The sequence below is a fragment of the Triticum urartu genome, chromosome 7A (genome assembly GCF_056163025.1).
Source record: "Triticum urartu cultivar PI428250 chromosome 7A, HENAU_Tu73, whole genome shotgun sequence".
Lineage (NCBI taxonomy): Eukaryota > Viridiplantae > Streptophyta > Magnoliopsida > Poales > Poaceae > Triticum > Triticum urartu.
This window is the reverse complement of record NC_141879.1, coordinates 10,576,369-10,720,547: the sequence shown is the minus strand read 5'-3', so window position 1 is coordinate 10,720,547 and position 144,179 is coordinate 10,576,369. Positions and strand designations below refer to the sequence as shown.

The following is a 144,179-nucleotide window of genomic DNA, read 5'->3' as shown; positions in this document are numbered from 1 at the left end:
TATGGTGAGGATTCAAGTAGGAAAAACTGGTCAATCAAAAGTTCAATCCCCGCAAAAAAAAGCACACTACTAATGACAAACAGCAAACTTAAAGAGTGCTTAGTTTTAGCTACAGGCAGAATCATTTTGTTCTCTCCCCTGATCAAAATAAAGAGATAGTGATGTTCACTCTATATGCTAAGCTGCATACTGTTTAATATATAGAACAGCTCCATATAGGTTTCATAAATGACACTAACATTCCTTACCCTTCGTATATGCGGCATAGAAGAGACCATTTGCAAAATTCTATTACCGTTACAAAAACAGGGCATCATCAATATTCAGCATAGATGCACAACAAGTCATATTTAAGATCTATTTGCTCGACACGACAGAAATGGAAATAAAGAGAAGGAAATGGAAATAATTCTAAACAGTGATAATGGAAGCTCACATTCAGCCGACGCGAACAAATAACAAGTGACCACATTAATCAGTACTACATAAAACACAAATATATTTAGGTGACCAAGTCATTCATACAACGAAGCAAGCATTACCCACTGGATCTGTTGTCGCTTACAAAATCTCTAACGGTGACCAACAACATTATTCAACGCCACAAAATGGTCACATCCAAACCAGTGCCAGAGGACTAGAAGAGCGATTTTTTCAAAGGCATTAGTGATCATCAGAGAGCCAAATCCGCAAAGCAGGGACTAAAGGGTAGACCACCAAGGAAATCTCCAGAAGTGCACATGGGATGCACTTTCCCGCTGTCCATATCGTACGACAGACTCACCATCTTCCGGTCAGTAAGGAAAATCACGTTGTATTCCGGATGAATTGCAAACATCTCATACTTACAGGAGCCATCCTCTTGGTCACGATCCTTTTCTTCATTGGAGTCCATTTCTTCAAAGAGTTTTGGAACGTCAACAGTGTGCTTTAGGATCCACTCTCCGTTGACATAATTTTTGAGCACCCACACAGAGAGCTCGTAATCATGGGGATCCATATACCAAACATGAAGGAGTCCCTGAGAGCACCCCACCGAACCATAACCAGGTGTGGCCCCTAGCATTCCATCGGGGCCATCAATTTGCGGGAAAAGCTCCCCTCAATGTCTAGTACAGTTATGAAAGGTTCATCGCCAAACAAATGCAAGAAATGGATCATGCCATTCAGGAAGACACATTCCTTGGTAACGGCAGGATACTCTGTGTATTCCCACCCACTGCTGGGAGTCCATTGTCCAGTTTCCCATGAGTATATTGCCACAACGTCAACCAAGTCGAGGAGGGGTGCAAACACCACGAAATGAGACGGAACGGCCGGGTCGAATACCAGGAAGGGATAAATCAAATCGGAACCCTCAGTGTCTTCACCGTCTTGGTCCAGCCATTCTATAGGAGGCAGCACGGTCCACTGCTCGGTCATCGGATTGCACACGACGAAATCGAATTTGTCTTGTCCCGATTCCAGTTTCCAGCATTTGCAGAGGAGGAGGCTGGTGGAGCATTGCTCGAGCTTGATTCTTTGGTATCTCCCGCGCAGGAAAGGGAGCGAGGCGTCGATCAGCGGGCGTCCGCCGGACAGATTGCTGAAGCGGAGGCTGCCGACCGCCGGGTGGTTGTGGAAGAATCCAGAGAGGGTCTGTGACGCCCTCTTGACGATTTTGGGGTCGGAGCAGAGCTCACGCCACTGCTTGGACACGCACTTGAAGCGGCACAGCGACCGGTAGGGCAGCCGCGCCAGGATCTCGACAAGGGGGCCCTCCGAGATGCTCGCCGCAGCCGCCGCCGGCTGCATCTGCTTCTTCTGCTCCTACGAACGGACCCAAGAAAGAAAGATTAATTAGGCTCCCGGCCGATTCCCTTCCATGGACCCAGGAATGAAAGATTGATTGGATGAGGAGGTTTGGAGCAGACCTGAGAAGCCGCGGCGGGGAACGGCGGCGCGGGACGGGACTCGTCACAGCGGCGGATCGCCGGGGGGTGGCTCTGCTCCTTCCCCGTGCGGCCATGCTTGCTTGTTTCTCCACCCCCTGGTGGCATCGTGGATCAGTGCCTGGAGGCCCTCGTGGGAGCTCGCCGGAACTCTAGCTAGGGTTCGGGCACTAGTAGAAAACAGGGCTATGGTCCAGGCCGGCTCAGCCCATTAGTCCCGGTTCAGTGTAGAACCGGGACTAATGTGGGCATTGGTCCCGGTTCGTGAGCCCAGGGGGCCGGCCGGGTCACGTGGGCCATTGGTCCCGGTTTGTCTGGACCTTTTGGTCCCGGTTGATGGGGCGAACCGGGACCAATGGGCCTCGCTCCAGGCCCACCACCATTGGTCCCGGATGGTGGCCTAAACCGGGACCAAAGGCTCCCCTTTAGTCCCGGTTCTTGCCACAAACCGGGACCAATGAGGTGCCTATATATACCCTCGCCCGCGAGCAGAGCACTCCAGTGCTCTGTTTTTCTCTGGCCGGCGAGGGGAGGGGTTTGTGGTGCTCTACCTCACCTCCTATGCACATGAGGTGTTCGATGGAATGCCCGAGCCACACTACTTAAACTTTCTCCTCTCGAAGCTCGACCTCCAAGCTCCATTTTCCTCGAGATTTGTCTAGATTTAGCGGTCCGTCACGCCCCGTCCCCGTCTTCACCGCCGTCGATCACCCGCGCTGATCTCATCACCGACACCACCGTGGTGAGCCTCTTGTTCTTATCTTCTTTCTGAAAGGAAAAATATTCTTACTTGTCTGTTTAGATAGATACTTGTATCATTTTCTTACATTTATTATTGCATCTTATATAGTGCGATGGTTTTGGTATCCGCCCCCGTCGGCCCTCGTCCTGTCTATGATTCGGATTTGGTATGTATATTATCTTCATAACTATTGGTTCATTTATTGTTTATGAAAATTATGCCGACCAACGTGACATAGATTTTATTTATCTAGGATGTATGTGAATCGGAAATGCCAACCGACCCTATTGTCGAGAGGTTAAATTTAGTTGAAGAAGAAAACAATTTGTTGAAGGAAAAAATAAAAAAAAATGAGGAGGAGAAGATGATATTGGAGTTGCATGTTGCGGATGTCGTCGATGATCACAAGATCAAGATGGATGCAATGCGCTTGAAGATTAGAAAGATTAGAAAATATGCCATTCATACCAAGGCTTGGTATCATTATGCCGTTGGATCAATTGTTACCTTGGTTGCGATTATGATCGCATTTGTTTTCGCATTGAAATGTTTTACATAGTTTCAATGTATGGTTTAATTAATTAGATGCTCTGGAGAGCTATATGTTGTTAGATGAGAACTATGTATGCACTTTGGTTTTAATGTGATGATGAACTTCTATTAATTTGGACACTTAATTATATATAATGCACGCAGATGAACCGGCAATGGATGTACGGTGACAGACACACCCGCGAGTACATTAAGGGCGTGCATGAGTTTCTCGATGCGGCTGAGGCAAACAAGCAGAATGGTTTTATGTGTTGTCCATGCACTGAATGTGGGAATACGAGGTCTTACTCTAACCGGAAAATCCTTCACTCCCACCTGCTTTACAAGGGTTTCATGCCACACTATAATGTTTGGACGAGGCACGGAGAAATAGGGGTTATGATGGAAGACGGCGAAGAAGAAGAGTACGATGACAACTATGTGCCCCCTGAATACGGTGATGCTGCAACGGGGGGAGCTGGTGAAGATCAAGAGGAACCAGACGATGTGCCCAATGATGCTGCCACGGGTGAAGCTGCTGAAGATAAAGAGGAACCAGACGATGTGCCCGATGATGATGATCTCCGCCGGGTCATTGTCGATGCAAGGACGCAATGCATTAGTCAAAAGGAGAAGCTGAAGTTCGATCGCATGTTAGAGGATCACAAAAAAGGGTTATACCCCAATTGCGAAGATGTCAACACAAAGCTCGGTACCGTACTGGAATTGCTGCAGTGGAAGGCAGAGAATGCTGTGGCTGACAAAGGATTTGAGAAGCTACTTAAAATATTGAAGAAGAAGCTTCCAAAGGATAATGAATTGCCCGATAGTACATACGCAACAAAGAAGGTCGTATGCCCTCTAGGATTGGAGGTGGAGAAGATACATGCATGCCCTAATGACTGCATCCTCTACCGCGGTGCATACAAGGATCTGAACGCATGCCCGGTATGCGGTGCGTTGCGGTATAAGATCAGACGAGATGACCCTAGTGATGTTGACGGCGAGCCCCTCAGGAAGAGGGTTCCTGCGAAGGTGATGTGGTATGCTCCTATAATACCACGGTTGAAACGTCTGTTCAGAAACGAAGAGCATGCCAAGTTGATGCGATGGCACAGTGAGAACCGAAAGAAAGATGGGAAGTTGAGAGCACCCGCTGACGGGTCGCAGTGGAGAAAAATCAAGAGAAAGTACTGGGATGAGTTTGCAAAGGACCCAAGGAATGTATGGTTTGCTTTAAGCGCGGATGGCATTAATCCTTTCGGGGAGCAGAGCAGCAATCACAGCACCTGGCCCGTGACTCTATGTATGTATAACCTTCCTCCTTGGATGTGCATGAAGCGGAAGTTCATTATGATGCCAGTTCTCATCCAAGGCCCTAAGCAACCCGGCAACGAAATTGATGTGTACCTAAGGCCATTAGTTGAAGAACTTTTACAGTTGTGGAATGCAAACGGTGTACGTACGTGGGATGAGCACAGACAGGAGGAATTTAACCTTAAGGCGTTGCTGTTCGTGACCATCAACGATTGGCCCGCTCTCAGTAACCTTTCAGGACAGACAAACAAAGGATACCATGCATTTTGTACACGAAGTGCATCAAGTTTTTGTCGTAACCCTCTCTACTTTTTGGAACATGCTATGTGGGTGAAATGATGATACCGTGCCAACTTTCAACCTTTTCAGAGTTCATTTTGAAATGCTTTCCAATTTCAGAGTCATTTAGCTCAAAGAATGAATTAATAGCAAACAGAATGAACTACAAAACTTTTATGAAAATAAAAACAATCAATTAAAATATTATGTTATGATCAACTAAAATAAAACTATAATATTCTTCAATAGCAAAAAGAATATAATTTTTGTGACCTAAAATCAAACTATAAGTATTTAATTGTAAGTATAAATAAAAAATAAATATTCTTCAACGGCCAACCTATTGAACCCCTCCGGACAAAGAGCGCATTTGTTGCTCAGTGCGGGGTTCTGGTTAGGGACAAGATCCCGATAAGCATCCAGCAATGGTTTAAGCCGGCTACAGAAGACCCTGAGGTCTCTTATGTCAATGATATGCAGAAAAATGATCTTTGGACTGAGCTGAAGTCAAATTTCACCCTACCGCCTGAGGATAATCCAGAGAACCCAGTTAAAGAGAAATTAATCAAGTCTTTTGCTCTGAAGACACTAGTAGAAAACAGGGCTATGGTCCACGCCGGCTCAGCCCATTAGTCCCGGTTCAGTGTAGAACCGGGACTAATGTGGGCATTGGTCCCGGTTCGTGAGCCCAGGGGGCCGGCCGTACCACGTGGGCCATTGGTCCCGGTTCGTCTGGACCTTTTGGTCCCGGTTGGTGGGACGAACCAGGACCAACGGGCCTCGCTCCTGGCCCACCACCATTGGTCCCGGTTGGTGGCCTGAACCGGGACCAAAGGCTCCCCTTTAGTCCCGGTTCTTGCCACAAACCGGGACCAATGAGTGCCTATATATACCCTCGCCCGCGAGCAGAGCACTCCAGTGCTCTGTTTTTCTCTGGCCGGCGAGGGGAGGGGTTTGTGGTGCTCTAGCTCACCTCCTATGCACATGAGGTGTTCGATGGAATGCCCGAGCCACACTACTTAAACTTTCTCCTCTCGAAGCTCGACCTCCAAGCTCCATTTTCCTCGAGATTTGTCTAGATTTAGCGGTCCGTCATGCCCCGTCCCCGTCTTCACCGCCGTCGATCACCCGCGCTGATCTCATCACCGACACCACCGTGGTGAGCCTCTTGTTCTTATCTTCTTTCTGAAAGGAAAAATATTCTTACTTGTCTGTTTAGATAGATACTTGTATCATTTTCTTACATTTATTATTGCATCTTATATAGTGCGATGGTTTTGGTATCCGCCCCCGTCGGCCGTCGTCCTGTCTATGATTCGGATTTGGTATGTATATTATCTTCATAACTATTGGTTCATTTATTGTTTATGAAAATTATGCCGACCAACGTGACATAGATTTTATTTATCTAGGATGTATGTGAATCGGAAATGCCAACCGACCCTATTGTCGAGAGGTTAAATTTAGTTGAAGAAGAAAACAATTTGTTGAAGGAAAAAATAAAAAAAATGAGGAGGAGAAGATGATATTGGAGTTGCATGTTGCGGATGTCGTCGATGATCACAAGATCAAGATGGATGCAATGCGCTTGAAGATTAGAAAGATTAGAAAATATGCCATTCATACCAAGGCTTGGTATCATTATGCCGTTGGATCAATTGTTACCTTGGTTGCGATTATGATCGCATTTGTTTTCGCATTGAAATGTTTTACATAGTTTCAATGTATGGTTTAATTAATTAGATGCTCTGGAGAGCTATATGTTGTTAGATGAGAACTATGTATGCACTTTGGTTTTAATGTGATGATGAACTTCTATTAATTTGGACACTTAATTATATATAATGCACGCAGATGAACCGGCAATGGATGTACGGTGACAGACACACCCGCGAGTACATTAAGGGCGTGCATGAGTTTCTCGATGCGGCTGAGGCAAACAAGCAGAATGGTTTTATGTGTTGTCCATGCACTGAATGTGGGAATACGAGGTCTTACTCTAACCGGAAAATCCTTCACTCCCACCTGCTTTACAAGGGTTTCATGCCACACTATAATGTTTGGACGAGGCACGGAGAAATAGGGGTTATGATGGAAGACGGCGAAGAAGAAGAGTACGATGACAACTATGTGCCCCCTGAATACGGTGATGCTGCAACGGGGGGAGCTGGTGAAGATCAAGAGGAACCAGACGATGTGCCCAATGATGCTGCCACGGGTGAAGCTGCTGAAGATAAAGAGGAACCAGACGATGTGCCCGATGATGATGATCTCCGCCGGGTCATTGTCGATGCAAGGACGCAATGCATTAGTCAAAAGGAGAAGCTGAAGTTCGATCGCATGTTAGAGGATCACAAAAAAGGGTTATACCCCAATTGCGAAGATGTCAACACAAAGCTCGGTACCGTACTGGAATTGCTGCAGTGGAAGGCAGAGAATGCTGTGGCTGACAAAGGATTTGAGAAGCTACTTAAAATATTGAAGAAGAAGCTTCCAAAGGATAATGAATTGCCCGATAGTACATACGCAGCAAAGAAGGTCGTATGCCCTCTAGGATTGGAGGTGGAGAAGATACATGCATGCCCTAATGACTGCATCCTCTACCGCGGTGCATACAAGGATCTGAACGCATGCCCGGTATGCGGTGCGTTGCGGTATAAGATCAGACGAGATGACCCTAGTGATGTTGACGGCGAGCCCCTCAGGAAGAGGGTTCCTGCGAAGGTGATGTGGTATGCTCCTATAATACCACGGTTGAAACGTCTGTTCAGAAACGAAGAGCATGCCAAGTTGATGCGATGGCACAGTGAGAACCGAAAGAAAGATGGGAAGTTGAGAGCACCCGCTGACGGGTCGCAGTGGAGAAAAATCAAGAGAAAGTACTGGGATGAGTTTGCAAAGGACCCAAGGAATGTATGGTTTGCTTTAAGCGCGGATGGCATTAATCCTTTCGGGGAGCAGAGCAGCAATCACAGCACCTGGCCCGTGACTATGTATGTATAACCTTCCTCCTTGGATGTGCATGAAGCGGAAGAATGTGTACCTGGGCCATCGTCGATTTCTTCCGACCAACCATCAATGTCGAAAGAAAGGCAAGCATTTCAAAGGCGAGGCAGATCACCGGAAGAAGCCCGCCATGCGCACCGGTGATCACGTGCTTGCTATGGTCAATGATTTACACTACGTAATCTTTGGAAAGGGTCCCGGTGGACTAGCTGTTCCGAATGACGCTGAGGGACACGCACCCATGTGGAAGAAGAAATCTATATTTTGGGACCTACCCTACTGGAAAGACCTAGAGGTCCGCTCCTCAATCGACGTGATGCACGTGACGAAGAACCTTTGCGTGAACCTGCTAGGCTTCTTGGGCGTGTATGGGAAGACAAAAGATACACCTGAGGCACGAGAGGACCTGCAACGTTTGCACGAAAGAGACGGCATGCCTCCGAAGCAGTATAAAGGTCCTGCCAGCTACGCTCTTACGAAAGAAGAGAAAGAAATCTTCTTTGAATGCCTGCTCAGTATGAAGGTCACGACTGGCTTCTCGTCGAATATAAAGGGAATAATAAATATGCCAGAGAAAAAGATTCAAAACCTAAAGTCTCATGACTGCCACGTGATTATGACGCAACTGCTTCCGGTTGCATTGAGGGGGCTTCTACCGGAAAACGTCCGATTAGCCATTGTGAAGCTATGTGCATTCCTCAATGCAATCTCTCAGAAGGTGATCGATCCAGAAATCGTACCAAGGCTAAGGAGTGATGTGGCGCAATGTCTTGTCAGTTTCGAGCTGGTGTTCCCACCATCCTTCTTCAATATCATGACGCACGTCCTAGTTCATCTAGTCGACGAGATTGTCATCCTGGGGCCCGTATTTCTACACAATATGTTCCCCTTTGAGAGGTTCATGGGAGTCCTAAAGAAATATGTCCGTAACCGCGCTAGGCCAGAAGGAAGCATCTCCATGGGCCATCAAACAGAGGATGTTATCGGGTTTTGTGTTGACTTCATTCCTGGCCTTAACAAGATAGGTCTCCCTAAATCGCGGTATGAGGGGACACTGACTGGAAAAGGCACTCTTGGAAGAGACTCAATAATATGCAGGGACGGATATTCTTGGTCTCAAGCACACTACACAGTTCTACAGAACTCTACCTTGGTGACCCCGTATGTCGATGAACACAAGAACAGTCTGCGCTCCAAACACCCGGAGCAGTGCGACGACTGGATTACATGTGAACACATCACGACTTTCAGCAGTTGGTTGGAAACACGTCTCAGAGGTGACAACACTATTTGTGATGAGTTGTACTTGTTGTCTAGGGGACCATCTTTGACTGTATTGACTTACAAAGGATACGAGATAAATGGGAATACATTTTACACGATCGCCCAAGATCAAAAGAGCACCAACCAAAACAGCGGTGTCCGCTTTGATGCAGCAACCGAGAGCGGAAAGGACACATATTATGGTTACATAGTGGACATATGGGAACTTGACTACGGACCTGATTTTAAGGTCCCTTTGTTTAAGTGCAAATGGGTCAATCTGTTAGGCGGCGGGGTACAGGTAGACCCATAGTACGGAATGACAACAGTGGATCTGAAAAATCTTAGGTACACTGACAAACCGTTCGTCCTAGCCAATGATGTGGCACAGGTTATCTATGTGAAGGACATGTCTACCAAACCGAGAAAAAGAAAAGATAAGGAAGCGAATACATCATACGATGAGCCAAAGCGCCACATAGTTCTTTCAGGAAAAAGGGACATCCTGGGAGTGGACGGCAAGACAGACATGTCTGAAGATTATGAAAAGTTTCATGAAATTCCTCCCTTCAATGTCAAGGCTGACCCAAGCATCCTGATAAAGAATGAAGATTATCCATGGTTACGGCGCAATAAGCAAATGACACAAGAAAAGAAAAAGTGAAGACTTTCTTCCGCAATAAGCAAATGCTATGTGGGTGAAATTATGATACCATCCCAACTTTCAACTTTTTCAGAGTTCATTTGAAATGCTTTCATGTCTTATGGTTCGAAACTTTGATACTTCGAAAGTGATTGTCCATTTTGTACACGAAGTGCATCAAGTTTTTGTCGTAACCCTCTCTACTTTTTGGAACATGCTATGTGGGTGAAATGATGATACCATGCCAACTTTCAACCTTTTCAGAGTTCATTTTGAAATGCTTTCCAATTTCAGAGTCATTTAGCTCAAAGAATGAATTAATAGCAAACAGAATGAACTACAAAACTTTTATGAAAATAAAAACAATCAATTAAAATATTATGTTATGATCAACTAAATAAAACTATAATATTCTTCAATAGCAAAAAGAATATAATTTGTGTGACCTAAAATCAAACTATAAGTATTTAATTGTAAGTATAAATAAAAAATAAATAGCAAAGAAGAAAAAAATTCTAATTTTATAGTAAATTTATTCATAAACTAGTGATTCACACAAATTTTTAAAAATTCAAATTTAAACTATTTAAAATTTAAAACTAATGGCACTAACAGAAAGTTTATAATTTTTGTGACCTAAAAGCAAAAAGAAATCACTAAAAAACTGTAATTATTTAGTTTTAAGTAGAAACAAAAAAAATAAAAAACCAAAAAAATGTAGAAATAGAAAAGAAAAAACCAAAAAAAATGCCACCTACTGGGCCTCCACGGCCTGAATACGACTAGAAACCCTACATGGGCCAGGATTCAGGCCCGCAGAGGCCCAATAGGCCCACAGGCAGTAGCAGTTTAGGCCCGAAAGCCTGCATTTGAGAGGAGCTCGAAAGGGGAGGCAGAGCAGCGCTTATAAACCAGTATCGGCGCCCTTCAGCTAGCGATGTGGGACTAAACTTCTAGGCGCGGGGCGCACAAGGGCATTGGTCCCGGTTGGTGGCACCAACCGGGACTAAAGGGGGCATTGGTCACGGTTCGTGGCACCAACCGTGACCAATGCCCCCCTTTAGTCCCGGTTGGTGCCACCAACCGGGACCAAAGGTCGCCGCTTCCCGCCCTTTGGCCTGCCGAAAATTGACCTTTGGTCTCGGTTCGTGGCACCAACCGGGACTAATGCCCACCTTTGGTCCCGGTTGCTGCCACGAACCGGGACTAAAGCCCGCGCCCATCGTCGTCGTCGCCCGCGCCGCGCGCCGCCCCGGCCCGCCCCCATCGTCGTCGCCCTCGTCCCTGCGCCGCCCCGCACCGCCCTCGTCCCTGCCCCGACGCCGCCCGCCCCCATCGTCGCCGTCGCCCGCGCCGCGTGCCGCCCCGGCCCGCCCCCGTCGCCGTCGCCCACGTCGCCCGCGCCGCGTGCCGCCCCGACGCCGCCCGCCCCCATCGTCGCCGTCGCCCGCGCCCATCGTCGCCGTCGCCCGCGCCGCGCGCCGCCCCGCCGTCGCCGTCGCCCGCCCGCCCCCATCGTCGCCGTCGTCGTCGCCCGCCCGCCCCCATCGTTGCCATGGCCGTCGCCCGCGTCGCCGTCGCCGTCGTCCTCTGGTCCGGCCGCGGCGCCCTAGCCAGCATATTTTTTTTGTTATATGCTTTTTTTCTGTTATATGCTTTTTTTCTGTTATATGCTTTTTTTTCATGTATATATGCAAAAAATAGTAAATATGAAAGAATATAGGATTTTTTTCATATGATTTTTTTCATAGATTTTTTTCTGTTCATATGCAAAAAATAGTAAATATGAAGGAGAAGAAAGAATATAGGATTTTTTTCTGTTCATAGATTTTTTTGGTGATATTAATTATTGTAAATATGAAAATGTTTGTATATTCATATGAACAAATGAATTAGAAGAGGGAGAAGAAGAGGGGGTCGAGAGGGGGTCTAGGGTCGCCGAGGGGGGAGAGGAAGACGGGGAGAAATAAATAAGAAGAAGAAAAAAAAAGAAAAAGAAGAGGAGAAGAAGAAAGGAATAGAGGAGAAGAAGAGAAAAATAGAATATATATTCTATTTTCTCTTTTCTCTTTTCTCCTCTATTCCTTTCTTCTTCTCCTATTTTTCTTCTTCTTTTTTTTCTTCAACACGTGGGGGGGGGGGTCGAGAACGCCGGACATTCATGAGAGAGGCGAGGAAGAAGGGGAAGAAGAAGAGAGGAAGAAGAGGGTCGTCTAGGGGTCGAGGGTTCCAGGGTCGTCGAGGGTTCGAGGGGTCGAGGATCGCCGAGGGGTCGAGAGAGGTTTCCTAGTGTCAAAGTATTGAAGAAATCCATGCCTTCATCATTAGCCGGAAGTAACCAGGGCATGTTGATACGAAGTTCTGCAAAGTTGTTTTGGAATGGAGTCTCGGATAGAATAATCCGCCTTTTGGTACCAATTCAGCAAAGGCCTTCCAAATAGCGATATTCGGAAGGCTCTTGCTGAACTTTGTACCAAAAGGCGGATTATCCTATCTGGGAGTCCGTTCCAGAACAACTTTGAAGAGCTTCGTACCATCATGCACATGTTACTTTCGCCTAATGATGAAGACATGGTTTTGTTGAATCCTGAGACACTACGCAACCTCCCGACCCCTCGGCGATCCTATCGAACATGAGAGGAAGAAGAGGATAAAAAAAGAAGAGGAAGAAGAAAAAAAGAGGAGAAGAAAGAATAGAGGAGATCTTCTCCTCTATTCTTTCTTCTCCTCTTATTTTTCTTCTTCTTCCTCTTTTTTTTATCGGGAACGAGGGTCGTCGAGGGACATAGATGTAGTGTCGTCGTTGTCGATATATACCCCCTCCCGATAGCTTACTATGATTAGGTAGCTAGTTCTACGTTTGGCACTAATATATCCATCTATCATGTTTGAATAATAATTGCCATGTTGTAAATATTTGTAGAAACTATGGACACCGCCCTAGACGAAGCAACAAAAGAAGCGTTGTTGAGGGACATAATCGCAGAAGGAAGTGATGCCATCTCGTTGTTTCTCAACGAAACCGATGGTCTGGAAGGACAGGGTGAACAAGATGGCTACGGTGACCTAATGCCGGTGCAAGAAGAAGAACATGAGGACGGCTCCGGTGACCCAATGCCGGTGCAAGAAGGAGACCGTGATGACGGCTCCGGTGACCGAACCGAGTCCGGCCAGGTATATATATTAGTTAAGCCTATGCTGACTAGTTGATTGATGCATTCATTGTTTTGGTATGTACACATATTAATTAAGTCTTTGTTCTTTTTTCTAGCCCTCCGAATCGAGCACAACTTCGTTAAAGAGACGAGGCCCGAAGAAAAAGTTGAGCTCGGATGAAAAGTTTGAGATCATAGCAATCGCGCCCGACGGCCAACCTATTGAACCCCTCCGGACAAAGAGCGCATTTCTTGCTCAGTGCGGGGTTCTGGTTAGGGACAAGATCCCGATAAGCATCCAGCAATGGTTTAAGCCAGCTACATAAGACCCTGAGGTGTCTTATGTCAATGATATGCAGAAAAATGATCTTTGCACTGAGCTGAAGTCAAATTTCACCCTACCGCCTGAGGATAATCCAGAGAACCCAGTTAAAGAGAAATTAATCAAGTCTTTTGCTCTCAAGAGGATGGCAGAACTATTCAGGAGGTGGAAGAAAGAGCTGAATAAGTTTGTTGAAAATAATGAGACACCAGAATTCAAGGGCAGATATGAGAAGATCAGAGATCACTGGCCCGCATTTGTGGCCCACAAGACATCAGAAAAGAGTAAGAAGATGTCGGCGACAAAAAAGCAAAATGCTGCGAAGAAGAAGCTTCACCATCGCATGGGGTCAGGTGGCTACCTCGTAGCCCGGCCTAAGTGGTCCAAGAGTGAGAATGATCTGGTTCATAAAGGGATCGAACCAGAGACAAATAACTGGCCAGAACGTTGCCGGACTTGGTTCTTCAGGGCTGGCGGAACCCTGGACCCTGAAACAGGGAAGTGCATTTGGACGAACGATCAAATGGACATACCAGTCAGTAAGCTTAAGCAGTATATCGAAGCAGCGCAGGAAGGGACGTTCTTTCTAGACAGAGAGAACGACGAGCTCACAATGGCCCTCGGGAATGCTGAGCACCCTGGACGGACACGAGGCACGCCAGGCTCCATTCCGTGGAAGGTTGGGTTTCCGGACGCAGGCGGTTACAAATCCCATGAGAGGAGGAAAAAAGTGCAGCAGACCCAAATGCAGGCGCTGCAAGCAAGGGTGGACGCGATAGAGGAACGAGAAGCAAATCGCAGCAAACGTACTGCCGAAGCCTCCCCCGAAGCTACCCCGCCATCTCAGCGCAGAAGCAGCGTGGCTTCCACCGAGCTGCTTCAGCTAGAGCATGCCTTGACGGCTCCTGCCAGCTATCCCGTGGATGCTATCACGGAGTCTCAAAATTGCCACCTTATGACGCAATGGATGAATTTGAAGGTCAAGGCGGCTGTTGGCTCTGTTTATCCTACTGAACCCGGCGCAACTTTTCACTGCCGGCCGATTCCAGAAGGATATGCTAGGGTGATGGTGGATGAGATAACGGAGGGATTTGAGGACCTCCAGCTTGACCACCCTACCGGTGAAGGGGAGACTCAGCTGGGGTCTGCTCTGAAGACTCCATGCCTATGGCGGAAGGAGCTCATCAACCTTCCGAACTGGACGCCACCGCCTCCTCCTCCTCCTCCGGCGAGTCAGGGCACTCCGCCTCCACCGCCTCCTCCTCCTCCGGCGAGTGACGATCAGGGCCCTCAGCCGGCTCCTTCTCCGGCGCGCGGCGGCACTCCGCCTCCTTCTCCGTCTGCGCCGACGCGCCCGAGCAGCCCGCCTCCTCCTTCTCCGCCTTGTCAGCAAGGGCGGAAGAGACCTGCCGCCGCTCCAGCTGCTCCGGCGCGTCGTAGTCCTTCTCCTCCGCCGCTTAAGCAAGTAAAGAAGACAACCGCTACGTCTGCTCGGTCGGCGTCTAGCAGTACAACCAGAGGCGGGAGGACATACAGATTCGGTCCTTCTCTGAAGACTCCAGAGAAGTTACCATACGAGAGGACCCAGGAGGAGAACGCCGAGATCGCGCGAGAAGAAGTGAAGAAATTCTTTGAAGGGGTGAAAGCAAAGAAACATCCACCTCCGGAGGAGAAGGTAGATCGGGTGAAAGTGAAGCACACTCTGGCTGCCCTGACAAAAACACCGAAGTCTGATTCGCCGAAAGGAAACTATGACCGCATTATTGGAAAGGAATTTGCCGAAGCGGAGCGGTCGGGAAGTACTGTCAGTGATCAAAGGCTGAAACAACAACGAGCTGGGAAACAAATTGCCCAGCTCGGCGAACAAGCGAAGCAATCGTGCCCCCCGCTCAAGGTGCCTAGCCACAACGTCGATAATGATCCGAGGATGGTGCCCGGTTATAGCAATCCTGCAGATTACCTGCCCGACGAAGTACATTATGACCCCATGGACGTGCAGATACAAAGATACGAGTACGGGAAGCCTCTCGTCAAAGATGAAAGATCTCTATCAACGATGATGCGAAGATTGCATGATTGGTACTTGAAAATCTGCAGAGACTCTGGGGGGAGGAGTACTTTGTATGCGAGAGTTAAACCGGAGCATGACCTCGCTGGAATTGATCTGTTGCCTGTTCCATTTGAGGAGTTCTATCAGTTCTTCAATCAATTGGCCCTCGATAAAGCAACTGTCACCTGCTACTGTCTGTAAGTAGTACTACTTCTGTCATTAAGTTTCTCTATATAGCTTAGCTCTTTCATTGCATGTATTTATAATCATCCTCACTATAATATGCAGATTGAAGATCATCGAATTGAAGAAAAGACAAGTCGGTGATATTGGGCTCATTAACACAAATCTCATAGATGCAACTCAGGTTAAATTTCATGCCGCAGAAACCGAGGCCAGCATGCTAGAATCGTTGATAATAAATCAAAACAAAGATATAATACTCTTTCCTTACAACTTCAAGTGAGTGTTACTGTCTTGTGCGTATTCGGTTTCCCTTATATATTAGTCAAGGTTATAGTAATGTAATTGATGAGTTATGCATGCGTGTGCAGTTTCCACTATATTCTCCTACATATTAAGCTTGAGCAGGGACTAGTAACCGTCTTAGACTCAAGACGAAAAGATCCCAAGGACTATGCAGACATGACTCAAATACTCGAGAAGTAAGTTAAATCGATCATTATCCACCATATCAGCAACTTTGTTCATTTCTTGATATATCAAGTAATTGTTTTCTTTGTCCGGCAGGGTTTGGAGAAAATTCACCAGAAAAGCTCCGGGACTGCCGAAGGAGCTGGAATTTAGACACCCGAAAGTAAGTACTAGCTATAGTAGCATTTTAAGCGCATCTACTAGTCATTCAAGCGCTAGTTTCATCAATACCATTTGGCATTCTTGCTTATCAGTTTGATTAACCTCTATTTCTTGTAAAGTGGTTGTGGCAGCAACAAGGGAATGATTTCTGTGGTTACTATGTTTGCGAGTCCATCCGCCACACGACCTGTGAGCGGGGCTACACTGACGAACAATATGAAGTACGTAAATAACAACATTCACAATTTTATTTTATTACCATCATTTGTGTTGAGTTTCATTCATTCATATATATATATATATGTATTGACCCCATTCTTTAAATTAGATGTTTCGGAAGCGGGATGAACTCCTAGCACCAGCTCGCATGCGAGCAATTCAAGAGGAATTGGCGGCATTCTTTCTTGACCACGTGATCCCTGAAGACGGAGAATTCTATGTGGACCCTGAGTCCGTATGATTACATTTGTAAGAGATAATTACTGTATATATGTAGCCGGTAGTGTCAGATAGATATACGAGAACTTGTTGTTCGACCAATCTCTCGGAGAAGGAGAGGTGGTCGATATCACTTCTCTCTGTATATATGCATATATGTTCATGACGATCTTCTGTTTCCTTCGTTTGCTTACTAGCTAGCTAGCGTGTCTAGTCCTCTCTATATACGTATGTATAGTACGTAGCGTCGACCAAGCACAGACATAACAGAGGACACTTCTCTCTATTAATTATAACTAGCTAACACAATATATGAAATACCTAAATTAACCCCCTAAAACCCCCAACCCCCCCCCCCTTTCAAAAAAAAACAAAAACCCCAGCCACAGAAGTGCTGACGCGTGGATGCCTATTGGTCCCGGTTGGTGCCACCAATCGGGACCAAAGGGTCTCCACGTGGGCAGTGCGCAGAGCCCAGTCAGGAGACCCTTTGGTCCCGGTTGGTGGCACCAACCGGGACCAAAGGGTCTCCTGACTGGGCTCTGCGCACTGCCCACGTGGAGGGCCTTTAGTCCTGGTTCTGGATTGAACCGGGACTAAAGGGTGGAGGTATTAGTACCGACACTTTAGTCCCGGTTCCTGAACCGGGACTAAAGGCCCTTACGAACCGGGACTATAGGCCCTTTTTCTACCAGTGAGAGGATGGCAGAACTATTCAGGAGGTGGAAGAAAGAGCTGAATAAGTTTGTTGAAAATAATGAGACACCAGAATTTAAGGGCAGATATGAGAATATCAGAGATCACTGGCCCGCATTTGTGGCCCACAAGACATCGGAAAAGGGTAAGAAGATGTCGGCGACAAACAAGCAAAATGCTGCGAAGAAGAAGCTTCACCATCGCACGGGGTCAGGTGGCTACCTCGTAGCCCGGCCTAAGTAGTCCAAGATTGAGAATGATCTGGTTCATAAAGGGATCGAACCAGAGACAATTAACTGGCCAGACCGTTGCCGGACTTGGTTCTTCGGGGCTGGCGGAACACTGGACCCTGTAACAGGGAAGTGCATTTGGACGAACGATCAAATGGACATACCAGTCAGTAAGCTTAAGCAATATATCGAAGCAGCGCAGGAAGGGACGTTCTTTCCAGACAGAGAGAACGACGAGCTCACAATGGCCCTCGGGAATCCTGAGCACCCTGGACGGACACGAGGCACGCCAGGCTCCATTCCGTGGAAGGTTGGGTTTCCGGATGCAGGCGGTTACAAATCCCATGAGAGGAGGAAAAAAGTGCAGCAGACCCAAATGCAGGCGCTGCAATAAAGGGTAGACGCGATAGAGGAACGAGAAGCAAATCGCAGCAAACGTACTGCCGAAGCCTCCCCCGAAGCTACCCCGCCATCTCAGCACAGAAGCAGCGTGGCTTCCACCGGGCTGCTTCAGCCGGAGCATGCCTTGACGGCTCCTGCCAGCTATCCCGTGGATGCTATAACAGAGTCTCAAAATTGCCACCTTATGACGCAATGGATGAATTTGAAGGTCAAGGCGGCTGTTGGCTCTGTTTTTCCTACTGAACCCGGCGCAACTTTTCACTGCCGGCCGATTCCAGAAGGATATGCTAGGGTGATGGTGGATGAGATAACGGAGGGATTTGAGGACCTCCAGCTTGACCACCCTACCGGTGAAGGGGAGACTCGGCTGGGGTCTGCTCTGAAGACTCCATGCCTATGGCGGAAGGAGCTCATCAACCTTCCGAACTGGACGCCACCGCCTCCTCCTCCTCCTCCGGCGAGTCAGGGCACTCCGCCTCCACCGCCTCCTCCTCCAGCGAGTGACGATCAGGGCCCTCGGCCGGCTCCTTCTCCGGCGCGCGGTGGCACTCCGCCTCCTTCTCCGCCTGCGCCGACGCGCCCGAGCAGCCAGCCTCCTCCTTCTCCGCCTCGTCAGCAAGGGCGGAAGAGACCTGCCGCCGCTCCAGCTGCTCCGGCGCGTCGTAGTCCTTCTCCTCCACCTCTTAAGCAAGTAAAGAAGACAACCGCTACGTCTGCTCGGTCGGCGTCTAGCAGTACAACCAGAGGCGGGAGGACATACAGATTCGGTCCTTCTCTGAAGACTCCAGAGAAGTTACCATACGAGAGGACCCAGGAGGAGAACGCCGAGATCGCGCGAGAAGAAGTGAAGAAATTCTTTGAAGGGGTGAAAGCAAAGAAACATCCACCTCCGGAGGAGAAGGTAGATCGGGTGAAAGTGAAGCGCACTCTGGCTGCCCTGACAAAACCACCGAAGTCTGATTCGCCGAAAGGAAACTATGACCGCATTATTGGAAAGGAATTTGCCGAAGCGGAGCGGTCGGGAAGTACTGTCAGTGATCAAAGGCTGAAAGAACGACGAGCTGGGAAACAAATTGCCCAGCTCGGCGAACAAGCGAAGCAATCGTGCCCCCCGCTCAAGGTGCCTAGCCACAACGTCGATAATGATCCGAGGATGGTGCCCGGTTATAGCAATCTTGCAGATTACCTGCCCGACGAAGTACATTATGAACCCATGGACGTGCAGATACAAAGATACGAGTACGGGAAGCCTCTCGTCAAAGATGAAAGATCTCTATCAACGATGATGCGAAGATTGCATGATTGGTACTTGAAAATCTGCAGAGAGTCTGGGGGGAGGAGTACTTTGTATGTGAGAGTTAAAAAGGAGCATGACCTCGTTGGAATTGATCTGTTGCCTGTTCCATTTGAGGAGTTCTTTCAGTTTTTCAATCAATTGGCCCTCGATAAAGCAACGGTCACCTGCTACTGTCTGTAAGTAGTACTACTTCTGTCATTAAGTCTCTCTATATAGCTCAGCTCTTTCATTGCATGTATTTATAATTATCCTCACTATATTATGCAGATTGAAGATCGTCGAATTGAAGAAAAGACAAATCGGTGATATTGGGTTCATTAACACAAATATCATAGATGCAACTCAGGTTAAACTTCATGCCGCAGCTGCCGAGGCCAGCTTGCTACGATCGTTCGTAATAAATCAAAACAAAGATATAATACTCTTTCCTTACAACTTCAGGTGAGTGTTACTGTCTTGTGCGTATTCGGTTTCCCTTATATATTAGTCAAGGTTATAGTAATGTAATTGATGAGTTATGCATGTGTGTGCAGTTACCACTATATTCTCCTAGAGATTAAGCTTGAGCAGGGAGTAGTAACCGTCTTGGACTCTAAACGAAAAGATCCCAAGGAGTATGCGGACATGACTGAAATCCTCAAGAAGTAAGTTAAATCGATCATTATCCACCATATCAGCAACTTTGTTCATTTCCTGATATCAAGTAATTGTTTTCTTTGTCTGGCAGGGTTTGGAGAAAATTCACCAAAACAGTTCCGGGACTGCCGAAGGAGCTGGAATTTAGACACCCAAAAGTAAGTACTATAGTAGCATATGTTCCGCGCATCTCCTAGTGATTCAAGCGCTAGTTTCATCAATACCATTTAGCATTCTTGCTTATCAGTTTGATTGACCTCTATTTCTTGTAAAGTGGTTGTGGCAAGAACAAGGGAATGATTTCTGTGGATACTACATCTGCGAGTCCATCCGCCACACGACCTGTGAGCGGGGCGGGTACTCTAACGAACAATATGAAGTACGTAAATAACAACATTCACAATTTTATTTTATTACCATCATTTGTGTTGAGTTTCATTCATTTATATATATATATATGTATTGACCCCCTTCTTCAAATTAGATGTTTCGGAAGCGGGATGAACTCCTAGCACCAGCTCGCATGCGAGCAATTCAAGAGGAATTGGCGGCATTCTTTCTTGACCACGTGATCCCTGAAGACGGAGAATTCTATGTGGACCCTGAGTCCGTATGATTACATTTGTAAAAGATAATTATTGTATATATGTAGCCGGTAGTGTCAGATAGATATACGAGAACTTGTTGTTCGACCAATCTCTCGGAGAAGGAGAGGTGGTCGATATCACTTCTCTCTGTATATATGCATATATGTTCATGACGATCTTCTGTTTCCTTCGTTTGCTTACTAGCTAGCTAGCGTGTCTAGTCCTCTCTATCTACGTATGTATAGTACGTAGCGTCGACCAAGCACGGACATAAGAGAGGACACTTCTCTCTATTAATTATAACTAGCTAACACAATATATGAAACACCTAAATTAACCCCGCAAAACCTCCAACCCCCTCCCCCCCCCTTTAAAAAAAACAAAAACCCCAGCCACAGAAGTGCTGACGCGTGGATGCCTATTGGTCCCGGTTGGTGCCACCAACCGGGACCAAAGGGTCTCCTGACTGGGCTCTGCGCAATGCCCACGTGGAGGGCCTTTAGTTCCGGTTCTGGATTGAACCGGGACTAAAGGGGGGAGGTATTAGTACCGACACTTTAGTCCCGGTTCCGGAACCGGGACTAAAGGCCCTTACGAACCGGGACTATAGGCCCTTTTTCTACCAGTGGGGAGCCGGAAAGGCAAGAGCGGCGGCCGCGGCTGTGTTCCTCGAGGGGATGGCCTTCACGATTCTTCCGGAATTCTGCCCGGATAATCTATATCGGTATCTATATCAAACTATGCCTAATAATATCTTTATCTTTATGCTTATCTTTATCTTTATCTTTATCTTTATCTAATAATAAAGGAACAATTACTTCTTACCATCCTAATTTTCGTCAGCTTCGTATGTTCCAAAATTTCCTTCCGGCCGTCGTGCTCGAACCATTTTTATCTTCGCTGGGCCTTGATCCTTCATCCATCGCTCAAAAATTCCGCATTAATAATATACCTTAATTGGCAAGAAAATATGTATTGGCATGCATCAACCCTCTCTGATTGCAAATTTCAATCGCACTCTCACAGTCATCAGTTGTTTTGCATATAATGCGAAGCTGCAACTTTTGTTCTCAGCCATTTACCTTGTAGCATTGCATATAATTTCTGAAATCAGACTTGCTAGAGCATATCCATTCATGGTGTAATTTATAGGCATGATAAGATTTTTTTTTTTTAAGATAACGCTAGTAGTATGTTTGCCTCCTCATTCACTTGTTCTTTCCATCGCAACTAACGTTGTGTTATCGCTGAATTGGTGTCAACAGGAAGATCGGGAACTTGCGAAAATGTTGTACCAAGAGAATCTAGCTACACTTGATCGAGTGAAGGAACACCATGAATTTATGAGCTATGGAACTAGAGTTTGTTGTTGCATGATTTCTCAACCCAAAATGATCATAATCACTTTTCCTCCTTTCTGTAGGTCACGCGTTGTGTTTTTCAAGAAGGGGAACAAGTGCATGAGTTGGTTTTTCAAGCTTCTTATGCCTATTCACGTCGCCGCTGTTATCCTGAAAGTAATCACCACTTAGAGGAGAAATGATGATTTGATGCTGCTCTGTTTATCTATCCATGTCATGTATTATGAAGGAGCACTTTGCTGCTTGTCTGGTGTACGAGGACTGTGCGGGAGGTCGCCATGTGAAACATCCATTATCATGGTTGAGCACTATATAAGCTGACCCTAGGAACTTTTAAGATAAGTTTGCCAGCGGCTTGTTGAATTAGTTTCGATGTAATCAAAACCCTGTTACATTGTTGTTACTTGTGTTTCGAATCTCAAGTTCTTGAGTTTTTTATCCCTCTCGTCTTATGGCCAATCAAAAGTACTCCCTCTGTATCAAAATGTAAGACGTTTTTTTTGGTTTGTCTTACATTTTGATACAGGAGTACCAAGCAATGTTCAGTTATCACTTATCACCATACACGATTCGCCCTACTTCTGCAATAAATGGGCATTCTGTTTACTAGTTAACTGCTCTCTCGTCGCCTTTGTAAGTTTGTCATCAATCAGTCCTATTGCTGGAGTAGCAGCAGCTCAATGTTTCCTTTGCTTCAACTTCAACAATGCACAAACCTGTAACTTGCAACGAAGCAATGCATGCCTGTTGCGGTAACACTGAAACTTGGTCGGGTGCTGCAAGGCAGTGGAGAAGAGGAAGCACAAGGGAGCTTCCAGGTTTCATGCTGCATTTTCTCTCCATGTTGTCATCTGTGGCATGACACCAGTTTGCAGTTGCAGGACAGAGGCTGGACTGCTCAGATGTGATGTGCTGGTTCTGCAACCTCGATCCCAAATGTGTTCTTCTCGCTGAGCCGTGACATCTTCCTGCCCTGATTCCAGATCAACAAGATCTTCTGCATTAATCTTGTTTGGTGTCTCTAAACAAGTACTTGTTTTTCAGCGAAATCATGTGATCAAATACGTTATGTGCGGCTTTATGGCTTGAATGCCTGATGACGTCGTCTTTTCAATTTCATTCCTTCCGAAGTCCTCGCCACCTAGAGGATGTAGAAGATTGTAAAAGTTTCTCACCCTCCTAGAGAATGTTGAAGAATAAGAGAATGTTGAAGAATATAGCGCGTCTCATACTACAGAGAATATGTATTTCTGAATGTTGAAGAATATAGCGCATCTCATACTGCAGAGAAGATACATATTTCCCTTGTCTTCGTCATACCATGTTCAAGTGAATGGCAGCCCCAAACTTTACTAGACTGTGCAAGATAAACTAGGTTCAGTGAAACATTTGGTGAACTGTAGGCTCAGTGCACCATACAAGAAACTAACTCAAGCATCGAAGATTCTAACAGTTACTGTACTTTCTTTTGAAATGTCACAAGTTTTGCAGCAGAGGTAAAGAGGGGGAGAGAGTTGAGACCGATCAGCAACAGTTACAGAGAACAACTAAGGAGTCTCGCCACGAAGGCACGAGAGCCAGCCGTCCACCCCCGGACGGTGAGCGTAGGGAAGGCATGGCCGCCAAAGGATAGCGTCTGTCATGGCAGTCCTTTCTTAGGCGGACACGACAAGGTTCCGGTGCTTCCAAATATGTCAGCGGCATAGGAGAACAAAGGCATTGGCTGCAACCTGCAACAGGGGCGACGGCTGCAGACACGGCTACCAGGTAGTGCTCGCAGACAGTGGCACGGCCGGGGACGTGGACGCCGACGGTCCACCGGAAGGAGGCGGCAAACCGACAGTGGAAGATCAAATGGTCAGCACTCTCCAGAGGGGCACGGGGGATGTCACACCCAGCCTCACATTCTTCGACGATCTTATTTTTGAGCAGCAAGTCTCATGTGTGGGTCCCCACCTGGGTGAGGAGCCAGCCGATCTTGTAACAGATACTATGTGATAACTGCAAGACTTTCAGGTACTAGTTTGGAACCCAATCTACCCATACTAAATACTTGAGCAATCTGCGTGACACCATATTTAGTAAACCATATACCAAATGGACCACGACACCATATATATCCCAGCATTCTGCATGATGAATGTGCCGTTTGAATTACCCCTTCTTTTTCTTCAATGTTCCTTCTATTTGCCTTTCGTTCAGTAACTTAGGCGCCCTACCTGAAGATGTTTTTATTGATACATATGCTGAGCCGCCGAACATTGAGGTTTTCTGTTCATGCAAGCTCGCAATAGTTTACTGCTGACGCTATATGCTACTGGAGAGTGAAGACTAGTAGGGATTTTACTGTCCGAGGAACCCAGAATTGACTATGTTTGACTAAATTATTTTCTTCGGACAAAATCTAAAGAACCTTCAAAAACAGAATTGGTTTGACAACAACCTAGCAGTTCAACAGTATGGTTAGGATTCAAGTAGGAAAAACTGGTCAATCAGAAGTTCAATCCACGCAAAAAAAAGGTTCAAAAACAGGAAATTAATTAGAAACACACTAGTAGCTAGTGACAAACAGCAAACTTAAAGAGTGCATAGTTTTAGCTACGGGCAGAATCATTTTGCTCTCTCCCCTGAAAAAAATAAAGAAATAATCATGCTCACTATATCAGGTAAGATGCATACTGTTTAATATATAGAAAAGCTCCATATTGGTTCCATAAATGACACTAGCATCTCTTTACACACTGTATATGCAGCATAGAATGAGACCAATCATCCACAAAATTCTGTTGCTACTACAAAACAGGCTGTCATCAATGTTCAGCATAGATGGACAGATGGTCATATCGAATATCTATTTGCTTGACACAAATGGAAATAAAGAGCAGTAAAGGGAAATAATTCTAAACAGTGATAATTGAAGCTCACATTCAGCCGACGCGAACAGATAACAAGTGACCACATTAATCAGTACTACATAAACGCAAATAAATTTAGGTGACCAAGTCATTCATACAACTAAGCAAGCATTACCCACTGGATCGGTTATCGCTTACAAAATCTCTACCGGCGACCAACATTGTTCAACGCCACAAAACATCTGGAGAGCATATATAATTTGGAATGCTAGGAGGCCATATCCAAACCAGTGCCACGGAACCAACTAGAAGAGTGATTTTTGCAAAGGTCGAGCCAAATCCGCAAAGCAGGGAATAAAAGGTAGACCACCGAGGAAATCTCCAGTGGTGCACATGGGATGCACTTGCCTGCTGTCCATATCGTACGACAGATTTACCTCCTTCCAGTCAGTAAGGAAGATAACATTATGCTCCGGATGAATTGCAAACACATCATACTTATGGGCCCCATCCTCTTGGCGACGATAATCCTCTTCTTCATCGGATTCCGTTTCTCCAAAGAGCCGCGGAACGTCGACGGTGTGCTTTAGGGTCCACTCTTCGGTAGCATAATCCTTGAGCACCCACACAGAGAGTTCGTAATCATGGGGATCCATATACCAAGCATGCAAGAGTCCCTGAGAGCACCCCACCGAACCATAACCGGGTATGGCTCCTAGCATGTCATCTGGGACAGCAATTTCCCGAGAAACCTCCCCCTCCATATCCAGCACGGCTATCAAAGGCTCGTCGACCGTCAAATGAAGAAAATGCATCATGCCATTGAGGAGGACGGCGCATTCCGGATTGACGGCGGGATACGCTATGTCTTCCCACCCACTGCTCGGAGCCCATTGTCCGGTCTCATGAGAGTATACCGCCACGATGTCGACCGACTCCATGAGGGGCGCAAACACCACGAAACGAGACGGAGCGGCCGGGTCGAAAACCAGGAAGGGATACATCAGGTCGAAACATTCGGTGCCTTCATCGTCTTCGCCCGGTTGCCATTTTATAGGAGGCAGCACGGCCCACTGCTCGGTCATTGGGTTGCACACGACAAAGTCGAATTCGTCGTCGTCTTCCGATTCCCAGCACTTGCAGAGGAGGAGGCTGGTGGAGCATTGCTGGAGCTTGAATCTTTGGTAGCTCTCACGCAGGAACGGGAGCGAAGCGTCGACCAGCGGGCGTCCGCCGGACAAATTGCTGAAGCAGAGGTTCCCGGCCAAGTTGTTGTGGAAGAATCCGGAGAGGGTCTGCGGCGCCGTCTTGATGCTTCTGATGAGGTCGGAGCAGAGCTCGGCCCACTGCTTGGAGACGCACTGGAAGCGGCAGAGCGACCGGTAGGGCAGCCGCGCCAGGATCTCGGCGAGGGGGCCCTCGGAGGAGACGCTCGCCTCCGCCGCCGCCGGTTGCCTCTGCTTCCTCTGCTTCCTCTTCTCCTACGAACGGACCCAAGAAAGAAAGATCAATTAGGCTCCCGGCAGATTCCCTTCCATGGACCCAAGAAAGAAAGATTGATTGGAGCAGACCTGCGAAGCTACGGCGGGGAACGGCGGCGCAGGACGGGACTCGTCGCGGCGGCGGATCGCCGGCGGGTGGCTCTGCTCCTTCCCCGCGCGGCCATTGCTTGCTTCTCCTCCCCCGGCGGGCATCGCGCTCGTCGTGGGCTCGTGGATCGGGGGTTGGCCGTCGTGGGAGCAAGTTCCGGAGCTCGCCGGAAGTCTAGGGTTGGGAAGCCGGAAGGGCAACAGGGCGGCGGCGGCCGCAGCTCGTGTTCCTCGATGGCATTCTCGATTTTTCCAGAACTCTGCCGAGGTAACCGTCCGTATGTATATCTCGAAAAAGTGATCTTTTTTCCTTCAAAATAAACTACCCTACCTTATCGCCAACCAACCTATGATGGGATAATTAGAAGGACGGTGGTGTCCTGAATTTATTTGAGGATTTTCAGTAGAAAGAGACGTTCTCGTCCTGTACAATGTGTTTATGGTGACTTCGCCAATCTTAAAACGATATTATGTCGGCTTAGTCTTTCGAATGTACTCATAAGGATAGGATGTGCATGTGTGTTCATAGAGATGAGTGTACGCACGTATATATGAGCGTCTACGTTTGTATTGTGTTTTAAAAAAAATAAAGTACTCCCTCCGGTCCTTTTTACTCTACATATAAAGATTGTCTAAAGTCAAACTTCGTAAAGTTTGACCATATTTATATGAAAAAATATTAACATCTATAATGCTAAATTTATACAATATGAAAAGTAAAGTCATACACATCTAATGTTGTTGATTTCACATTCTAAATGTTTGTATTTCTTTTTATAAACTTGGTCAAAGTTTACGAGGTTTGACTAAAGACAAATCTTATATGCGAACTAAAAAGGACCGGAGGGAGTACCTTACTTGCACGCAAATTAACACGCTTCGTCTCTTCAAAAAAAATTGACCACCTCCTTTTTTCTGAAACTAAATTTCTTGGTCCATTTACAACCTTTAACAACAAATTAACGGTGGATATGGCATGCCAAACGATTTCATCATAAGTTTTGCATAACAAGCAATTCAACAAGTTCATCATTAAATGCAACAAACCAAACGAATCGAAGTTGGCCGATGTTTTAATGGCGCACATTAATGTTGTTATGCATCATGGGGACCAGCTGGCATTGATATTGCAGGGCCTTTTTTGGTTCGGACTATTGGATACACACAAGTAGGGGAAGAGTGGGGGTCGCCCTACCACCCGACGAGAGCAACGTCACTGACTTGCAAGAAAAGCAACCTATATGAGTAATTCAGTATAAGTGTTTGTTTGCTATCCATTTAGGACTCGCGTCTAACTCATGGGTTGTCCTCAAGCGATCCTAGAGGACCCCACCACCATCTACCCACATCGCAACATGCCTTCTTTTATCATCGTCAAATGCTAAGCCCTATCTAACATATGACGCTGGTATGCCCATGCTCAACATGTTGTCTCACATGTGGGCTTCTCCCCCTCCACAAGGTGGTTGCTTTGAAGCCCTCTCCTCTCTCTTCCTTGTCTGGCTATGACCTTCGACGAGCTGCAGTGGCCTGGATCTAAAAGCTTGAACTGTGTCAGCCTCAATCACCCTATTGTGCCAACAATACATCATGTTAGGAGTCTCTATTAGTGTAGCAGTTGAGTTGTGGGTCTCGTTAAGATGCATGGAGGTTGAAACTTCCCCCGTTCTTCCTTAGATCCCAATATGCTCCTGCACCCTCGGCTTCCTGATGACCCACAAGTATAGGAGATCTATCGTAGTCCTTTCGATAAGTAAGAGTGTCGAACCCAACGAGGAGCAGAAGGAAATGATAAGCGATTTTCAGCAAGGTATTCTCTCCAAGCACTGAAATTATAGGTAACAGATAGTTTTGTGATAAGATAATTGGTAACGAGCAACAAGTAACAAAAGTAAATAAAGTGCAGCAAGGTGGCCCAATCCTTTTTGTAGCAAAGGACAAGTCTGGACAAACTCTTATATGATGTAAAGCGCTCTCGAGGACACATGGGAATATCGTCAAGCTAGTTTCATCACGTTCACATGATTCACGTTCGGTACTTTGATAATTTGGTATGTGGGTGGACCGGTGCTTGGGTGCTGTCCTTACTTGGACAAGCATCCCACTTATGATTAACCTCTATTGCAAGCATCCGCAACTATAACAAAAGTATTAAGGTAAACCTAACCATAGCATGAAACATGTGGATCCAAATCAGCCCCTTACGAAGCAACGCATAAACTAGGGTTTAAGCTTCTGTCACTCTAGCAACCCATCATCTACTTATTACTTCCCAATGCCTTCCTCTAGGCCCAAATAATGGTGAAGTGTCATGTAGTCGACGTTCACATAACACCAGTAGAGGAGAGACAACATACATCTCATCAAAATATCAAACGAATACCAAATTCACATGACTACTAATAGCAAGACTTCTCCCATGTCCTCCGGAACAAACGTAACTACTCACAAAGCATATTCATGTTCATAATCAGAGGGGTATTAATATGCATAAAGGATCTGAACATATGATCTTCCACCAAATAAACCAACTAGCATCAACTACAAGGAGTAATTAACACTACTAGCAACCCACAGGTACCAATTCAGGACTTGGAGACAAGAATTGGATACAAGAGATGAACTAGGGTTTTGAGAGGAGATGGTGCTGGTGAAGATGTTGATGGAGATTGCCCTCTCCCAATGAGAGGAGCGTTGGTGATGACGATGGTGATGATTTCCCCCTCCCGGAGGGAAGTGTCCCTGGCAGAACAGCTCTGCCGGAGCCCTAGATTGGTTCCGCCAAGGTTCCGCCTCGTGGCGGCGGAGTCTCGTCCCGAAAGCTGGCTTATTTTTTCCTCATCAAAAGACTTCATACAGCAGAAGATGGGCATCGGAGGGCCACCAGGGGACCCACGAGGCAGGGGGCGTGCCCAGGGGGGTAGGGCGCGCCCCCATCCTCGTGGGTAGGGTGTGGCCCTCCTCTGGAACTTTTTGCGCTCATTATTTTTTATATATTCTGGAAATGACTTCCGTGAAGTTTCAGGACTTTTGGAGCTGTGCAGAATAGGTCTCTAATATTTGCTCCTTTTTCAGCCCAGAATCCCAGTTGTTGGCATTCTCCCTCTTTATGTAAACCTTGTAAAATAAGAGAGAATAGACATAAGTATTGTGACATAATGTGTAATAACAGCCCATAATGCAATAAATATCGATATAAAAGCATGATGTAAAATGGACGTATCAACTCCCCCAAGCTTAGACCTCTTTTGTCCTCAAGCGAAAGCCGAAATCGAAAAATATGTCCACATGTTTAGAGATAGAGGTGTCGATAAAAATAAAATATGAACATGAGGGCATCATGAGCATTCTTAGAACAGCAACTTATATAATTCTTGTCATATGATCTCTTATGCTAGAGTAACAATTAAATCACAATTTCAGGTATGAATCATAAACTTCATTGAAAACTAACAAACTTTAATATCAGTCATTGGAGCAATTGCAATTTATCATAACATAGAAAAGAGTCAATATAAGAGCTTTTCAGCAAGTCCACATACTCAACTATCATATAGTTTTTCACAATTGCTAACGCTCACGCAATACTTATGGGTATGGAGTTTTAATCGGACACAGAGAAAGATAGGGGCTTATAGTTTTGCCTCCCAATGTTTTACCTCAAGGGTAATGTCAACAATAATAGTTCATGAAAACTCACGTCCAATTAGCCATATATACCAGGATCTTTCCAACATGTTGTGCTTGCCAAAAGATAAAATTTAAAAAGGAAGGGTGAAGATCACCATGACTCTTATGCAAGGTGGGAGATAAAAGTAAAAGATAGGCCCTTCACAGAGGGAAGCAGAGCTTGTCATGCACTTTTATGGTTGGATGCACACAATCTTAATGCGAAAGAACGTCACTTTATATTGCCACTTGTGATATAGACCTTTATTATGCATTCTGTCGCTTTTATTTCTTCCATATCACATGATCGTATAAAGCTTATTTTCTCTCACACTAATAAGTCATACATATTTAGAGAGAAATTTTTATTGCTTGCACCGATGACAACTTACTTGGAGGATCTTACTCAATCCATAGGTAGGTATGGTGGACTCTCATAGCAAAACTGATTTAAGGGTGTTTGGAAGCACAAGTAGTATCTCTACTTGGTGCAAAGAATTTGACTAGCATGAGGGGGAAAGGAAAGCTCAATCATGTTGGATGATCCATGACAATATAATTTATCTCAGATGTAAGAAAACATAACCCATTACGTTGTCTTCCTTGTCCAACGTCAACTCTTTAGCATGTCATATTTTAATGAGTGCTCACAATCATAAAAGATGTCCAAGATAGTATATTTATATGTGAAGACCTCTTTTTCTTTATTACTTCCTATTAATTGCAACGATGACCAAAACTATGTTTATCAACTCTCAACAGCTTTTATTCATCATACTTTTTCTATGTGAGCTCATTACTCTCCATAAGATCCATATGATCTCTTTTATTTCTTTCACTTTTATTTTATTCACTCAATATCATGGCAAAAAAATCAAGCCCTTGACTCAACACTAATCTTTGTTATATATAGCTCACGGACTCGATTACATAGAAGGATCATAAAGCAAAACTCACAACTAGATCATACTAAAAACTTTATGCTACTAGATCAAGATATTATCAAAAGGATCGAACTAAGAAATACGGTAAAGATAAAAGTGATGGTGATACGATACCGGGGCACTCCCCCAAGCTTGGCAGTTGCCAAGGGGAGTGCCCATACCCATGTGATTATGTCTCCTTTGTTGGTGAAGAAGTTGATGGTTTTGTTGATGGCGTAGGCTCGTCGTCCTTCTTCCAAGGCATAGGCTCACCATCATAGAAGGATGATCGAGTCTCCTGAAACCTCAAATCTACAGCCAAACTCATCCTCTTGAACCTATATTCATACTCACAGTTTTGACTTTGCAGGTCATAGATCTGGGCTTGGAGGTGCTCGATTTTCTCATGAAGCTTGAAGATGGCATCCCCAATGTCCTTGACGTCCAGCTTGTGGTTGTTGGTGAACTCCGTGATCATAATGTGATTGGAATCGAGTCCACGCTCCACCATCTCCTGACACTTGAAAACTTCTTGCTCCAATGCCTCGAGCCTTGCCTCCGTGCTTCTGGTCTTCCTTGGTCCCTCAACATCGCGGATGTGCAACAACCCCTCACGCATCTCAATGGTTTGAGGGTGTTGCAGCACTTCCGCGAGGTAGGGGTTGATGACCTTCTCGAAGAACTAGTCCTTGGGGGGGCACTTGAAGACGACATGACGACCTGGAATCTGTCAGAAAAACAGCTCGAAACAAAGACAAGAGATTTTTGCGTGATACGGTGGTCAAAACCTTTGGGAGGTTATATAATGAATTTTTACCGACCAAAAAGTGTGTCGTGTAAGAAACGAAGTCCGGAGAGCACACGAGGTGCCCACGAGGTAGGTGAAGGAAATATGCCCTAGAGGCAATAATAAAGTTATTGTTTATTTCCTTATATCATGATAAATGTTTATTATTCATGCTAGAATTGTATTAACCGGAAACATAATACATGTGTGAATACATAGACAAACAGAGTGTCACCAGTATGCCTCTACTTGACTAGCTCGTTGATCAAAGATGGTTATGTTTCCTAACCATAGACATGAGTTGTCATTTGATTAACGGGATCACATCATTAGGAAAATGATGTGATTGACTTGACCCATTCTGTTAGCATAGCTTGATCGTTTAGTATGTTGCTATTGCTTTCTTCATGACTTATACATGTTCTTATGACTATGAGATTATGCAACTCCCGTTTATCGGAGGAACACTTTGTGTGCTACCAAACGTCACAACGTAACTGGGTGATTATAAAGGTGCTCTACAGGTGTCTCCAAAGGTACATGTTGGGTTGGCATATTTCGAGATTAGGATTTGTCACTCCGATTGTCGGAGAGGTATCTCTGGGCCCTCTCGGTAATGCACATCACTTAAGCCTTGCAAGCAATGCAACTAATAAGTTAGTTGCAAGATGATGTATTACGGAACGAGTAAAGAGACTTGCTGGTAACGAGATTGAACTAGGTATTGAGATACCGACGATCGAATCTCGGGAAAGTAACATACCGATGACAAAGGGAACAACGTATGTTGTTATGCGGTTTGATCGATAAAGATCTTCGTAGAATATGTAGGAGCTAATATGAGCATCCAGGTTCCGCTATTGGTTATTGACCGGAGACGTGTCTCGGTCATGTCTACATAGTTCTCGAACCCGTAGGGTCCGCACGCTTAACGTTACGATGACAGTTATTATGAGTTTATGCATTATTGATGTACCGAAGTTAGTTCGGAGTCCCGGATGTGATCACGGACATGTCGAGGAGTCTCGAAATGGCCGAGACATAAAGATTGATATATTGGAAGCCTATGTTTGGATATCGGAAGTGTTCCGAATGAAATCGGGATTTTACCGGAGTACCGAGAGGTTACCGGAACCCCCCGGGAGCCATATGGGCCTTAGTGGGCTTTAGTGGAAAGGAGAAAGGGGCAGCCCAAGGTGGCCGCCCGCCTCCCCCCTCCCCTAGTCCTATTAGGACTAGGAGAGGTGGCCGGCCCCCTCTCTCTCTTTCCACCCCTTAGGGAATCCTATTCCAACTAGGATTGGGGGGGGGGGGGGAATCCTACTCCCAGAGGGAGTAGGACTCTCCTGGCGCGCCCTCCTTGGCCGGCCAGCCCCCCCCTTGTCTTCTTTATATACGGAGGCAGGGGGCACCTCTAGACTTTGGCGTACGATATCGGATCGCTTCCGAGCGGTAGAAATTGAAGTTCTTGTACTCGTGGAGCCAAGTTTGAACATAAAAGGTCGAGATCGAGCCACCTTGCTCCGTGCCTTGAAAATGGTTGACGGTAGTGGCTAGGCGCATCACACAATAATATGTACTCCCTCAAATTGAAACCTGCTCGCCTATCCTTCTTCTTTGGGTCGTCACCGGCTGACCAATCGTCTGGATCATGGCCCGTTTGATTGGCGTATGAGTCTGGCTACTGGGTGTATGTTTTCGGTTGCTTGATATATGCACCTAGATGCTCATTGTACGCGCCCGACTGCTTGTTGTACAATCATCCACTTGTCCATCTTCGAAGCCACATCGGTCATGGATCATGTCCAACATCTCCCCATTATCCGTCGACGTCGCGCCCGACTGAGACATACTGGCGAATATCCAAGTGAATCATCAACTGAAAAGGCAATAAATGAGAAGTTGATTCCCGTACTGGAGCATTTAGTTGGTTTAAAGCGAGTTCACAGAGAGCAGGCACCCAATTGATCGATGTCCGACATCTCTGACTAGACAAGCTGCAACAATGGCGACTCAGCGAAATGGAGGGATGTAGATGGCTCATGGCACGGATGTGCCGGAAGTGTCCGCGGACGGGTGCTGATGACCCAACTACGTGGTGGCGTAGTAGTATCGGCTTCATCTCCGCTGCCCAGGATGGAGACTGCATCGACGGTGGCGGCGGTGCACTTAGTCCTCGCCCGCCAAAGCCACTATCTCCTTGCACCTTTCGATCGGGCGGCGCATTTTGTGGGTTGCCGGGTTGATCTTCTGGGCGGACAATAGCTTTGGATCCTCCTTCTCCAACTCCGGCAATGGTACAAACAAATTCATGTGGCGGTCAATGGCGATAAGGGCAGGAACATGGGTGGAGGGCGGTGACAATCGGCCGGAGGGGGTGGGAATGCACGGACTTTGTCTCACGGGGGATCCAAGTGGGGTTTATTTTTGGAGGAAGGAGGGGGGTGTCGGAGTTCTACGTGGCAGAGGTCCTTACTCCCGCAAACCTCCCCAATGTCTGCATGAACTTGAACACGCGGGACGTATTCGTCTAAAAAAACATGCAGGACGTATTCGTCTAAAAAAAACACGCGGGACGTATGCCACATCACATTGGATGGCGTAGGAGATCCACTAAGAACATCTCTAGCAGGTCTCGTAAAATCTCATACTGCAAAATCGTTTCGGATATACTGTAACAGTATGATGTGTGTTCTGCAGAACAAATCCTGTAAAAATCGTTTCAGGTCAGATGTAGAAGCCCACTTATCACTAGTTCAATTGACAACAGGGTCCCAAATATTAGCATAAAGCCCCCTAAAAGCAAAATGTAGGTTACAATTGGGTCCTGACCACCGCCATGGCAACGGTGCCGAGAGGCTCCTTGGCAGCCCACGTCGAGTGCGAGGGGCGTGATGGCATCGACATCGGCCGCCGCCATGGCCATGGTGGCGAGCGACTCATGGCCCGACGAGCGCGAGGTGCCGATGACCTCGGGATGCACATTGGCCGCCTCGTGCAATGGCCCTCCATGGTGTATGACATTGGCCGCCTCGTGCAATGGCCCTCCATGGTGTATGACGATGCCATCCATGCCATCCACTTTGGGCGCGCTGCCGTGTTCGCCGGCCACCGGGCCACGGCGAGGCGCCACATGTCGGCTTGATCCTGTTTGTCGACCTTATGGACGGACGGGGCCAGCGAATCCCCCCCCCCCCCCCCCCCCCCCCCCCCCCCCCCCCAAAATTCCCTCCCGCTAACCATTTTCTAGTTTAGTGGACGCTGAAAAATGGCCTCAAAAACTGAAGATATTAGGCAGTTGGGCTCATAGGGGGAGCTGGAAAAAGATTTACAGTTTGGCAAAATGCAGGATCTGCTTGGGTCATTTTTTTTTCTGACAAAAACCAAAAACCGCAGTTATTATAAGGGCCAAGGCCTTTTTTACGGGATCAGCTAGAGATGCTCTAACCGGGTAATACACCCTAACCATCATCAGTGAGAAAAACAGTTCATTCTGCAGTTATCTCTAAAGCTTTAATTAAAACGTAGGAGACTATAGCAAGAACGAAAGCACAAGTGATCCATCTCCGTGGCAAGTAAAACGCAAATCCACAGCGCCAACTGAGCCAGAAATACGACATGATCATGCCCGTCAAAAACACCAGCTGAGCCTGAGACTGGGCCTACAGGCAACGCACACAGCAAGAACAATGAAGAAGAAAAATCTCAATTCGGCGCCTCATGAACACAGGCAGCAGCGAGGGCGAGGGACGCCGCCGCAGCACACGGTGCCACAGCCGGCACAGGCAGGGCACGCGCAAGATGAGGAGCAACCGGCGCAGGAGCATGAGCAGCCACACGAGGGTCCGCCGCTGCAGCCCCCGCTCCCCGCGCAGCACCGGGGGCATCCGCAGCAGCAGCTCGGCCCCTTGAGCTGGACGGCGGAGCACCCACCGCCGCAGATCCACGGGAAGCAGCTCAAACACGCCCACCGGGTTCTGCAGACACAGACATTAACATCCCCCTCAGTCAGTTCATTACAATGACTGATGAAAAACGAGTTCAAATCGATGCACGAATTACTGGCTGATTCATAATTGTCAAGGTTTGCAGAGTGCAGATGTAAAAATGGGAAAACTAGCAATATTTCAAACTTCTAAATGCTTTAAATATAAACATGTGAAGTTTAGTACAACAATTTGAATCAGCTTGGGTTGATCTGGCAGCATTTTCTTTCCAGTGACCCATCAACATATATTAAGATCTGCGGGAAGAAAATGATTACCGGATCTTCTTTGGGAAGGGATGAGATTGCTCGGCGTTTCCCTTCTCAGATGAACTGCAAGCTTGTAAAGAGAGATACTAGTAAGAACAAAGATATCTTGTAGGCCATGACAATTTCTCAACCTGAAAATCCATACATCGTTATGAATGGATCGGCATTCTTTCCTATGAACTCATCGACCCTGCAAATTTTATCAAAGGGGCAAACGACGATCAATCACCTCCATTTGTCATGAACAAGAAGAAAATTAACTTAAAACTGGCACAATGTGTGAACTGATTGACATATGAAGAAGAATTACATATTTTTGCCTTTTGCACAAATGATCTGACTGCTACGTTTGTAACTTACCCTGATATTCATTTATGAAGAAGAATAAAGTAATCAGTGGCACTGAGACTGGAGATGAAAATAAAAGCACTGCCTGTACAACGCAACCATATATAATTGAAGTCCAGTTCCAAAACATATTCATATATCTAAATACAATCAATCATCCTAATCAAATTCCAAGTAATCAAACCTCCCAAACTATTGCTACCAGATTTGCATAATGTTCAGTTGTAAGTGTATACTATTTTCAATCATTGGTGTGGAAGCCCATGGTAGTAGATAGCAATGTATTGTACAAGTTTCCACTGAGAGCGACATTTCTTGGCTAAAATGTGAAACCTCCATTTAGAGGTTTTAACTAAAACCTGTGTTGCCTTCACACATCCATGTAGATGTGTTGCACGCATCTGTACGACTTTATTCAAACATGGGCTCACTTGTAATGGATTGTTCTCCATTCTTGCAGCCGGAGAACTATTTCTTGTTTTCGTTCCCTACCTTATCTCTTAAATTTCAAAAACAAAACTGATATAAGAACTGAACAAACACAGCAGCTTACTCTTTGCAGCATATGGAGGCAGCATGGAGCCCTTCAATGGAATTGATCTCCCCCTGGCACATAAGAATAGTTTCTTGAATTCCAGAGAAATTATTTTTTACTGAAAAAAAGCAGTAGCTACTAGCTAGCAACTAGCAATATAGTACAGGGAGAAAAGGGCATGTGTCAACTTTTCAGGTTGCTGTCTGGGATATTTTAACACTAAGAATCTAGTAGCAGTAGTAGCAGAAAGGAACACTTGGAATTGACTTAGAAGTTGGAAGTGACAACTAAACTGTGTGCTGGTAACAGACTCTAGAGCCTAGACACCTGTAAAGAAATGGTGATCATTTGTGTATGCTCAACTGCTAGTCAGTAATTTTTCTTGCGTGATAACAGAGTAACAGCAGAGCATCATCTTTACAGGGTATATTGTGCGAGTCAGTCGGGATTAGGAGCTTAGTTACCTCGAGGAAGCTGATCTGGCGGTGGAGCGCGTCGACGGCGAGCTGCAGGCGGTGGCGGCCGCAGGGGTCGAGCGGGGACTTGGGCCTGGGCGCCGCCATTGCCGGCCTCGAAGGAGCTAGCTAGCTAGCTGGACGGTGGTGGATGGAGGGGTCGCTCGCGCCGGCTGGCTGGCTAGCTAGGCCAGGAGAGGAGCGGGGGGCGGCTGGTGGACGGCGGCGGGGAGTGCGGGGAGCCAGAGAGCGTCATCAATGGAATGAATGGGCGATCAATCTAGCAGACCAGAGCAGATCACGCCGCCGGTGTGGGGGCTGGGGGGAGGACCAAGGGGGTTTAGAGGCCGGGCGGCGGCGGCGGCGGCGGAGAGGGGGAGAGAGACGGACGGAGGTGGCCGCCGGAAGGAGACAGGAAGTCGTCTATAGGGCTGGCCACTGGGGTAGGTGGTAGGTGGCGGGTAGGGTTAAGCAAGGCTGCTGGGCCGGCTGGATCGTGGCGGGCCTACCAGGACCAGCACTTCTTCTCTCCTTCCATTGACTCCATTCTTGTCTCAAAAAGAAAAAAAATGACTTCATTCTAAAACAAAAATATTGCTAATAGCATTTTGTTCTTTTCTGAAGTAGCTAGTCAAGTCCATTTTTTGGGATTAAAAATCAAGGCAATTTTGCAAAATGTTACTAGCTGATTGATGATTTGAGTATCATTATTTGTTTGAAAAAACATAATCAACTATTTAACAACACGAACTAGCTAGTAGACGACGAGGCGAAAAGAGTTCACTGCATACATAGCCCAAATCCCCTCATGACGATGACGATAATAGACTTACAAAATCATCTCCAAACAAAGAATTACACACAAGAACGGTATTTCTTCGTGGGTAATAACACTTTCCCCTCCTCCCTCTCCGAAACAACATGCGCAACCATGCCCTGACTATACATGCCACAAAGCCTCATCGACAGATAGATATAAGTTCCCACATCTAAGAGCCCGAAAACATCTCGAAGAACTATTTACAAACATAGGCACGCGGTGATGCAGCAACATGTTGCACCTCTGACAACAAGCGATGCTGCAACATGTCGCACCTCTAACAACAATGTACTGTCCTCTCCCCTCATTTGCTCCTTTACCCTGCAGAGCGGCCCATGCGCTTATCGAAATTAGCGATGTCGTGAGCACGGATCCGTGCTCACGAAGAGGGTGACTAGAGATTACATGAATGGAACGTGAACAATCTGAGTAGACCCCGGATCTCCTACACTCTCGTGCCTGGCTTGGCCCTTGCCGGCACCGTGCGACGAGAGCAGCCTCCTCTGCAGCAGTCAGGGATGCTGTATGCTCAGCTGGATTTCCAAGAAAGATGGATTGCAACAGATTAGGGAACATGAAATGATCTCATGAAACACAATATTATATACTATATGCTTCATTCCTGACAAAGCACCTAGCAAGAAAAACACCATCCTGCCATTTACTTCTATTTTACTCCCTCTGTCCCATAATATAAGAGCGTTTTTGACACTACACTAGTGTAAAAAAAACTCTTATATTATGGGATGGATGGAGTACATAACAAGATAGCAATAATTCAATTATTGTGCAGCATGGAGTGGACCATAACTGTTCCGTGTTAATTTCAGTTCAGAACAGTCACAAAAAGAATCTTCGGAGCTAATGGATTAGTGCTACAAGTTGCGGCAGATTTAATTAAACAAAATTGTCATGCTAAAATAATTAGTTGAACAGAATAGTTGTGACATTAATGGGGATGTCGGCATGGAAAACAATTCGAGAACTGTTTGACGATAGCGCAGGCTACTTCTGTTCTACAGTAGTATCAGCTACTTTGTTTACAGTACGTAGACAAATATGTTGGATCACAGAGTAAATATTAAGCAGATGGTGTGCAAGAAAAAATAATTTAAGTCCTTACATGTGTCTCAAAGTCCGGGCCAGACAGGTTTACCGATAGATTTTTCATCAGTTGTAGTACCTGGAGATTAGCCCATAAAAAGATCATTGTAAGTGAGTAGAAGTTATTAGGTAATAAAAGTGAATCCCTGACAGTACATTTCGACTTGCAAAAGAATGAACAAAGTAAGCATCTGCATTTGCATTTGCTGCGAACACATAAGTAACGTATATAAGAATTACAACAACTAAATATCCTTGATAAGGAGCAATGTGCAACAATGAGTAATTAAACTTCACCCCAGAATCCACCTGTCCGGAATAGTTTCATAGGTTTTTATATCACACTGACTGAATCAAGGTACTGACATAGCAGCTTGCGAGTAACTGGGATGTCAGTTACTAAACAATGCAAACAAAATGACCTGGCCTTCATGCTTGCAGAAATTAATAGCTTTATAGCAGGGCAGATGAATCAATTATAGAGGGGAGATTAGCAAATGGCATACCGTTTCAGCATCTATAGGATCCATCTCTCTCAACTTCTGCAAATGTCCTGTTGTATCTGGATCAAATACGCCCCCAAGAAAGTTGTATACTTGAGCAAAGTCTGGCATGGCTGCAAGTTAACCAGAATAAGTAGAAAACGAATGTCAGACTGGGAACTGATAAACCAAAATGGTAAACACATTAATTAATATCAAGGCCATCAAAGGGTAATATGAAATACTGCACATCATTACATTTTCACATTGTAACAGGGTGCATCATTTATCATCCAGGCATCAAGAGCATTACGGCAAATTCACAAAATTTGAAGGACAGAATGAAGGTAAGCCAAATGCAGAAAGCTCCAACAGAGTTAAACAGGGGAAAACACACAGATTGACACCACAGACTAAAAGGTTCAAAATATAATGAATGGTAGTTAAACTAGCCTTGTTAGTGTACTCTCATATCATGCATATCTGCCAGATATGTGGAATAGAATTTGCACATATCATATCATGCACTTTAACAAGTGGAATAGAATTAAATGAATGTGACCGATTGATCAGCACTTCAACAAGTGGAACAGAATTTGCACGTATCATGCATTCCAGTTTACATCTAATATAACCAGATGAACCTTACTATAGCCACAACAGTTGCCACCATATTCCATAGGGTTGTGAATTTATTAAAAAAATGTATAGATGTCCACAAGAGTCTCCAGCATGTTAACAAACTGTATAGATGTATGATGTACAAAGAGAAGCTCACCATGCAGTGCTGGAAGTACAATCTCTTGCTCAATCGCGTCGGAAGTTGGCCAAGTTTCTTGCTCAATCGCATCAGAAGTTGCCCAAGTTCCAGATTGGCACTCTATGCTACTAGAGCTATTATTCGCAGCGCCTAAATCTGTCAGTTTAATAAGAACGAAGAAGTTAGTGGTACCTTGTAAAAATATTGACCATAGACAGAATATGCGGTAGTTAACACCAATTGTAAACCTTGTGTATGTCTTGGGCTATAAGGCTGGGTAAGAACATCGTCCCAGGAAGGAAATGTGTCGTTTGCACTTGAGTTTGTAGCGACAGTAGGTGCATCCATAGGTATAGCACATCCTTGCTCCACGACATGAGGAGGCTGTTGTGGTAAGTCAACTTCAGGGGCTGCAGGAGCTCCAAGACATCATATTAGACCCTTTTTCATTGTAAGTTATTCAGGTTAGTCAGATGAGGGATGAGAAATGCTTACCCTTTTTCGAGGCTTTATTATGTGGGTACGGGTGTGCCGCCTTCCTCTTGGGCCTAGGTGGTGGCAGATGCTCACCTGTTCCATTCTTTTGAACCTTCAGAAAGTACTTCTGTGCATGGCTCCTGATCTGTCAACAGAACTGTTGTTTTAGATCACCCCACAGTTTGCCAGGCACAAACATGTTAGAAAGGAGCAAGTGCATCTACTTATTGGAACAGGTCGAGAGTGGGAAAGCTATAATAAACTTATAATGATCACGCTCAGAGAAGAAGCAGATAGAAGACTGCAATCAAACAGACCTGGAAAATGTATATCAGCTAGTATAAATATTTTTTTTGAGGGGAGCTAGTATAAAATATTGGTTGGCAAGCCAAACGAGTAAGCATATTTTGTGAGATGATAACCAACTAAAGAGCTAAACAGAAGCAGAAGGTGAACGCAGAAGAGGGCACATATACAGTATATACCTGTATCACTGTCTTGGAGCCAACAAACGCCTCAATCTTTCTCCAATCGCGATCGAACCTGTTATGCAGAAACACAAACAAAGAGATACATGTAACTAACGAGGATAGACAGACAATACACAGAGAGCCTCTCGAGAAGTAGACGGCCTAAGGTACTACTCCCTCCGTTCCAAAATAGATGACTCAACTTTAATACAAAGTTAGTACAAAGTTGGATCATCTATTTTGGAACGGAGGGAGTAGTAACAAGACACTCTTGTGCTGTCCACATATTTATCTGAACCCATGCGACAGGCTAAATGAAATCTCAGTGTTAAGTTGCTCAGGCAGATGGACGATGGTGTCGACGCCGCTCGGCCAGAAGGGCTTAACAGAGGGAAGTAGTGCAGGGCAATATGATTAACTGGTGAAAAAAATGGTGAAAAATCAAATGTAAAATGGCCCATGGTTTGCTGGTAACGGATGGATGGATGATTTGCGACGCCGGCACCGCATCGAGCATAGCATCGATCGACACCATTAGCAGTTAACCACGTATTCCAATAAGTAGACCCTACTCCCAGCTGCCAAGTTCCATGGGGATTCATTCAGTTCAGACTTGAGACCAGGCGTCTAGTACAGCCTGCGGTCCAAATCGAAATCAACTAGGCAGGCAGCTGCCAGATGTTCTACTCCAGCCTCTAGACCGGCCGGCGGGCGGGCGGGCGGGATCCAAGGCTAAACCCGGCGATCTAGCACGCCGGCGAGCCGACGAACTCTGACCAGCCGGACCTAAGTTGGGCCCCTAACCAGCAGAGAACACGAGACGGCATGAGGTCTGGGCCGAGACCAAGGGAAGGGTGGGGTGGAGGCGGTTGCTTACAGGAGGAGCGCTTCGATGAACTTGTCGTGCTCCGGGTCGGTCCAGCTCTCCCGCGACTTGGTGATGGTGTAGGGCTTCCTCACCCTCCCCGCCTCCGCCCCCTCCTCCGCGCCACCTCCGCCGCCCACGCCCGCCACCGCCGACTCCATCACCGCCGCCATCACCCACGCCTCAGATCCTCTCTCCCTCTCTGATCCGATCTCAGTCTCTCTCTCTCTCTCTAGTCTGAGTCTGCTGATGAGGAATGGAATGGAATGGAATGCAACTCTGTGGCCAGCAGCAGAGCCCTCCCCGCGCGTGCTCAAGGTAGGCGAGACGAGGACGGTGACGCGGCGGGGAGCCCGGCCGCTCCTGGCCACGAGTTCCCCCCGCTCCCACCGACGCCCCGGGCCCACGTCCCCAGGGACCAAATTGCAAATACGCGGAGCACGGAGGGGCTGGACGCGAAATGTGCCGCCCCCCTTCTCCAAAATGTTTTCTCTCTCCTCCCCTCCTCCTGTTAGCTTCCTCCCTCTCTCTCTTCCTCGCCATCATCATCCCCGTCCGATCTCCCTCCCCCTCCCCCCGACCCCGGCCAATCGGAGCACCCAAATCCGCCCCCGCCGCCGCCGTCTCCGACGCGTCGCCGGCCGCGGATCCCCGGAAAACCCAGGTGCGCAGGGCCCGGCTCACGCCGCTCCGGGCCTCCCCCGCCCAGATTCGCCTCTGAATCGCGGTTCCCCGTTTGTTTTTCCCCCGGCTAGCTCCGCCCGTGGGTCCTGATGCGGGTTTCGCGTGCTGCAGGAGGAGGATTCCCGGCGGCCACCGTCCGGGGCGGGTTCTTCTCGCCCCCGGCGACGGAGGGGAGGCTGGGTTTCGGCGCGCGGCGTGGGATGAGCTAGATTTCATTCGACCTAGGATGGCGGCCGCGGCTTGAGCCCGACCACCGCCTCCCTCCCTCTCGCCCCGGTTAATTATTTGCTACTGCTGCTGACAGAGATTTTAGCCTAGCCCCTAGAGCCTAGAGGTGTTGCTGTTGCTGTTGCTGTTGCTGTTGGCGATGAGCTCCGAGGCCCCCAAGTGAGCACCACTCATCACTATGCCCTGCGTTGTCTGTTGCTGCCAGGGTGCTAGAGACTCCCCTTCATCTGATTTGCTGATCCGCTGCACCGATTGCGTGTTTGTCTGTCTGTGCCAGCAGGAACATGAGGACGGTCTACTCGAGGGAGTTCCTCATCTCGATCGGCGAGTCTGACCGCTGCAAGAATCTGCCCCCCGGCGTCAACCTGTCGCTCCTCAAGTACGCCTGTCGCTTTGCCCTCCTTGTTTGTGTAACTTCTTTCATTTGTCTGCGGCGTTCAGGTGGCGACAACCTTTTATCTCTGTCTTTGAGCAGTGAGCTGCAGGAGGCGTCGTCGGTGGCGTACGAGAGGGGCAACAGGGGCCAGTACACGACGCCCCTGGGAAGGTCCGACGGTTCCGGGGGTTACACTTACTCGTCGCGTGGCGGGAGCTCCGGCGGAAGGTGGGACACTCGCTCGACGGGGTCGAGTGACCGGGAAGGGGACTTTCCTGACCGCGACTCGCTGACACAGGGTAAGCATGCGTTCTTTTCGGGCAAGTGTTTGCTGTCAGTACTTGCTTTCCTTTTAGCTCTGGGAACATGTGAAAGAAGAATTAGCTAATAGTTGTTACGTTACCCTTTTCGATATGACCACTCCGTTGGTGAAATAAATGATATTTTGTTGCGTATCAGGAGCTTTTTACTCTGTGTCTCAAAAAGGAAACCTGATGTGCTAGTTTGTGCTTGTTTGTCTGTCGGTGTCGCTAATAATAGTAAACAGATGAAGTCAATTAATTACATTGTCATACTGTTTATATACTAATTTTCTTTCCTGTGCATCCTAACTTACACACTTATTACTTTAGTAGACATGTCAACTGGCATTCTTCTTATCTGCTGTGGTATTCTTTTTATGTCTGCAGATAGGCATAATGGAACCCAATACAAGCGCACTTGGCAAAAAGTAGAACATGATGGCCTACTGGGAAGCGGTGGATTCCCTAGACCATCAGGATATGCAGGGCCGCTGGCGGCCAAGGATCGTGGGAATGCGCCTCAGCCAAACAGGACAGCTGAGCGCTATCAGCCACCACGCCCTTACAAGGTCTGAGCTTCCACGCGTGTCTCTCCATCCTTCTTTATATTGTAGATCAACTGCAATTGTTTAGTGAATACATTACACACCAATGACAGGCTGGACCTCTTTCACGAAAAGATGTTGACTCAATGAATGATGAAACATTTGGGTCTTTTGAATGCTCAAATGATGATAGAGCAGAAGAAGAAAAGAAACGAAGGGGTCAGTATTTATTACTGCCACGTATAATGTATGTTGTTTCTGCTGTAGTCATCTACAATATCTGATGCTGCCCTTCTGTGCAGCATCATTTGAATTGATGAGGAAAGAGCAACATAAATCTCTGCAAGAAAAGAAGAGTGGTCCTGGTGATGATATCATGACGATGTTACAGAATTCTACTGAAAACTTAGGTTCCGCAACTAACAGTGGGAAGCCAGATGGAATAGTGCCCTCAGTTCATCAAGATACCACTAAAACATCTTCAGTTCTACCAGCTCCTGCGGCGAGGCCACTTGTCCCGCCTGGTTTCTCAAATGCAGTTGTGGAGAAAAAGGTTCAGTCCCAGTCGTCCAACATTGCACTTGAACCAAAGGTGCACAGCTTGACATTGTTTCAGTAATATAGTTAGATGCCAGCAAATGCATGCAATCATCATCTAAGTAACAGCTCTGTACCATGTAGTTGCTAACAAGATCTGGTATTAAAAATTAGTTTACTGAACCATCACATCTTCTCTGTGATCAAAATTGGTCAAAATCTTTTTACTATTGCTGACAGTTTTTACTCATGTCTAATGGGTTCATCTGTTTATCTTTTACTGACATGAGTGTGTAATACCAGGTGAAAAGCAGTTACTTTATAGTTTATGATACTCATGCACTATGAGATATTGTTCTGATTTCTGCAATTACTAGATTGATGTGTTCATCAGTATAAAGGGAATATCACTCTTGGGATTCTAGTTGCCATCTCTGTAGCAGAACATGTTAACAATATACTATCTGCCAATGCCATACTGTTTCTCAGTTGTGTTTTGCTCTTTTTTAGGCTCACATTCCTGCTAGAGAGGATAAGTTACCGACTATTGTGCAATTTAGTAGCCAAGTAGAGGGAAACCAGTCAGCAACAGACATCACTGCAAGCAACAAAAAGAAGGGCATTTCTGACAACATTGGTGTACATCAAAAGCACACACTTCCATCTGGAGGCGTTCGCTCTTCAACTGAATTTGTTCCTAAAATTCTGAAAGGAACTGAGGAGTGGGAAGCTGATGCAATGGATGATAAATACTCCATTGAGAAACAGGGCATGTCAAAAAATGGTGGTTCAGTTGGGAAGGACAATTCAATCTCAATCTTGGAAGAGTTCTTTGGCAACGCATTGTCAAAAGGCAGTGGCAATTTACCGACATATGTTGAGGTACTATGCCAACTAATCCTTATTTTGTTGTGCTCACTCTTACGTTCCGACATGTGCGGTTGTCTCATGTGGATCTCTGTCATCTCTGCATATAAGCATTAAATACTCACATATTACAAAATTAAGACCATTTTGTACGGTTATGAGCTGTGACATGGACCAACCTTATTCTCTGAATGTAAATGTGCTGTTGACTGAATTTGCACCTCTGTAATTTTATATCTGATGTTATGACGGTTTTATGCTGTTCATGTCGTCATAAAATCCCAATGGGTCTTACTCAAATATGATCATCTTTTTCTGTGCCAATTCAACAATTTTTGTTTCTGGGGATGAATGGCTGCTGAGATATTTTCTATCAAATCATGTAAGTCATCTACATGTAGTCTTGAACGTTGATAGCTGATGGTGATATAAACTTCTTAGCCCTTTTACTTCTTTAGATGGCATCATACCCATAACTTAACCTGTTATGCGCTCGTGCTTAAAAGTAGCATTTGGTGATCACAGTGCAGAAGTGAAAATATTCCTGGTTATTGCCACGTTGCTGCAAGGTTCTCCAGTAAGAAGGAAGTACAGATTTGTTGGGCATTCAGATATATCTATTAACTGCCGTGTGTTTATTCTGTCTCCGCTGTCTTTTTTCAGAGTCAACAGCTGAATACGGGTGCTGATATGATGGCCTCTTCTGTACCAGAATCATCCAAATTTGCTCGCTGGTTTCGTGATGAAGGTAATCCTGTTTCATAATTGTGTCATATGCTATGTGTCAGTCAATAGAAGTAGAATCGTCATGCCACGGAAATTTCCTAACAGAAATAAATTTTGTATGCATATCCCTCTTTCCAGTATGCAAAGTAAATTTAGGTTAAAAGACATCTTTACACTTCTCCTTTTATTTTACAAGGTTCTTTTGATGATTTTTTGTATTTGCATATACTGTAGATTCAAAACCTTCAGAGGACTTACCATCAAAGAGCCTGCTCTCCATGATTGTGAACAATGACAAACCAGGCCAACAAAACATAGTTCCTGGTCCAACTTTGTCTGACGGTGCTATTCATCAGAATTTATCATCAAAATTAACTACTGATAAATTCGATGCTTCATCAAGGCTACTACCATTTCCATCTGCACCTGCTGGTGGTATCCAGGAACAGTACAGGCATGCTGGTATCCCAGAGCCACCAGCTCCAGTTATGATGACATGTGAGGATCTTGAGCAGGCGATGCTGGCACAGGTTGCTAGCAACAGTGGTTCTACTCAGAAGAGTGCTGTACAGAGGCATCAGGCTGTTTTGGATGAGCCAGCCACCAAGCAGAAAGTAGCTGTAGACAATCATGCATCACACCATCTTCTTTCATTATTACAGAAGGGAACAGATAGCAAGGGATCATCTCCGTTTGGTTTCCACATAGGATCAGCTGATGAACCACAGAGTTCTGATGTAAATGCCATGGCCAATGGTGGTATATATGGAACTGTTCCGAGTAACAAAACTGAAACTGTTCCGATTAACAAAACTGAAACTGTTCCTGCTTCAGGGAAGAGCGTGACCTTGGAAGCATTATTCGGGGCTGCATTTATGAACGAGCTCCATTCCAAGGATGCACCAGTTTCTATTCGGGGATCTGCATCTAGTCATGAAGGATACTACCCTGGTGAAGAGGCTCTGCCCTTCAACAGCAATGAAGGTGGAGATCCTTTTAAAGAACCAAGAACTGGAATAGAGTACAGGAATACATCATTCAGTGGTCCAAGTCAGGGTACCAGCTTTGACAAGAATGGGTTGGAAATTAATCTGCCTGAGGAAGACAGTTTGTTTACAATGAATGACTCTTTCGGTGTTCGAAAGCCTGATATGTTGCCATCACTGAGATCCGGTAGGGTGGAGGTGCAATTACCGGAGAAGGCAGTTGATGATCTTAACTATAAGCTTCAAAGCCTTGTGCCTGGTGATGTAGAACCTGCTCAAGTACTTGGTCCTGATGCTCTGGGGCCTCGTTCCCATGAACAGCGTTATCAGGTTGAGTCCCAGAATCTTTACCATCTTCTACAGGGTGGTAGGCAACCTGCACTGGCTCCTCGTCCGATGCTGGATCACGTTGGTAATAGGAGTCATCAAGCCCCATTTGACATGCCACAAGCGATACGGCATGATCCCCGCCGTTCCTTCCCACCTAACATGAATCCTATGCAACACACACTAAATGCTCCAGGGGTCCCTCATGTAGATCCTGCTGCCCATCATCTTATGCTGCAGCGCATGAGTGGGAGTTTTCCAGCAGAAGGCTTGCCAAGAGGTGTTCTGCCATCTCAGCCTGTGCATCAGGCGGCTGGTTATAGACCTGAGATGAACAATGTAAATAATTTCCATATGCACCCTCGCCAGCCCAGCTATGGAGACTTTGGACTGATGCCGCCAGGTAAGAGTCTGTACAAGTTCATTTTGTACTTTGTGTTGCAGTTTATTCCGTCACTGTTTGGTTTGTTTCAAAGTTTTGATGGCAGAGAGGCTCTGGCCTGCTGTTGGTGACTAAGACAAGAACGATCTGTTTAGTTCCAAAATCTGACTTCTCTTAGTATTACATTCCACAAAACCCACTCATTCAAGTTGTGCCTGACATTTTACCAATCTGAATTGGTTGATTGGAGTTGAATTCTACATCCTTTTGGTGGTTATGATCTTTCATCGGAACTTCATTTACTGTTAAAACATGAAAAGACAATCATTTATACTCAAAGTTAAAGGTAGTTTACTATCTCCTTGTTTCTCCCTGATTTCAGGGAAATGGTTTCTTGTTTTTCCAGTTTGAATTAGCAGACACGTGACATCCAAACCGTTCAGTTTTATCCTGAATTTATTATGATCGAACTCTGTTTTCTTTATGTAGGTCCATCGGGTCCAGAGGTGCGAGGCAACCACCCAGACGCCTTTGAGAGGTTGATGCAGATGGAGCTCACAGCAAGATCAAAGCAGATACATCCAGCCATGGCCGGTCCTGTGCCTGGTGGCAGCATGTACGGGCCTGAGCTGGACATGAACCTGAGATACAGATGAAGAACGTCTCTGTTGTGCCTGTCGTCGCCATTCCCTGTTACCCAAACAAACCACCATGTTCTGTGTCCATGAACTTGCGCTAGCGTTTGCGGTTGCTACAAGATAAGATAGCTCGTCGGGGAGGAAGTGTCGCTGGTGCCGGCGTGCGCCATGTATGTAGTACTTTGTGTCTGAAATGGTTGGATGGGTTGCTGATGATGATCTGGTGAGGGAGGGAGCGAGGGAGGATACATTGGGTGCTGTCATTGTAGCAGCCACATCTGTACCTGTGTCTGTGTCTGTGTCTGACTATTTGTTTTTCATTTTTGTATAAATACTAAAAAAAAGGACCAGATTAACAATAACATATTTGCATTTGGTCCCCCTGATGTTTTTCTTTCTTTTTTGAGGAAAAACTAACCATTCACATCAACCGGGATAAAAGGCTGTGACACAAAGTTAAAATCCAAAAAATAAATTAAAAAGACCAATATATCGATGGATGTCAGCCTTGGACAATACTGTATTTTTTAGCCCAATAAAGTGGGAGAAATGCACCTCATGCTGAACTTGATGGTGTTATTAGTTGGTTGGGGTAAAATGCTTGCGGAAATCTGTGACATGAAGTTAAAAGTTGATCATCACAAAACCAAATTGTGTACATTTAGATCAATCTTAAAGGACAAATTTTATGTAGCTTATAACAAAGAAAAAAAGCAGTGCCATTTTAACCTTGTTTTTGTGAGGGTAAAATGGGAATTTGTTTTTTGCTAGTCTGAACTCTGAAGCAGCGGCACTGTGTTGGAGTCTAGTGTTGGTTCCCATCAGCCATGGGCGCAGCCGCCACCCCCGCCTCCTCGTGAGATCCTCCCGAAACCCTAGCCGCCGCGCCCAATGGCGTTCGCGCCGCGGCTCCTGCTGCCGCCACGGCCCCCCTTGCCCGCTCCGGCGCGGGCCTCCGCGCGCCACAACGGCGGCGGGGGGCGCACGGCGCCGGAGCTGTCGGGCCCGACGCCGCGGGTGGTTGTGGTGACCTCGGGCAAGGGCGGCGTGGGGAAGACCACCACCACGGCCAACCTGGCCGCCTCCCTGGCGCGGCTGGGGCTCCCCGTGGTGGCCGTGGACGCCGACGCGGGCCTCCGGAACCTCGACCTGCTGCTGGGGCTGGAGAACCGGGTGAACCTGACCGCCGCCGACGTGCTCGCCGGCGACTGCCGCCTCGACCAGGCCCTCGTCCGCCACCGCTCCCTCCGGGGCCTCCACCTGCTCTGCCTCTCCAAGCCCCGCTCCAAGCTGCCCCTCGCCTTCGGCTCCAAGACCCTCACCTGGGTCGCCGACGCCCTCCGCCGCGGCGCCGACCCGCCCGCCTTCATCCTCATCGACTGCCCTGCAGGTCCGGCCTCGCCGCTCGCCGCATTTTTTGCTCGCGTGAATTCCGCATTTGCATCGCCCTGATGAGTCAAAATTGCAATTAGCTCATTTGTTCAACACAATCTTATCAGTATGATTCTACCATGAATCCATTACCCATGATATTCTCTAGTGTAGTTCAGTTGATTAATCGTATGATTATACCGTAATACCTCTACACTCTAGTACCGATTACTCTTATGAAATGGACAGCATCGTGTAATAACCAGTATGGTTGATTGTCAGTGTTCTGTGCCCCTTGATTTGCTTGAGGAATGCAGCTACTGCTGTTTGTTCACCCCTCCCTAGATCATAAGGATTTCAGAGCCAGGACTTGTTCTGAATCTCTGATTGTTTCATGATGCGTGTGCACTTGGCCGGTATGGGGATGGTATCTGGATTTGTCAGATTTGAGCCATTTATCGGGTTATTCTTACAACAGTGTATCTTAGTTTTGCATTTTCTTACTGCTGTTCTCAAGCAGCATTATTCAAGTTTCACTGCTTGAACTTGTCCCCGCCGTTTTAACAAACTGCCTGGTGGCTAGTAGGATCATGTATCTGTAATGTACTCCCTCCGTTCCAAATTACTCGTCGTGGTTTTAGTTCAAATTAAACTAAAACCACGACGAGTAATTTGGAACGGAGGGAGTAGCAGTGAACATTTGCATGATTCTGTAGTATAATTTGCATCATCAGTAACAGTTCTACAAGAAGTCTGATTCCTTCCCAGCCTCTGCAGTTTGCATTCAACCCTGTTTCATGCAGTTGCCTGAAAGGCTGAACCGCTCATCTTTACACTGCTTATCTTGGGTTTTTGCCTTGTAGGTGTTGATGCTGGGTTTGTCACAGCCATCGCCCCTGCAGAAGAGGCAGTGCTTGTCACCACTCCTGACATCACGGCACTCCGTGATGCAGACCGCGTCGCGGGGCTGCTGGAGTGTGACGGCATCAAGGACATCAAGATCATCGTGAACAGAGTGCGGCCGGACCTGGTGAGGGGGGAGGACATGATGTCAGCGCTCGACGTGCAAGAAATGCTCGGGTTACCTCTGCTAGGTGTGGTGCCAGAAGATTCAGAGGTAATCCGCAGCACAAACAGGGGCGTGCCGTTGGTGCTGACGGACCCGCCCACGCCTGCAGGCCTCGCCCTGGAGCAGGCGACGTGGCGTCTGGTGGAGCGGGACGCGATGACGGCCGTCATGGTCGAGGAGCAGGAGCGGCCCAAGAAGAAGGGCGGCTTCTTCTCGTTCTTCGGCGGGTGAAGCCTGAGCTGAACCGAGCAGCCGGTGACGTGCGTGGTGTGTATAGAGCTGCGATTTGGAGCTGCTTAGTCGTTTTTCGGTTTGTTTTGCTCTTGTTTTTGCTAGCGTAGCACGATTCATTCGGTGTGCTTGATTCCACAGAGACAGACGGTCTTTTCTTTGTTCTTCCAAATTTACGCCGAACATTAGCAGAGTAAATGTATGTAGTTTTGTGGTTGATTGCTTCTTGCTGTTGCAGTGAGCTCATCTTGTTGGAGTGTTGTTGTTCATGGCTTAATTTTGATTGTTGAACTGACATCCAGAGGAGATGGGAGAGAAGAGGAGCAGAGCCAGGGGCATTGCTCCTTTTATCCCTTCCAGGAACACACCCATTGCAAGCCGTTAGAACAATATTTCTTTGTTCCTTTTTCTTGGCATTTGTTTGAAATGTTTAGTTCTAATTTGTTGCATTGTGGGCAAATTTGTTGCATTCTAAAAAGAATAAACATCATGGTGCGTCAGGGCATGCAACAATATATAGGAATTTATAGGACAGTAAAACCGAACCTAAACCCAGCCCCTCACGACCGTCTGTTCACGTGATCTGGCCGTTAGAATTTTTTTTTTGAGCAACTTCTGGCCGTTAGATGTGCTGTCAGTTTTGTTCTTTAACGCAGTTTTTTTATGGGCCTACTGTGGCAGCTACTCCAGAAGAAATAACTGAGCCCTCTAGTTATTTGGGCCTTTTCTCTTAGCCCAGTTACCAATTTGCTAACTACAGTCCGTTACGGGAATGAGTCCAGTCGATCCGTCGTTGTGGGTGTTTTCCTATTTGCCGCTCGCTGCGGCAAGTTGCCGAAATCGCTAGTTGATGAGTACTCGTTGCAAAGATCTTCAACTTCCTAGGTTGCAACAAATGGCGCACATGCAGCGCGCCACTTGTTGCAACCCGGGAATTTTCTCTTTTTTCGTAGATCCGTTTATTAAGAACGTTTTATCTTTCAAATCGCGCGTTTAAATCTTAAACCGTTTTCACTGTTGGATTCGTCGCGTCGAGATCTTCAAAATTAGATCCCATGTTAATAGGTTTTGACTTTTGACGAACAATTTTTTCACGGAAAAACCGGACGGAAAAACCGAACCGGGAGCACGGATTTTTTCCTTTCCGAAATAGGCACGCCCGTACCTCTCACGAAATCACAACCGTGCCTCTCGCGGAAGCAAAACCGTGACTCTCATGAAAGGAAAAAAAAGATAAAACGAAAGTACGACCGTGAATCTCGCGAAAGTACAACCGTGCCTCTCACGGAAGCAAAACCATGACTCCCGCGAAAGAAAAAAAATGCGTTTTTCCGTTTCCGAGAGGCACGGCCGTGACTGTCATGAAAGCAAAAACCATGCCTCTCGTGGAAGGAAAACCGTGACTCTCGCAAAAGGAAAAAAAACACGTTTTTTCATGCAATTTTTTTTCAATTGTTTTTTTGTCGAAAAGCTAAGGAAGACCGGTGGAAAACCAAAACGTCGAAAAAACCCGGAAAACCCCGTTTAAATAGCCGAAAACGCGTATGAAAAATTAAAAAAAATAAAATTCAGAGGGAGTGCGCAGAAGGCGACACGTGGCGAATGGCTGAGAGCGCGCCAAATGGCGCTGATCAATGCGAGGCTCTCGAAGGAGCGCTCGTTAACTAGTGGCTCCCGCAAGTTGCGGAGCAACGCACAGGGAAGATCAACGAGCATTCGGGATGGGCCGGCTCATTAAAGGTTTCAGCGCTTCTGGTTTTGTGAAGTTTCTAGGTGGTTCCGAGCCGGGTTTTTCCGATTATGGAACCTTCTAGGAGATTCCTGAACCTGTTTTTTTCATTTCCTTTTTTTTACTTTTTCTTCTATTTTCATTTTCATTTTTTCAAGTTCTCTTTTTTTTTGAAAAATGTTTGTGTTGCTCATAGTTAGTTCAAAACTTCACAACATGTTCTCGTTTTCAAATATTGTACCTAAATTCAAAAAATGTTCACGCTTTTCAAAAAATGTTCCTTTTTAATTTTTGTTCAAAATTAAAAAAAGTTCTTTATTTTAAAAAAATGTACACATATTTTAAAAAATGTTTGCTTTTCCCAAATTTAGTTCTAGGGTTTCAAAATATTTTCTTTACAAATTTTCTCATAAATAAAAAATGTTACCAATTTTAAAAAAATCCTAAAGTTTCAAAAATATTCGTTCTATTTTGTTCAGGGTTTCTAAAATTGTTCAAAAGTTCATAAATGTTCCTGGTTTTTCGAATTTTGTTCACAAGTTTAAAAGTTCATAAATGGGCCCCTTGTGGCTCCCTTGACGTACTTCTTCCGCCTATATATCTCCATATACCCTAAAAACATCCGGGAGCACAATAGATCGGGAGTTCCGCCGCCAGAAGTCTCTGTAGCCACCGAAAGCCAATCTTGACCCATTCCGGCTCCCTGCCGGAGGGAGGAATCCCTCTCCAGTGGCCATCTTCATCATCCCGGTGCTCTCCATGATGAGGAGGGAGTAGTTCTCCCTCGGGGCTGAGGGTATGTACCAGTAGCTATGTGTTTGATCTCTCTCTCTCTCTCGTGTTCTTGAGGTGATACGATCTTGATGTATCGTGAGCTTTGCTATTATATTTGGATCCTATGATGTTTTCTCCCCCCTCTACTCTCTTGTAATGGATTGAGTTTTCTCTTTGAAGTTATCTTATCGGATTGAGTCTTTAAAGATTTGAGAACACTTGATGTATGTCTTGCCGTGCGTATCTGTGGTGACAATGGGATATCACGTGATTCACTTGATGTATGTTTTGGTGATCAACTTGCGGGTTCCGCCCATGAACCTATGCATAGGGGTTGGCACACGTTTTCGTCGTGATTCTCCGGTAGAAACTTTGGGGCACTCTTTGAGGTCCTATGTGTTGGTTGAATAGATGAATCTGAGATTGTGTGATGCATATCGTATAATCATACCCACGGATACTTGAGGTGACATTGGAGTATCTAGGTGACATTAGGGTTTTGGTTGATTTATGTCTTAAGGTGTTATTCTAGTACGAACCCTAGGGCTGTTTGTGACACTCATAGGAATAGCCCAACGGATTGATTGGAAAGAATAACTTTGAGGTGGTTTCGTACCCTACCATAATCTCTTCGTTTGTTCTCCGCTATTAGTGACTTTGGAGTGACTCTTTGTTGCATGTTCAGGGATAGTTATATGATCCAATTATGTTATTATTGTTGAGAGGACTTGCACTAGTGAAAGTATGAACCCTGGGCCTTGTTTCAACGCATTGCAATACCGTTTACGCTCACTTTTATCATTCGTTGCCTTGCTGTTTTTATATTTTCAGATTACAAAAACTATTATCTACCATCCATATACCACTTGTATCACCATCTCTTCGCCGAACTAGTGCACCTATACAATTTACCATTGTATTGGGTGTGTTGGGGACACAAGAGACTCTTTGTTATTTGGTTGCAGGTTTGATTGAGAGGGACCATCTTCATCCTACGCCTCCTACGGATTGATAAACTTTAGGTCATCCACTTGAGGGAAATTGGCCACTGTCCTACAAACCTCTGCATTTGGAGGCCCAACAACGTCTACAAGAAGAAGGTTGTGTAGTAGACATCATCATGTTCCATGAATAAGATGGTGTCGTCAGCATACTGCAAGATAGAGACTCCTCCATTGACCAGATGAGGAACTAAACCCTCTACCTGACCATGTTGTTTGGCTCTGCCAATAAGAATGGCCAACATATCGGCCACTATATTAAATAAGAGATGAGACATGGAATTGCCTTGTCTCAAACCCTTATGTGTCTGGAAGTAATGACCGATATCATCATTAATCTTGATTCCGACACTACCATTCTGGACTTGAGAACCCACTTGGTTCCACCAAGCCTCACTAAATCCTTTCATGCGCATTGCCTGCTGAAGGAAGGGCCATTTAACTTTATCATATGCATTATTTTTTGGATAGCAGCGTAATCAGGCCAAAATTAAGATGAAACAGCTCGAGATGGCCACTAAAGGAGTCATGAAACATAGGCATAAGATCATTCTTAATAATATGCCAACATTTCTTATAGAATTCAGCTGGAAACCCATCTGGTCCCGGTGCTTTATTAGGTTTCATTTGTGAGATGGCATTCAAAACCTCCTTCTCAGTAAATGGTGCAGATAGAATATCATTCTCCTCTACCTAAAGTTGAGGTATATCTCCAAAAATAGATTCATCTAGGGCCACCGTGCTTGCTTCCGGATGCCCAAAAAGTTGTTTATAGTAATTAGAGATATACGCTTTCAAATTCTCATGCCCTAGAATTATCCCCTCGTCCTGTTCGAGCTGTATGATTTTCTTCTTCCTATGTTTACCATTCGCAACCATATGGAAGAATTGTGTATTATCGTCCCCTTAGACAACCTTAAGCACTTTAGCGCGCAGTGCCCACTTGAGCTCTTCTTCTCTAAGAAGCGCACGTAAGCCTTGCTCAGCTTCAGACTTGGAGTGTTGCTCAGTAATCGTAAGGGGATTACTTTCAGCTTTTAAATCTAAAGTCTCAATTAAATGAGTAAGGCGTTCTTTCTCTTGCTTGTATATCCCACTCTCATTTCTGGCCCAACCTCGCAAAAAATGTCTCAGATGTCTGATCTTATTTTGCCACCTCTCAATGCTAGTTCTACCGCTAACAGGTTTTGCCCATTCGCGTGCAATGATCTCCAGAAAGTTTTCTTTCTCGAACCAACCTAGTTCGAAAGAAAAAACGTTCTTATTTGCGACATGGGCAGCCTCTCCCGAGCCTACAAGAAGAGGTGTATGATCTGAGATCCCTCTATGCATCGCATGAACCGATACTAAAGGGTACTTTTGTTCCCATTCCACACTGGCGAGTACCCTATCCAACTTATCATAAGTCGGAATGGGCAACGAATTGGCCCAAGTAAATTGTCTACCGGTGAGCTCAATTTCTCTCAAATCAAGACTCTCGATAATCATGTTGAACATCATAGACCATCGTCCATCAAAATTGTCATTGTTTTTTTCCTCTCTCCTCCGAATTATATTAAAGTCCCCACCGACTAGGATTGGCAAGGATTCATCGCCACAACTCCACACCAACTCAGCTAAACAATATGGTTTGAATTCGGCTTGTGTTGCTCCATATACAGCCACAAGAGACCATTGGAATCCATCCAATTTGGATCTCACCTGAATTTGACCGTAAAATCTCTCCTAACCACGTTAAGCACCTCGAGTGTTGCACACCGAACCCCTAGCAAGATCCCACCAGATCTTCCTCTAGGAGGTAAGACATGCCAATCAAAATCAATTCCACCGGAAAGAGTTCCAAGGAACTGTGAGGTGAAGTTATCTCGTCTAGTTTCCAAAAGCACAATAAAGTCTAAATGTTGCTCTACCGTTGTCTCAGCCAGGAACCTTCGTTTAGCCAAGTCAGCTAGACCTCTGCTATTCCCAAAGATTCCTTTCATAAGTCATCGTGGATTTTTTTTATGCTTGACCCTAGCACTTCTACGCACCGCCGAAGTAGGATAAATTTTCCGTTTCCAGGGTCGCTTGGGCTTCTCCTCAGCACCCTCCAGAAACGTAGGATCGACATAATACTGGACAACGCCCTCCCTCATGGGCTCTACAATGTCCATATTCTTAGACCCCTCTTGACTTCTAAATCTAAAATGTCATTAACAGACTTCGCTATCTCTATTTCAGTTGAACCCAAAGTAACCCCTAAGTCGTTTGCTTTATCAATAATCTCATGCTCGGTAAAATGCATAATTGAACGACTCTTATCGAAAGACATACCTGTAGTTGCTTCCACATCACGAAGCATGGCCGCCCTCTTGGCGCGCGCTAGCTGAAGGTCATCCGCATCTGGCTGGCCCTGGATCGGACTGCTGATCCGCCTGCCAGCCGTGACCGGATCAGAGATGCGACCGAAAGCACAAGCTCCTCTGTAGTCCTCTCCCGAGGCGTGTGGTCCCCGCTCCGACTGCCTTCCCTAATTGTCGGTGAAGAGGAGCAAGGCGTGGTCAAGCGGGTACCATCAGTCGTAGGAGTTAGAGAAGGAGACCGTGGATCCACCTGCTCAACAGTCTCATTCCCCCCCCCCCCCCCGCAAGCCGTCAGCATGACGTGGAGATGACGTCGGAGAAGGAGATTTGCGGGCCTCCTGCCCGCGCTCCTGGTCGTGACACCTAGGACTGGCCCGAGGGGAGAGGACGTCACGGGCCTCCAACCCGCGCCCCTCCCCCTAGGAGTAGGAACCGCTAGGGGTGGGCTAGGACCGCGGGCCTCCTGCACACCGCCCCCTCCCACACCAACGGTATCGCGCAGCTCGACGAGTGTTGTGGTCCGGAATCAAACCCCGGTGACGGACATGAACCAACAGTAGGGGGCGTCGCTGCCGGTAACTCTAGTTCCTCTGAATCATCCGCCTCAACTCGGTTGCTCCATAACCGACTGGGGGTAGACCACGCTCCAAAAGAACCAAACCGAAGTGAGGTCATTGGTGTCGTGGAGGGAGGCGCCTCCTTAGCGGATGTATCTGCCGTGCCCTGTGATTGTGGCCCCTTAGCCGGTTCACGTGGTGTGTTCTCCGACCCCTTGTCTTGATTCCCGGGTGCACCATCACCCTCAGTTGTATCCATACCCTGAACCTCATCTCCCTCCTGCGGTATCTGTGTTTCCTCAATCTCAAGCTCAAGTACATAGGTAACCCCGGCACGCGTCCACTTGATAACATCCGGTACGAACTCCAGACTGACTACACTGACTAGTAACCTCGCTCCTCCATGTGCCCGAGTAAAAGGCATGTCAATCTGTTCCGTCTTACCAATGATAGAACCCAAACTCCAAGCTATCAAGAAATGATTAATATACTTGTGAGGTGCACCATAGAAACGAACCCAGACCTTCTCTAAAGGTGTACCCTCAGGCTCCTTCTCCTTCCACTCATCAAAAGCGAGGATAACATTGGTGCTCTGAACTATGCACATGCCATACTTAAGGGTATGCATCTGATCCTCCTTAGTGGGAAACTCAACCTTGTAAGTCTGGGCCTCCAACCTAACAAGGTCCCACCGATGGTTGCCTGGCACTAAATCCTACAAATGTTGCACAATCTGTGCCTTAGTTAAAGTCCCATTGGTCACCTTGACAACCGTGGGGTAAGAACTCTCTTGCACATGCGTCACTAGTGCCACCTCTGGTGACTCAAAAAACATGAGCTCCTCACAGCAAACCCCATAGATATTGACCACCAGCTTGGGGCCAGAAAGAAACGGACACTCACTGGTTGTATGCTGCGATCTGGAGCAATAATCACATAACTCGGTGGTACACTCTGCCGCAAAATGACCCGGCTCGCCACATCTATAGCACGGAAGCTTCTTTTTCTTAATAGCCCACTTTGAAAGCTTTTCCCCGTTTCGTTTGTCCGGACCCATATCAGAATCCTCGTCGTCGACCTTAGCAACCACGGTACTAGTGACCGGAATACTGACATCTGCCAAGGCCTGGACTGTTTCTACAGCCACCTCCGGAAGAGCAGTCTTGACCGTCTGCACCGTATCAATAGGTTCAGCCTGTGCCGTTGCTGTCGTATCAACATGATGAATAGTAGGCCGCGGGGGAGGCGGACGTCGACCCCCTCCTCGCCCACCTCGGAATGTACGGTGAGATCCCCGGTTAAAGCCGGTCTGTTGGGCCGGCCACCCCCTCGACAAAATTGTCGGGAGGACCTTGAAAGTCGCGTCCTACTCTGCCGTCATTATACCATCCAAAACCTCATCCACCGCCCGACGAAGAGCCACGGAGCATCCCCTCGCCGTACGCATCATAGCCATCATCACCCCACTGTCCGTAGCGATTGTAACGAAAACCGTCACCACCGTAGTTCCGCTCGCCACCGCCATAGCCATCACGACCGGGGCCATTACCCCGCCCGGCACCGCCAGCAGGACCATTGCCGCGCCCGGCACCAAGGGCACCGCCCCGTCCGGCAACTGGAGCAACCAGAGCATCACCCTGTCCTGCACCTTGGGCACTGTCCCTTCCGGCGGCCTGGGCGTCGTCCCGCCCGGCAGCAAAGTCGTCGCCTCGACCGGCGGCCTGGCCGGTCTGCGCCGGCTGTTTCACGATGGCCCAGCCTTGGGCCGCGGCCAAGTTGGCTTGCGCTGGAACAGGTACCGGGGGCGCGGCCCCATGCTTTGGTGGCGGCAATCCACGCCCCGCCATGGCGTCACCCGACGGCCTGGTTACCCTAGCGGCGCGGCCGGCACCCATCTTAGGAAACCCAGGAGTGGTCGAACGACGAACCCTAGCGGTCTGTTGCTGCGGCGGAACGATCGATACATCCACAGGAACAACACGCGATGGGTCAGGGATCATGTAGGAAAGGTTCGGTACGGGGGGTCGCATGTTGGGCCACATACCTAGGCATATCCGACTCCGTACCGGCCTCATCAACCGCAGGCCCAACCTGGCCCAATAGATGATTCAAACGTGCTCTCCTGGCTGCCTGGATCTCGACCGCCCGGACGGTCGCCGGCGCCGGCGGCTACCCCGCCGCCCGACCATTCCATTTCTTTTTTTGAGTTACTTTTGTCCAAGAATCCGTTCTCCAGAAGTCTGATAATGTGATTGGTGCAAGACATACCTTGGGGACCGACCCTTTCCATGGCCGGATTGCGGATGCATGCAAGTATATATAGTAGACAATTGGTATGTGACAGCAGATTTTGTGCTAATTATAGAACAATATCTAGTTCCAATAGACAAGTCTGAAAAATGGAGCAAAAAATTATTCGGTTAAGTTTCTGTGACAATTTCAGAGGAGAAAAGTCTGAATGCTGAAGCAGAAAAATATTTAGTTCCACCTTTTTCCATTTCAGAACAGTATGTACTTCCACTTGACAAGAGTAGCATCTAATTCCAAATGGAGAACAAATATAGCACCAAAAATATAAAATAGTATTTTGTTGCAGTTGACATTAACCACTAGTTAAAACAGAGCACAAATTTCAGTACATGGCCGCTACATAACATCATCATTTAAACCAAGAGGATATAAGTTTTGACATGGAGTGAACCAATTTTTTAAAAATAATCACTACTATTTATAATGAATTTTTTTGTTTACAAACGATTAACATTCAAACTACATGCAAGTCATTTTATTCTAGTACAACTTTTGATATATTATCTTTTGATACTTTTTACATATAACCAGAGTATTGTAATGAAATGACACCTTTATAAATAGTAAAATGCATTCTCGACATGTATCTATTATATTTATTATAAAAATATACTTTCTGCTACTAATTAATATTACGTTGCAAATCGTTTTTAGTCTGCCATGTTTTGTTATATCTTTTGTTACAACAAATTTCAGGACAAGTCTAAGGAGGCCAATAATATCACATTAATTTGGAAACTAATTTATGCTCTTCATCATCTATTGTATTGTATTCATATGTATCTTTTTTTATAATAAATTTTTAAAAATAATCACTATTATTTATAATGAACTTTTTTATTTGGAAATGATTCACATTCAAACTACATGCAAGTCATTTTATTCTAATATAACTTTTGATATTATATTTTCTAGTATTTTTAAAATATAACCAGAGTATTGTAATGAAATGACACCTTTATAGATATTAAAATGCATTCTTGACTTGTATCTATTATATTTATTATAAAATATACTTTGTTGTACTAATTAATATTATATTGCAAATCGTTTTTAGTCTGCAATTTTTTGTTATATCTTTTGTTACAACAAATTTCAGGACAAGTTTAAGGAAGCCGATAATATCACATTAATTTGGAAACTAATTTATAATCTTCATTATATATTGTATTGTGTTCATATGAATCTTTCTTTATAGTATCCTTAAATATCTACAGAAATTGAAACTTTCTCGATTATCTAAAATTATAAGAATCAAACAAATAACTTGATAGAGAATTCTAGAGTACAAGAGTATTATGTTCAGGTAACTAAGGAGAGAGTGGAAGAGTGTTTGAGGACTCAAATTTGCCTTTCTTATTCTTGGTGTTCAGCTTAGGACTATTATCAAAATGGTCATTTAGCATCAAACCAACCTGTGATTGGATGGTTAGGAGGACAGTGGTATCCCCAGCCTACTAGGGTTCAGGTCCTAGACTTGACACTGGTGCTTGCCTTTTTCTGGATTTGTTTCAGACCTTTTAGCTTTATGTGTTCTGTCAGAGGAGACGTTCCCGTCGACTACAAAGGTGTCTATGGCAACTTTGTCAACCCCAAAGATGATTTGTCGGCTCAGTCTCTCACTCAAAATGTTAGGGTGTATATATGCATACGTTCATAGAAATAAGTGTAGGTGCATATGAATGAGCGTCTTTGTCTATACTATGTTTGAAAAAATGGTCATCTAGCACCATTTGTAGTATATGACTCACTAAAAACCATCTACATGAGCTTCTCCATCCATCCTCTCACCTTTTCCCAAACTCGATCTCCTAGGTACTTAAAAGTACCCATCTTGGATTAGCCAACATCCGTAGGCATACCCAGACACCTATCGCTCAGAGATTTATTATGAACATTCATAGTGTGCTTGATATTGTCTCTCCTTTCTTGGAGACACCCTTTACTGAAGAAAATTGAGGACTTGTAATGATTTATTCTTTGCCCAGAAGCACTGCAATATATGCTCAGCAGGTTTGATATCGCCATCACACCCTCAACACTTGACTTAAAGAGCAGCAGACAATTGTCTGCAAAAAGGAGGTGGTTCACAACTAGAGCCGTTGGCGTAACGTTGATTCCTTCAAGTCTCGACGATTCAGAACTAGATTTTGAAAGGCAGGAAAGTCCCTCTGTCACAATTAAGAAAAGGAAGGGGCTACGGGATCTCCCAGTCGAATACCCCTCGATGGTGTAAATTGTTCAAGCTTCTCTCGATTGAATAAGACTGAGAAAGTAACTGATCTGACCATACTCATTAGTGTGTCCACCCAGGCTTCTCCATAATGTCATGTAGATAGGACAACTCAAGCCTGTCATATGCCTTCATCATATCAAGCTTTAAAGCACAAAACCTATTGGACTTGGCCTTGCTGTTGGGGAACGTAGTAATTTCAAAAAAATTCCTACGCACACGCAAGATCATGGTGATGCATAGCAACGAGAGGGGAGAGTGTTGTCTACGTACCCTCGTAGACCGATAGCGGAAGCGTTATGACAACGCGGTTGATGTAGTCGTATGTCTTCACGGCCCGACCGATCAAGCACCGAAACTACAGCACCTCCGAGTTCTAGCACACGTTCAGCTCGATGATGATCCCCGGACTCCAATCCAGCAAAGTGTCGGGGAAGAGTTCCGTCAGCACGACGGCGTGGTGACGATCTTGATGTACTAATGTCGCAGGGCTTCGCCTAAGCACTGCTACAATATTATCGAGGACTATGGTGGAAGGGGGCACCGCACACGGCTAAGAATATGATCACGTGAATCAACTTGTGTGTCTATGGGGTGCCCCCTGCCCCCGTATATAAAGGAGCAAGGGGAAGGCCGGCCGGCCCTTGTGGGGCGCCAAGGAGGAGTAGGATTCCTACTCCTAGTTGGAGTAGGTTTCCACCTTTCCTAGTCCAACTAGGAGAAGGGGGGAAAGGGGGGAAGAGGGGAAGGAAGGGAGAGAGGGGCCACGCCCCAAACCCCTTGTCCAATTCGGACTGGGCTTGGGAGGGGCGCGCGCCACCTCCTGGTCCTTCCCACTAAGGCCCATTAAGGCCCATTGCTTCTTCCTCGTATTCCCGTAACTCTCCGGTACCTCCGAAAATACCCGAACCACTCGGAACCTTTCCGATGTCCGAATATAGTCGTCCAATATATCGATCTTTACGTCTCGACCATTTTGAGACTCCTCGTCATGTCCCCGATCTCATCCGGGACTCCGAACTCCTTCGGTACATCAAAACTCATAAACTCATAATATAACTGTCATCGAAACCTTAAGCGTGCGGACCCTACGGGTTCGAGAACAATGTAGACATGACCGAGAAACGTCTCCGGTCAATAACCAATAGCGGAACCTGGATGCTCATATTGGCTCCTACATATTTTACGAAGATCTTTATCGGTCAGACCGCATAACAACATACGTTGTTCCCTTTGTCATCGGTATGTTACTTGCCCGAGATTCGATCGTCGGTATCTCAATACCTAGTTCAATCTCGTTACCGGCAATTCTCTTTACTCGTTCCGTAATACATCATCTCGCAACTAACTCATTAGTTGTAATGCTTGCAAGGCTTAAGTGATGTGCATTACCGAGAGGGCCCAGAGATACCTCTCCGACAATCGGAGTGACAAATCCTAATCTCGAAATACGCCAACCCAACATGTACCTTTGGAGACACCTGTAGAGCTCCTTTATAATCACCCAGTTACGTTGTGACGTTTGGTAGCACACAAAGTGTTCCTCCGGCAAACGGGAGTTGCATAATCTCATAGTCATAGGAACATGTATAAGTCATGAAGAAAGCAATAGCAACATACTAAACGATCGGGTGCTAAGCTAATGGAATGGGTCATGTCAATCAGATCATTCACCTAATGATGTGATCCCGTTAATCAAATAACAACTCTTTGTCCATGGTTAGGAAACATAACCATCTTTGATTAACGAGCTAGTCAAGTAGAGGCATATTAGTGACACTCTGTTTGTCTATGTATTCACACATGCATTATGTTTTTGGTTAATACAATTCTAGCATGAATAATAAACATTTATCATGAAATAAGGAAATAAATAATAACTTTATTATTGCCTCTAGGGCATATTTCCTTCAGTCTCCCACTTGCACTAGAGTCAATAATCTAGATCACATCACCATGTGATTAACATCGATAGTTCACATCATCATGTGATTAACACCCATAGTTCACATCGCCATGTGACCAACACCCAAAGGGTTTACTAGATTCAGTAATCTAGTTCACATCGCTTATGTGATTAACACCCAAAGAGTACTAAGGTGTGATCATGTTTTGCTTGTGAGAGAAGTTTAGTCAACGGGTCTGCCATATTCAGATCCGTATGTATGTTGCAAATATCTATGTCAACGATGCTCTGCATGGAGCTACTCTTAGCTAATTGCTCCCACTTTCAATACGTATCCAGATTGAGACTTGGAGTCATCTAGATCAGTGTCAAAATTTGCATTGACGTAACCCTTTACGACGAACCCTTTTTGTCACGTCCATAATTGAGAAACATATCCTTATTCCACTAAGGATAATTTTGACTGCTGTCCAGTGATCTACTCCTAGATCACTATTGTACTCCCTTGCCAAAATCTGTGTAGGGTATACAATAGATCTGGTACACAGCATGGCATACTTTATAGAACCTATGGCCAAGGCATAGGGAATGACTTTCATTCTCTTTCTATCTTCTGTCGTGGTCGTGTTTTGAGTCTTACTCAATTTCACACCTTGTAACACAGGCAAGAACTCTTTCTTTGACTGTTCCATTTTGAACTACTTCAAAATCTTGTCAAGGTATGTACTCATTGAAAAAACTTATCAAGCGTTTTGATCTATCTCTATAGATCTTGATGCTCAATATGTAAGTAGCTTCACCGAGGTCTTTCTTTGAAAAACTCCTTTCAAATACTCCTTTATGCTTTGCAGAATAATTCTACATTATTTCCGATCAACAATATGTCATTCACATATACTTATCAGAAATGTTATAGTGCTCCCACTCACTTTCTTGTAAATACAGGCATCACCGCAAGTCTGTATAAAACTGTATGCTTTGATCAACTTATCAAAGCGTGTATTCCAACTCCGAGATGCTTGCACCAGTCCATAGATGAATCGCTGGAGCTTGCATATTTTGTTAGCACCTTTAGGATTGACAAAACCTTCTGGTTGCATCATATACAACTCTTCTTTAATAAATCCATTAAGGAATGCAGTTTTGTTTATCCATTTGCCAGATTTCATAAAATGCGGCAATTGCTAACATGATTCGGACAGACTTAAGCATAGATACGAGTGAGAAACTCTCATCGTAGTCAACACCTTTAAACTTGTCGAAATTTTTTTGCGACAATTCTAGCTTTGTAGATAGTAATACTACTATCAGCGTCCGTCTTCCTCTTGAAGATCCATTTATTTTCTATGGCTTGCCGATCATCGGGAAAGTCAACCAAAGTCTACACTTTGTTCTCATACATGGATCCCATCTCAGATTTCATGGCCTCAAGCCATTTTGCGGAATCTGGGCTCATTATCGCTTCCTCATAGTTCGCAAGTTCGTCATGGTCTAGTAACATGACTTCCAGAACAGGATTACCATACCACTATGGTGCGGATCTCACTCTGGTTTATTTACGAGATTCGGTAGTAACTTGATCTGAAGTTACATGATCATCATCATTAGCTTCCTCACTAATTGGTGCAGTAGTCACAAGAACAGATTTCTGTGATGAACTACTTTCCAATAAGGGAGATGATACAATTACCTTATCAAGTTTTCTACTTTCCTCCCACTCACTTCTTTCGAGAGAAACTCCTTCTCTAGAAAAACTCTGAATTCAGCAACAAAAGTCTTGCCTTCGGATTTGTGATAGAAGGTGTACCCAAAAGTCTCCTTTGGGTATCCTATGAAGACATATTTCTCCAATTTGGGTTTGAGCTTATCAGGATGAAACTTTTTCATATAAGTATCACAACCCCAAACTTTAAGAAACGACAACTTTGGTTTCTTGCCAAACCACAGTTCAGATTGTGTCGTCTCAACGGACTTAGATGGTGCCCCTTTTTAATGTGAATGCAGCTGTCTCTAATGCATGATCCCAAAACGATATTGGTAAATCGGTAAGAAACATCATAGATTGCACTATATCCAATAAAGTACGGTTATGACGATCGGACACACCATTATGCTGTGGTGTTCTAGGTGGCATGAGTTTGTGAAACTATTCCATAATGTTTTAATTGAAGACCAAACTCGTAACTCAAATATTTGTCTCCGCGATCAGATCGTAGAAACCTTATTTTCTTGTCACGATGATTTTCCACTTCACCCTGAATTTATTTGAACTTTTCAAATGTTTCAGACTTATGTTTCATCAAGTAGATATACTCATATCTGCTCAAATCATCTGTGAAGGTTAGAAAATAACGATACCCGCCACGAGCCTCAACACTCATTGGACTGCATACATCAGTATGTATTATTTCCAATCAAGTTTGTTGCTCGCTCCATTGTTTCGGAGAACGGAGTCTTAGTCATCTTGCCCATGAGGCATGGTTCGCAAGTACCAAGTGATTCATAATCAAGTGGTTCCAAAAGTCCATCAGTATGGAGTTTCTTCATGCGCTTTACACCGATATGACCTAAACGGCAGTGCCACAAATAAGTTGCACTATCATTATTAACTTTGCATCTTTTGGCTTCAATATTATGAATATGTGTAACACTACAATCGGGATCCAACGAACTATTTTCATTGGGTGTATGACCATCGAAGGTTTTATTCATGTAAACAGAACAACAATTATTCTCTGACTTTAATGAATAACCGTATTGCAATAAACATGATCAAATCATATTCATGCTCAACGCAAACACCAAATAACACTTATTTAGTTTCAACACTAATCCCAAAAGTATAGGGAGTGTGCGATGATGATCATATCAATCTTGGAACTACTTCCAACACACATCGTTACTTCACCCTTAACTATTTTCTGTTCATTCTGCAACTCCCGTTTTGAGTTACTACTCTCAAATACCGAGGGGTTGCTATGAACACTAGTAAAATACACATCAATAATCTGTATATCAAATATACCTTTGTTCACTTTGCCATCCTTCTTATCCGCCAATCACTTGGGGTAGTTCCGCTTCTAGTGACCAGTCCCTTTGCAGTAGAAGCACTTAGTCTCAGGCTTAGGACCAAACTTGGGCTTCTTCACTTGAGCAGCAACTTGCTTGCCGTTCTTCTTGAAGTTCTCCTTCTTCCTTTTGCCCTTTTCCTGAAACTAGTGGTCTTGTCTACCATCAACACTTGATGTTTTTCTTGATTTCTACCTTCGTTGATTTTAGCATCACGAAGAGCTTGGGAATCGTTTCCGTTATCCCTTGCATATTATAGTTCATCACGAAGTTCTACTAACTTGGTGATGGTGACTAGAGAATTCTGTCAATCACTATCTTATCTGGAAGATTAACTCCCACTTGATTCAAGCGATTGTAGTACCCAGACAATCTGAGCACATGCTCACTAGTTGAGCGATTCTCCTCCATCTTTTTAGCTATAGAACTTGTTGGAGACTTCATATCTCTCTATTCAGGTATTTGCTTGAAATATTAACTTCAACTCCTGGAACATCTCATATGGTCCATGACGTTCAAAACGTCTTTGAAGTCCCGATTCTAAGCCGTTAAGCATGGTGCACTAAACTATCAAGTAGTCATCATATTGAGCTAGCCAAACGTTCATAACGTCTGCATCTGCTCCTGCAATAGGTCTGTCACCTCAGATCATGGATCCAATCCGCATCATTGCTACTGACATCTTTCAACACAATTTTCTCTAGGAACATATCAAAATAAACACTGGGAAGCAACAACGCGAGCTATTGATCTACAACATAATTTGCAAAATACTACCAGGGCTAAGTTCATGATAAATTAAAGTTCAATTAATCATATTACTTAAGAACTCCCACTTAGATAGACATCCCTCTAATCCTCTAAGTGATCACGTGATCCAAATCAACTAAACCATGTCCGATCATCATTTGAGATGGAGTAGTTTCAATGGTGACCATCACTATGTTGATAATATTGTTGGGGAACGTTGCAGAAAACAAAATTTTCCTACGGTTTCACCAAAATCCATCTATGAGTTCATCTAGCAACGAGTGATCGGCTGCATCTACATACCTTTGTAGATCGCGAGCGGAAGCGTTCAAAGAACGGGGATGAGGTAGTCGTACTCGACGTGATCCAAATCACCGGAGATCCTAGCGCCGAACGGACGGCACCTCCGCGTTCAACACACGTACGGTCAGTGTGACATCTCCTCCTTCTTGATCTAGCAAGGGGGAAGGAGAGGTTGATGAAGATCTAGCAGCACGACGGCGTGGTGGTGGATGCAGGGCGTCACAGTAGCAGGGCTTCGCCGTTTACTACGAGAGGAAGAGGTGTAGCAGGGGAGAGGGAGGCGCCAAGACTCAAGGTGTTGCTGCCCCTCCCTCCCCCTCATATATATAGGCTCCCCTAGTGGGGGCGCCGGCCCTAGGAGATGAGATCTCCTAGGGGGGGCGGCGGCCAGGGCTGGAGTAGCCCCCAAGGCAAGGTGGGGCGCCCCCCACCCCTAGGGTTCCAACCCTAGGCGCATGGGGTGGGCCTAAGGGGGCGCACCAGCCCACTATGGGCTGGTTCCCCTCCCCACTTTGGCCCATGGGGCCCTCCGGGATGGGTGGCCCCACCCGGTGGACCCCGGGACCCTTCCGGTGGTCCCGGTACAATACCGGTGACCCCGAAACTTGTCCCGATGGCCGAAACAGCACTTCCTATATATAATTCTTTACCTTCGGACCATTCCGAAACTCCTCGTGACGTCCGGGATCTCATCCGGGACTCCGAACAACATTCGGGTTACTGCATATACATATCTTTACAACCCTAGCATCACTGAACCTTAAGTGTGTAGACCCTACGGGTTCGGGAGACATGTAGACATGACCGAGACGACTCTCCGGTCAATAACCAACAGCGGGATCTGGATACCCATGTTGGCTCCCACATGCTCCTCGATGATCTCATCGGATGAACCACGATGTCGAGGATTCAAGCAACCCCGTATGCAATTCCCTTTGTCAATCGGTATGTTACTTGCCCGAGATTCGATCGTCGGTATCCCAATACCTTGTTCAATCTCGTTACCGGCAAGTCACTTTACTCGTACCGTAATGCATGATCCCGTGACCAGACACTTGGTCACTTTGAGCTCATAATGATGATGCATTACCGAGTGGGCCCAGTGATACCTCTCCGTCATACGGAGTGACAAATCCCAGTCTTGATCCATGTCAACCCAACAGACACTTTCGGAGATACCCGTAGCATACCTTTATTGTCACCCAGTTACGTTGTGACGTTTGGTACACCCAAAGCACTCCTACGGTATCCGGGAGTTACATGATCTCATGGTCTAAGGAAAGGATACTTGACATTGGAAAAACTCTAGCAAACGAACTATACGATCTTAATGCTATGTTTAGGATTGGGTCTTGTCCATCACATCATTCTCCTAATGATGTGATCTCGTTATCAATGACATCCAATGTCCATAGTCAGGAAACCATGACTATCTATTGATCAACGAGCTAGTCAACTAGAGGCTTACTAGGGACATGTTGGTGTCTATTATTCACACATGCATTTACGATTTCTGGATAACACAATTATAGCATGAATAAAGCCAATTATCATGAACAAGGAAATATAATAATAATGCTTTTATTATTGCCTCTAGGGCATATTTCCAACAGTCTCCCACTTGCACTAGAGTCAATAATCTAGTTACATTGTTATGAATCGAACACCCATGGAATTCTGGTGTTGATCATGTTTTGCTCTAGGGAGAGGCTTAGTCAACGGATCTGCTACATTCAGGTCCGTATGTACTTTACAAATATCTATGTCTCCATCTTGAACATTTTCACGAATGGAGTTGAAGCGACGCTTGATGTGCCTGGTCTTCTTGTGAAACCTGGGCTCCTTGGCAAGTGCAATAGCTCCAGTGTTGTCACAGAAGAGTTTGATTGGCCCCGACGCATTGGGTATGACTCCTAGGTCGGTGATGAACTCCTTCACCCAAATTGCTTCATGCGCTGCCTCCGAGGCTGCCATGTACTCCGCTTCACATGTAGATCCCGCCACGACGCTCTGCTTGCAACTGCACCAGCTTACTGCCCCACCATTCAAAATATACACGTATCCGGTTTGTGACTTAGAGTCATCCAAATCTGTGTCGAAGCTAGCGTCGACGTAACCCTTTACGACGAGCTCTTCGTCACCTCCATAAACGAGAAACATTTCCTTAGTACTTTTCAGGTACTTCAGGATATTCTTGACCGCTGTCCAGTGTTCCTTGCCGGGATTACTTTGATACCTTCCTACCAAACTTACAGCAAGGTTTACATTAGGTCTGGTACACAGCATGGCATACATAATAGAACCTATGGCTGAGGCATAGGGGATGACACTCATCTCTTCTATATCTTCTGCCGTGGTCGGACATTGAGCTGAGCTCAATTTCACACCTTGTAACACAGGTAAGAACCCCTTCTTAGACTGATCCATATTGAACTTCTTCAATATCTTATCAAGGTATGTGCTTTGTGAAAGACCTATGAGGCGTCTCGATCTATCTCTATAGATCTTGATGCCTAATATATAAGCAGCTTCTCCAAGGTCCTTCATTGAAAAACTCTTATTCAAGTAGGCCTTAATGCTGTCCAAGAGTTCTATATCATTTCCCATCAAAAGTATGTCATCTACATATAATATGAGAAATGCTACAGAGCTCCCACTCACTTTCTTGTAAACGCAGGCTTCTCCATAAGTCTGTGTAAACCCAAACACTTTGATCATCTCATCAAAGCGAATGTTCCAACTCCGAGATGCTTGCACCAGCCCATAAATCGAGCGTTGGAGCTTGCACACCTTGTTAGCATTCTCAGGATCGACAAAACCTTCGGGCTGCATCATATACAATTCTTCCTTAAGGAAACCATTAAGGAATGCCGTTTTGACGTCCATTTGCCATATCTCATAATCATAGAATGCGGCAATTGCTAACATGATTCGGACGGACTTTAGCTTCGCTACCGGTGAGAAAGTCTCATCGTAGTCAACCCCTTGAACTTGTCGATAACCCTTAGCGACAAGTCGAGCTTTATGGATGGTCACATTACCATCCGCGTCTGTCTTCTTCTTAAAGATCCATTTATTTTCTATGGCTCGCCGATCATCGGGCAAGTCAGTCAAAGTCCATACTTCGTTTTCATACATGGATCCTATCTCGGATTTCATGGCTTCTAGCCATTTGTCGGAATCCGGGCCCGCCATCGCTTCTTCATAGTTCGAAGGTTCACCGTTGTCTAACAACATGATTTCCAAGACAGGGTTGCCGTACCACTCTGGTGCGGAATGTGTCCTTGTGGACCTACGAAGTTCAGTAGCAACTTGATCTGAAGTTTCATGATCATCATCATTAACTTCCTCTCTAGTCGGTGCAGGCACCTCAGGAACATTTCTTTGAGTTGCGCCATTTTCCGGTTCAAGAGGTAATACTTCATCAAGTTCTACTTTCCTCCCACTTACTTCTTTCGAGAGAAACTCTTTCTCTAGAAAGGATCCATTCTTAGCAACAAAGATCTTGCCTTCGGATCTGAGGTAGAAGGTATACCCAATAGTTTCTTTAGGGTATCCTATGAAGACGCATTTTCCGACTTGGGTTCGAGCTTTTCAGGTTGAAGTTTCTTGACATAAGCATCGCATCCCCAAACTTTTAGAAACGACAGCTTAGGTTTCTTCCCAAACCATAATTCATGCGGTGTCGTCTCAACGGATTTCGACGGAGCCCTATTTAAAGTGAATGCGGCAGTCTCTAAAGCATAGCCCCAAAAAGATAGCGGTAAATCGGTAAGAGACATCATAGATCGCACCATATCTAATAGAGTGCGATTACGACGTTCGGACACACCATTACGCTGAGGTGTTCCAGGCGGCGTGAGTTGTGAAACTATTCCACATTTTCTTAAGTGTGTGCCAAATTCGTGACTCAAGTATTCTCCTCCACGATCTGATCGTAGGAACTTGATTTTTCTGTCACGTTGATTCTCAACCTCACTCTAAAATTCCTTGAACTTTTCAAAGGTTTCAGACTTGTGTTTCATTAAGTAGACATACCCATATCTACTCAAGTCATCAGTGAGGGTGAGAACATAACGATAGCCACCGCGAGCCTCAACGCTCATTGGACCACACACATCAGTATGTATGATTTCCAATAAGTTGGTTGCTCGCTCCATTGTTCCTGAGAACGGAGTCTTGGTCATTTTACCCATGAGGCATGGTTCGCACGTGTCAAATGATTCATAATCAAGAGACTCTAAAAGTCCATCTGCATGGAGCTTCTTCATGCGTTTGACACCTATGTGACCAAGGCGGCAGTGCCACAAGTATGTGGGACTACCATTATCAACCTTACATCTTTTGGTATTCACACTATGAACATGTGTAGCATTACGCTCGAGATTCATTAAGAATAAACCATTCACCATCGGAGCATGACCATAAAACATATCTCTCATATAAATAGAACAACCATTATTCTCGGATTTAAATGAGTAGCCATCTCGAATCAAACGAGATCCCGATACAATGTTCATGCTCAAAGCTAGCACTAAATAACGATTATTGAGGTTAAAAACTAATCCCGTAGGTAAATGCAGAGGTAGCGTGCCGACGGTGATCACATCGACCCTGGAACCATTCCCGACGCGCATCGTCACCTCGTCCTTCGCCAGTCTCCGCTTATTCCGCAGCTCCTGCTTTGAGTTACAAATGTGAGCAACTGCACCGGTATCAAATACCCAAGAGCTACTACGAGTACTGGTAAGGTACACATCAATTACATGTATATCACATATACCATTCGTTTTGCCGGCCTTCTTGTCCGCTAAGTATTTGGGGCAGTTCCGCTTCCAGTGACCACTTCCCTTGCAATAAAAGCACTCAGTCTCGGGCTTGGGTCCATTCTTTGGCTTCTTCCTGGCAGCTTGCTTGCCAGGCGCGGCAACTTCCTTGCTGTCCTTCTTGAAGTTCTTTTTACCCTTGCCCTTCTTGAACTTAGTGGTTTTATTCACCATCAACACTTGATGTTCCTTCTTGACTTCTACCTCTGCTGATTTCAGCATTGAAAATAACTCGGGAATGGTCTTTTCCATCCCCTGCATATTGAAGTTCATCACAAAGCTCTTGTAGCTTGGTGGAAGCGACTGGAGGATTCTGTCAATGACCGCATCATCCGGGAGATTAACTCCCAGTTGAGTCAAGCGGTTATGTAACCCAGACATAGTGAGTATGTGCTCACTGACAGAACTATTTTCCTCCATCTTACAGCTGAAGAATTTGTCGGAGACTTCATATCTCTCGACCCGGGCATGAGCTTGGAAAACCATTTTCAGCTCTTCGAACATCTCATATGCTCCGTGTCTCTCAAAACGTTTTTGGAGCCCCGGTTCTAAGCTGTAAAGCATGCCGCACTGAACGAGGGAGTAATCATCAGCACGTGTCTGCCAAGCGTTCATAACGTCTTGGTTCTGTGGGACGGGTGCGTCACCTAGCGGTGCTTGTAGGACATAATCTTTCTTGGCAGCTATGAGGATGATCCTCAGGTTCCGGACCCAGTCCGTATAGTTGCTGCCATCGTCTTTCAGCTTGGTTTTCTCAAGGAACGCGTTGAAGTTGAGGACAACATTGGCCATTTGATCTACAAGACATATTGTAAAGATTTTTAGACTAAGTTCATGATAATTAAGTTCATCTAATCAAATTATTCAATGAACTCCCACTCAGATAGACATCCCTCCAGTCATCTAAGTATAACATGATCCGAGTTAACTAGGCCGTGTCCGATCATCACGTGAGACGAACTAGTCAACGTCGGTGAACATCTTCATGTTGATCGTATCTTCTATATGACTCATGCTCGACCTTTCGGTCTTCTGTGTTCCGAGGCCATGTCTGTACATGCTAGGCTCGTCAAGTCAACCTAAGTGTTTGCATGTGTAAATCTGTCTTACACCCGTTGTATGTGAACGTTAGAATCTATCACACCCGATCATCACGTGGTGCTTCGAAACAACGAACTGTCGCAATGGTGCACAGTTAGGGGGAACACTTTCTTGAAATTATTATGAGGGATCATCTTATTTACTACCGTCATTCTAAGTAAACAAGATGCAAAACATGATAAACATCACATGCAATCAAATAATAATAGTGACATGATATGGCCAATATCACATAGCTCATTTGATCTCCATCTTGGGGCTCCATGATCATCTTGTCACCGGCTTGACACCATGATCTCCATCATCGTGTCTCCATGAAGTTGCTCGCCAACTATTACTTCTACTACTATGGCTAACGCGTTTAGCAATAAAGTAAAGTAATTTACATGGCGTTTCTCAGTGACACGCAGGTCATACAAAAAAAATAAAGACAACTCCTATGGCTCCTGCCGGTTGTCATACTCATCGACATGCAAGTCGTGATTCCTATTACAATAGCATGAACATCTCATACATCACATATATATCATTCATCATTCATCACAACTTTGGCCATATCATATCACAAAGCACTTGCTGCAAAAATAAGTTAGACGTCCTCTAATTGTTGTTGCAAGTTTTACGTGGCTGAAATAGGGTTCTAGCAAGAACGTTTTCTTACCTACGTGAAAGCCACAACGTGATTTGTCAACTTCTATTTACCCTTCATAAGGACCCTTTTCATCAAATCCGCTCCAACTAAAGTGGGAGAGACAGACACCCGCCAGCCACCTTATGCAACTAGTGCATGTCAGTCGGTGGAACCGGTCTCACGTAAGCGTACGTGTAAGGTTGGTCCGGGCCGCTTCATCCCACAATACCGTTGAAGCAAGATAATACTAGTAGCGGCAAGAAAGTTGACAATATCAACGCCCACAACAAATTGTGTTCTACTCGTGCATAAAGAACTATGCATAGACCTAGCTCATGATGCCACTGTTGGGGAACGTTGCAGAAAACAAAATTTTCCTACGGTTTCACCAAAATCCATCTATGAGTTCATCTAGCAACGAGTGATCGGATGCATCTACATACCTTTGTAGATCGCGAGCGGAAGCGTTCAAAGAACGGGGATGAGGTAGTCGTACTTGACGTGATCCAAATCACCGGAGATCCTAGCGCCGAACGGACGGCACCTCCGCGTTCAACACACGTACGGTCAGCGTGACGTCTCCTCCTTCTTGATCCAGCAAGGGGGAAGGAGAGGTTGATGAAGATCCAGCAGCACGACGGCGTGGTGGTGGATGCAGGGCGTCACAGTAGCAGGGCTTCGCCGTTTACTACGAGAGGAAGAGGTGTAGCAGGGGAGAGGGAGGCGCCAAGACTCAAGGTGTTGCTGCCCCCTCCCTCCCCCTCATATATATAGGCTCCCCTAGGGGGGTGCCGGCCCTAGGAGATGAGATCTCCTAGGGGGGGGGGCGGCCAGGGCTGGAGTAGCCCCCAAGGCAAGGTGGGGCGCCCCCCCACCCCTAGGGTTCCAACCCTAGGTGCATGGGGTGGGCCTAAGGGGGCGCACCAGCCCACTATGGGCTGGTTCCCCTCCCCACTTTGGCCCATGGGGCCCTCCGGGATGGGTGGCCCCACCCGGTGGACCCCCGGGACCCTTCCGGTGGTCCCGGTACAATACCGGTGACCCCGAAACTTGTCCCGATGGCCGAAACAACACTTCCTATATATAATTCTTTACCTTCGGACCATTCCGAAACTCCTCGTGACGTCCGGGATCTCATCCGGGACTCCGAACAACATTCGGGTTACTGCATATACATATCTTTACAACCCTAGCGTCACCGAACCTTAAGTGTGTAGACCCTACGGGTTCGGGAGACATGTAGACATGACCGAGACGACTCTCCGGTCAATAACCAATAGCGGGATCTGGATACCCATGTTGGCTCCCACATGCTCCTCGATGATCTCATCGGATGAACCACGATGTCGAGGATTCAAGCAACCCCGTATGCAATTCCCTTTGTCAATCGGTATGTTACTTGCCCGAGATTCGATCGTCGGTATCCCAATACCTTGTTCAATCTCGTTACGGCAAGTCACTTTACTCGTATCGTAATGCATGATCCCGTGACCAGACACTTGGTCACTTTGAGCTCATAATGATGATGCATTACCGAGTGGGCCCAGTGATACCTACCTCTCCATCATACGGAGTGACAAATCCCAGTCTTGATCCGTGTCAACCCAACAGACACTTTCGGAGATACCCGTAGCATACCTTTATTGTCACCCAGTTACGTTGTGACGTTTGGTACACCCAAAGCACTCCTACGGTATCCGGGAGTTACACGATCTCATGGTCTAAGGAAAGGATACTTGACATTGGAAAAACTCTAGCAAACGAACTATACGATCTTAATGCTATGTTTAGGATTGGGTCTTGTCCATCACATCATTCTCCTAATGATGTGATCTCGTTATCAATGACATCCAATGTCCATAGTCAGGAAACCATGACTATCTATTGATCAACGAGCTAGTCAACTAGAGGCTTACTAGGGACATGTTGGTGTCTATTATTCACACATGCATTTACGATTTCCGGATAACACAATTATAGCATGAATAAAGACAATTATCATGAACAAGGAAATATAATAATAATGCTTTTATTATTGCCTCTAGGGCATATTTCCAACAAATATCTACTATATGATTCACGCTCGACCTTTCGGTCTCCGTGTTCCGAGGCCATATCTGTATATGCTTGGCTCGTCAAGTATAACCTGAGTATTCCGCGTGTGCAACTGTTTTGCACCCGTTGTATTTGAACGTAGAGCCTATCACACCCGATCATCACGTGGTGTCTCAGCACGAAGAACTTTCGCAACGGTGCATACTCAGGGAGAACACTTCTTGATAATTAGTGAGAGATCATCTTAAAATGCTACCGTCAATCAAAGCAAGATAAGATGCATAAAAGATAAACATCACATGCAATCAATATAAGTGATATGATATGGCCATCATCATCTTGTACTTGTGATCTCCATCTCCGAAGTACAGTCATGATCTCCATCGTAGCATCGTTGTCGTCTCGCCAATCTTATGCTTCCACGACTATCGCTACCGCTTAGTGATAAAGTAAAGCATTACAGCGCGATTGCATTGCATACAATAAAGCGACAACCATATGGCTCCTGCCAGTTGCCGATAACTCGGTTACAAAACATGATCATCTCATACAATAAAATTTAGCATCATGTCTTGACTATATCACATCACAACATGCCCTGCAAAAACAAGTTAGACGTCCTCTACTTTGTTGTTGCAATTTTACGTGGCTGCTATGGGCTTAAGCAAGAACCAATCTTACCTACGCATCAAAATCACAACGATAGTTTGTCAAGTTGGTGCTGTTTTAACCTTCGCAAGGACCGGGCATAGCCACACTCGGTTCAACTAAAGTTGGAGAAACTGTCACCCGCAAGCCACCTATGTGCAAAGCACGTCGGGAGAACCGGTCTCGCGTAAGCGTACGCGTAATGTCGGTCCGGGCCGCTTCGTCCAACAATACCGCCGAACCAAAGTATGACATGCTGGTAAGCAGTATGACTTATATCGCCCACAACTCACTTGTGTTCTACTCGTGCATATAACATCAATACATAAAACCTAGGCTCGGATGCCACTGTTGGGGAACGTAGTAATTTCAAAAAAATTCCTACGCACACGCAAGATCATTGTGATGCATAGCAACGAGAGGGGAGAGTGTTGTCTACGTACCCTCGTAGACCGATAGCGGAAGCGTTATGACAACGCGGTTGATGTAGTCGTACGTCTTCACGGCCCGACTGATCAAGCACCGAAACTACGGCACCTCCGAGTTCTAGCACACGTTCAGCTCGATGACGATCCCCGGACTCCGATCCAGCAAAGTGTCGGGGAAGAGTTCCGTCAGCACGACGGCGTGGTGACGATCTTGATGTACTAATGTCGCAGGGCTTCGCCTAAGCACTGCTACAATATTATCGAGGACTATGGTGGAAGGGGGCACCGCACACGGCTAAGAATATGATCACGTGGATCAACTTGTGTGTCTATGGGGTGCCCCCTGCCCCCGTATATAAAGGAGCAAGGGGAAGGCCGGCCGGCCCTTGTGGGGCGCCAAGGAGGAGTAGGATTCCTACTCCTAGTTGGAGTAGGTTTCCACCTTTCCTAGTCCAACTAGGAGAAGGGGGAAAGGGGGAAGAGGGGAAGGAAGGGAGAGAGGGGCCGCGCCCCAAGCCCCTTGTCCAATTCGGACTGGGCTTGGGAGGGGGCGCGCCACCTCCTGGTCCTTCCCACTAAGGCCCATTAAGGCCCATTGCTTCTTCCTCGTATTCCCGTAACTCTCCGGTACCTCCGAAAATACCCGAACCACTCGGAACCTTTCCGATGTCCGAATATAGTCGTCCAATATATCGATCTTTACGTCTTGACCATTTCGAGACTCCTCGTCATGTCCCCGATCTCATCCGGAACTCCGAACTCCTTCGGTACATCAAAACTCATAAACTCATAATATAACTGTCATCGAAATCTTAAGCGTGCGGACCCTACGGGTTCGAGAACAATGTAGACATGACCGAGACACGTCTCCGGTCAATAACCAATAGCGGAACCTGGATGCTCATATTGGCTCCTACATATTCTACGAAGATCTTTATCGGTCAGACCGCATAACAATATACGTTGTTCCCTTTGTCATCGGTATGTTACTTGCCCGAGATTCGATCGTCGGTATCTCAATACCTAGTTCAATCTCGTTACCGGCAAGTCTCTTTACTCGTTCCGTAATACATCATCTCGCAACTAACTCATTAGTTGTAATGCTTGCAGGGCTTAAGTGATGTGCATTACCGAGAGGGCCCAGAGATACCTCTCCGACAATCGGAGTGACAAATCCTAATCTCGAAATACGCCAACCCAACATGTACCTTTGGAGACACCTGTAGAGCTCCTTTATAATCACCCAGTTACGTTGTGACGTTTGGTAGCACACAAAGTGTTCCTCCGGCAAACGGGAGTTGCATAATCTCATAGTCATTGGAACATGTATAAGTCATGAAGAAAGCAATAGCAACATACTAAACGATCGGGTGCTAAGCTAATGGAATGGGTCATGTCAATCAGATCATTCACCTAACGATGTGATCCCGTTAATCAAATAACAACTCTTTGTCCATGGCTAGGAAACATAACCATCTTTGATTAACGAGCTAGTCAAGTAGAGGCATACTAGTGACACTCTGTTTGTCTATGTATTCACACATGCATTATGTTTTTGGTTAATACAATTCTAGCATGAATAATAAACATTTATCATGAAATAAGGAAATAAATAATAACTTTATTATTGCCTCTAGGGCATATTTCCTTCACTTGCTCCCCTTCATAAAATGTAGACACTCATATGCACAAATAATGTTGTCAGAGCATCTCTAGCAGACCCCTTATAACACGTTTACAATTCACGGAAAACGTGTTTCGCGGGCTTGCGCGAGCTGCGGCCGAACAGATCTCGCATAGCGGAAATGCAAAAGAGAATATGCAGAATATTCTCTTTTATAGTTCTGCTATGCGGGGTGTGTTCGGCTGCAGCCCACGCGAGGCCGCAAAACACATTTTCTGAATTTGAAACATATCTCACATATTACACAGAATTATGAATTCAAATAACATAAAATGTGAATATTATGAATCCAAATTACAATAATTATTCAAATCACCAAATTAAACTAATAATTCAATACAACAATTGTCCCAAATACAATAATGATATCGATAACGCATGGATTAAATGAAATGAATGTAAAATCTAGATGATGCTCAATGTCTTTGCCAATGCCGCTCAATGCCTTGGCCCGTGTCTTTGCCAATGGTGCTCAATGAGATCCTCCTGAAGCTGATGGTGGGTGTTTGCGTCTTCAATCTACCGGTATGTCTAAAGGAATGCTTGTATGCGGTCAGAGTCTCTAGCTGACTTCACACGGCAACCGGCATTGTCTTTAAAAAACTCCAAGTTCATGTCCCTCTCATCTTCGGTGATCATGTTGTGAAGAATCACATGACATGTCATGATATTGTTCAGGGTTTGCTTGTCCCAAAAACGAGCAGGACCACGAACAATGACAAATCTAGATTGCAAAACCCCAAAGGCTCTTTCAATATCTTTTCGAGCAGCCTCTTGTACCTTTGCAAATTCAATATGCTTCCTAGTTTTGGGCTTTTTGACGCTCTTGACAAATGTACACCAAGAAGGGTAAATACCATCTGCAAGATAGTACCCCTTCGTGTACTCATTCCCATTCACTAGGAAGTTGCAAGCAGGAGCATCACCACTAGCAAGTCTAGCAAAAAAAATGAGACCGTTGCAACACATTGATATCATTGAATACCCGACATACCAAAAATCACAATGCCAAATCAATAAATCCTCGGATGCTACGGCCTCTAGCACGATTGTTGCATCACGAGAATTGCCACAATACTGTCCGTGCCATGCCTTCAGGCAATTTTTCCAAGTCCAATGCATGCAATCAACGCTTAATAGCATGCCGGGCCAACCTCGCTTCTCATTTGCTGTCATCAAATTTTTAGTGTCTTCCTCGTTGGGTGCACGAAGATAGGCAGGACCAAAGACGCGGATGGTCACTTTGGCGAACCTATGCACCGACTCAACTAGAGTATCTTCGCCAATGCGAAGATATACGTCGGCATAGTTAGCCAGAATGCCGTATGCAATCACCCGCATAGCTGCCGAGATTTTTTGATATGCGCTAAATCCCCCGCGGCATTTCTCCTTTGAGTAAAAAACCAAGAATTGGCCTCGCAAGCTTGCACAATTTTTACGAAGAGGGATCGGCGTATTCGATACCTTCTCCGGAAGAGGTGCGGCGGATACGTAGGATTGTCGGTGAAGTAGTCTTGCATCAACATCATATTCCCGAGATGGCAGTTGCGAGGGATGCAAAGACGGCCGACGGTCGATCCTCGCGATCTCTTGCGGGTTGGATCCTCGACCTCCTTCACAGCTAGGACCGCCACCACCCTCTGCTGATGGCGCTCGAGCATCGACTCTACGTCCGAGTCGTTGCACGAGGACGAATCCTCAAGGAAAAAATGGTCGCATGGACTCAAATCCATTTACAAAACATCCGAACTCGCATCAACGGAATTTGAACAAGTGCGGTCGAGCTACAAGGGGCAGAAAAGGGGCTCACCGGACATCTTTTGTTGATTATGATGTACTTCCTCCGTATCAAAATATAAGACGTTTTGCAGTTTAATTTCAGCTGCAAAATATAAGACATTTTATGTGTAGCTCACATAATATAAGACGTTTTTCATTCCGTGGAAAGGTGTGACTTTTCGTGCTACTCGTTTTGTTGAGGTTTTTTCTTCCTCTTTTGTTCTTGTTGCGTGCGTTGCCTGTATGCTCCGGCTCAGCTGGTGCTTTTGACGGGCATGATCATGGTGTAATTTTGGCTAAGATGGCCCTTTGAATTTGCCTAGTTTTACTTGCCGTGGCGAAGCCACAGGTTCGCATTCTGGTTAACCGGGAGCTCTCCAAAAGCAGCATCCGTCACCGCCGCGGCCTCCGGCAGGATGGCCCTTTGTCGCCGCTGCTATCTGTGTTCACCTGGCCGACGGCGTCAACCTGTTTACGAAGAATCCTTGTTATGATGAAGCGCCTCCAGTCCAGCGTTTGATGTGGTGATGTTGATCTTGAGGCCTGTTCAAGCAGATGTTGATGTGGTGACGAAATTAATGAAGCTGAAGCAAAAGAAACCCACCGGCATCCCTAGATAACAGATATGGATACGCCCATCAGTCATCAGATCAGCTGCTGCTGGTGCAGCGGTAAGATACACCATTGACGACTGAGTGATGCCACACAACATAACATACGCCACACAGTTCTCATATACACCAGACAAGCAACGAAGTGCTCCTTCATAATACATGCCACACATAGATAAAACAAAGCAGGAAATCATCATTTCTCCTCTAGCTGGTGATCACTTTCAAGATAACAGCAGCGACGGAAATAGGCATAAGCAGCTTGAAAGACCAACTCAGACAGTTGTCCCCCTTCTCTAGAAATGCAATGCACGACCTTGAGAAAGGAGGGAAAGGGGTTATGATCATTCCAGTTAAGAAATCATGCAACGACAAAACCCTAGTTCCCTACCTCAGAAATGCTTTGATGTTCCCTCACTCGATCAAGTCAAGTACATCCTTTTCGCATCTTCCTGGTCTTCCTGTTGACACCAATTTAGTGATAAGACAACATTAGCTGCGATGCCTGGAACAAGTGAATAAGGAGGCAAACGTGCTACTAATGTTATCTTAAAACATCTTATCATGGCTACAAATTGTTGGAATTATGTGTCCTGCAACTATATTCAAATTACTTACTAATATTTGGAATACCTCATTATAAAATTATACGTGTATTTATGCATGGAATTACTTTAAATGATTATCATGGAATTATCACTTGTTGGAACGTACTTAAGTAATATATACTTAAGAAAGCTGGTCGATTATCAGTGGAATACAATATACTATTATATTGGAAAGACTAGCCCGGTACACTGGTGATTGGACGGAGCTAGATCATATAGTTAGATTACAGTCCTAATGTTGATCTACGTGATTAGAGGAATTTACACTCTATTGCGGCGCGTTGCTCACAAGCGCGTGCTCCGGGGACATAACGGGTAGAATCCGTTAACACACAAATATGATCATGGTTGGTAATTTGATCTGGACTCTTATCCTGAAAACTAGTTGTAACGACTAGGAATCTTAACTGTATAAGAGGTGGACTCTTTGGAAAGACAGTATAAGAAGGTCCTTATCCCCTAGTCTCAGATATGCAAATTATGAGCAGCATCACGGATAAGCGCAGAGAAATAGAGGGTAGACCAGAAACCCTAAATTTCTAACACAAATTACACCATGAAGGGATATACTGAAGCAGGTATGATTTCAGCAATGTACAACGCTGTGCCAGACTGAGAACAGAAGTTGCAGCTTTGTAGTATATGCGAAATGTAGTTGCCAACTCGTGGAGCTCAACGAGAATAGAGAGTGATCGAGAGGTGGAATAAGGTTTTGCGCTGCGAACTGCGAGCAGCTTTCCTCTTTCTGTTTATTTCATCTGAACTCACAACGAGCTGCAGAAAATCAAGGAGGAAATGGTCGCACACGACGAGCCTACAGATCATGCCATCCCACAATGCCCAACGTCTTTGATCCCTACTTACTCGCTACGAAGAATACGTGATCCATCCCATCCCATGGCGATTCTTCCGGTGAGCTAAGCTACCGCTAACAGACTAACTGAAACCACGAAAACCGTGTGGACACGTACATGCTGACGGTCTGTACTTATTCAGACAACTGAAACTTAGTTGAAAACTCAACCTAAGCAAATGGTCTGGCTGATTATCTAACACGAAACAAATGATGACTGTGAGAGTGAGACTGCTGTACAAAAATGATTGACATTTGCAATTAGAGGGATTTGATGCATGCCAATACAGGTTTTCTTGCCAATTAAGAGAAAACATATTATGAGTGTATATACTGCCGTATGTTTGATCTAGCTAGTAGTTGCTGAACACATCATCATTGGCAATGGAAAATCACTTACGATACATGATGCACCTAGTGCAATGAACTATTTGCATGGGGTGAAGAGACCTAACAATTATTAGAACTCATCTATGCATGTCAATATTCGACAATACATGACAATGCAAGACGTCATAACTGTAGGCTTTCGATTTTACTGTATTGTGTGGGTGCAAGTGTAGCCACTACTGGCCCTTTTTGCATGTTGCTTGTATATACGGTAAGAATACGAGATCATGGGCACACAAACAAGAGAGCACCAAGACATGGGCGAGGTAAACCGGTAATTCCATACTTGTCCAATGCCCGGGAGGGGTCAACAACACCATTCGTTTTACTCCTTGTTAGGTTCGACACTCTTACTTATCGAAAAGGCTACGACATCCTACACTTGTGGGTTATCAGTTTACTAACTGGCTCAACCTTTCTCAACAAGCGGTTTCACAACTGGAACCACCTCTGATAGTTTTGATAACAAATATAACCACATCCGTTTGGATATTATAGGCGCCTCTCTATCTCTCTCACACACAACCGAACTGTTCCCGTACATAAAGTTGCAAGAGTTGAGTTCACAAGCGATAGAGTGAATCGGTTATAGAAAAGAGCAAGGGGTTTTCTTATGTAAGTAGACATCAACAAAACAGGGTTTTATTACATCAAAACTACTTCAACAAGCCGTTGGTAAACTTATCTAAAAGTGCATAGTATCACTTTATATAGTGCTCAACCATGATGATGGATGTCTCGCATGGCGACCTTGCATCTCTAATTAACATACACCATACAGTTCTCATAGAGCTGAGGAAAGTGCTCCTTCCTAATACATCCAATAGATAGATAAAAGAGAGTAGGGTGTACATTATGAAAAAAAAAGAAGTTGAAATATTTTTTATATTAAGCAAAGTAAAATATAATGCAATATATTCATCAATTGGTAATCATTAAGAAAAGAAGAGAAGTTGAAATATTCTTTTGTATCTTCTCTATTACATGTGGTTTTATTCATGTTAAGCAAAGTAAAATTCTTTACTCTTTTTGTAACACCTCATTATTAATTGTTCATGCTCCCGAGAGAAACTAAGTTTCTGATAGACGCCGACACTGGCAACAAATATTGCCATTCATCTGCTACACAATATAGCAAAAATGCACACAAAAAGGAATGGGCTACTCTACGGGTAGGTTGCCGTGTTTTTTTCCTTGGGAAGTTGTACGGAGTTAGCACCACTAAATAGAGGAAAACAAAGCATGAAGTTCAATGTAGAAGAAGTTAAAACTTCAGTTAGAGCGCACTCCAAAACACCACCACTGACCCTCCAACCTTCAAATATGAAGGAAGAGGTGACTCTGCTGGAATGTGTGTTTACCTCCATCAATGAAGATCCGGCATAAACTCCAACATCGAGAACACAAGAGATGATGCAAACAAAATCCGTTCTCGATGAACTAGAGCTTGTCATGAAGATGACCACGAGCTCCACAACTCACACTGACAAAAAACCAAACAAGAACCAAGAAATATGATGCAATGGTTTGAGCTCTCTACGAACGATATGATCAAGCGACTCACTAGAGATCCCCCCCCCCCTGATGGTACGGCAATCGATCCTATAACCCGGTCTCTCAACTAACACCATGAGACCGGTAAAATAGAAAACCTATCAAGAACAAACCTTTACCTTGCGTATAATCCACTTGAGCTAGATGGTGACGATCTTGGCCTCCTCAAGCTGGACCACCTTTCTTGATTGTGCACTGATGGCTCGAGATTTTGCGATGTTTTTCATAGTGATTTCCATTTGGTTTCATTGGATTTTTGTTATTCTTCAGATATTTCTAATGCTAATCCAACAAAAGAGAGAAAAATCTACTTTGTCCTTTGGATGGCAGGAAATATCATATTTGGAAGGAAACCAAAGGAGATTGCTGCAAATCAAGCCAATTGGAGCAACTTTCCTCAAGAGAGCATTGTCAACAGGCGCACCAGAGTGAAAGACGGCATTCCATACGACCGCACGCGCTCGTTTGAGAGGTCGTTTGGAGTGCCCACGCATCTATGCAAGCAACTTTCATGAAGGGACCACGAGGAGAAGAGAACCCTAGCCGCCACCACACCATCTAGAATAGGAGAAGAGAAGATCTGGAGAACTCAAGAAGATCATTGTAGTGTTTGGTCATTTCATCTCCACCATCATCATCACCTCCTTCACTATTGTAAGAGGGGTTAGAACTTGTAATCTCTATTCCATCTCCTCTGACATCAAACTATTTGAGCACCATTTTATCTCATTGTGGATCCCCTCAATATTATCGATATGGTTTTCATGGTTTTTCTCTCTATTGTGATTGATTCCCCTCTCATGATGTGTGAGTAATTCCCCTAGGTGTGGGAGATGTAGGTGAGTGGTAAGATTCATATGTGCCTATCCTATATGTCGTCATTTGAATTTGTAGTAGTATGATCTATTTAATATGTTGTTATAATGTGGTGAACTCTATGCGTGTTGTCCAATTTAAGGGCCCATGCAACATGATCTCAAGACCTACACATGGAACACATATTGTTTAGGAACTTTGTGACCTCTGACGTTACAGGTGGAGATATCTATGACAACATCAGATAACGATGATCCATTGAACTTAATGCTTGGTTTCGGTCTTATGACCTTAATTGCGAAAACGACCACTCTGTAGCAATGGAGAAGCGGGACCATGGAATGAAATGTAACCCCTAGTGGAGGAGTTTCATGACTCTAGGGAGAACCGCATACATAAAGTTTATATCAAATATTATGAGTATGATAACTCACAAATATAGGGGATCGCAACAGTTTTTGAGGGTAGAGTATTCAACCCAAATTTATTGATTAGACACAAGGGGAACCAAAGAATATTCACGAGTATTAGCAGTTGAGTTATCAATTCAACCACACCTGAAAGACTTAATATCTACAGCAAGGTGATCAGTAGCAAAGTAGTATGATAGTAACGATGACAATATCAATAGTAATAGTAGCAATTTTATACTTATTGTAACAGCAACAACGGTAAAAGTAACTTAGCAAGGATCAATATGTGAAAAGCTTGTAGGCATTGGATCAGTGATGGATAATTGTGTTGGATGGCATTCATCATGTAACAGTTATAACCTAGAGCGACACATAACTAGCTCCAATTCATCAATGTAATGTAGGCATGTATTCCATATATAGTCATACGTGCTTATGGACACTAGTAGAAAAACTACTTTATGTGAGACACATTAGTCCCGGTTTGTAAACGAACCGGCACTAATGTGACCATTAGTGCCAGTTCCAACGGCTAGGCGGGCAGGCATCATTAGTCCCTGTTTGTGTTGAACCTCTAGTACCGGTTCGTGCCACGAACCGGGACTAAAGAGGTGGTGGCAGGCTGGTGTCAGGCTGGGGCCCCACCAACCCCTTTAGTGCCGGTTCGTGGCACGAACCGGTACTAGAGGCTCACCTTTAGTCCCGGTTGTATCATGAACCGAGACTAAAGATGTTCCTATATAAACCCTTCATCCAGCCCGCGAGCTCTCTGTTCTTCCCCAAAGCTCGAGCTCATCCTTCATTTTGCCCAAAATTTGTCAAGATTTGAAGGCCCCCATCCATCCAAGTGATCACAAAGGTTAGCAACTTTGTCCTTTCATCTCTCATTGCTAGATTAGCTCTTGCAATGCTCTATAAGTATGGTGATTTGTGGGTCTTACTTTGGGAGTAATTATATGTGGTAGTTTATTTGATTTTATATGCAATTTGAGCTCAAATTAACTCTTAGTTTGCATATGTAGGTGTGGTTTACTTAGTGCCTTCCCGTCCCCGTCCTAACCACCGTCGATCGCCCGCACCGTCCCGTCACCAGCACCACCTTGGTGAGCCTCTTATTCTTATCTTTTTTATATAAAAAATCATGTTTGTGTGATTTAGATACATAGTTACTTGTATAATTTTCTTACCCGTATGTTGTTTGTTATACATAGTGGCATGATATCCGTCCCCGTCGGCCCTCGTCCGGTTTATGATTCGGATGTGGTATATTCTCTTTTATAACTATTTGTTGCATTTCGTGTTTATGACAAATTATGCCCATCAAGTTGACATAGATATTTTTATCTAGGAGGTATGTGAACCAGAAATTCCAACCGACCCTATTGTTGAGAGGTTAAATTTAGTTGAAAAAGAAAACGAGTATTTGAAAGAAAAATTGAAAATAATTAAAGAATAGAAGATGAAACTGGAGTTATATGTTGCTGATGTCGTCGATGATCACAAGATCAAGATGGAGAAAATGCGCTTGAAGATTAGAAAGATTAGAAAATATGCTGTTGATAGTGAGGCTTGGTATCATTATGTTGTTGGATCAATTGTTACCTTAGTTGCGATCTTGATCGCATTTGTTGTTACATTTAAATGCTTTAGCTAGAGAGTTTGTATGTTGTTTTATGAGAATAAGTGTGTATGAACTTTATGTATGAACTTGTATTAATTTGGTCTTTTCGGTGTTGTGTAATGAAGATGAGCCAGCAATGGATGTACGATGACCGATGTTCTCCCCACTTCGTTAATGGTGTGTGTAATTTTCTGCTTGCGGCTGAGGCAAACAAGCAGGGTGGATGGTTTTATGTGTTGTCCATGTGTTGTCTGTAAGAATGATCAGAATTACTCTAAGTCAAGAACCATTCACGTCCACCTATTTGAGTCCGATTTCATGCCCCACTATAATATTTGGACCAAGAACAGAGAAAGGGGGGGTTATGATGGAAGGCAATGAAGAGGAAGAGGATGACGACAACTATCCTGGCCATGGGTTCCCTGAATACGATGGTACAATAATGAGGGAAGAAGCTGAGCCGGCAATGCGGGAAGAAGTTGAAGAAGAGGCTTCAGATGATCCCCACTGATGATCTTGGTCGGGCCATTGCCGATGCAAAGAGAAACTGCGCAAGTACAAAGGAGAGGCTGAAGTTGCAGCGCATGTTAGAGGATCACAAGAAATTGTTGTACCCAAATTGCGAAGCTGACAAGAAAAAGCTGGGCACCACACTGGAATTGCTGCAATGGAAGGCAGAGAATGGTGTATCTGACAAGGGATTTGAAAAGTTGCTAATAATGTTAAAGAAGATGCTTCCAAAGGACAACGAATTGTCTGACAGTACGTACGAAGCAAAGAAGGCTGACTTCCCTCTAGGATTAGAGGTGCAAAAGATGCATCCATGCCCTAATGACTACATCCTCTACTGTGGTGAGTGCAAGGATTTGAATTCATGCCCGGTATGCGGTGCAATGCACTATAAGATCAGTTGCGATGACCCTGGTGATGTTCAGGGCGAGCGCCCCAGGAAGAAGATTCCTGGCAAGGAGATGTGTTATGCTCCTATAATACCACGGTTGAAACGTTTGTTCCAAAACAAGGAGCATGCCAAATTGATGCGGTGGCACAAAGAAGACCGTAAGAAAGACGGGAAGTTGAGAGCACCCGTTGACGGGTCGCAGTGGAGAAGAATTGAGAGAAAGTAGGAGGACTTTGCAGATGACGCAAAGAACATATGGTTTGGTCTAAGTGCAGATGACATTAATCCTTTTGGGGAGCAAAGCAGCATTCATACCACCTGGCCTGTGACTCTATGTATGTATAACTTTCCTCCTTGGTTGTGCATGAAGCGAAAGTTCATTATGATGTCAGTGCTCATCCAAGGCCCTAAGCAACCCGAAAACGACATTGATATGTGTTGGAAATATGCCCTAGAGGCAATAATAAAAGTATTATTATTATATTTCTTTGATCATGATAATTGTCTTTATTCATGCTATAACTGTATTATCCGGAAATCGTAATACACGTGTGAATACATAGACCATAATATGTCCCTAGTAAGCCTCTAGTTGACTAGCTCGTTGATCAACAGATAGTCATGGTTTCCTGGCTATGGACATTGGATGTCATTGATAACGGGATCACATCATTAGGAGAATGATGTGATGGACAAGACCTAATCCTAAGCATAGCACAAGATCGTGTAGTTCATTTGCTAGAGCTTTTCCAATGTCAAGTATCTTTTCCTTTGACCATGAGATCGTGTAACTCCCGGATACCGTAAGAGTGCTTTGGGTGTATCAAACGTCACAACGTAACTGGGTGACTATAAAGGTGCACTACAGGTATTTCTGAAAGTATCTGTTGGGTTGACACGGATCGAGACTGGGATTTGTCACTCCATATAACGGAGAGGTATCACTGGGCCCACTAGGTAATGTATCATCATTATGAGCTCAAGGTGACCAAGTGGTTGATCACGGGATCATGCATTATAGTACGAGTAAAGTGACTTGCCGGTAACGAGACTGAACAAGGTATTGGGATACCAACGATCGAGTCTCGGGCAAGTAACATACCGATTGACAAAGGGAATTGTATACGGGGTTGATTAAATCCTCGACATCATGGTTCATCCGATGAGATCATCGTGGAGCATGTGGGAGCCAACATGGGTATCCAGATCCCGCTGTTGGTTATTGACCGGAGAGTCGTCCCGGTCATGTCTGCATGTCTCCCGAACCCGTAGGGTCTACACACTTAAGGTTCGGTGACGCTAGGGTTATGAAGATATGTATATGCAGTAACCCGAATGTTGTTCGGAGTCCCGGATGAGATCCCGGACGTCACGAGGAGTTCCGGAATGGTCCGGAGGTAAAGAATTATATATAGGAAGTGCAGTATCGGCCATCGGGACAAGTTTCGGGGTTATCGGTATTGTACCGGGACCACCGGAAGGGTCCCGGGGGTCTACCGGGTGGGGCCACCTGTCCCGGGGGGCCACATGGGCTGTAGGGGGTGCGCCTTGGCCTGCATGGGCCAAGGGCACCAGCCCCAAAAGCCCATGCGCCTAGGTTTCCACAAAAGGGAAGAGTCCCAATGGTGGAAGGCACCTCTAGGTGCCTTGGGGGGGAGGGAAACCTCCCCTTGGCCGCCGCACCTAGGAGATTGGATCTCCTAGGCTGGCGCACCCCCCCCTTGGCCCTCCTATATATAGTTGAGGAGAGGGAGAACTTCATACCTCAGCCTTTGGTGCTTCCCTCTCCCCTATTACATCTCTCCCTCGTAGTACACGGCGAAGCCCTGCTATTGTGACGCCCTGCATCCACCACCACGCCGTCGTGCTGCTGGATCTTCATCAACCTCTCCCCCCCTTGCTGGATCAAGAAAGGAGGAGACGTCATCCGTTCCGTACGTGTGTTGAACGCGGAGGCACCGTCCGTTCGGTGCTAGGATCTCCGGTGATTTGATTCACGTCGTGTACGACTACATCATCCCCGTTCTTTGAACGCTTCCGCTCGCGATCTACAAAGGTATGTAGATGCATCCGATCACTCGTTGCTAGATGAACTCATAGATAGATCTTGGTGAAACCGTAGGAAAATTTTTGTTTTCTGCAACGTTCCCCAACAGTGGCATCATGAGCTAGGTCTATGCGTAGTTCTCTTGCATGAGTAGAACACAATTAGTTGTGGGCGTTGATGTTGTCAACTTTCTTGCCGCTACTAGTCTTATCTTGCTTCAACGGAATTGTGGGATGAAGCGGCCCGGACCAACCTTACACGTATGCTTACGTGAGACCGGTTCCACCGACAAACATGCACAAGTTGCATAAGGTGGCTGGCGGGTGTCTGTCTCTCCTACTTTAGTTGGAGCAGATTCGATGAACAGGGTCCTTATGAAGGGTAAATAGAAGTTGACAAATCACGTTGTGGCTTTCACGTAGGTAAGAAAACGTTCTTGTTAGAACCCTACTTCAGCCACGTAAAACCTGCAACAACAATTAGAGGGCGTCTAACTTGTTTTTGCAGCAAGTGCTTTGTGATATGATATGGCCAAAGTTGTGATGAATGATGAATGATCGATATGTGATGTATGAGATGTTCATGCTATTATACAAGGAATCACAACTTACATGTCGATGAGTATGACGGTGACAGGATGATCATGGAGCCCCAAGATGGAGATCAAAGGAGCTATGTGATATTGGCCATATCATGTCACTATTATTATTTGATTGCATGTGATGTTTATCATGTTTTACATCTTGTTTACATAGAACGACGGTAGTAAATAAGATGATCCCTTACAACAATTTCAAGAAGTGTTCTCCCCTAACTGTGCACCGTTGCTACAGTTCGTCGTTTCGAAGCACCACGTGTTAATCGGGTGTGATAGATCCTTACGTTCACATACAACGGGTGTAAGACAGTTTTACACATGCAAAAACACTTAGGGTTAACTTGACGAGCCTAGCATGTACAGACATGGCCTCGGAACACAGAGATCGAAAGGTCGAACACGAGTCGTATGGAAGATACGATCAACATGAAGATGTTCACCGACGATGACTAGTCCGTCTCACGTGTTAATCGGACACGGCTTAGTCGACTCGGATCGTGTAACACTTAGATGACTAGAGGGATGTCTAATCTGAGTGGGAGTTCATTAATAATTTGATTAGATGAACTTAATTATCATGAACTTAGTCTGAAATCTTTACAATATGTCCTGTAGATCAAATGGCCAACGTTGTATTCAATTTCAACGCGTTCCTAGAGAAAACCAAGCTGAAAGATGATGGCAGCAACTATACGGACTGGGTCCGGAACCTGAGGATCATCCTCATAGCTGCCAAGAAAGATTATGTCCTACAAGCACCGCTAGGTGATCCACCCGTCCCACAGAACCAAGACGCTATGAACGCTTGGCAGACACGTACTGATGACTACTCCCTCGTTCAGTGCGGCATGCTTTACAGCTTAGAGCCGGGGCTCCAAAAGCGTTTTGAGAGACATGGAGCATATGAGATGTTCGAAGAGCTAAAAATGGTTTTTCAAGCTCATGCCCGGATCGAGAGATATGAAGTCTCCGAGAAGTTCTTCAGCTGTAAGATGGAGGAAAATAGTTCTGTCAGTGAGCACATACTCACTATGTCTGGGTTACATAACCGCTTGACTCAGCTGGGAGTTAATCTCCCGGATGACGCGGTCATTGACAGAATCCTCCAGTCGCTTCCACCAAGCTACAAGAGCTTTGTGATGAACTTCAATATGCAAGGGATGGTAAAGACCATTCCTGAAGTATTTGCTATGCTGAAATCAGCAGAGGTAGAAGTCAAGAAGGAACATCAAGTGTTGATGATGAATAAAATCACTAAGTTCAAGAAGGGCAAGGGTAAAAAGAACTTCAAGAAGGACGGCAAGGAAGTTGCTGCGCCCGGCAAGCAAGCTGTCGGGAAGAAGTCAAAGAATGGACTCAAGCCTGAGATAGAGTGCTTTTATTGCAAAGGGAAGGGTCACTAGAAGCGGAACTGCCCCAAATACTTAGCGGACAAGAAGGCCGGCAACACCAAAGGTATATTTGATATACATGTAATTGATGTGTACCTTACCAATACTCGTAGTAACTCCTGGGTATTTGATACCGGTGCCGTTGCTCATATTTGCAACTCACAGCAGGAGCTGCGGAATAAACGGAAACTGGCGAAGGACGAGGTGACGATGCGCGTCGGGAATGGTTCCAAGGTCGATGTGATCGCCGTCGGCATGCTACCTCTACATTTACCTACGGGATTAGTTATAAACCTCAATAATTGTTATTTAGTGCCATGTTTGAGCATGAACATTGTATCAGGATCTCGTTTAATACGAGATGGCTACTCATTTAAATCCGAGAATAATGGTTGTTCTATTTATATGAGAGATATGTTTTATGGTCATGCTCCGATAGTCAATGGTTTATTCTTAATGAATCTCGAGCGTATTACTACACATGTTCATAGTGTGAGTGCCAAAAGATGTAATGTTGATAATGATAGTCCCACATACTTGTGGCACTGCCGCCTTGGTCACATAGGTGTCAAACGCATGAAGAAGCTCCATGCAGATGGACTTTTAGAGTCTCTTGATTATGAATCATTTGACACGTGCGAACCATGCCTCATGGGAAAAATGACCAAGACTCCGTTCTCAGGAACAATGGAGCGAGCAACCAACTTATTGGAAATCATACATACTGATGTGTGCGGTCCAATGAGTGTTGAGGCTCGCGGTGGCTATCATTATGTTCTCACCCTCACTGATGACTTGAGTAGATATGGGTATGTCTACTTAATGAAACACAAGTCTGAAACCTTTGAAAAGTTCAAGGAATTTCAGAGTGAGGTTGAAAATCAACGTGACAGGAAAATCAAGTTTCTACGATCAGATCGTGGAGGAGAATACTTGAGTCACGAATTTGGCACACACTTAAGAAAATGTGGAATAGTTTCACAACTCACGCCGCCTGGAACACCTCAGCGTAACGGTGTGTCCGAACATCGTAATCGCACTCTATTAGATATGGTGCGATCTATGATGTCTCTTACCGATTTACCGCTATCTTTTTGGGGCTATGCTTTAGAGACTGCCGCATTCACTTTAAATAGGACTCCGTCGAAATCCGTTGAGACGACACCGTATGAATTATGGTTTGGGAAGAAACCTAAGCTGTCGTTTCTAAAAGTTTGGGGATGCGATGCTTATGTCAAGAAACTTCAACCTGAAAAGCTCGAACCCAAGTCAGAAAAATGCGTCTTCATAGGATACCCTAAAGAAACTGCTGGGTATACCTTCTACCTCAGATCCGAAGGCAAGATCTTTGTTGCCAGGAATGGATCCTTTCTAGAGAAAGAGTTTCTCTCGAAAGAAGTAAGTGGGAGGAAAGTAGAACTTGATGAAGTATTGCCTCTTGAACCGGTAAATGGCGCAACTCAAGAAAATGTTCCTGAGGTGCCTCCACCGACTAGAGAGGAAGTTATTCATGATGATCAAGATACTTCTGATCAAGCTCCTACTGAAATTCGAAGGTCCACAAGGACACGTTCCGCACCAGAGTGGTACGGCAACCCTGTCTTGGAAATCATATTGTTAGACAACGGTGAACCTTCGAACTATGAAGAAGCGATGGCGGGCCCGGATTCCGACAAATGGCTGGAAGCCATGAAATCCGAGATAGGATCCATGTATGAAAATGAAGTATGGACTTTGACTGACTTGCCCGTTGAACAGCGAGCCATAGAAAATAAATGGATCTTTAAGAAGAAGACAGACGCGGATGGTAATGTGACCATCTATAAAGCTCGACTTGTCGCTAAGGGTTATCGACAAGTTCAAGGGGTTGACTACGATGAGACTTTCTCACCGGTACTGAAGCTAAAGTCCGTCCGAATCATGTTAGCAATTGCCGCATTCTACGATTATGAGATATGGCAAATGGACGTCAAAACGGCATTCCTTAATGGTTTCCTTAAGGAAGAATTGTATATGATGCAGCCGGAAGGTTTTGTCGATCCTAAGAATGCTGACAAGGTGTGCAAGCTCCAACGCTCGATTTATGGGCTGGTGCAAGCATCTCGGAGTTGGAACATTCGCTTTGATGAGATGATCAAAGCGTTTGGGTTTACGCAGACTTATGGAGAAGCCTGTGTTTACAAGAAAGTGAGTGGGACCTCTGTAGCATTTCTCATATTATATGTAGATGACATACTATTGATGGGAAATGATATAGAACTCTTGGACAGCATCAAGGCCTACTTGAATAAGAGTTTTTCAATGAAGGACCTTGGAGAAGCTGCTTATATATTAGGCATCAAGATCTATAGAGATAGATCAAGACGCCTCATAGGTCTTTCACAAAGCACATACCTTGATAAGATTTTGAAGAAGTTCAAAATGGATTAGTCCAAGAAAGGGTTCTTGCCTGTTTTGCAAGGTGTGAGATTGAGCTCGGCTCAATGCCCGACCACGGCAGAAGATATAGAAGAGATGAGTGTCATCCCCTATGCCTCAGCCATAGGTTCTATTATGTATGCCATGCTGTGTACCAGACCTGATGTAAACCTTGCCGTAAGTTTGGTAGGAAGGTACCAAAGTAATCCCGGCAAGGAACACTGGACAGCGGTCAAGAATATCCTGAAGTACCTGAAAAGGACTAAGGAAATGTTTCTCGTTTATGGAGGTGACGAAGAGCTCGTCGTAAAGGGTTACGTCGACGCTAGCTTCGACACAGATCTGGATGACTCTAAGTCACAAACCGGATACGTGTATATGTTGAATGGTGGAGCAGTGAGCTGGTGCAGCTGCAAACAGAGCGTCGTGGCGGGATCTACATGTGAAGCGGAGTACATGGCAGCCTCGGAGGCAGCACATGAAGCAATATGGGTGAAGGAGTTCATCACCGACCTAGGAGTCATACCCAATGCGTCGGGGCCAATCAAACTCTTTTGTGACAACACTGGAGCTATTGCACTTGCCAAGGAGCCCAGGTTTCACAAGAAGACAAGGCACATCAAGCGTCGCTTCAACTCCATTCGTGAAAATGTTCAAGATGGAGACATAGAGATTTGTAAAGTACATACGGACCTGAATGTAGCAGATCCGTTGACTAAACCTCTCCCTAGAGCAAAACATGATCAACACCAGAATTCCATGGGTGTTCGATTCATCACAATGTAACTAGATTATTGACTCTAGTGCAAGTGGGAGACTGTTGGAAATATGCCCTAGAGGCAATAATAAAAGCATTATTATTATATTTCCTTATTCATGATAATTGTCTTTATTCATGCTATAATTGTGTTATCCGGAAATCGTAATACATGTGTGAATAACAGACACCAACATGTCCCTAGTAAGCCTCTAGTTGACTAGCTCGTTGATCAACAGATAGTCATGGTTTCCTGACTACGGAAATTGGATGTCATTGATAACGAGATCACATCATTAGGAGAATGATGTGATGGACAAGACCCAATCCTAAACATAGCACAAGATCGTATAGTTCGTTTGCTAAAGTTTTCCAATGTCAAAGTATCTTTTCCTTAGACCATGAGATCGTGTAACTCCCGGATACCGTAGGAGTGCTTTGGGTATACCAAACGTCACAACGTAACTGGGTGACTATAAAGGTAGACTACGGGTATCTCCGAAAGTGTCTGTTGGGTTGACATGGATCAAGACTGGGATTTGTCACTCCGTATGACGGAGAGGTATCACTGGGCCCACTCGGTAATGCATCATCATAATGAGCTCAAAGTGACCAAGTGTCTGGTCATGGGATCATGCATTACGGTATGAGTAAAGTGACTTGCCGGTAACGAGATTGAACGAGGTATTGGGATACCGACGATCGAATCTCGGGCAAGTAACATATCGATTGACAAAGGGAATTGCATACGGGGTTGATTGAATCCTCGACATCGTGGTTCATCCGATGAGATCATCATGGAGCATGTCGGAGCCAACATGGGTATCCAGATCCCGCTGTTGGTTATTGACCGGAGAGTCGTCTCGGTCATGTCTGCTTGTCTCCCGAACCCGTAGGGTCTACACACTTAAGGTTCGATGACGCTAGGGTTATGAAGATATGTATATGCAGTAACCCGAATATTGTTCGGAGTCCCGGATGAGATCCCGGACGTCACGAGGAGTTCCGGAATGGTCCGGAGGTAAAGAATTATATATAGGAAGTGCTGTTTCGGCCATCGGGACAAGTTTCGGGGTCACCGGTATTGTACCGGGACCACCGGAAGGGTCCCGGGGGTCCATCGGGTGGGGCCACCTGTCCCCGGGGGGCACCATGGGCTGAAGTGGAAGGGAACCCAGCCCAAAGTGGGCTGGGGAGCCAACCCCCCAAGGGCTATGAAGTCTCCGATAAGTTCTTCAGCTGTAAGATGGAGGAAAATAGTTCTGTCAGTGAGCACATACTCACTATGTCTGGGTTACATAACCGCTTGACTCAGCTGGGAGTTAATCTCCCGGATGACGCGGTCATTGACAGAATCCTCCAGTCGCTTCCACCAAGCTACAAGAGCTTTGTGATGAACTTCAATATGCAAGGGATGGTAAAGACCATTCCTGAAGTATTTGCTATGCTGAAATCAGCAGAGGTAGAAGTCAAGAAGGAACATCAAGTGTTGATGATGAATAAAATCACTAAGTTCAAGAAGGGCAAGGGTAAAAAGAACTTCAAGAAGGACGGCAAGGAAGTTGCTGCGCCCGGCAAGCAAGCTGTCGGGAAGAAGTCAAAGAATGGACCCAAGCCTGAGACAGAGTGCTTTTATTGCAAAGGGAAGGGTCACTAGAAGCGGAACTGCCCCAAATACTTAGCGGACAAGAAGGCCGGCAACACCAAAGGTATATTTGATATACATGTAATTGATGTGTAACTTACCAATACTCGTAGTAACTCCTGGGTATTTGATACCGGTGCCGTTGCTCATATTTGCAACTCACAGCAGGAGCTGCGGAATAAACGGAAACTGGCGAAGGACGAGGTGACGATGCGTGTCGGGAATGGTTCCAAGGTTGATGTGATCGCCGTCGGCATGCTACCTCTACATTTACCTACGGGATTAGTTATAAACCTCAATAATTGTTATTTAGTGCCATGTTTGAGCATGAACATTGTATCAGGATCTCGTTTAATACGAGATGGCTACTCATTTAAATCCGAGAATAATGGTTGTTCTATTTATATGAGAGATATGTTTTATGGTCATGCTCCGATAGTCAATGGTTTATTCTTAATGAATCTCGAGCGTATTACTACACATGTTCATAGTGTGAGTGCCAAAAGATGTAATGTTGATAATGATAGTCCCACATACTTGTGGCACTGCCGCCTTGGTCACATAGGTGTCAAACGCATGAAGAAGCTCCATGCAGATGGACTTTTAGAGTCTCTTGATTATGAATCATTTGACACGTGCGAACCATGCCTCATGGGAAAAATGACCAAGACTCCGTTCTCAGGAACAATGGAGCGAGCAACCAACTTATTGGAAATCATACATACTGATGTGTGCGGTCCAATGAGTGTTGAGGCTCGCGGTGGCTATCGTTATGTTCTCACCCTCACTGATGACTTGAGTAGATATGGGTATGTCTACTTAATGAAACACAAGTCTGAAACCTTTGAAAAGTTCAAGGAATTTCAGAGTGAGGTTGAAAATCAACGTGACAGGAAAATCAAGTTTCTACGATCAGATCGTGGAGGAGAATACTTGAGTCACGAATTTGGCACACACTTAAGAAAATGTGGAATAGTTTCACAACTCACGCCGCCTGGAACACCTCAGCGTAACGGTGTGTCCGAACATCGTAATCGCACTCTATTAGATATGGTGCGATCTATGATGTCTCTTACCGATTTACCGCTATCTTTTTGGGGCTATGCTTTAGAGACTGCCGCATTCACTTTAAATAGGGCTCCGTCGAAATCCGTTGAGACGACACCGTATGAATTATGGTTTGGGAAGAAACCTAAGTTGTCGTTTCTAAAAGTTTGGGGATGCGATGCTTATGTCAAGAAACTTCAACCTGAAAAGCTCGAACCCAAGTCAGAAAAATGCGTCTTCATAGGATACCCTAAAGAAACTGCTGGGTATACCTTCTACCTCAGATCCGAAGGCAAGATCTTTGTTGCCAGGAATGGATCCTTTCTAGAGAAAGAGTTTCTCTCGAAAGAAGTAAGTGGGAGGAAAGTAGAACTTGATGAAGTATTGCCTCTTGAACCGGTAAATGGCGCAACTCAAGAAAATGTTCCTGAGGTGCCTCCACCGACTAGAGAGGAAGTTATTCATGATGATCAAGATACTTCTGATCAAGCTCCTACTGAAATTCGAAGGTCCACAAGGACACGTTCCGCACCAGAGTGGTACGGCAACCCTGTCTTGGAAATCATATTGTTAGACAACGGTGAACCTTCGAACTATGAAGAAGCGATGGCGGGCCCGGATTCCGACAAATGGCTGGAAGCCATGAAATCCGAGATAGGATCCATGTATGAAAATGAAGTATGGACTTTGACTGACTTGCCCATTGAACAGCGAGCCATAGAAAATAAATGGATCTTTAAGAAGAAGACAGACGCGGATGGTAATGTGACCATCTATAAAGCTCGACTTGTCGCTAAGGGTTATCGACAAGTTCAAGGGGTTGACTACGATGAGACTTTCTCACCGGTACTGAAGCTAAAGTCCGTCCGAATCATGTTAGCAATTGCCGCATTCTACGATTATGAGATATGGCAAATGGACGTCAAAACGGCATTCCTTAATGGTTTCCTTAAGGAAGAATTGTATATGATGCAGCCGGAAGGTTTTGTCGATCCTAAGAATGCTGACAAGGTGTGCAAGCTCCAACGCTCGATTTATGGGCTGGTGCAAGCATCTCGGAGTTGGAACATTCGCTTTGATGAGATGATCAAAGCCTTTGGGTTTACGCAGACTTATGGAGAAGCCTGTGTTTACAAGAAAGTGAGTGGGACCTCTGTAGCATTTCTCATATTATATGTAGATGACATACTATTGATGGGAAATGATATAGAACTCTTGGACAGCATCAAGGCCTACTTGAATAAGAGTTTTTCAATGAAGGACCTTGGAGAAGCTGCTTATATATTAGGCATCAAGATCTATAGAGATAGATCAAGACGCCTCATAGGTCTTTCACAAAGCACATACCTTGATAAGATTTTGAAGAAGTTCAAAATGGATTAGTCCAAGAAAGGGTTCTTGCCTGTTTTGCAAGGTGTGAGATTGAGCTCGGCTCAATGCCCGACCACGGCAGAAGATATAGAAGAGATGAGTGTCATCCCCTATGCCTCAGCCATAGGTTCTATTATGTATGCCATGCTGTGTAACAGACCTGATGTAAACCTTGCCGTAAGTTTGGTAGGAAGGTACCAAAGTAATCCCGGCAAGGAACACTGGACAGCGGTCAAGAATATCCTGAAGTACCTGAAAAGGACTAAGGAAATGTTTCTCATTTATGGAGGTGACGAAGAGCTCGTCGTAAAGGGTTACGTCGACGCTAGCTTCGACACAGATCTGGATGACTCTAAGTCACAAACCGGATACGTGTATATGTTGAATGGTGGAGCAGTGAGCTGGTGCAGCTGCAAACAGAGCGTCGTGGCGGGATCTACATGTGAAGCGGAGTACATGGCAGCCTCGGAGGCAGCACATGAAGCAATATGGGTGAAGGAGTTCATCACCGACCTAGGAGTCATACCCAATGCGTCGGGGCCAATCAAACTCTTTTGTGACAACACTGGAGCTATTGCACTTGCCAAGGAGCCCAGGTTTCACAAGAAGACAAGGCACATCAAGCGTCGCTTCAACTCCATTCGTGAAAATGTTCAAGATGGAGACATAGAGATTTGTAAAGTACATACGGACCTGAATATAGCAGATCCGTTGACTAAACCTCTCCCTAGGGCAAAACATGATCAACACCAGAATTCCATGGGTGTTCGATTCATCACAATGTAACTAGATTATTGACTCTAGTGCAAGTGGGAGACTGTTGGAAATATGCCCTAGAGGCAATAATAAAAGTATTATTATTATATTTCTTTGATCATGATAATTGTCTTTATTCATGCTATAACTGTATTATCCGGAAATCGTAATACACGTGTGAATACATAGACCATAATATGTCCCTAGTAAGCCTCTAGTTGACTAGCTCGTTGATCAACAGATAGTCATGGTTTCCTGACTACGGAAATTGGATGTCATTGATAACGGGATCACATCATTAGGAGAATGATGTGATGGACAAGACCTAATCCTAAGCATAGCACAAGATCGTGTAGTTCATTTGCTAGAGCTTTTCCAAGGTCAAATATCTTTTCCTTTGACCATGAGATCGTGTAACTCCCGGATACCGTAAGAATGCTTTGGGTGTATCAAACGTCACAACGTAACTGGGTGACTATAAAGGTGCACTACAAGTATTTCTGAAAGTATCTGTTGGGTTGACACGGATCGAGACTGGGATTTGTCACTCCATATAACGGAGAGGTATCACTAGGCCCACTCGGTAATGCATCATCATTATGAGCTCAGGTGACCAAGTGGTTGATCACGGGATCATGCATTACAGTACGAGTAAAGTGACTTGCCGGTAACGAGACTGAACAAGGTATTGGGATACCAACGATCGAGTCACGGGCAAGTAACATACCGATTGACAAAGGGAATTGTATACGGGGTTGATTAAATCCTCGACATCGTGGTTCATCCGATGAGATCATCGTGGAGCATGTGGGAGCCAACATGGGTATCCAGATCCCGCTGTTGGTTATTGACTGGAGAGTCGTCCCGGTCATGTCTGCATGTCTCCCGAACCCGTAGGGTCTACACACTTAAGGTTCGGTGACGCTAGGGTTATGAAGATATGTATATGCAGTAACCCGAATGTTGTTCGGAGTCCCGGATGAGATCCCGGACGTCACGAGGAGTTCCGGAATGGTCCGGAGGTAAAGAATTATATATAGGAAGTGCAGTATCGGCCATCGAGACAAGTTTCGGGGTTATCGGTATTGTGCCGGGACCACCGGAAGGGTCCCGGGGGTCCACCGGGTGGGGCCACCTGTCCCGGGGGGCCACATGGGCTGTAGGGGGTGCGCCTTGGCCTGCATGGGCCAAGGGCACCAGCCCCAAAAGCCCATGCGCCTAGGTTTCCACAAAAGGGAAGAGTCCCAATGGTGGAAGGCACCTCTAGGTGCCTTGGGGGGGAGGGAAACCTCCCCTTGGCCGCCGCACCTAGGAGATTGGATCTCCTAGGCTGGCGCACCCCCCCCTTGGCCCTCCTATATATAGTTGAGGAGAAGGAGAACTTCATACCTCAGCCTTTGGTGCTTCCCTCTCCCCTGTTACATCTCTCCCTCGTAGTACACGGCGAAGCCCTGCTACTGTGATGCCCTGCATCCACCACCACGCCGTCGTGCTGCTGGATCTTCATCAACCTCTCCTCCCCCCTTGTTGGATCAAGAAAGGAGGAGACGTCATCCGTTCCGTACGTGTGTTGAACGCGGAGGCACCGTCCCTTCGGTGCTAGGATCTCCGGTGATTTGATTCACGTCGTGTACGACTACATCATCCCCGTTCTTTGAACGCTTCCGCTCGCGATCTACAAAGGTATGTAGATGCATCCGATCACTCGTTGCTAGATAAACTCATAGATAGATCTTGGTGAAACCGTAGGAAAATTTTTGTTTTCTGCAACGTTCCCCAACAATATGTACCTAGGGCCATTAGTTGAAGAACTCTTACAGGTGTGGAATGAAAAATGTGTACGTGCGTGGGATGAGCACAATCAGGAGGAATTTGATCTACGTGCGTTGCTGTTTGTGATCATCAATGATTGGCCTGCTCTCAGTAACCTTTCAGGATAGACAAACAAGGGACATCGCGCATGCACGTACCGTTTAGATGATACCGACAGTATATATTTGGATAATTGTAAGAAGAATGTGTGCCTGGGACATCGTCGATTTCTCCCGAGCAAGCATCTCATAAGAAAGAAAGGCAAGCATTTCAAAGGCGAGGCAGATCACCGGAAGAAGCCTCGCCACCATGCTGGTCGTGATATACTTGATATGGTCAAGCATTTAAAAGTAATCTTTGGAAAGGGTCCTGGCGGACAATCTGTTCCGAATGACACTGATATACGCGCACCCATGTGGAATAAGAAATCTATATTTTGGGACCTACCCTATTGGAAAGACCTAGAGGTCCGCTCTGCAATCGACGTGATGCACGTGACGAAAAATCTTTGCGTGATCCTGCTTGGCTTCTTGGGCGTGTATGGGAAGACAAAAGATACACCGGACACACGGGAGGACTAGCAACATATGCACGGAAAAGACGACACACATCAGGGTCATGCCAGCTACGCTCTTACAAAAGAAGGGAAGGAAATCTTCATTGAATGCCTGCTCAGTATGAAGGTCCTGTCTGGCTTCTCGTCGAATATAAAGGGAATAATAAATATGGTAGAGAAAAAGTTCCATAACCTAAAGTCTCATGACTGGAACGTGATTATGACGCAACTGCTTCCGGTTGCATTGAGGGGGCTTCTACCGGAAAACATTCGATTAGCCATTGTGAAGCTATGTGCATTCCTCAATGCAATCTCTCATAAGGTAATCGATCCAGAAATCATACCAAGGTTAGAGAATGATTTGGTGCAATGTCTTGTCAGTTTCGAATTGGTGTTCCCACCATCCTTCTTCAATATCACGCACGTCCTAGTTCACCTATGCGAAGAGATTGTCGTTCTGGGCCCTGTATTTCTACACAATACGTTCCCCTTTGAGAGGTACATGGGAGTCCTAAAGAAATATGTTCATAGCTGTGCTAGGTCAGAAAGAAGCATCTCCAAGGGTAATGAAAATCAGGAGGTCATTGAGTTTTGTGTTGAATTTATTCCTGACCTTAAGCCAATTGGTGTTCCTGTATCGCGGCATGAGGGCAGACTAGGTGGAAATGGCACGCTAGGACCGAAAGCAATAATATGTATGGACGGGCATTCTCTCACTCAAGCACACTACACAGTTCTACAAAACTCGGCCTTGGTGGCTCTGAATATCGAGAAACACAAGAATATTCTACGCTCCAAACACCCGGAGCAGTTTGGCAACTGCATTACACGTGAACAAACGGGGGCTTTCACCGGTTGGCCGCAGACACGTGCCATGCATGACGACGTTGTTGAAGATGACCTGTACTTGCTGTCCCAGTTACCATCTTCGAATATAATGACTTTCAAAGGCTACGAGATAAATGGAATACATTTTACACGATTGCCCAAGATAAAAAGAGTAATAACCAAAACAGTGATGTCCGCTTTGATGCAACAACCAAGAGGGGAAAGGACACATATTATGGTTATATAGAGGAGATATGGGAACTTGGCTATGGACATGGTTTGAAGGTCCCTTTGTTTCGGTGCAAATGGGTCAAGCTCTTTCGAAGTATCAGGGTTACGGCAAAAAGTTAAGAGGGTTACGGCAAAAACTGGATGCACTTCGTGTACAAAATGGACAATCTCTTTCGAAGTATCAGGGTTTGGGGCTAAAACTCATCTGTTATAAAGACATTTCATTTTTTTAAACTTATTTCAACTCCAGACTTTTTGTTTAGTATGCACCATTCGAAGCCACGTCATCAATTTTCAACCCTTTTTGACTTCATTTGCTATTTTTCATGCATTTATTGATTTTTTTTAGCTAAATGGCCCTGAAATTGAAAATAACTACAAATGAACTCTGAAAAGGTTGAAAATTGGCATGATATCATTATTTCACTCACATAGCATGTGCTAAAAGTTGAGAGGGTTACGGCAAAAACTGGATGCACTTCGTGTACAAAATGGACAATCTCTTTCGAAGTACCAGGGTTTCGAACAAAAATTCATCTGTTACAAAGGCATTTCATTTTTTAAATAACCTAAGAATTACCAAATTGAATATAATGATAAAACACACTAATATTAAACAGAAGAAAAAGGCATCACTAAAAAAATCTATTTTTAAAGTAAAGTTATTCACAAACTAGTGATTCACACAAATTTCAAATAATTCAAATTTAGACTATTCAAATTTGAAAACTACTGGCACTAATAGAAAGTTTATAATTTTTTTACCTAAAGCAAAACGATTCACAAAGAAACTCTAAATAAAGCAAAAACAACTCAGAAACAAAAGAAAATAAATAAAGGAGAAAACAAAAAAATAAAAATAAATAAATTATAAAAAGCCTGCCAACTGGGCCACAACCGCCTACATACGACTAGAAACCCAACCTGTAGTTGGGCCAGGATGCAGGCCCGCAAGGCCCAGTAGGCTCACCAGGGCAGCGCATGTGAGGTAGGCCCAGAAGTCCTGCATTAGAGAGGAGCTCGATGCAGTGCCTACGTCGGGGCTTATAAACAGGTGCTGGCTCCCCTCAACTAGCGAGGTGGGACTAAACACCCACCGCACCCCTCGCCTGGCAACGCACCACCTTTAGTCGTGGTTGGTGGCTCCAATTGCGACTAAAGGCTCCCCTTAGTCACTGTTGGAGCCACCAACCGCGACTAAAGGCCTGCACTTCCCGCCACTTCAGCTGGCCAAAAGTGACCTTTAGTCCTGGTTGGTGGCTCCAACCAGGACTAAAGGTCTCCGCATATATATACTCACACTTTGAAATTTTCAGTTTCTCTGCTTTCTTCGACCTCTTCGACATCGTCGCGCCGTCGCCGTCTCGCCTCCCCGACGCCGGGGCTCGTCGCCGCCCCCGAGGCCGGCCGCCCGCGCCTGCTCGCGCCGATCCCCGAGGCCGCTCACGCTTTCTCCTCCCCGAGCCCGGCCTGATGCCGCCCGGGACGCCACCCGCGCCCGCTCCTTTGGCCCCGAGCTCCTCGTTGCGCCGCCGCCGCCCCCGACTCGCCTCGCCGTCGCCCCGCTGTGAGCTCCCCCCTCTCCCCCTCTCCATCGCCCTCTGTGCCCCCATGGCCGCCCCTCCCCGAGCCCACACACACACACACATTTTCTTAAGTTAGATGATTTATATGTATTTTTGTATGTTTTAGTATATATGTATAGCAATTTTGACATTTTTCAGAAGAATTTTGACTTTTTTCACTAGATGATTAGATATATACAAAAAGTTAAGGAATTTTTACATTTGAGAAATTTTTACATTTTGATCCAATATGTATAAAATTAGTATATATACATACATACATACATACATATATATATATATACATATATACACACACACATATATATATATATATATATATGCGTGTGAATACAGTGTATAGAAAAAAGTTGATGAATTTTGACATTTGATCCAATGTATAGCAATTAGTATTTGCAAAAGTTGCATATTTTAATGTTGTATTTATGAATTTTTGTTATGTATTTGCAATTAATTAGTATATGTATGTATACAATAGATTCTCTTAGTCCTTTAATAAGGGATTTATCAAGAATGCCCCCATTATGGATGTGCACAAGTCGATCCAATTTTTTTCTGATCTCATCTATGTACGTACCCTTCTATATGTCACGTTGTCTTGTGTCAAAGTATTGAAAAAAATTCATGGCTTCATTATTAGCCAGAAGTAACAGGCGCATGATGGTATGAAGCTCTTCAAAATTGCTTCGGAACGGAGTTCCTGATAGGATAATTCGCCTTTTGGTACAGAGTTCAGCAAAGGCCTTCCAAATAGCGATATTCAGAAGACTCTTGCTGAACTTCGTACCAAAAAGCTAATTATCCTATCCGGGACTCTGTTCCAAAACAACTTTGCAAAGCTTCATACCATCATGCGTCTGTTACTTCTGGCTAATGATGAAGCCATGGTTTTCTTGAATCCTTTGATACTAGACAACGTGCCATATAGAAGGGTAGATGAGATCAGGAAAAATATGGACCATTTTCTGCACATGCCGAATAGCGCCATTTTGTTAAATACCTTAAAGGTTAAGAGAATCCGTTATGATTCTGAATCATGTTCCTCGCCAGGGACTAAAGGTTCCTCTTATATAAGAAATCACAATCCAAGCATTTAAAAAATGTTAAATTTGCATAGAATTTGTTCTCGACATCAACGATGCCCGGCCCGCATCCTCGTCATCGACTCGTTCGCGATGACGTCCTGCTTCAGAGGCGCCATGTCCTGGACAGGGCTCCGTCGGGCTGACACTGGGAGGTGCTACCTTCAGGAGCGCGCATCTTGGTGAGGAACCCGGGCCTTCTTTGGTGGCGGGCGCGTGGGCCACATTCGATGCAGAGGCTGGCGTCCGTCGCTACATGGTTGCGTTGGACGTCAGGTTCTCCAATAACTGGCAGGTTCTTCAGGGACCTCACCCGAGCTATGATCCTGTGATGGTTCCTTCTCTTTGGGTGTCCACCGCGAGTGAACTAGATTCTTCAATAATATTGGATCTGTATTAGCTAGTGATGTATTCGAGACGATGTATTTGAGATTATATTATTTGATAATATTCGAGATGATGTATTCGAGATTATTATCTGATTCTACCATCTCTTTAATTCTAGTTTCAATACCATTATCATGCTTGACTAATTATTATCTGATTGAATTCCATTCTCGTAAAGGCCATGAAGCAGGCGTTGGAGAATAATTTATGTGCATACTACGTTTGCGAGAACATTCTCATGATGACTTCCGAAAGGAGCAGAAATGACAGAGAGTAATGGGTACGTTTGCCAGAACACTATTCATAATTTTTACATCATTATCTAATATATATACACACAACTAATACATGCATATTGATCTCCTTCTTTAAAGATGAAGAGGATGCGGGATAAGCTCCTACCAGAGGATCGCGTACGAGCAATTCAAGAGGAAATAGCGGGATTTTGCTCGACCAGGTCATAGATCCTGAAGGAGAATACCTATATATATATATATATATATATATATGGTTCTACGAGAAATTCTATTTATATATATGCATAACGTGTACAATATGTAGTAGCATAAAATATGTTTGAAATGAAAAAAAAATGGAAAACACAAAACTAAAAGGAAAAATTAATTATAAACCCCTAAACCCCTAAACCTTTTAGTCCCATTTGGTGTAACCAACCGGGACTAGGGGGGGCTTTAGTCCCCACCCTTTAGTGCCGGTTGCAGAACCGGCACTGAAGGTCCTTACGAACCGGGACCAAAGCCCGATTCTGCACTAGTGGGAAAAGAACTTGCATGACATCTTTTATCCTACCCTCCCGTGGCAGTGGGGTCCATAAGAAAACTAAGGGATATTAAGGCCTCCTTTTAATAGAAAACCGGAATAAAGCATTAGCACTTAGTGAATACATGAACTCATGAAACTAGTGTAATCACCGAAAAGAATCTCAATCATTGTCACCTTGGGGTATGCGGATCATAACTCGTAATAGGTGCATATAACTTGCAAGATAGGATCAAGAACACACATATATTCATGAAAACATAATAGGTTCAGATCTAAAATCATGGCACCCGGGCCGTAGTGACAAGCATTAAGCATAGCAAAGTCATAACAATATCAATCTCAAAACATAGTGGGTACTAGGCATCAAGCCCTAACAAAACTAACTCGATTACATGATAGATCTCATCCAACCCATCACAGTCCATCAAGCCTACAAAGAAATTACTCACTCCTAGAGGTCAGCATCATGAAATTGGTGATGGAGGAAGGTTGATGATGACGACAGCGTCGAATTCCACCCTCCGGAGCCCCGAACTGACTCCAGATCAGCCCTCCCGATGAAGAACAGGAGGTGGCGGCGGCTCCGTATCGTAAAACGTGATGAATCCTTTTCTTTGATTTTTTTCTTGGCAAATAGGTATATATGGAGTTAGGATTACCGGAGGTCCAAGGGGGCCACAAGCCTACAGGGCGCGCAGGGGGGTAGGCACCCCCCTGAGCTTGTGGCTCCTGGGTGGGTCCCTCTGGTATCTTTTTTCACCAGTATTTTTTATATATTCCACAAGAATTCTTCCTAAATTTTCAGGTCAATCCGAGAACTTTGATCTCTGCACAAAAATAACACCATGGAAATTCTGCTGAAAACAACATCAGTCCGGGTTAGTTCCATTCAAATCATGCAAATTAGAGTCCAAAATAAGAGCAAAAGTGTTTGGAAAAGTAGATATGACAGTATGAGAGTACAATACAAGGCAACTGGTATTACCATTGCACTGACACAATTCATATATTCTTATCATGAATTGAAATCTCTCTGCACCTAGGCTGCGTTCGGTTTCTCTCGGCTCCGTTAACTCCGCTCCCGGAGCGGACCATCCTTTAGCTTAATTAGGCGAAGCTGCCAAAACCCAACTCCCGAACTCCACGGAGTGGGGAAGTTCCGAACAGGGCCCTAATCTCTTCATTGCAGGAAACACCATTTACATTTTAAGCTCGTTTTATTTACTTTATTTAGTTATTTAGTAGACACCTTTAAATCCTCCTTTTTCTAGCATATTTAGTTCTTCGTTTACCCAGGACAGTAATAGTATTTGCAGAAGCTCAAGCAGTACTTCACACAATAACTATGACACCTTGTGTGTGACAGAAACACCTCCATAAATACTCTCCTTCGCTCTTTGTTGGGATGACTAATCATTGGGATACTTATGTGAAAGTGTTACACTACCCTGTTTGGTCTGCAGGTACCACACACACTCAAAAAAGACTAGTAGATTGCTCCCCCGTATTTCACTATGAGTGAGCCACTCTTTGGCACATCTTCACAAGTCCATTCTCACCACATTGGACGGCAAGCTCCAAACAGTGATCTCTTCGCGATGCTCCTCTTGAACTTGCACACCGCAACCTAACCCCACATAGAACTCTCACGTAGACCATGAGTTAGTACACAAACGTAATGGACAATGCTTACCATACCATGGGATCACTTGATCACTCTCGGTACATCTTGTGCGCTTTGTGTGTTGATCAACTTGATTCACTCTTTGACTTAGTCTTGATCAACCTTGTAACATGTCTTCCCTATAACCAATCTTTGGATAATACCTTGAGTAGCACCTTGGTCATCACACCAACTTCTTGAAACCAACAAATGGACTTCAAGAAATGTCTATGGAAAAATCTTTCAAATATAGCTCAAGGCAACCATTAGTCCATAGGAATTGTTATCAATTACCAAAACCAAGCATGAGGGCACCGTGCTCTTTCACTAGGGAAAACCTTCCTCCCCTCGATCTCCGCCGATGAGCCCGTGAATTCGCCTCCCTCTCCACCTGCCACTCTGGAGGCCGGTGGCGGGGATGAGATTTCTGGTGCCTCTGCTCCTGCTAGTACATAGGTAGGGTTTTAGTCCCCGCAAGGGCGACGTTTGGACGGATGTCGACGCTTCTTCTTCGAGCCAGTCTTTCGGGTTACGATCCCCCTCAAGTTCGTCCATGAGGATGAATTAGACGGAACTCCTGCGTAGATTTCTTCCAGCTCCTTGGGGCAGCGAGGTTAGGATTTCTCGTCGTGCGTATGCAACAACGATATTTAGTGTACTTCATATCAATTGAAGGATCAACGACGACGACCGCGGCTCCGGGACGTTGTCCCTTAGGGGCATGTGCATGAATACCCCGGTTGTCATCGACATGGTCAGGCCGGCTCCGGTATGGGAGCAGCGACAACGGCGCATTGGTGGCTCATTCTGGCAGCGACAATGATCGTTCGATCGTCCATGGACCTCGATATAATTTTTATTATGTTTAAGGTGTTTTGTACTTCCGGTGAATTTTTATAATAAATCTGATATTTTTGCAAATAAAAGTTAATTTATTGGAAAATTACTTTTCCAGATATACACATACGGTTATCTCGGCAGAATTCTCGAAGAATCGTCAAGGCCATCGAGGAATAGAGCCGCGGCTGCCGCTCTTGCCCTTTCGGTTTTCAAACCCTAGCTAGAGTTCCAGTTGTAAGACAGATAGGAATCGGGGCTGCAAGATTGCACGCCTCCTCATCTCATTGCATCATATATATATATACATACACGTATACATGGGTTAGCTTGCCTTGCAAGTCAATTAAACTGGGAAACTACAACCGACTCAAGCCATATTTGGTAGTCTAAACATACTTGGATGATGGACATTATCAGCAGGATACGGCACAGCTAATTGTCAGGATGCAGGACTCTCCGACACGCCCCCGTAGTCTGAGCCTGGTAGTGGAGCGAGGTGAAGACTGGACCGGAACTCATGAAACAATACAGCTGGAAGACCTTTTGTGAATATATCCGCGTATTGTGGCGAAGAAGGAACATGCAGAACTCGAACAGCACCAAGAGCAACTTTCTCGCGGACAAAATGAATGTCAAGCTCAATGTGTTTGGTTCGTCGATGTTGTATCGGGTTATGAGCAAGATATACCGCGCTCACATTGTCACAAAAAACAACTGTAGCAGTGCTGATAGGTCGATGGAGCTCCTGAAGTAAGTGACGAACCCAACAAGACTCGGCCACAACAGCAGCCACGGCGCGATATTCAGCCTCTGCATTGGAACGAGAAACTGTAGTTTGTCGTCGAGAAGACCATGAGATCAAATTATCACCGAGAAACATGCAAAATCCAGAAGTGGAGCGTCTGGTATCCTGGCAACCAGCCCAATTGGCATCTGAATAGGCAATGAGATTATGAGAGGAAGAAGAAGAAAGAGTTAGGCCAAGATCAAGTGTGCCTTTGAGATAGCGCAAAATGCGCTTGATAAAAAGAAGATGGGGTTCGTGAGGATCATGCATGTGGAGGCACACTTGTTGGACAGCATAAGCTATGTCAGGTTGAGTGAGAGTGGCGTACTGAAGAGCACCCGCAAGACTGCGATATAAAGAAGGATCAGAAACAGGAGAACCAGAAGTAGCGGAGAGTTTGGCTTTGATGTCAACCGGTGTAGAGACAGGATTACAGTCACTCATGCCAGCACAAGATAGGAGTTCTAGAATATACTGTCGTTGAGAGAGATGCAAACTAGTAGGTGTGCGAGAAACTGAGATTTCAAGAAAATGATGAAGTGGTCCAAGGTCTTTCATAGCAAATTCCTTGCTGAACAAATGAATGATGGAATGAAGAGCAGTAGAAGACGAGGCAGTAATGATGATATCATCAACATACATAAGTAAGTATGCAGTGGTGTTCCCCTTATGAAGAATGAACAAGGAGGCGTCAGATTTGGATTCGACAAAACCAACAGAACGAGCATAGGTGGCGAAGCGCTGAAACCAAGCACGGGAGCTTGCTTTAGTCCATAGAGAGACTTATGCAAGCGACTAACAAAATCAGGGTGGTTAGGATTAATAAAGCCGGATGGTTGTTGACTATAGACGACATCATCAAGATAGCCATCAAGAAATGCATTTTTAACATCGAGTTGGTGAATAGGCCAAGAAGAAGAAAGTGCGAGGGAAAGAACTAAACGAATGGTGGATGGTTTGACGACCAGACTAAAAGTTTCATCATAGTCGACACCAGGTTGTTGTGAAAAACCGCGTACAACCCAACGAGCCTTATGTCGAGAAAGGGAGCCATCAGAGTTATATTTATGTCGAAAAATCCATTTTCCACTGACAATGCTAGCACCTGGAGGAGGAGGAACAAGAGTCCAGGTTTTGTTGATGGTGAGAGCAACGTATTCTTCCTGCATAGCGTGTCGCCAAGAGGGATCATGGAGTGCTGTGAGATAATTATGTGGTATAGGGGAGGAGGCGACGACTGAAAGGCTGAGGCGGTCTATCGGGCCAGGGAGGCGACCGATTGTCAAGCGCGTGCGATGTATGGGCATAGGTGGTGGCGGAGGAGATGCTATGTTGGGAGATGGCGGGGAGATGGTGGGCTAGGAGGTGGCGGAGGAGATGGTGGGCTGGGAGGTGGCGCCAGGCTAAGTGGTGTTGTTGGGCCATGTGTATCCGGTGTAGTAGGAGGAGATGTGCTAATAGATATGTTTGGACTAGCAGGTCCATGCGTAGTGGGTGTAGATGGAATAGGTGCATGCATAACGGGCGATGCTTGCGATCGACGTGAAAGGTTGGAAGGATGCGGGAAGATGGGAGGAGCTTCTGTTGATGGTGGCGTGGACTCGACAACGGATGGTATGGCGTATGGAAAAGTTGTCTCGTCAAACACAACATGACGAGATAAAATAATGCGACGGGTGGCTAGGTTAAGACAACGATAACCTTTGTGCCGTGGAGGATAACCGAGAAATATATATTTTATGGAACGAGGAGTGAGTTTGTGGGGAGTTGTGGAAGATGTACTGGGATAGCAAAGACAACCAAAAACACGGAGATCGTGATAGGGTGGTGTTATGCCGAAGAGAATCATGTAAGGGGTAGAAAATTGGAGAGCAGAGGTAGGACGTATATTTATATGAGATAAGTGGCGGTGTAAAGGGCTTCGGCCCAAAAGGGCGGTGGTAGTGAGGCTTGAAGTAATAGTGTACGGATGACATCATTTGTGGTGCGAATAGCACGTTCGGCCTTGCCGTTTTGCTGGGATGTGTGTGGGCAAGAAAAACGAAGAAGCAGACCATGAGAGGCACAAAAAAGATCTAAACGAGTGTTGAGAAATTCTCCACCATTATCGCATTGAATAGCTAAGATGGGCAAATTGAATTGTGTTTTAACAAAAACGTGATAGGTAGTGAGAGTTGCATATAGAGCAGACTTCTTGTGAAGGGGGAAACTCTAAATATAATGAGAAAAATCATCTACAATGATAAGGTAATAACGAAAACCAGAGGTACTAGGGATCGGTGATGTCCAAAGATCACTATGTAATAACTGAAACGGACGAACAGTATATGTTTGAGAATCATAAAAGGGTAGTCTAACATGCTTTCCTAATTGACAGGCATGACAAAGGAGCGGCCCATCTTTATTGTATGAAATAAGTTTCGATTGTTGAAGACGTGACATGGTGTGATGTCCGGGGTGGCCAAGACGGCGGTGCCAAAGTGATGATGAGGTGGTGGTGATGAGAGCTTCGGCAGGTGCTGGTCGACATAAAGGGTAGAGCGGTCCGGGGCTATTGCATCGAAGAATCACGTTCCTGAAAGGGAGCACCTTCACAGAAAAGCCAAAAGGATCAAATTGAATTGCACAATAGTTGTCAGTTGTGAATTGGTGAACAGAAATAAGATTTTTGATAATGTCGGGAATGATAAGAATGTTGTTCAGAGAAAGTGGTCTGGTGGAAGAGGGAACAATTTGAGAACCAATGTGAGTAGCAAGAATAGATTGACCATTACCAACCGTGATAGTTTGAAAGGTAGGTTTGAAGGAAGAGAGATTACCATGATCAGATGCCATATGGGAGGAGGCGCCAGTGTCCATAAACCACTCTTGATTTCCTGGGAGATGCATGTTGTTCAGTGTTGTTGCCGCTCCTTGCCGAACCCTAGCTCTACCCCTCTCTCTCTTTTGTACCTCGCTCACTCTTTGATCTCAAACAACAGAAGAGGAAGGAGGAAGGAGAAGTTGACAGTGGACACAACAAGCTTTTACCCGGCACACGTACGCCGCCGACCGCACGAACAGCCGCTTGGTTTCTTTCCTGAGCACGAACTCAGCCACAGACTACAACGAATACGCGGAGGGCCTTTTATATCCAAGCTACACACACCAGACAAGCTACCACACGCAAGCACACACGCACAGACTTGGCTTGCCGCTGCATTCGGCCACCACTAACAGCACTACTCACACGAGCTAACTAATTCCGCCATGCATGCAACTAAATGCAGCTCACGCAACGCCCACCCCACGCTCCTCAGCTCCCGCGCCCGTCGCGCACGCACGTCAACGGGACACGACTGGTTTCAGTGCCCGGCGTGGCTACACCTCGCGCGTCCGTCTAACCAACTCACACAAGCACACGACCCCATCGCGGACCCGACGTGCCCGACACGCCTGACGCGTGCCCATACACGCGCCCGACGTGCCCGATCCGTCGCCGCGGCTTATTCCGGCCAACACTCACCTCCTAAGCCGCGGCTCAGAGGAGGCCGACGTCCTCGATGCCACCGTTCGCCGGCAGCGCGTGCTCCGTCGCTCTATCGTCGTCATCGTTGTAGCCGCCACCGCCCTGACGATCCGAGGCGATGGTGGTGGCGCGACGGACTCCATATGATGTGGGTGTCGGCGGCGCAAGGTGTGGACGGCGTTAGCGGCGCGATGCTGCTAGCGGCCGGTGCGTGTCTTCATCATCGTCGAGCTGCCTCACGAGCGATGGAGAGAGATGGGCTGCCCGGTGAGTTGCGGCACCGCGGCAAGGTGGTGATGGCCATGGAGCGGAGGCCATTGCCCCGAGGAGTTCCATGTCTGAGTCTGTCGACAAGGTGCGTCATCGTCGACAACATGAAGGCGAATCACCGGCGAGTTGCGTCACCGGCGACAAACATGGAGGGGAGTCACCGGCGAGTTGCGGCACCGGTGACGACCATGGAGGCGAGTCACCGGCGAGTTGCGGCAACGGTGGCAAACATGCGGCAGGGAGCATGCCACGGCAGCACGCTCATGGTGAAGGCACGGGAGGTGTGGCTCTCATTGAAACTAGCGGCGTCGGCGACAATAGGCGTGACAAGATGGCATTGGCGGCCGTCTCCGTGTTGCACCGACGACATCGGCGATCATGGGCTTCAAGAGAGGAATAAGAGACAACAAGGTTAAGGGGGTGATTGATAGAGTTAACCTTGTTGTATATGTGGTTAGTTTTGCTTAGTGGGTTGGTCATATGGCCGTGCATGCATTGAGTCGGTTGAGTAGTGGCCGGCCGGCCGAGTCCTCCGCGGGATGGAGTGATTCCAGGGAGAGCTGAACGTGGAAAAGTAGGTTGTTAGCTGCATGTGATTTGATAGCTAGCTTCGTGTGATGAATCAAGTTAGTTAGTGCATGGAGTGGTTAGTGGAGTAATGGGTCAAGTAGTGGCGTGAGTTTTGCATGGCACCGTGCCAGCCTCTGTGTATATATAAGTTGCATTGTGTAATGGGAAAAAGAAGCCGTGAGGGGGCTGAGCAGAAAAGAATGTAGTCCATGTGTGTCTCACCTGGAGTAAAAAGCAAAGCTGGTTTTCTCCATGGTGAGGTGTGTGTGTGTGTTTCTTCCACGGGTGTGTGCTCGAGAGAAACCATAAGATGAAGAGTAGTGAGACAAAGAAGAAGAAGCGGCGCTGCGAGAAGAGGCGGCGCCAACATTCAGGGCCTGCAAAAGAGCTGGGTCGACGTATTGCTGATTTCCATTGTAGACTGGTGTTGGTGGAGCCGAGGTGATGTTGTGTGGACGTGGTGCAGAGCCATAGGCTGCATATGCCTGCTGGGGAGTGGAGCTGGGACGAGGACCTAGAACACCAGGGGCATGCCATTGACGAGGCTGGCAGGGAGCTGAAGGTGGTTGCTGCTGGAGCTGCGTACGGGTCGGAAGCCCGGTCCATGGGTTGAACATCCACGGCTCATTGCGACCGTGTCCTCGACCGCCACGGCCACGGCCTCGGGTGTTGGTGTAGTTGCCGCGACCACTGCTTGAGTTTGACGATCCAAGGGAGGAGCCGAGAGAGCGCTGATCACCAGAGCTGCGTCCTCCCCATGACGAAGTGCGCTCACCACCCGTGTGTGGCAAGATGCTGTTGCCGCTCGCCCAGAGAGCCGTGGCAGCGGCGTTTTTTGCATCGGTTTTCTTCTAGGTCTCGTCAAGTACGAGTGCTGACCGCGTCTGTAAAAAAGACGGGAAGGGAACCTGAAACGGAAGAAAGGAGCGCAGATGGGAGAACTACTCGTTGAGGCCGCGGAGGACGGTGAGGACGAGCGTCTCGTCGGTAACTTCTTGACCGACGTCAGCCAGAGCGTCGGCGAGGGACTTGAGCTTGGCGCAGTAGGCACGGCGACTCTTCTTGTTGTCGCGGAATAGGTTGTCGATGGCATTCCAAACTTGCCGTGTAGAGGACCTAGGTGCCATGATGATTCCGAACAGCTCAAGAGAGATGGAGCCGTAAATCCAGTTGAGGACGGTGAAGTCGTCATGGCCCCAGTCCGACGTGGGTGAGGTGTCGGACGGCGAGGCGCCGTCTAAGCCGAGCACGTGAGCAGTGAGGCCATAGCGTCCGAGGGCGACAAGGAAGAGCTCGCGCCATTGAGCATAGTTCGAGTCTTTGAGATCAAGGGCGACTGGGACGTATGTTTTGATTGAGTGGGCGAAGGTGGATGCTGCGGGATGGTATGATTTAGAGGTGGGTATGGGCCTCTTCATGGCGGCTGCAGGGGAGCTCGATTCCTTTCTCCTCGGCTTGAGGAGCGAGCTCAGCCTCCCGTTCGGCGACGGCAGCCTCACGTTGCTGCAGCTGGGTCTCGAGTGCTGCGAGCTCTTCAGGTGTCATGGCGGAGGGAGGGGTTTGAGGAGGAGGAGGAGGATCGATCTGCTAGGGTTCACGAGGAAGAGGAACGACCGGTGTCTGATACCATGTAAGACAGATAGGAATCGGTGCTGCAAGATTGCACGCCTCCTCATCTCATTGCATCATATCTATATACACGTATACATGGGTGAGCTTGCCTTGCAAGTCAATTAAACTAGGGAAACTACAACCGACTCAAGCCATATTTGGTAGTCTAAACATACTTGGATGATGGGCATTATCAGCACGCCCCCGTAGTCTGAGCCTCGTAGTGGAGCGAGGTGAAGACTGGACCGGACCTCATGAAACAATACAGCTGGAAGACCTTTTATGAATATATCCGCGTACTGTGACAAAGAAGGAACATGCAGAACTCGAACAACACCAAGAGCAACTTTCTCGCGGACAAAATAAATGTCAAGCTCAATGTGTTTGGTTCGTCGATGTTGTACCGGGTTATGAGCAAGATATACCACGCTCACATTGTCACAAAAAACAACTGTAGCAGTGCTGATAGGTCGATGGAGCTCCTGAAGTAAGTGACGAACCCAACAAGACTCGGCCACAACAGTTACCACATCTTAAGTTATGCCGGTATAGCAATCACAAATTGCAGTACATAACACGATGACTTAAACAAAAAGTTCATATGACTGGGAGGGAACTGATGATCATGCAATCTCCTTGGGTTCCTCAACTGGAGAAATGGTGAATGCAATGATTTCCACCACAACAGCTGAACATGCCATCAGCTTCATGGTACCCCAGATGTCCTTCATGATGAGATCGGACCTCTCCTTCTCCTTGCTTCAAAAATTCATGCAAAAAGTGGTAACATATCAATAAGATAATCCGATACCAAGCGTTGAAAAAGGAGACAACGTATACATACCTAATAGACTCCACAACCTCATCAATCCCTTAAGGACGCCGCCTCTCGCTCTAACTCTTCTAGACTAGCTGATTGCAAGTTAATTTTCGTACGCTACAATAGAAATAAAGATTCTATAAGTGATTTATTATAGCTATACAGGCATAACAGATAAATAAAGTGCATAGACATAACAAATAAACAGGGCATAGCAGATTCAAAGTAAGCAAATTCATAATATATCTCACGGGTATAAAAACATGATGCCTATGCTAGGATCAATGTTCCAAATAGCAGATAAATAGAAATGTGCACATGAACTAAGTATCACAGGTATAAAAGCATGATGTCTATGCTAGGAGTCCATCGTCACATGACTGAACTTTGGCGGCCCTAACAAAAGAAATGCAAGCTTGCTGTCACTGTTGCCATGGGCAAATTCATGTATGCAGTAGTGGTGGAAGATGGAAGCACAGGAAAGGAATGCATTATGTATTTGAAGGAACAACGTCTTCCTCCAGACATTTATTCCCTTAAAATCGGTGCGTGTGAAGCCAATAACCGAGAGGTTGCATACCCTTAGAGGATCTGCACAGTTGATCTTGGATGTGATACAATTTGATCGAGCTTTGGAGAAAGCAGTTTTGTATGCTGTTGGGGATACACTTGTCTGTGACAAACTTGATGAAGCTAAAACTCAAGTTGAAATGTTGATGTGGTGAAAGGTACAATTTTGTTACTGTTGATGGGATTCTTTTGACTAAATCTGGCACAATGACTGGTGGACTAAGCGGTGCAATGGAAGCTAGATCAAATAAATGGGATGACAGCAGAATAGAATCTTTGAAGAAGAAACATAAGCTAGAGTCTGAAATGTCCGAACTTGGTTCCCCCTGGGAGTTGCAAAGAAAGGAGCTTGCTGTATCTGAGAAAATAACTGGACTTGAGAAAAAGTTACATTACTCGAAGTCATACTGAATAATCTCATGGACAAGCTACGCAAATTGGCAACTGAGAAACATAATATTGAGAAAGAAATTGACCATCTGGAGCCAGGAAAGGAGGAGTTGGAAAGCCGTCTTACAAAAAACGAACAGAAGTAAGAAAGCGGGAGGAAAAAAACAAATGAGATAGTGGACAGGATTTACAAGGATTTTAGCACATCAGTTGGTGTGACGAACATTCATGAATATGAAGAAAAGCAACTGAAAGATGCTCAAGCACTGCAGGGGACGAAGTTAAGGCTGAGCAATCAATTATCGAAACTGAAATACCAGCAGGAATATGAACAGAAGAGAGATATGCATGATCCGACTGCGAAGTTAAACAATACACATGAGAGCTTAGAGAAGAAGCTGAAGGGCATGCAAGAAAGAGAATGTCATGGTAAGGCTGATGCTGATGTATTTCAAATCAGACGGAAGAGCTGAAAGCTGAGGCTGAAGACTGGAAGTTGAAGTCAGATGAATGCGTGGCAACAATTTGTGAACTAAAGAAACAGAATGATAGTGCTGCTGCTGCATTGGCAAAACTGGATCGCCACGTGAAGTTAAAGGAGTGATAACTAGATCAACTTAGATCACGCCAGCGGGAGATTGATGAGAAGTGCGAACTGGAGCAGTTAAAGCTTCCTACAGTTAAATGATCCAATGGACACTGGATCATCCTCACAAGAACTTGACCATGATTACAGCCAGCTTACTGAAATCTACCTGCAAGTTATGCGGCTGTCTGATGGTGAAAAACTTGAGGCAGAGTTCAAACAGAAAATAGGTACACTAATGCATGGCTGAGATTGAACGCACAGCCCCAAACTTAAAAGCACTGGACCAATATGAAGCACTTCAATCTGGTCTAATAATTAATTCATGTGGCAGCTGACAAGTGTAACTCTGTCAAGCCAAGAAGGTATGAGCTGTTCATGGAAGCCTTTGATCATGTATCTAAAGGCATAGACAAAATCTACAAGCAGTTAACAAAAAGGTCACACGCGCCCACTCAGAGGAACAGCGATATTTGAATCTAGAAAATGAAGATGATCCATTTCTACACTGAATCAATCACCCACACACAAAAAAATCAGTGCTTTAGGGGTATGAAACAGTTATCTGGTGGGGAGAAGACAGTTGCTGCACTGGCATTGCTGTTTGCCATTCACAATTTCAGGCAATCACCATTCTACATACTTGGATGAAGTCGATGCAGCTATCAGAGAGGAGGGGTCGGGAGCGGGAGGTACCAAAGTCCTGTTGGAGATGAGGCAGGGACGGCCGGCGGGCGGAGCGGAGAGGCGAGGGGCCGGCGGGCGGCGGCGGCGGAGTGGAAGTCGGGGCGGCCACCGGGCGGAGGGGAGAGGCGAGGGGCCGTCGTCTGGACGCGGACCGCATCGGCTGTAGTCCGCACCCTCGCCGCCAGGGTACGGAGCGCCATGGGTGGTGGATCGGGGTGGACGACGGTGTACGGCTGTCGCTAGGGTTCTCTCTCTCTCTCTCTCTCTCTCCCCGGCGCGGCGCCGCGATTTCTGTGCAAGCGACTACCCCGTGCCCACTCCGTCCCGTCCGTTCCCCTGGCATATTAGCCGGTGGGCTCTTCGTGGGCTGAACCAAACAACCATTTTCTGTCCCCAAATGCAGCCCGCACATTGCAAGGGACCTCCAAATTAATCCGCTTGGGCGAGCAGTCATGAACCCACCCCAAGCGGATTCATGAATTTGAAAAAATATTTAGGAAATCAAAAAATGTTCGTTATTTCGAATACATTTTTTAAATATATTTGAACAAACCTCATGAATTGAAAACAATTCATATTTCATAAAATGTTCATAATTTCAAAAAATGTTTCTAAAGTTAAAAATGGGAAAAAGAAGAAAACACACAAAAACGTCCGCGGTGATCTCTCTGGAACCGACTACATCCCGCAGACTGGCGGGGCCTCGCACAGGCGGCGAATTAACAGGCCGGCTCAGGTAGCGAACCCCACAATGTAGAAAAAAATCAGCAAAAATAATGCAGGCTGGGTTCAAACTCGCGACATGTGTCTCTCATTTCCTAAACCAAGCCGCTTGAGCTGAACACATTTTCTGATTAATAAGCACCACAATGTTTAAGGTTGGACTCGCATAAAATTCCTAAAATAAGATGGACTGACGAGGATTCGAACCCTTTCACCTCCTGGAAGTACGCAGTGGTACATAACCAGTGGAATATATTATCTTGGTGTCTAATAATTGCAGTGTGGCTTATAAGAATTGTGAGCGGTGACCGATCTAAACATTATTTGGAATTTTGAACCTGTTTTTATTTAGGAAAGCGAATAATTATTGGAAAAAATTCAAATTTTTGAACAAATTCTACAAATTGGGAAATTATTTGAAAACACAAACATTTTATGGAAAATTCAAACATTTTTCAATCTTGAACAAAGTTTAGATGAAGCTCGAAAAACCAAGAACATTTTTGAACTTCTGCACATTTTTTGAAACCCCAAACACAATTTAGAAAAAATGAGTATTTTTATTCAAATTTGTGATATTTTTTTTGAAAATTGCAAAGATTTTTTGAATTCATGAACAAAATTATAAAGACAAGAACATTTATTGAACTTTTGAAAAAAATTGAAACACCCGAACTAAATTTGAAAAAAAACCATTTTCAAATAAGTGAACATTTTTAAATTTTGAGCAAAAATTTAAAAGAAACATTTTTGGAACTTCTGAACAATTTTTTGAAAGCGTGAACATTTTTTTAACTGAGAATATTTTGTGAAGTTTTCAACAATTGATGAGCAACACAAATATTTTTTTTGAACAAAAAAGGAATAAACTTGAAAACAGAAAAGGGAAAACAAAAAACAAAAAATGAAAAGAAAGAAAAAGAAATAGAAAAAGAAACAGGAAAATGAAAAAAAATGGTTCAGGATCCTCCGAGAAGGTTCCCAAAACTGAAGAAAACCGGCGGTGAACCAGCTAGAAAGTTCCCAAAACCAGAACCGCTGAAACATTTAGGCTGCGTTCGGTGCATAGGAATTTTGCACGCTCCACAGGAATTTTTTCCTATAAATCTGTTCGCTCTGGAGGAATAAGGTGTGTCTATTCCACAGGAAAACTCCTTGGACCTGTACTTTTCATGGGAAAAATAACATCTACCCAGACCAGAGGAAACACCCTGTTGGAGACCTATGGTTTGCACTGTTCACCTAAAGTCACTTCCTGTACTTTTTTACATTCCATTGATTTGCTCTCGTCCAGTCCGAACGCAGCTTTAACGGGCTGGCCCATCCCGAACGCTCGTTGATTTCCCCTGTGCGTCGTCTGGCAGTTTGCTGCAGCGAGCGGTAAATAGAAAAACCCTATCTGAAAACCATTTCCCTTTCATGACTGCGCGCAGCTAGGCCTATTCCACCGCCTTTGGTTGGCAGGCCTTTCTCTCCTACCGCACGTACAAAAGGAGCAAATCCCGCTCGGTTCTTCACCTCTTTTCTGCGCGTGATACAATCATAAACATGTGGGACGAGACTTGTCTGCTCCCCCAACGTGCGTCCATTCATGCTTCCGCATACGTGGCATGATTTAATTGGAACAAAATAAGGCCCGGTCTCACCCTCTTAAAATCAGGGGGGAGATGATTAGATTAGAAAGAAAAAAGAGAAAAAAACAGCCGTAGGATGGAGTGGGAGCACGGATAGGAGCATGGGGAGGGAGCAAACAAGCTGGATCCCAACAGGTGAGGTTATTGTGACTTGAATCACTGTTGATATCCACAATATAATATACCAGTGTACCATAGTACTCTCTCTATTTCAAAATAAGTATTTTAAGCTTAGTATAAATTTGTATTAGAGCCAATGCAAAGTTAAGACACTTATTTTGAGACGGAAGAAGTAGAAGAGAAAAAAAATGACATAATGTCGGCTGACTGGCTAGGGCTGGAGGTTGATTTGATAGTTGCCATGCCAAACCCCAACAGATAGATTTTCCATGTCTGCTCGCTTCTCTTCTCTGGTCGGCTGGCTAGCGAGTGACACTGCCTAGGCCTTTTTTTTGCCCGGACTAATCTCCTTTCCATTATATCATAATGAAAATTCACAACCAATCCGAGAGGTTCTGGAGACAGAAAAGGAAATGAGCGAGTTCAAAGCTGATGGGGAACGTAGTAATTTCAAAATTTTCTTACGCACACGCAAGATCATGGTAATGTATAGCAACAAGAGGGGAGAGTGTTGTCTACGTACCCTCGTAGACCGGAAGTGGAAGCGTTAGCACAACGCGATTGATGTAGTTGTACGTCTTCACGGCCCGACCGATCAAGCACCGAAACTACCGCACCTCCGAGTTCTAGCACACGTTCAGCTCGATGACGATCCCCGGACTCCAATCCAGCAAAGTGTCGGGGAAGAGTTCCGTCAGCACGACGGCGTGGTGACGATCTTGATGTTCTACCGTCGCAGGGCTTCGCCTAAGCACCGCTACAATATTATCGAGGATTATGGTGTAGGGGGCACCGCACACGGCTAAGAGAACGATCATGAAGATCAACTTGTGTGTCTAGAGGTGCCCCCCTGCCCCCGTATATAAAGGAGCAAGGGGGAGGCCGGCCGGCCCTTGGGGCGCGCCAAGGAGGGGGGAGTCCTCCTCCTAGTAGGAGTAGGACTCCCCTTTCCTAGTCCAACTAGGAAGAGAGAAGGGGGAAGGAAAAAGAGGGAGAGGGAGAGGGAAAGAGGGGCCGCGCCCCCCTCCCTTGTCCAATTCGGACTCCTCATGGGAGGGGGCGCGCCACCTCCTGGGCTGCTGCCCTCTCTCTCCCCTCAGGCCCACTAAGGCCCAATACTTCCCCGGGGGGTTCCGGTAACCCTTCCGGCACTCCGGTTTTCTCCGAAATCACCCGAAACAATTCCGGTGTCCGAATATAGCCGTCCAATATATCGATCTTTATGTCTCGACCATTTCGAGATTCCTCGTCATGTCCGTGATCATATCCGGGACTCCGAACAACCTTCGGTACATCAAAATATATAAACTCATAATGAAACTGTCATCCTAACGTTAAGCGTGCGGACCCTACGGGTTCGAGAACAATGTAGACATGACCGAGACACGTCTCCGGTCAATAACCAATAGCGGAACCTGGATGCTCATATTGGCTCCTACATATTCTACGAAGATCTTTATCGGTCAGACCGCACAACAACATACGTTGTTCCCTTTGTCATCGGTATGTTACTTGCCCGAGATTCGATCGTTGGTATCTCAATACCTAGTTCAATCTCGTTATCGGCAAGTCTCTTTACTCGTTCCGTAATACATCATCTCACAACTAACTCATTAGTTGCATTTCTTGCAAGGCTTAAGTGATGTGCATTACCGAGAGGGCCCAGAGATACCTCTCCGACAATCGGAGTGACAAATCCTAATCTCGAAATACGCCAACCCAACATGTACCTTTGGAGACACCTGTAGAGCATCTTTATAATCACCCAGTTACATTGTGACGTTTGGTAGCACACAAAGTGTTCCTCTGGCAAACGGGAGTTGCATAATCTCATAGTCATAGGAACATGTATAAGTCATGAAGAAAGCAATAGCAACATACTAAACGATCGGGTGCTAAGCTAATGGAATGGGTCATGTCAATCACATCATTCTCCTAATGATGTGATCCCGTTAATCAAATGACAAAACATGTCTATGGTTAGGAAACATAACCATCTTCGATTAACGAGCTAGTCAAGTAGAGGCATACTAGTGATGTTTAGTTTGTCTATGTATTCATACAAGTATTATGTTTCCGGTTAATTCAATTCTAGCATGAATAATGAACATTTATCATGATATAAGGAAATAAATAATAACTTTATTATTGCCTCTAGGGCATATTTCCTTCAGTCTCCCACTTGCACTAGAGTCAATAATCTAGATTACACAGTAATGATTCTAACACCCATGGAGCCTTGGTGCTGATCATGTTTTTCTCGTGGAAGAGGCTTAGTCAACGGGTCTGCTACATTCAGATCCGTATGTATCTTGCAAATCTCTATGTCTCCCACCTGGACTAGATCCCGGATGGAATTGAAGCGTCTCTTGATGTGCTTGGTTCTCTTGTGAAATCTGGATTCCTTTGCCAAGGCAATTGCACCAGTATTGTCACAAAAGATTTTCATTGGACCCGATGCACTAGGTATGACACCTAGATCGGATATGAACTCCTTCATCCAGACTCCTTCGTTTGCTGCTTCCGAAGCAGCTATGTACTCCGCTTCACATGTAGATCCCGCCACAACGCTTTGTTTAGAACTGCACCAACTGACAACTCCACCGTTTAATGTAAATACGTATCCGGTTTGCGATTTAGAATCGTCCGGATCAGTGTCAAAGCTTGCATCAACGTAACCATTTACGATGAGCTCTTTGTCACCTCCATATACGAGAAACATATCCTTAGTCCTTTTCAGGTATTTCAGGATGTTCTTGACCGCTGTCCAGTGATCCACTCCTGGATTACTTTGCTACCTCTCTGCTAGACTTATAGCAAGACACACATCAGGTCTGGTACACAGCATTGCATACATGATAGAGCCTATGGCTGAAGCATAGGGAACATCTTTCATTTTCTCTCTATCTTTTGCAGTGGTCGGGCATTGAGTCTTACTCAACTTCACACCTTGTAACACAGGCAAGAATCCTTTCTTTGCTTGATCCATTTTGAACTTCTTCAAAACTTTGTCAAGGTATGTGCTTTGTGAAAGTCCAATTAAGCATCTTGATCTATCTCTATAGATCTTAATGCCCAATATGTAAGCAGCTTCACCGAGGTCTTTCATTGAAAAACTCTTATTCAAGTATCCCTTTATGCTATCCAGAAATTCTATATCATTTCCGATTAGTAATATGTCATCCACATATAATATCAGAAATGCTATAGAGCTCCCACTCACTTTCTTGTAAATACAGGCTTCTCCAAAAGTCTGTACAAAACCAAATGCTTTGATCACACTATCAAAGCGTTTATTCCAACTCTGAGAGGCTTGCACCAGTCCATAAATGTATCGCTGGAGCTTGCACACTTTGTTAGTTCCCTTTGGATCGAAAAAACCTTCCGGCTGCATCATATACAACTCTTCTTCCAGAAATCCATTCAGGAATGCAGCTTTGACATCCATCTGCCAAATTTCATAAACATAAAATGCGGCAATTGCTAACATGATTCGGACAGACTTAAGCATCGCTACGAGTGAGAAGGTCTCATCGTAGTCAATCCCTTGAACTTGTCGAAAACCTTTTGGGACAAGTCGAGCTTTGTAGACAGTAACATTACCGTCAGCGTCAGTCTTCTTCTTGAAGATCCATTTATTCTCAATTGCTTGCCGATCATTGGGCAAGTCAACCAAAGTCCACACTTTGTTCTCATACATGGATCCCATCTCAGATTTCATGGCTTCAAGCCATTTTGCGAAATCTGGGCTCACCATCGCTTCTTCGTAGTTCGCAGGTTCATCATGATCTAGTAGCATGACTTCCAGAACAGGATTACCGTACCACTCTGGTGCGGATCTTACTCTGGCTGATCTACGAGGTTCAGTAGTAACTTGTTCTGAAGTTTCATGATCATCATCATTAGCTTCCTCACTAATTGGTGTAGGTGTCACAGAAACCGGTTTCTGTGATGTACTACCTTCCAATAAGGGAGCAGGTACAGTTACCTCATCAAGTTCTACTTTCCTCCCGCTCACTTCTTTCGAGAGAAACTCCTTCTCTAGAAAGAATCCACTCTTAGCAACAAATGTCTTGCCTTCGGATCTGTGATAGAAGGTGTACCCAACTGTCTCCTTTGGGTATCCTATGAAGACACATTTCTCCGATTTGGGTTCGAGCTTATCAGGTTGAAGTTTTTTCACATAAGCATCGCAGCCCCAAACTTTTAGAAACGACAACTTTGGTTTCTTGCCAAACCACGGTTCATAAGGCGTCGTGATTTTGATGGTGCCCTATTTAACGTGAATGCGGTCGTCTCTACAGCATAACCCCAAAACGATAGCGGTAAATCTGTAAGAGACATCATAGATCGCACCATATCAAGTAAAGTACGATTACGACGTTCGGACACACCATTACGCTGTGGTGTTCCGGGTGGCGTGAGTTGCGAAACTATTCCGCATTGTTTCAAATATAGACCAAACTCGTAACTCAAATATTCTCCTCCACGATCAAATCGTAGAAACTTTATTTTCTTGTTACGATGATTTTCAACTTCACTCTGAAATTCTTTGAACTTTTCAAATGTTTCAGACTTATGTTTCATTAAGTAGATATACCAATATCTGCTTAAATCATCTGTGAAGGTGAGAAAATAACGGTATCCACCACGAGCTTCAACATTCATTGGACCACATACATCTGTATGTATGATTTCCAACAAATCTGTTGCTCTCTCCATAGTACCGGAGAACGGCGTTTTAGTCATCTTGCCCATGAGGTTCGCAAGTACCAAGTGATTCATAATCAAGTGGTTCCAAAAGTCCATCAGTATGGAGTTTCTTCATGCGCTTTACACCGATATGACCTAAACGGCAGTGCCACAAATAAGTCACACTATCATTATCAACTCTGCATCTTTTGGCTTCAACATTATGAATATGTGTATCACTACTATCGAGATTCATCAAAAATAGACCAATCTTCAAGGGTGCATGACCATACTAGATATTACTCATATAAATAGAACAACCATTATTCTCTGATTTAAATGAATAACCGTCTCGCATCAAACAAGATCCAGATATAATGTTCATGCTTAACGCTGGCACCAAATAACAATTATTTAGGTCTAATACTAATCTTGATGGTAGATGTAGAGGTAGCGTGCCGACTGCGACCACATCAACTTTGGAACCATTTCCCACGCGCATCGTCACCTCGTCCTTCGCCAGTGTTTGCTTAATCCGTAGTCCCTGTTTCGAGTTGCAAATATTAGCAATAGAACCAGTATCAAATACCCAGGTACTACTGCGAGCTCTAGTAAGATACACATCAATAACATGTATATCACATATACCTTTGTTCACCTTGCCATCCTTCTTATCCGCCAAATACTTGGGGCAGTTCCGCTTCCAGTGACTAGTCTGCTTGAAGTAGAAGCACTCAGTTTTAGGCTTAGGTCCAGACTTGGGTTTCTTCTCCTGAGCAGCAACTTGCTTGATGTTCTTCTTGAAGTTCCCCTTCTTCTTCCCCTTTCCCTTTTTCTTGAAACTAGTGGTCTTGTTGACCATCAACACTTGATGCTCCTTCTTGATTTCTACCTCCGCAGCTTTTAGTATTGCGAAGAGCTCGGGAATTGTTTTATCCATCCCTTGCATATTATATTTCATCACGAAGCTCTTGTAGCTAGGTGGAAGTGATTGGAATTCTGTCAATGACGCAATCATCCGGAAGATTAACTCCCAGTTGAATCAAGTGATTATTATACCCAGACATTTTGAGTATATGTCACTGACAGAACTGTTCTCCTCCATCTTGCAGCTATAGAACTTATTGGAGACTTCATATCTCTCAATCCGGGCATTTGCTTGAAATATTAACTTCAACTCCTGGAACATCTCATATGCTCCATGACGTTCAAAACGTTGTTGAAGTCCCGGTTCTAAGCCATAAAGCATGGCACATTGAACTATCGAGTAGTCATCAGCTTTGCTCTGCCAAACGTTATTAACGTCGTCAGTTGCATCAGCAACAGGCCTGGCACCCAGTGGTGCTTCCAGGACGTAATTCTTCTGTGCAGCAATGAGGATAATCCTCAAGTTACGGACCCAGTCCGTGTAATTGCTACCATCATCTTTCAACTTTGCTTTCTCAAGGGACGCATTAAAATTCAACGGAACAACAGCACGGGCCATCTATCAACAATTAAACATAAACAAGCAAGATACTATTAGGTACTAAGTTCATGATAAATTTAAGTTCAATTAATCATATTACTTAAGAACTCCCACTTAGAAAAACATCCCTCTAATCTTCTAAGTGATCACGTGATCCAAATCAACTAAACCATAATCGATCATCACATGAAATGGAGTAGTTTTCAATGGTGAACATCACTATGTTGATCATATCTACTATATGATTCACGCTCGACCTTTCGGTCTTAGTGTTCCGAGGCCATATCTGCATATGCTAGGCTCATCAAGTTTAACCTGAGTATTCTGCATGTGCAAAACTGGCTTGCACCCGTTGTAGATGGACGTAGAGCTTATCACACCCGATCATCACGTGGTGTCTGGGCACGACGAACTTTGGCAACGGTGCATACTCAGGGAGAACACTTTTATCTTGAAATTTAGTGAGAGATCATCTTATAATGCTACCGTCAATCAAAGCAAGATAGGATGCATAAAAGATAAACATCACATGCGATCAATATAAGTGATATGATATGGCCATCATCATCTTGTGCTTGTGATCTCCATCTCCGAAGCATCGTTATGATCACCATCGTCACCGGCGCGACACCTTGATCTCCATCGTAGCATCGTTGTCGTCTCGCCAATCTTATGCTTCTACGACTATCGCTACCGCCTAGTGATAAAGTAAAGCATTATAGGGCGATTGCATAGCATACAATAAAGCGACAACCATATGACTCCTGCCAGTTGCCGATAACTCGGTTACAAAACATGATCATCTCATACAATAAAATTTAGCATCATGTCTTGACCATATCACATCACAACATGCCCTGCAAAAACAAGTTAGACGTCCTCTACTTTGTTTGTTGCAAGTTCTACGTGGCTGCTACGGGCTTAAGCAAGAACCAATCTTACCTACGCATCAAAACCACAACGATAGTTTGTCAAGTTGGTGCTGTTTTAACCTTTGCAAGGACCGGGCGTAGCCACACTCAGTTCAACTAAAGTTGGAGAAACTGACACCCGCCAGCCACCTGTGTGCAAAGCACGTCGGTAGAACCAGTCTCGTGTAAGCGTACGCGTAATGTCAGTCCGGGCCGCTTCATCTAACAATACTGCCGAACCAAAGTATGACATGCTGGTAAGCAGTATGACTTATATCGCCCACAATTCACTTGTGTTCTACTCGTGCATATAACATCAACACATAAAACCTAGGCTCTGATACCACTGATGGGGAACGTAGTAATTTCAAAATTTTCCTACGCACACGCAAGATCATGGTGATGTATAGCAACAAGAGGGGAGAGTGTTGTCTACGTACCCTCGTAGACCGGAATCGGAAGCGTTAGCACAACGCGGTTGATGTAGTCGTACGTCTTCACGGCCCGACCTATCAAGCACCGAAACTACGGCACCTCCGAGTTCTAGCACACGTTCAGCTCGATGACGATCCCCGGACTCCGATCCAGCAAAGTGTCGGGGAAGAGTTCCGTCAGCACGACGGCGTGGTGACGATCTTGATGTTCTACCGTCGCAGGGCTTCGCCTAAGCACCGCTACAATATTATCGAGGATTATGGTGCAGGGGGGCACCGCACACGGCTAAGAGAACGATCACGAAGATCAACTTGTGTGTCTAGAGGTGCCCCCCTGCCCCCGTATATAAAGGAGCAAGGGGGGAGGCCGGCCGGCCCTTGGGGCGCGCCAAGGAGGGGGGAGTCCTCCTCCTAGTAGGAGTAGGACTCCCCTTTCCTAGTCCAACTAGGAAGAGAGAAGGGGGAAGGAAAGAGAGGGAGAGGGAGAGGGAAAGAGGGGCCGCGCCCCCTCCCCTAGTCCAATTCGGACTCCTCATGGGAGGGGGCGCGCCACCTCCTGGGCTGCTGCCCTCTCTCTCTCCCCTCAGGCCCACTAAGGCCCAATACTTCCCCAGGGGGTCCGGTAACCCTTCCGGCACTCCGGTTTTCTCCGAAATCACCCGAAACACTTCCGATGTCCGAATATAGCCGTCCAATATATCGATCTTTATGTCTCGACCATTTCGAGATTCCTCGTCATGTCCGTGATCATATCTGGGACTCCGAACAACCTTCGGTACATCAAAATATATAAACTCATAATGAAACTGTCATCCTAACGTTAAGCGTGCGGACCCTACGGGTTCGAGAACAATGTAGACATGACCGAGACACGTCTCCGGTCAATAACCAATAGCGGAACTTGGATGCTCATATTGGCTCCTACATATTCTACGAAGATCTTTATCGGTCAGACCGCACAACAACATACGTTGTTCCCTTTGTCATCGGTATGTTACTTGCCCGAGATTCAATCGTCGGTATCTCAATACCTAGTTCAATCTCGTTATCGGCAAGTCTCTTTACTCATTCCGTAATACATCATCTCGCAACTAACTCATTAGTTGCATTGCTTGCAAGGCTTAAGTGATGTGCATTACCGAGAGGGCCCAGAGATACCTCTCCGACAATCGGATTGACAAATCCTAATCTCGAAATATGCCAACCCAACATGTACCTTTGGAGACACCTGTAGAGCACCTTTATAATCACCTAGTTACGTTGTGACGTTTGGTAGCACACAAAGTGTTCCTCCGGCAAACGGGAGTTGCATAATCTCATAGTCATAGGAACATGTATAAGTCATGAAGAAAGCAATAGCAACATACTAAAAGATCGAGTGCTAAGCTAATGGAATGGGTCATGTCAATCACATCATTCTCCTAATGATGTGATTCCGTTAATCAAATGACAACACATGTCTATGGTTAGGAAACATAACCATCTTCGATTAACGAGCTAGTCAAGTAGAGGCATACTAGTGACGTTTAGTTTGTCTATGTATTCACACAAGTATTATGTTTCCGGTTAATATAATTCTAGCATGAATAATAAACATTTATCATGATATAAAGAAATAAATAATAACTTTATTATTGCCTCTAGGACCTATTTCCTTCAAAAGCATCACTGGAAAACCAACTGCAAATGCTTGCAATAGAGGCACCACAACAAAGCTATCCTAAGAAAGATCAAGGCCCATGCAGGGCCAAAACATATGACGCGCATATCCTCATAATTTTTGAGTTGTCCTTCAGCATCGACTCTCCACGCGCCAAAGCAGCCCGGTCATCTGTCTTCAGCTGCTTTGCCCACGAGATTAAGTTCACACATGTTGCAAAGATCACATAAGGGAGTTTTTGGATGTTTAAACTCAAAGGTAGCACAGTTTCGACAATTCTAGGTGGCCCATCACACAACAGCAAGATTATATAAAACTTTTTTGCCACCACGCAAAAAGATAAAACACCATGAATAGAATTGCCATGTGTTGTTAGGGCATAAGTGCCAAGCATCGAAACCAATTGTTCGCAGACCACTCTAGCTGCAGGGCATAAGAAAAAGAGATGTGGTGAAGCCTCTGTCATCACAGAAAGAGCGTTTGGGATCGTCGGCTCAGTTTTATGTTTGATGACTTTCCTAGTTAGGATTACTACCTGGAAAAGTTGACATGGAAAGATATGGATCTTCAAAGGCGTCTGCGTCAAAAACATATCATTTACAACCATATTTCGGCATTGGGCAATAGTATCATCTGGAATTTGCAGATGCTAAACAACAAGGGGAACTTCTCATAAAATGGAGGATTATTACCAACAGCAATATTACCAAAGTTCACAGCCACTTTTCTACCAGCCATGCAAAGATCTTTGACTTTGAGAACGGACTTCCACACTGGGGAGTCATTGAAGTTCTCATGTACATTAGCTAAGGTATTTGGCATCAATAATATCCTGTCATTTTCATTATCCAGCTTCCACCGCCACTTAGTTAGGAGACTAAGATTTTGTTTCCTGAGGTATTTTACACCAAGGCCACCTTTGTTTCAAGACTGGCAAACTCTGGAGCATTTCACTACTCCCTCCGTTCCTAAATATTTGTCTTTCTAGATATTTCAACAAGTGACTACATACGAAGCAAAATGAGTGAACCTACACTCTAAAATATGACTATATACATCCGTATGTGGTAGTCCATTTGAAATCTTTAAAAAGACAAATATTTAGGAACGGAGGGGGTACATGGCATGTTTTCTTACCTTTCCCCCCATTCCAAAAGAACTTCCTTATGTGTTTATCAAGTTTTTCAATGAAGGTTTTGGATAAGAGGAACATATACATGAAGTGGTATGCAATACTAGATAAGGAGGAGTTTAATAGAATTAGTATGCCACCTGAAGAGGCAGAGTTACCTATCCAAGACTCGCATCTTTTCAGGTACTTACTAACAATAAACTCCAAGTCAACATTCTTAAGGGTAATGTAGCTAACAGGAACCTGAAACATTTCATTGGGAAGTGGCCAATTTGACCGCCAAAGGGCTCTACATACTTGTTTAAAATAAGGTCATCTCCCCCCCCCCCACCCACACACGTAATATTTCACTTTCTTGGAAACTAATTTTCAGTCCTGGCATGAGTTCAAACATATAAGGGAGGATTTTTAAATTGACAGCTTTGTCAACAGCATGCTCAATGCATAAAACAGTATCATCCACATATGGGAGTATATCCACCCCATTGTTAATCATATCAGGGGCTTACCCAGTTAATAAATTGTTTTTCTAGGCATTAATCACCATCTTAGTCAAGCACTCAACAACTAAGTTGAATAAAAAGGGAGATAGAGATTCATCTTGTCATGCGCCCTTATGGCTTTGAAAGTAATGCCCAGTGTTGTTGAATTTTACACTAACTGTTCCATTATGGAGGATTTTCAATCCAACTACACCATGTAGGTTCAAAACTATGAAGCTCGTGACATTCTAAAATGAAGTTCTAGTTGACCTTATCGTATGCTTTCTCAAAATCTAGTTTCAACACAATCCATGTTTTTTTTCTTAGCCTAGGTGTGCTGAAGAATCTCATGCAACAAAAGAACCACATACATGATATTCCACTTTTTGATAAAATCATTTTGATGTCGACTAATCAACTTGTCGGCAAAAACAGAGACCATGTTGCGCAATCCTGGGTACGCTAACTAGCGTTTCCGACCCACATGCATCATGGGCCCGCTCCACGAGCGTCCCGACCCACCAACTAGGCCCAGCAACACAAACTTATGACATGCCTTAAGCCCTCTCCTCCAAAAGACTAGTCTGATTGGAGGGAACACCGCCAACGTTACAAGTCATGTTATGCCTCGTCTCGCAACTAATGTGGGACTAAACACGACAATCTTCCCTCGCACATCGGTCGCCATGGGCCCCCTAACATCAACTTTTCCAGCCCACCAACCATGACCAGCCACCCGTGAGTACATTAGGATTTATTTCGGGCACCTGAGCTCTAATATCAATTGTTACGCAATCCCGGGTCCACTAACCATCATTTCTGACCCACATGCATCATGGGCTCGCTCCACAATCTTCTTGGCCCACCAACCAGGCCCAGCTAGAGACATACACAGACTTATGAGAGGCCTTGGGCCCTCTCCCACCAAAAGACTACTCTGATAGGAGGGGACGCCCCCATTATTATAAGTCGTGTTCTGCCTCCTCCCACAACTGATGTGAGACTAAACCCAACAAATCCTATTGTCCAAAACTTTAGTAATATGTTTATAAGGGTTGAACGGTAAAGCCGACCATCTTATCACGAATATGTCACACACTAAGTGGAAGTGCTAGTTATCGACCAGAGGGGGGTGAATGGGAGATTTTATGAATGTCTTCAAAATAGGCAATGTCTTTAAAGATGCGGAAGCTAAACAGAAGCAAAGCTAAGCAAGACAAGAGTAAAGCTACGCTATGCATGTGATGGCTCTATATTTTATGCATTTTTTAGATCTTATTGGTTGCATGTTTTGTTCATATAGCATGTCCCATTGAACCAAATAGTTGTCCATTATGCATCATTATCGACATTAATATTTTTCTTGTGAGCATTGCACATTTAGTATTTTATTTAATTTTATTATTTTTCTTTGTTTCTTTGTGTCTACGGGTGATTTGGAGCAACCTAGGACCAATCACGATGAAAGGATCAAAGATGGGTTGAATATGGAGACACCCACGGGCGAGACTTGGTCATTTCGAAGGTTAGAAAAGTTCAATTTTACAAAGTTCTCAAAAATCAAGATCTAAAATCAGAAATGGATCGACGTTGTTCTCACAAATCCGACAAGCCCAAGAACGTCAAAATCGGAGTCTGTATGAAGAAATGGCGACCGTTTTACCAGAGAAGGAAGGAGAGAAGACGACGTGCCATATGACCATCCATGGTCGTATGGCTCATCATGTAACTTCCACACAACTTCAAAAGTTTCCCTTCTAGATGGGATTTTGCATCGATTTTGTCCTATTTGATCTCATGAGATCCTTGGCTTGTAGGAAGAGATTGTGAGATGATTTGGCTCATCTAGTGCCCTTGGATGCAACCCATCAAGGGAGGAAGCTAGGGAGGCGCCTTATATATCATCCTCAGCCCTAGCCGCCGCCTACAACATGGAAGTCATCACCATCACATCCAAGTCCATCTCCATTGCTGCTCCATCCACCACCATAGAAGAGGGACAAGATCAAGGGAAGAAGAGGGGGCTCCACCATGCGAACACCGGCATTCGGGCCGGTGCCCTCTCCACCACGCCGGCGGTGCCATCTCCATCACCACCATCGCCGATGCTACCATCACCATCATCACCGCCATGCCTCCTCCCTCCACCGGCTCGATGCCAGCTTGTAACTTCACCCTCTCCTCTATGTGTACCATTAACTTGTTTGAGTATTTGTACTTGCTCTCAAGGATACAAATGAACTAATTTATGGTTAGAATTATTATCATTTCCAAGTGATCCAATATGCTCTTGTTCATGTTCGAGTTAGTATTCTAACGAGTGTTGAGAGGAGGCTTCACTTGCACTATTGCCATGATTGGTCATGGAGGACCTACTGTCACTGTACGGGATATGATGTTGAGGGAATTCGAGGTGATAGGAAAACCTCAATTCCTAGTCTTTGCAAGTTAATAGGGGAGTTCAGGTATATCTAGCAGCGTCCACAGGGAAACTCTTAATTGACCATATGTGATAACCGACGTGGGGAAGCTATGGTTGGTGGCGTATGTGGCATGAAGTATACGTTAGAGTAGAACATATTCTGTACCGGAACCGCCCACTTATGCATATGAAGAGTGGATATAGGATACGATAGAGAGTGTTTGCTCCGCACATGATGCGCAGGTCATATTTGTGGTAATGACTTCGGAATCCTAGAGAACACTTTACTACTCAAGCACCTTCACCACTAGCGTAGTATATTTTTATTCCTATTTTTACCTTCTTGTTCTTAGTGTAGTAAAACACTTTATCTAGTTTCTTAACAACTTATAGAGTAGACTATTTCTAACATGTGGCGATGTCTCTGAAGGCTACTACCCCGTGGCAATCCCTATCCCCTGATATATTAGCCGATGGGCTCTTTGCGGGCCGGGTGCTACATGTAGGAGACAATACCAAAAGAAGTCCCATTTTTGTCCCCAGATGCGGCCCGAGGTAAAAAATACCCCTCGTACATGAATTGGTATGGTTTACATAGCAATTTTAAAAAACACAAATTTTAAAATATTTTTAGATCTAAAAAATATATCCAATTCTTTTCAAATGTTCACAAAATATTTTTTTGAATTTCATAAATGATTACAATGTTAAAATGGAGAAAATGAAATAAAATAAAAAATAACAGAAGAAAATCAAAAGGAAAAAAACTAGTCAGGGAAGCTCCTAAAACCTTGCCGGTGGAACCAAACACAATATTTTTTAGCACACCAAAACATAGTTAAATGGGCCAGCCCATATATGTCCCATAGCATCTAAGAGTGTATGCTTAGCATTATCCCTCGACCCATGCACACAATGGGAAACACCCTATTGCGAGATAGATCTGTGCTCGCGGCGACTATATCTCGCTTATAGCGAGAAGGAAGAAGTTCTCACCTTAAGTGTCTACAGTAACGGGTCGACCCATTCGCATACACCTAAAAGAAATAGAGAAGAAAGGAGAGCACATAGGGATCTATCCATGGTCTTCTGGATGTCGACCATCGCTGCTATCAACTACTCCCTCGTTCTGTTGTGGTAAGTAGTAGGGCCCAACCTACTTGAGGCGAAACGAACCGGTTCCCACATATTTTCTGCCTTTTTTTTCATGGGTTTTACTTCGTTATTTTCTCTGTTTCACTGGCTATTTTTTTTGTTTTCTTTCTTTTTAATTATTTTTCTTTGTTTTCTTGATTTTCACTGGGTTTTCTCTTTTCTTTGTTTTCATTCTCCTTTCTCATCGGTTTTGTTATTTTCTCTTGGGTTTCGTATACACATTTTTTGTATACATCCAATACATTTTGAATGCACGTTTATCATTTTTTGAATGCTTGATTAAGACTTTTGAAATACCAGATTAACATATTTTGAATACATGGTCAAGATTTTTTCTAGACACATTTTTTTTCTAAAATGCTTTATTAACATATTTCATTACGAGTTTAATATTTTTTAATATATGGTCAACATTTTCTCTATACACATTTGACATTTCTCAAATACAAGTTCGATATTTTTTAATTCATGGTCAACATTTTTTCTATACACATTTATCATTTTTCAAATACAAGCTTAACATTTTTTAATACATGGTCAAAAAATTATATACATTTAACATTTTTAAGTGCAACTTTACCATTTTGTAATACATGATCAACATTTTTTTATACACATTTAACATTTTCAAATGTTTGATTAGCATTTTTTCAAACACTTGTTTAACATTGTTTGCAAAAGCTCGATTGAAAATTTTAAATACATGATCGACTTTTTTCACACATTCTATATTTTTTGTATAGATGGTCAACATTTTTCGTATACACATTTAACATTCTTGGAATGCATGATTAACATTTTTAAAACATTACGGAAAGTATATTTTTGTAACATATATGCTTATAGTTTTTGGGAGCGTTAAATAAGTAAAAAGAATTAAAAAACGAAAAACGTGAAAAAAGCAGGGAAAAAATGAGAAGCCTCCAGCGCACCTGGGCTGGCCCATTTGGGCGGATGCGAGGGTTCACTATAAGTGCACATAGGGGCGCCCGTTGCTTGGGAAGTGGGCTGGACCAGTAGCACAGGACGGGCGAAGCAGTTCATAAATGGTTAGACTAAAAAAATGGTCATAAATGGCCTTTTCGTGTCCATTTTTTAGCGTAGTTTTATGTCTGATTTTATTTTCTTTAGGTTTTTATTTCTTTTCGATATTATTTAATTTCATTCTTTGTTTTCCAGATTTTTCTGTTTTCCTTTCTTGTTGCCTTTTTTTGTTTCTTTTGTGTTTTCTTTCATTTATCTATGTTACGCCAGATGTTCTATGGATACAAGCTATTTAATTTTTTAAACGTAATTTTGTTGATTCTAGACCATGAGAATAAAAAACAGAAAGAAAAAACAGCACATAAGCATCTCAAGTTGCAAAAACAGAAATAACGAGCACATAAGCATCACAAGTTAAACACGTATTTTATTGCATGACCAAAGGATAAATCTTATGCTTTAGGTAAGTTTGCGAAGCATTAGATCCCATCAAGATTTAAACTCGAAGAGCGCATGGATGTACTCCAAAATCATTGCACATGCATGATTGTAGATATATGCGGATTGAAACTCTGAGCTTTAGGAATCATTTGCACACTTACTAGTGCGAACAAGTAATAGATTTGTGCTGCGTCCAGGGACCGAGCACGCGTCGAAGATAATCCGCCGTTGTGGGTCCCCTTGTCAAATAGAATAGAAGAGAATAGTTGATAACAGGTGGGTGCAAGGGCACATATCAGGCAAATCTGGCTGTCAATATGGTACAGTAACGTTTTAGAGTGGCATTTTTGATGATGCACTTAGCATAACCATGACACAGTTGAGTAGTGTGATGAGTACATCTCATGATAAAGACCACAGATATTAAATAACCTGGTTCAAATCACAAGGGCCAGTTCCTCTTTATCCTAATAATGCTGCGCAATGGCGTAAACCAAAGGCACAGGGATAATGCAAGCCCACGACCACTTCAGAAACGTGGCTGCCTTCTCTAGTAATCCAACGCGTGCTCTTTAAAAGAAAAAGAAAAAAAAGGAACACCATTAGTTGATCTGTATGACAATATTATAATAAAAATAAACATAAAAACTTGAACAAAAAGAATAATTCTCACTTGAACGTTTCGTAAGTCTTCTCCAGGTGTTCAAGTGTGGCAGCAGTCTCAAGCACCATCTTCCGAGCAGCATCTTCACGTGGAGAACCTCCCTGATTGATCAACCCACCAATGAGTGAGAAAAAACAAGAACCAATATAGGAGCCAAAACTGCTAACCCAGATTTCTTTTCGAGTTCTTATTACAAAATCTTTGAACTGGTAGAAAACAGAGATAGCTGACTTCAGAATATAACAACAACCATATTGCAAATCACAGTCCTAGAGATTGAACACACGACAATAAGCAGTTCGGATATGACAAGATTAACGCAAGGCTTGACAGAGAAGTAGCATGGCCAGAATGTTTCAAAATGCTAGGTTCCATAATCTCGTCCAGGTCTGACCACTTGCCGCTGCTGCTGCTTGTGTTTGGGGAGAAGGGGTACAAAAGGAAGACACACTCTTTTCCTTCTGAGCTAATGTGGGGTAAATTCAGTTTGGGAAAAGGAGCAATTCACTGGCTGGCCTGTCGCCTAAACTCACGGGTATGCAGCAGGCGCTTCAAGATTGGGCCCATACGGATTTTGGTTCAGTTAGAAAACAGATTGGAGTGAAGTACTTCGAAGTGAGCTAGGGAACATTTGGAAGCAACCACTTCAACTGAAAATCAGAAGAGAGGGAAATCTCAAGGGAGTTGGATAAGATGCTGCTTAGGGAGGAAATTATAAATAGGCAACTGTCAAGGTTGACTGGATGAAGGAGGGCTACAGAGTGACAGAAATACATGGTCAAGATATGTAATGCTCACGATGCGGCTATATCTTCCACGTGTCGAGGCACGACTTAGAGGCATAACTGCATGGTGGTTTTGTCGCAAGAAGGGTCATCTTCACACAATCCCATGTAATGAATAAGAAAGGGATAAATAGAGTTGGCTTACACTCGCCACGTTACACAATATTCAAATAAATTCATACAACATCAGAGTACACTCATAGATCGACTAGGGTCAAATTCAAAAGAAAAGAAGATAAACCTGAAATGCTAGATCCCCGATCGTCCCAACTGGGGTCCACTACTGATCATCAGGAAAGACACGTAGTAACGACCAAGGTCCTTGACGAACTCCCACTTGAGTTCGGTAGCATCACCTGCACTGGTGTTGGGGATATTACTATTAAGTATAAACCGGCCATGAGGGGCCGGGTTATGTCCACAAGGAGTTAGTCATGTTTGAAGCCCATGAAGACAAGAGGTATGACGCTTTACAGAGGAGATCTAGCATGAAGGCCCTGGGCCCAAAGGCGGATTAGGACCCGTAGATATAAACCGCCATATGATATGTAACTTGTGTTGTAAGGCAAGGAAAGGTAGGAACCGAGCCGGGCACGTTTATGAGCCGGCCTTGGGATTCTGTAAACCGCCGGGCGTTAACCTGTGTATATAAAGGGACGACCGGCGGCGGTTTAGGAACAACAAACAATAACTCGAGAGCCAGGCAAAGCGGATTCGCTCCCTGGTCATCGAAACCCTAGCAATTCCATCACAACTAGACTAGGCTTTTACCTTCATCGTAAGGGGCCGAACCAGTATAATTCCTTGCGTCCCATGTCCGCTTTAACCCCTTCAAGCTAACCCGTTGCGGTGGCTCCACGACTAAGTCCTTTCACGAGGACATCTGCCGTGACAAAACCACGACAGTTGGCGCCCACCGTGGGGCTATCGCACGATGGTTTCGAGTTCTTGAAGGGCAGCTTCGAAGGACTCAAAGGATACCCTGTGGGCCGGATGACCAAGAGTCGTCGCGGCAAGCTCTACATCGATGACGCAGGATGGGGCCATGAGGCCGGCTCGATTGAGTACGGGTATCGGGTCCCCTTTGGCAGAATACACGTCTTCATCGGCAAGATCGGCGAACCGGGCCCTGAGCCGGACATCTGCACCAATATCGTCGAGACGGCTCAGCATGCAAGATCTGCCCAGATTCAGCCCACCGTAAAGCGCGCCTTCATAGGTGTCATCCATGAAACGGAATATGAGGATAGATCGGTATCTGGTGGCGAAACCGTCGTCTACGCTGATGATGAGTCTTCAACCAGAGAGACCGAGTCCTATATCAGCTGCAGGATGGCCGGATTAGTGGTGGTTCTGATGGCGACAGTATTCCGTACCCCCTTGATCCGCCGAGCCGAGTTGCGATCTTCATGGCCGGTACACAGTCGGAGCAGCACTCTTCTACCGCGGCAACGATGATTTCCGGTTCAGTAGCGGCAACACCAGCTAGGGCAAGAGGGTCTGCACCGCCGCCTGCTCAAGTTTTGTCCGATTTATTCGATGCTTTGGTAACATTGTTGGCCGCTGAGGTTAACCCGCCAGATCAGGATCAGCATAACGCGGAAGTTGCAAAGGTGAAGGATCAGATAGCTCCGGCTAAGGCAGATCTAGCAGTGATACGTCTCCAACGTATCTATGATTTTTTATTGCTCCATGCTATATTATCTACTGTTTTGGGAAATATTGGGCTTTAATATCCACTTTTATATTATTTTTGGGACTAACCTATTAACCGGAGGCCCAGCCCAGATTTGCTGTTTTATGCCTATTTCAGTGTTTCGAAGAAAAGGAATATCAAACGAAGTCGAAACGGACCGAAATCAACTGGAGAAGTTATTTTCGGAAGGAAAGCAACCCAGGGAACTTGGAGTGCATGTCAAGGGAGACATGGGCTGCCCACGAGGGTGGGGGGCGTGCCCACCCCCCTAGGGCGCGCCCCCTGCCTCATGGGGCCCCCGTGGCTCCTCCGACGTACTTCCTGCACCCATATATATCGTCATAACCTAAAACTTCCAGAAGAGAGATTAGATTGGGAGTTCCGCCACCGCAAGCCTCTGTAGCCACCAAAAGTCAATCGGGACCCTGTTCCGGCACCCTGCCGGAGGGGGGATCCCTCACCGGTGGCCATCTTCATCATCACGGCGCTCTCCATGACGAGGAGGGAGTAGTTCACCCTCGGGGCTGAGGGTATGTACCAGTAGCTATGTGTTTGATCTCTCTCTCTCTCTCGTGATCTTGATTTGGCACGATCTTGATGTATCGCGAGCTTTGCTATTATAGTTGGATCCTATGTTTATCCTCCCCCTCTTCTCTCTTGTAATGAATTGAGTTTCCCCTTTGAAGTTATCTTATCGGATTGAGTCTTTATAGATTTGAGAACACTTGATGTATGTCTTGCGTGGGATAACCGTGGTGACAATGGGTTATTCTATTGATCCACTTGATGTATGTTTTGGTGATCAACTTGCGGGTTTCGTGACATTGGGAACCTATGCATAGGGGTTGGCACACGTTTTCGTCGTGATTCTCCGGTAGAAACTTTGGGGCACTCTTTGAGGTCTTATGTGTTGGTTGAATAGATGAATCTGAGATTGTGTGATGCATATCACATAATCATACCCACGGATACTTGAGGTGACATTGGAGTATCTAGGTGACATTAGGGTTTTGGTTGATTTGTGTCTTAAGGTGTTATTCTAGTACGAACTCTAGGGCTGTTTGTGACACTTATAGGAATAGCCCAACGGATTGATTGGAAAGAATAACTTTGAGGTGGTTTCGTACCCTACCATAATCTCTTCGTTCGTTCTCCGCTATTAGTGACTTTGGAGTGACTCTTTGTTGCATGTTGAGGGATAGTTATGTGATCCAATTATGTTATCATTGTTGTGGGAACTTGCACTAGCGAAAGTATGAACCCTAGGCCTTGTTTCAACGCATTGCAATACCGTTTACGCTCACTTTTATCATTCGTTACCTTGCTGTTTTTATAATTTCAGATTACAAATACCTTTATCTACTATCCATATACCACTTGTTTCACTATCTCTTCGCCGAACTAGTGCACCTATACAATTTACCATTGTATTGGGTGTGTTGGGGACACAAGATACTCTTTGTTATTTGGTTGCAGGGTTGCTTGAGAGAGACCATCTTCATCCTACGCCTCCTACGGATTGATTAACCTTAGGTCATCCACTTGAGGGAAATTTGCTACTGTCCTACAAACCTCTGCACTTGGAGGCCCAACAACGTCTACAAGAAGAAGGTTGTGTAGTAGACATCAAGCTCTTTTCTGGCGCCGTTGCCGGGGAGGTGAGTGCTTGAAGGTATATCTTTAGATCTTGCAATCGAGTCTTTTAGTTTCTTGTTTTATCACTAGTTTAGTTTACAAAATAAAACTATAAAAAAATGGAATTGAGTTTGTCTCATACGCTTCACCTTTTTAATATCTTTCGTGAGTATGATGGAAAGGATAATTGTTCTCAAGTGCTAGAAGAAGAAATCTCTAAAATGTTTGGCACTAAATATTTGAATGATGAGCATGATTGCAATGTTGTTAGTACGAATTCTTTGAA

General features: G+C 45.1%; 7 protein-coding genes, 1 long non-coding RNA gene and 3 pseudogenes across 13 annotated transcripts; 4 read left to right on the top strand and 7 right to left on the bottom strand.

The window, feature by feature from the left end:
• Positions 1 to 447: 447 nt before the first annotated feature.
• LOC147956885 (F-box protein At5g49610-like) lies at positions 448 to 2,242 on the bottom strand (annotated as a pseudogene). Its single transcript, XR_015610651.1, has 2 exons — positions 1,914 to 2,242; positions 448 to 1,809 (listed from the first exon to the last, which is right to left on the bottom strand). The product of XR_015610651.1 is annotated as an F-box protein At5g49610-like (transcript).
• Positions 2,243 to 2,501: 259 nt separating this feature from the next.
• LOC147956884 (uncharacterized) lies at positions 2,502 to 3,127 on the top strand. The gene is made up of 3 exons (XR_015610652.1): positions 2,502 to 2,673; positions 2,782 to 2,839; positions 2,927 to 3,127. It is a non-coding gene; the product is annotated as an uncharacterized LOC147956884 (long non-coding RNA).
• A 21,470-nt stretch (positions 3,128 to 24,597) lies between these two features.
• On the bottom strand, positions 24,598 to 26,419 carry LOC125527646 (F-box protein At5g49610). Its single transcript, XM_048692157.2, has 2 exons — positions 26,129 to 26,419; positions 24,598 to 26,038 (listed from the first exon to the last, which is right to left on the bottom strand). The coding sequence occupies exons 1-2, from the start codon at positions 26,249 to 26,251 to the stop codon at positions 24,863 to 24,865; spliced, it is 1,299 nt and encodes a 432-aa protein (XP_048548114.2). The 5' UTR covers positions 26,252 to 26,419; the 3' UTR covers positions 24,598 to 24,862.
• Positions 26,420 to 35,065: 8,646 nt separating this feature from the next.
• Positions 35,066 to 37,743, bottom strand: LOC147956883 (guanine nucleotide-binding protein subunit gamma 3-like). Its single transcript, XM_087532758.1, has 5 exons — positions 37,128 to 37,743; positions 36,682 to 36,734; positions 35,926 to 35,970; positions 35,790 to 35,843; positions 35,066 to 35,502 (listed from the first exon to the last, which is right to left on the bottom strand). Exons 1-5 carry the CDS (start codon positions 37,224 to 37,226, stop codon positions 35,244 to 35,246), a joined length of 510 nt encoding a protein of 169 aa, XP_087388884.1. The 5' UTR covers positions 37,227 to 37,743; the 3' UTR covers positions 35,066 to 35,243.
• Positions 37,744 to 37,897: 154 nt separating this feature from the next.
• Positions 37,898 to 42,415, bottom strand: LOC147956882 (protein REVEILLE 6-like). 2 transcript variants are annotated; one of them, XR_015609903.1, is made up of 9 exons: positions 42,109 to 42,415; positions 41,247 to 41,304; positions 40,780 to 40,906; positions 40,533 to 40,694; positions 40,303 to 40,440; positions 39,549 to 39,658; positions 39,062 to 39,121; positions 38,344 to 38,471; positions 37,898 to 38,259 (listed from the first exon to the last, which is right to left on the bottom strand). XR_015609903.1 is itself a non-coding variant. In XM_087532757.1 (8 exons), the coding sequence occupies exons 1-8, from the start codon at positions 42,267 to 42,269 to the stop codon at positions 38,451 to 38,453; spliced, it is 837 nt and encodes a 278-aa protein (XP_087388883.1). In that variant the 5' UTR covers positions 42,270 to 42,414; the 3' UTR covers positions 37,898 to 38,450. The 2 variants fall into 2 exon arrangements, 1 of the variants encoding a protein (XP_087388883.1); XM_087532757.1 differs by having other exon boundaries at positions 37,898 to 38,471; positions 42,109 to 42,414.
• Positions 42,416 to 42,600: 185 nt separating this feature from the next.
• LOC147956881 (chorismate synthase) lies at positions 42,601 to 49,056 on the top strand. Of its 2 annotated transcripts, none has more exons than XM_087532753.1 (11): positions 42,601 to 42,760; positions 42,892 to 43,167; positions 43,286 to 43,387; positions 43,484 to 43,683; positions 44,074 to 44,255; positions 44,345 to 44,450; positions 44,534 to 44,823; positions 45,279 to 45,650; positions 46,299 to 46,383; positions 46,596 to 48,077; positions 48,546 to 49,056. In XM_087532753.1, exons 2-11 carry the CDS (start codon positions 43,148 to 43,150, stop codon positions 48,710 to 48,712), a joined length of 3,006 nt encoding a protein of 1,001 aa, XP_087388879.1. In that variant the 5' UTR covers positions 42,601 to 42,760; positions 42,892 to 43,147; the 3' UTR covers positions 48,713 to 49,056. The 2 variants fall into 2 exon arrangements, with proteins under 2 accessions (XP_087388879.1, XP_087388880.1); XM_087532754.1 differs by having other exon boundaries at positions 42,602 to 42,760; positions 43,289 to 43,387.
• A 416-nt stretch (positions 49,057 to 49,472) lies between these two features.
• MIND (septum site-determining protein (MIND)) lies at positions 49,473 to 51,584 on the top strand. 2 transcript variants are annotated; one of them, XM_087532756.1, is made up of 3 exons: positions 49,473 to 50,084; positions 50,929 to 51,159; positions 51,244 to 51,584. In XM_087532756.1, exons 1-3 carry the CDS (start codon positions 49,586 to 49,588, stop codon positions 51,363 to 51,365), a joined length of 852 nt encoding a protein of 283 aa, XP_087388882.1. In that variant the 5' UTR covers positions 49,473 to 49,585; the 3' UTR covers positions 51,366 to 51,584. The 2 variants fall into 2 exon arrangements, with proteins under 2 accessions (XP_087388882.1, XP_087388881.1); XM_087532755.1 differs by having other exon boundaries at positions 49,474 to 50,084; positions 50,929 to 51,584.
• A 7,299-nt stretch (positions 51,585 to 58,883) lies between these two features.
• On the bottom strand, positions 58,884 to 115,253 carry LOC147956880 (uncharacterized; annotated as a pseudogene).
• Positions 115,254 to 117,132: 1,879 nt separating this feature from the next.
• LOC147956879 (uncharacterized) lies at positions 117,133 to 117,609 on the bottom strand. The gene has a single exon (XM_087531504.1). The coding sequence runs from the start codon at positions 117,607 to 117,609 to the stop codon at positions 117,133 to 117,135; it is 477 nt and encodes a 158-aa protein (XP_087387630.1).
• Positions 117,610 to 118,128: 519 nt separating this feature from the next.
• LOC147956878 (uncharacterized) lies at positions 118,129 to 121,161 on the bottom strand. Of its 2 annotated transcripts, XR_015610607.1 has the most exons (3): positions 120,865 to 121,155; positions 118,647 to 118,739; positions 118,172 to 118,561 (listed from the first exon to the last, which is right to left on the bottom strand). XR_015610607.1 is itself a non-coding variant. In XM_087535144.1 (2 exons), exons 1-2 carry the CDS (start codon positions 121,053 to 121,055, stop codon positions 118,426 to 118,428), a joined length of 327 nt encoding a protein of 108 aa, XP_087391270.1. In that variant the 5' UTR covers positions 121,056 to 121,161; the 3' UTR covers positions 118,129 to 118,425. The 2 variants fall into 2 exon arrangements, 1 of the variants encoding a protein (XP_087391270.1); XM_087535144.1 differs by lacking the exon at positions 118,647 to 118,739 and having other exon boundaries at positions 118,129 to 118,561; positions 120,865 to 121,161.
• On the top strand, positions 119,056 to 120,844 carry LOC125518088 (structural maintenance of chromosomes protein 1 pseudogene; annotated as a pseudogene).
• Positions 121,162 to 144,179: the final 23,018 nt, after the last annotated feature.

Bases quoted from the DNA above. Each gene is read 5' to 3' on its own strand.
- LOC125527646 (XM_048692157.2), bottom strand. From the start codon at position 26,251: ATGCCCGCCGGGGGAGGAGAAGCAAGCAATGGCCGCGCGGGGAAGGAG. The intron at 26,039-26,128 runs GTCTGCTCCAAT...GTCCGTTCGTAG, and splicing joins TCCCCGCCGTAGCTTCGCAG to GAGAAGAGGAAGCAGAGGAA.
- LOC147956883 (XM_087532758.1), bottom strand. From the start codon at position 37,226: ATGGCGGCGCCCAGGCCCAAGTCCCCGCTCGACCCCTGCGGCCGCCAC. The intron at 36,735-37,127 runs GTAACTAAGCTC...CTTATGTGCCAG, and splicing joins GCCAGATCAGCTTCCTCGAG to GGGGAGATCAATTCCATTGA. The intron at 35,503-35,789 runs GTAATCATTTTC...CTGTGTCTGCAG, and splicing joins CCCTTCCCAAAGAAGATCCG to AACCCGGTGGGCGTGTTTGA.
- LOC147956882 (XM_087532757.1), bottom strand. From the start codon at position 42,269: ATGGCGGCGGTGATGGAGTCGGCGGTGGCGGGCGTGGGCGGCGGAGGT. The intron at 40,441-40,532 runs GTTTACAATTGG...TTAAACTGACAG, and splicing joins TAGCCCAAGACATACACAAG to ATTTAGGCGCTGCGAATAAT. The intron at 39,659-40,302 runs GTGAGCTTCTCT...GTTAACTTGCAG, and splicing joins TGTACTTCCAGCACTGCATG to CCATGCCAGACTTTGCTCAA.
- LOC147956881 (XM_087532753.1), top strand. From the start codon at position 43,148: ATGAGCTCCGAGGCCCCCAA. The intron at 43,684-44,073 runs GTAAGCATGCGT...TTATGTCTGCAG, and splicing joins CCGCGACTCGCTGACACAGG to ATAGGCATAATGGAACCCAA. The intron at 44,451-44,533 runs GTCAGTATTTAT...CCTTCTGTGCAG, and splicing joins AGAAGAAAAGAAACGAAGGG to CATCATTTGAATTGATGAGG.
- MIND (XM_087532755.1), top strand. From the start codon at position 49,586: ATGGCGTTCGCGCCGCGGCTCCTGCTGCCGCCACGGCCCCCCTTGCCC. The intron at 50,085-50,928 runs GTCCGGCCTCGC...TTTGCCTTGTAG, and splicing joins CCTCATCGACTGCCCTGCAG to GTGTTGATGCTGGGTTTGTC.
- LOC147956879 (XM_087531504.1), bottom strand. From the start codon at position 117,609: ATGAAGAGGCCCATACCCACCTCTAAATCATACCATCCCGCAGCATCC.
- LOC147956878 (XM_087535144.1), bottom strand. From the start codon at position 121,055: ATGGCGCTCCGTACCCTGGCGGCGAGGGTGCGGACTACAGCCGATGCG. The intron at 118,562-120,864 runs GTACCTCCCGCT...GAATTTTTGAAG, and splicing joins TCATCTCCAACAGGACTTTG to CAAGGAGAAGGAGAGGTCCG.